Source organism: Erythrolamprus reginae, chromosome 6 (assembly GCF_031021105.1).
Source record: "Erythrolamprus reginae isolate rEryReg1 chromosome 6, rEryReg1.hap1, whole genome shotgun sequence".
Classification (NCBI taxonomy): Eukaryota; Metazoa; Chordata; class Lepidosauria; order Squamata; family Dipsadidae; genus Erythrolamprus; species Erythrolamprus reginae.
In genome coordinates, this window is record NC_091955.1 from 15,825,683 (window position 1) to 15,955,738 (window position 130,056).

Below are 130,056 nucleotides of genomic sequence, written 5' to 3' on the forward strand. Positions count from 1 at the left end.
GGCTAACTGCAAATGAGGAAAGGTCTTAATTCTTAACCAGTGTTTATCACATTTTAAGAAAGGTCAGGTGACCTGTCTTTACACAAGTTCCTTAAGATGGTTATCCAAGAATATGGGAATCGTAACTAACAGAAGATAGTGTAGTCTTGTGGATGCTGTCAAAGTTCCTGATGAAGACAATGTCTTCAATGGGACTAAGTACAACCCAGCCGTGTGGGGTCACTTACGAACGCGAATCCTGGAAAGAAGACTTGGCCACATTCTCTCTCTGGGTGAAGTGACACGGTATAGAGCCATGTACTTCTTTTTATTTGGAAGCATGAACAAACGGGGATAATTACACGTACATGTCAAGTGATACATAACTTCAAACATATCTTTGAGTTCTTCCTTTTCCCACAGATATCACAAAACAATTTCCTAGAAACTTCCTAAGAGCAGATGTTTCTCACACTTAATTTCTCTGAAGCCTTCTGCCTTATCACAACTAATCTTCCTTAATCACCCTCTTGTCCTGTGTATGCTTCAGGCAATGTAAATCTCCCCCTTTGATCCTATAACTTGTCTGGAGTGATGTAAACTTTGTTTATCAGTGAGATGTTTATTGACCCCTTTTGTTTCCCTTCAGCAGTAATTACCAGGGATATAGACTAGGCAAGTTAGTGCCCTCCTATCCTGACTTATAGAATCAGGGTAAGCAGAGTATTTTTATGCTAGAGGTCCAGATATATAAATCCTATTCTAACATTTATGCCATACTGCAACATAGTCTTAAGAATTAAAAAAACGCAACCTCTTTATGATAGTGCTTTTCAAACATGGCAACTTGATGTGTGGATTTCAATTCCTAGAATACTCCAGCCTACATGCTGTCTAGGGAAATTCTGGGATTTGGAATTGCTAAGCAGGGAAAATAATAGTTCATAAAAGTATGGAACTTGCCTTGGTGTAAAATAGAATATAATAGTATGGAAATAATGGGTTTGGAATGGAAGGGACCTTGAAGATGTTCTATTCCAGCCCTCTATTGAAGCAGGATACCCCCTATACCAGGGAGTTCCAACCTTGGCAATTTTTAAGGCCTGTGGACTTCAACTCCCAGAGCTGGCTGAGGAACTCAACGAAGTCAACGAAGCAGTGGAAGTGATGTGCCGGTGCCTGGAGGCTGTTGGGGCCTGGGTGGGTGTCAACAAACTCAAACTCAACCCAGACAAGACGGAGTGGCTGTGGGTATTGCCTCCCAAGGACAATTCCATCTGCCCATCGGTCAGTAGTTCCACCCTGGGGGGGGGGAACTACTGACCCCCTCAGAGAGGGTTCGCAACTTGGGCGTCCTCCTCGATCCACAGCTGACATTGGAACATCATCTTTCGGCTGTGACGAGGCGGGCGTTTGCCCAGGTTCGCCTAGTGCACCAGTTGCGGTTCTATTTGGACAGGGAGTCATTGCTCACAGTCGCTCATGCCCTCATCACCTCGAGGTTCGATTACTGCAACGCTCTCTACATGGGGCTACCTTTGAAAAGTGTTCGGAAACTTCAGATCGTGCAGAACGCAGCCGCAACAGCCATCGTGAGGCTTCCAAGATTCGCCCACGTTTCTTCAACACTCTGGCTTGCATTGGCTGCCGATCACTTTCCGGTCACAATTCAAAGTGTTGGTCATGACCTTTAAAGCCCTACATGGCATTGGACCAGATTACCTCTGGAACTGCCTGCTACCACACGAATCTCAGCAACCGATAAGGTCCCACAGAGTTGGCCTTCTTTGGGTCCCGTCGACTAAACAATGTTGTTTGGCGGGCCCCAGGGGAAGAGCCTTCTCTGTGGCGGCCCCGGCCCTCTGGAACCAACTCCCCCGGGAGATTAGAACTGCCCCCCTTCCCTCCCTGTCTTTCGTAAACTATTCAAGTCTGACTTATACCACCAGGCATGGGGGAGTTGAGATATTCCTTCCCCCTAGGCCATTACAATTTATGCATGGTATGTTTGTGTGTATGTATGTTTGGTTTTATAATAAGGGTTTTAGTTGTTTTAGTATTGGATTGTTACATGCTGTTTTTATCATTGTTGTTAGCCGCCCCGAGTCTACGGAGAGGAACGGCATACAAATCCAATAAATAAATAAATAAACTCTGGGAGCAGAAGTCCACAAGTCTAAGATGCCATGGTTGGAGACCCTTGCCCTACACTATTTCAGACAAGTGGCTGAGAAAGTCTCTTAGAAACCTCCAGTAATGAAGCACCCACAACAGGGGTCCCAAAACTTTTTACACAGGGGCCAGTTCACCATCCCTCGGACTGTTGGAGAGCCGGACTATAAAATCAACTGAACAAATCCCTATGCACACTGCACATACCTTATTTTAAAGTAAAAAACAAAATGGGATTGTACTTTTTAGAAGGAGGGGGGGAGAAGTGTGAAATTCATATACTGTATTTTTCAGTGTATAAGACACACTGGTGTATAAGGCGCATCTAGATTTTAGAGGAGGAAAACAAGGAAAAATGTATTCTGAACCAAATGGTGCAATATTATATTATTTAATAAAATACCAGTGTAGCAGAATACTTTTTACAACCAAGTATGCTGTTTAAAACCATGTACACTTTTTACAAACTTCAAACTTGACAGCTTTAAGACTTATGGACTTCAACTCCTAGAATTCCTCCTTCAATCATGCTACCTCAGGAATGGGAGTTGAAGTCCACAAGCCTTAAACTTGCCAGGTTTGTAGACCCTTGCACTCCTAACTCAGGGGCTCTTCCAACTTGGAAGTTGGTCTCCAAACCTCTCAGGCAGCTTGCTTCAGGCAGGGGAAGCGGTGGCGACTCCTCAGATAAAGTCTTTTTCCAGCGGTGGCCAGCAGCGGCTTTTCTGAGCAGTCAGCAGCGGCAGTAATAGCTTTCCTATTTTGCAAGCCAGGGAAGGAAAGGTGGGTGCTCTCGATCTCTACATGCGAGACAAACCTACCAAGGGAGAGAGGCACCCACACGACGAAAGATAGAAGCTCGGCTTTCTCCCATGCCGTAAAAGCAGGCATGGGGAAAAGCTGAGCTTCTGTCCTCCATCGCATGGGCACCTCTCTCCCTTGGTAGGTTTGTCTCGCATGTAGAGATCGAGAGCACCCACCTTTCCTTCCCCACCAAAGAAAGCAGCGTGGCGCTTGCAATGAGAGCCATCTCGGTTGCCCTCCCCATTGGGAGCCTCGCATGCTCAGAAAAGCCGCTGCCGCTGGCCCACACCACTTACACAGAAGGCAGGATCCGAGGAAGCGGCGGCTGTAAGATTGGGAGCCTTGCGCCAAACGTGTGGGAACGAGTTGGCACCTAAGTCTTTGTGGTGAAAGACTGACCTGCAGCCCTAATTAGCCCACAGCTCGCTGGGAGGAATCGCTGCTGAATTCCTTGCTGAATTCAGCATGGATCTTTTTTTATTTGTATGCCTGGGGAAGAGGAGCCTGCAAGGGGGTCCAGGGGTCTCTAATAAGGGATTGCAGAGAGGCGGCTTGCCACCACCGGACTACAGGAAAGCCACTGCTGACCGCAATCTTCGGCCAGGAAAAGATGCAGCCGTGGAGAGATAAGTGCTTTTGGAGCACAGGATGAAATGGGGTGGGGGCGGGATGTCCCCAAGGCTGCCCGCCAGCAGATCAGCTGTCGGGCGGGAGAAACGGCACCGGCTCTACTGTTTCCCTACACACTTTTTGCAAGAAAGACAGAAAAATGCCCATTATTTGATGATTTTGCCATTCTCCAGCAGCAAGAGCTCTCTGCAGGTGGAGGGTGTTTAGGACAGCAAAAATGGCTGCATTCGGTGTATAAGACGCACCGACATTTCCACACTCTTTTAGGGGGGGTGGAGTACATCTTCTTATACTCCCACAAATACAGTACAGTGATCCCCCGATCATTGCGAGGGTTCCGTTCCAGGACCCCCCGCAACGAGCGGGTTTTAGCGAAGTAGCGCTGCGGAAGTAAAAACACCATCTGCGCATGCGCAGATGGTGTTTTTACTTCCACAGCGCTAGCGAGGAGCCGAAGATTACGGGCCGCGCGGCTGTTTTAAAACGTCGCCGCCGGAATGGGGGGCTTCCTAGCATCCCCCCAAACCCGGGTTGGGGGTCCGGGGGTTGCTGGCAAGCCGCCCATGCTGGCGGCGACGTTTTAAAACAGCCGCGCCGCTTTCCAATGAGTCCCGAAGACAAACGCGGAAGTTTGACGTTTGTCTTCGGGACTCATTGGAAAGCGGCGCGGCTGTTTTAAAACGTCGCCGCCGGCATGGGCGGCTTCCCAGCACCCTCCGGGCCCCCAACCCGGGTTTGGGGGGCTGCTAGGAAGCCGCCCATGCCGGCGGCGACGTTTTAAAACAGCCGCGCCGCTTTCCAATGAGTCCCAAAGACAAATGCGGAAGTTTGACGTTTGTCTTCGGGACTCATTGGAAAGCGGCGCGGCTGTTTTAAAACGTCGCCGCCGACATGGGCGGCTTGCCAGCACCCCCCGAACCCGGGTGGCCGGGCGAGCAGGGAGCAAACGGCGGGTGGCCGGGCGAAGGGTGGGCGAGCGGCGAAGGGCGGGCGAGCGGGTGCTGGGGAGGGCTTCTCGCCCTCCCGCCAGCAAGAGGGGGAGCGAACGGCGTGGGCGGGCGAAGGGCGGGTGAGCGGCAGCGAGGAGTTTGCGTGGGCAGTTGGGAAACTCCTCGCTGATGCCCGCCGCTCGCCCTCCCGCCAGCAAGAGGGGGAAGACCCAGGGAAGCCGCCCAGCAGCTGATCTGCCCGGCGCCATCTACGCATGCGTGCCCATAGAAAAAAAGGGCACGCATGCGCAGATGGTGTTTTGACTTCCGGGTTGAAAAATCGCAAATTAGCCTATTCACAATGGCCGGGAACGCAATAACCGGGGGATCACTGTATATGAAATGTAAATCGATATGATACAGAGTCCATAGTTATAAGTGAAGGCTTGCTCTAACGCTCTATAGTTTTGCATTATGAAATTGTCTTCATGCTTAAAGGCTACTTTAGTTATAAAGATATACATTTTGTGTTTAATAATTTTTTTTCTATGAGAGAAGCCACTAGAATGTGGCTTCTCTTGGCACATGAGAATAGTGATAACTGATACTGAGAATTTTGGAAAACTAGTTCACTTTGCTTTTGGTCCAGAGTTATAATCAACTCATTTTAGGATACATTATTAGTTGGTGTGAGGTACTTCAGAAAAGAGATTTGAAATTTAACATCAGATCAGATTTTGTGAATGTTTTTTTAAAAATCACTTTATTTCCAGCTAAGTTTTATACTTCAATAAATAAAAATGGGAACAACTCCAATCCTCAATATGAATGCCTGTTGAAACATTTCAGTTTTAAGTAAATGCAAACCAACCATTTCTTAAAAGCTAAAGTTACAAATTAAAATGGTTTTATGTTCTCAGTAAATAAAGCTTTTATAATATGATCGGGAACTTGTTTCTTTTTTTGTATAAAAATAAAGATAAACAAAATGGTTCTATGAGTTGTATGAATTTTTCTCACATATATGTGTTTCCAATAGACCACTTCGGAAAGCCCGAGGAAACCACCTACAGCGACTGCACCCGACCAGACAGGTAGGAGAACCACCGTAAAACGGTGCCTGCCACTCCCAACCCCTCCAGTCAGCGCAGAAGGATACCATTTGTTTAACCAATCCTTGTTAACAGGAGAAGTTCCTGAGGATTGGAGAATGGCCAGTGTTGTGCCTATCCACAAGAAGGGCAGTAGAGAAGAAGCTGGTAACTACAGGCCAGTTAGCTTGACATCAGTTGTAGTTAAAATGATGGAGACTCTACTCAAAAAGAGGATAAATCAGCACCTAAAAAACAATAACTTATTGGAGCCAAATCAGCATGGCTTTACTGAAGGCAAATCACGTCAGACTAATTTCATCGATTTCTTTGACTATGTCACAAAGGTGTTGGATGAAGGTGGTGCCGTGGATATTGCCTACCTGGACTTCAGCAAAGCCTTTGATACGGTTCCACATAAAGAGCTGATAAATAAATTAGATCTGACGATGACAAAGGCAACGTTTCTATGCCCCTTAATATCTGATCATTACTCAACTGTCCTGCGAGGAAAACCATGTCGAGAGTGTGCCCCCTCTCATGGGTTAGGCTCTGAACTACTTGGATCAGGTCCATGGTGGCCATGAACTCCTGCGCCAACCCAGAGGGTTCACTGAGCGATGGCAGATTAAACTCCCCCAAGACAATAAGTCTGGGGGACTCCACCGCCAGCCTGGCTACCTCCTCGAGCAGTGCAGGCAGGGCTGTTGATACGCAGCTGAGAGGCAGGTAACAAGTCCATGTGTACCCCTAGGTCCAGCCTCATAAGAAGGGACTCACAACCTGCAATCTCGAGAGCAGTGACCCTATGCAGCTTGAAGGTCTTCTTCTTGGCTATAATTGCCACTCCTCCCCCCCTTCCCTGGGATCACGGCTGGTGCCACATCTGAAACTCTGTTGGGCCCATTTCCGAGACAGGAGCTCCCCCCCCCCTGGGCCCAGCCAGGTCTCATTCACACACGCCAGGTCTGCCTCAATGTCAGGGTGCGTAGAATGGTGGGATGGGAGGAGCAGCTGTGCAGCTTCAGATGGAGATTCTAAAGCACAGCTGGAAGCAATTTGGAAAGCTGCAGCAGGCTTCAAAAGGGGAGGGCTTGCAAAAAGCGGTGTGGGAATTATCGTTCGGCAGTTAACAGGAACAAAGATACAGGAATTCCTCAATGGACTTTTGAATCTGGGGACATTTAAAGCCTCGTTGTTTTGCATTTGATTTGGAGAACATTAGAGCTCTGAAACCCAGTCAAGAGTAATTTGCAGAAACTCGTGCGAGAGACATTTGTTGCTGGCTTGAGCCATTAACCCTGACCTTTCGATCGTACACCAGGAATAAATAGTGTCTAGCAATACTCTGAATTGGCAGAATTTACTATTTTATTTTATAGCTAAATCAATGAAGGAAGAGAAAGGTAAAGACAGCTCTCCGTGGGATTCTGAAGTAGGTTTTTAAAGGAAAAAAAGCTTAAAGGAATTTAATTTGAATTGTTTTCCACACAATTACTTATAAGCTTTACTCATTTTGTATTCTCAAAGTGGAAAGTGAGAAAAATATTTTCTCAGGGAAAATGTTTTTTTAATGTCAAACAATTTATTGGTATACAGAATTTTAGGAATTCATCTGCCTATTTAGATAATGTTCTACATTATATAGATAATATTTTCCATATCATTGACCTCCTTCTGTATCAACACAGAGAGGGAGAGGGAGAGAGAAATATAATAATAATAATAATAATAATAACCATCATCATCATCATTATCATAATATAATTTAGTATAGATAATGAGAATTAAGCCACTTTTTTGAAATAAGTGATATTTGAGGAAATTAGAATTATATAAAGCAGTGTTTTTCAACCAGTGTGCCGTGGCACACTAGTGTGCCGCGAGACATGGTCAGGTGTGCCGCGAAGAAGGAAGCTCAGGTTCCGGTCTCGCAACTTTTTGCTGAGAGAGAGTGTGTGAGAGAGAGAGAAAGAAAGCGAGAGAGAGAGAGAAAGAAAGAGAAAGAAAGAAAAGAGAGGAAGAGAGAGAAAGCAAGAGGGAGATAGAAAGAAAGCAAGAGGGAGAGAAAAAGAGAGAAAGAAAGAAAAAGAGAAAGAAAGCAAGAGAGAGAGAGAGAAAAGGAGAGGAAGGGAGAGAGAGAGAAATGAGAGAAAAAAGGGGAGGAAAAAAGAGAAATGAGAAAATGATTGAGACATAGAATGAGAGGAAAGAGAGAGAAACAAAAGAGAGAGAAGTGACTTGATTTAAAACATATGATAAAAAGAACTCAAAGAATAAGAGAACCCCCCCCCAGCGCTCACCTGTTTCAAGAGTGTGTATACACACTCACACACACACACACAAGGGGGGAGGAGACAGGGATGGAAAAAGAGAGGAGAGTGTCTTAGAGTGTCATTTTGTATCATTTTGGTTGGTGACGTGCCCCAGGATTTTGTAAATGTAAAAAATGTGCCGCGGCTCAAAAAAGGTTGAAAATCACTGATATAAAGGACTAATTTTATAATAACTGTATGCTTCAGATTATAAGACACACTGGAGTATAAGACGCACCTATAGTTTACATGTGGAAAACAAGGAAAAAAGTATTCTGAACCAAATGGTGTAGTAATATATTATTTAATAAAATACCAGTATAGCAGAATACTTTTTACAATCATGTACACTTTTTACAAACTGCAAACTTGACAGCTTTAAGACTTGTGGACTTCAACTCCCACAATTCCAGCCCCAGTCATGGTTGCTCAGGAATGGGAGTTGAAGTCCACACATCTTAAACTTGCCAAGTTTGAAGACACTTGCACACCTCCTCCCTAATCCAAAAGTTTTCAAACTTCACAGCATTAAAACTAGTGGATTTCAACTGCCAGAATTCCTCTTCCAGTCATACTAGATGGGGTATTTAGAAGGCAAAGATGCCCCCATTTTTAAGTGAAAAATGAGCCATTTTTGCCTGTTTTTTCACAAAATTGGAGACATCTTTTTTGGCCTTGCCCCATTCCCCAGGAGCTATCTGCAGGCTTCCCAGTCCGTTTCCCTACACACTTTTTGCAAGAAAAAGACAGAAAAATGCCCATTATTTGATGATTTTGCCATTCTCCAGCAGCAAGAGCTCTCTGCAGGTGGAGGGTGTTTAGGACAGCAAAAATGGCTGCATTCGGTGTATAAGACGCACCGACATTTCCACACTCTTTTAGGGGGGGTGGAGTACATCTTCTTATAGTCCCACAAATACAGTATATGAAATGTAAATCGATATGATACAGAGTCCATAGTTATAAGTGAAGGCTTGCTCTAACGCTCTATAGTTTTGCATTATGAAATTGTCTTCATGCTTAAAGGCTACTTTAGTTATAAAGATATACATTTTGTGTTTAATAATTTTTTTTCTATGAGAGAAGCCACTAGAATGTGGCTTCTATTGGCACATGAGAATAGTGATAACTGATACTGAGAATTTTGGAAAACTAGTTCACTTTGCTTTTGGTCCAGAGTTATAATCAACTCATTTTAGGATACATTATTAGTTGGTGTGAGGTACTTCAGAAAAGAGATTTAAAATTTAACATCAGATCAGATTTTGTGAATGTTTTTTTAAAAATCACTTTATTTCCAGCTAAGTTTTATACTTCAATAAATAAAAATGGGAACAACTCCAATCCTCAATATGAATGCCTGTTGAAACATTTCAGTTTTAAGTAAATGCAAACCAACCATTTCTTAAAAGCTAAAGTTACAAATTAAAATGGTTTTATGTTCTCAGTAAATAAAGCTTTTATAATATGATCGGGAACTTGTTTCTTTTTTTGTATAAAAATAAAAATAAACAAAATGGTTCTATGAGTTGTATGAATTTTTCTCACATATATGTGTTTCCAATAGACCACTTCGGAAAGCCCGAGGAAGCCACCTACAGCGACTGCACCCTCCAATCGGCTTGGCTTCCTTGCTCTCCTCGCTGACCTGTGCACTTCAGTCGAGTCCTCGACGTCCAAGGAGGACGGCTCCCCACTGTCGGACGCTGGAGTGCTCTCGGCGGCACGGTAAGTCCTAATCTATTTCCCATTGTCCGGGTCGTGTTTGCTTGATCGATTTGAACTCCCTGTGGGGAGTGAAGATTCAGAGGCTCCGTTAGTTTGTTCGGACAGCCCCTGCCGGAGGCTAGTCGTTTTCAGCCGCCTCCTTAGATGGTCAACGTGCCTTTTCCAAAGGCGGCCATCCCCTAGTAGGATGTGGTAGGTTTTCAGGCCGGTTTGTTCCGCTATGCTTCCCTTCTCCCACTGATTTCCCCAGTCAAAGTTTCTGGCATAAACTGATTGCCCCACATTAAATGATCTTTCGGGGGAATCAGAGCAGTACTGTTTAGTATCTAAGTAGGAGGGATGCAACCTGTCCAAAGGTGACCTGAGCTTTCTGCCCATTAACAGTTCAGCCGGGCTTTTGTTCGTGACTGTGCTAGGTGTTATGTGCTGCGTTAAGAGGAAGGTATCCAGGTATTCCTGGATATTACCTAGTTGAGATCTTTTCAGGGCTTCTTTGGCCACGCGAACAAATCTCTCGGCCATACCATTAGCCCAAGCTGCATGAGGAGGTACCAGGGCATGTAAGAAGAGGCAAAAAAATTCCGAACCCTGGGTTCGTATCTCGAAGTTTGTATGATGAAGGGTTCGTATGACGAGGTACCACTGTAAATGATTGCAGGGTTGGAATTCTGAATAAAGATGTTGGAATTCTGAATAAAGGGTTGGAATTCTGAATAAAGACTTATCTCCACCACGAATTATACCTATTGCGCTTACATTTTCACCAGATAAATCTTCTATCGAAATAGAACAAGACCTTACTAAAAAGGGGGAAACAGAAGTAATTCTAGCTAAGGAGGTTAGTTTATCTGTCATGTCAAAATACAAACCATGTATTTCAATAAAAATTAATGTTGCAACTGCTGCTTGTTAAAAGAATTTGAAAGATGCTATCACCTCCTAGTGTACTTATTGTGGTAGTATTTTATACTAGGAAGGCTTTTATGGTATTTCAAAAATGAAGGGTTTTATTGGTTTTGCTTTAAAATGTGCTTTGCAGATCCATCTCTCCTGAAGATATTATAAATGCAATTCTTTCAAAATGTTGGTTACAGTAATAGTCCAACAGTGCCTGCCATCAATACTTTGACATACCGTAAATATTCTTGTTAAGAGTGTCAGTTTTTAGCAAAGGTGAATTTTCTTTATTTCCTTCAGGACTTAGTTTGATCAAAGGAGAGCTCAGATCTATTAGCTAGAAGTAGAAAATATATAATTAAAACATTGACTAAGCACAACTTTTACATTCTTGGAAATATAAAGAACCCAATCTGTTAGCAAATCTACATTAACAGTGCAGTTTTGATTACAACCAATTGCACCCAATTCAAATATTATATAGCTTATTAATGCCAGCTTTTGGCAGAATTTTGAGGTTAAATTTTCTAATATTACATGAAATATATATAACATCAGCCTCTTGGTTAAAACCCAGGAGAACCTGAGAGCCAGTCTCTTTTCTCTCAGACCCCCAGAAATTACTTTATATGTAAATAGATATACTGCTCTTGAGTTAAAATGGTATATAGAAATTATGCCCCCATTTTGGTGGAGGGCACTTAACACTGAGCACACTGTTATGTGTTGTGTGAATGTTAAATGATTATATTGTTATGAAAATCAATTTTAAAAGGTTATATAAAAAAGAACCCCAGAAAGCAAAGAAATGGCAAAAAACAAAAACCAGCTCAAAAAATCATCTTCAGGAAAAAAATGCAGGGGTTGGTTCAAGCGGCCGCCAGGAACCATCCCTTGACTCAAGATGCGCGCACAGGTGTCCTCCAGCTGTTGCTCCCATTCCTCCGCCTGGGGTGAATAAAAAAAGGCAGGACGTCAGCTTCCACCATCCTCCTCCTCAGCCGCTGCATGACCCAAAGATAAAAGGACAGGAAAGTCCCCTCCCACTGTCGGGATCCTTCCCTCACGCCCCGCCAAAGCTGCCCTCTTCCTCCCGAAGGAGAGCCGAGGGGAAGCCCGGTTTCCCCGGCCTTTTGTGAGCTCAGCTCCGCTCACAGGGGCGGCCCCGTCCTGCTTCTGCCCTTCAGAGATGCCGCGGTCGGGAAAGGAAGCGCGGCCGGCCGGCCTTTTGAGGCAGCGAAACTAGACGATGATGGGAGCCGCTCGACGGCATGTGGTGTGCGCCATGTCTGGCGGCGTAGACAGCGCCGTGGCGGCTCTGCTGCTGAGGCGAAGAGGTGAGGCTTCCCCAGCTAAGAACGAGGGGAGGGCGCGGAGAACAGCCAGCCCTGTATTTCACTCCCACATACCCGGCCTCTTAACTCTCCCTCATCCATCCGCGCTTTCTTTCCCTCAGGAGAACTTCCGTTTCGGTATATGGAGACTACAACTCCCGGCATTCCCTTTGCGAAGGCCTTTGAGAGGGCTCGTAGTAGCATCTGGTGGGCGAAGCCTGAGGGAAAGAGTTGCCCTTGCTAAATGCTCCTTCCGGTCGGCTAAATGCTCCTTCCGGTCGGATGCCTGAGGACTGTGGCGAGAGCATTATCCTGTGCTTTACAGCCCTAAATCATTAACATAGCTGCACTTACGGTAATAACAATTGAGCAGACAGTGCACTACAAAAGTCTCACTTTGAAAGTCAGAAGTTTTATTAGAATTTAAAGCAGTGGTTCCCAATCTTATTTGCCCATGCCCCACCTAAGCATCTCTAAAATCGCGAGACCTCCCCCCCCATATATAATTCTTATTATTCAAAAAGTGAACTACTCACAGGGAGGAAGCCTAAAAGACCATTAACTAGGTTTAAACAAGGTTCCAATTGCCCCCAGTAAAAATGAAATTTCTCCCTGTGGGCTCCACGTTGGGAGCCAGGGATTTAAAGCATAGCAAACATAAAGCCTTTGCTGTAGGCCAAGAAATCTTCAAACTTGGCAATTTTAAGACTTGTGGACTTCAACTCCCAGAATTCTCCATGTCATCTGCTGGTATTGGTCCACTGTGCTTCATTAAGTCCAGGGTCAACACAGATGACCTTGGTTGATCTGCAAAAGCTAAGCAGCCTAAGCCTAAATGCTTGGATGGAAGACCACTATGAGAGCCCAGGGTTGCAGGGAGCAGCTTTAAGAAATGTGCTTCGAAAGAAGGCAAAGCATTTTGAATACAGGTAGTCCTTGACTTACAACAGTTCCTTTAGTGACCTTTAAAAGTGACAATGGCAATGAAAGAAGTGAGTTATGATCATTTTTTCACTCTTACGACCATTGTGGCATTGCCCATAATCACATGATCAAAATTAGGATGTTTGGCAACTGATATTGAGTCCTGGGGTTGTGCTATCCCCTTTTGCGAACTTCTGATAAGCAAAGTCAACAGTGGAAGCCAGATTGACTTAACAATCAAGTTATTTATTTAACTGCAGCAATTAACTTAACAATTGTGGCAAGAAAGGTGGTAAAACAGGGCAAAACTCAGTTAACAAATGTCTAGCATTAATTTTGGGCTGGGTTGTGGTCGTAAGTCAAAGACCACCTTGTCTGCCAGCTACCTGCAACTTGGCAGTTTGAATCAGCAGATTCAATGTTGATTCGGCCTTCCATCTTCCTGAGGTTGGTGTGAGGATGAAATAATGCCCCCCCTTTCTAGCATAGATTGACATAGATTGCCTGATGCAAGCATAAAGAAAAATTTGTAATCAGATTGTGCATCTGATGAAATGGTAGCTGACACGGATACCCTAATTCCCTATATGCTGAAATGGGGGGGGGGGCTGAGGCTGTGGGAAAAAAGGAAGGGTATGCAATGTAGTGCAAATGCCTAGCAGGGGTCCCCAAACCTGGCAACTTTAAGACCTGTGTACTTCAACTCCCATAATTCCCTGTTTCACTTGCACCTTTGTTTCACTGATACCTTTGATTTAAAAGAATTGCAGATAGATATTGATATATATTGAGACCCACACACAGACTTTGAAAGATATTTTTGCTAAACTCTTATTTAATTATTTATTTCATATTTTAATAATAGCAATAACACTTAGACTTATATACTGCTTCATAGTGCTTTACAGCCTTCTTTAAACTGTCTCTATATTTTAATGATGAAACTAAACATGAGCTAATTCAATGCTTTCATGGACAATCTATGACCAGAGTCTTTTCAGTCTGTTATTGCCTATATGTTTTGACATATCTATGGCACCAGAAAGCCAGACAAGGAATAATGGATGGAAGCCGACCAAGAAGAGATTCAACCTGGAAGTGAGGAGAAACCTTCTGACTGTGAGAGCGATCAACCAGTAGAACAGCTTGCCAGTGGAGGTCATGAGAGCCCCAACATTTACAACCTTCAAGGGGAGATTGGACTGCCATCTGTCTCAAATGGTGTAGGAACTCCTGCTTAAGTGGGGGGGGGGGGGGGGTTGGACTAGATGACCTACAAGGTCCATTCTAATTCTAAATCTAGCTAGAATGAAGATTTTCTACTTGCCATGTGCACAATGTATTATTCTGGGAATAGTGTCATCCCCAAACCCCCAACACTTTACCCTTAGATTATCTACAGTTGACCTATCCAGATTCCTAAGAGGTCAGTAAGGGGCGAGTACAAGTGCACTAGAGTGCCTTCCGTCCCCTGTCCTATTGCTCTCCTATATCTCCTATATACCTTTCCTCTATTCCTATATCTCTTCTTCTATTCTTTCATTGATATATTCTATTCCTATATCTTCTTTTCTATTATTTCTTAGATATATTTTACTATGAGTATCTCCTCTATAAGCTTCATCATGTATTTTACTATGTGTATATTGATATATACCCACTAAAACCCTCATTGTGTATTGGACTTTTATATCCTTTCTTTATAGATAATAACTCATGTCTATCCTCTTCAATATGTATTGTGCATTGGACAAAATAAATAAATAAATAAATAAATATATTAGCATAGTAAGAGTTATCCAAAACTGGATAAAGTGTAGGAGATATGAGTTTTTGGAAAAATTTAATATTATTTGTAAGCATGTTCATTTTTCTTGTATAGTATTTGTAAGTTTGTAAGTACCGTATGTTAATTTTTCTTGTATAGTATTGTCTCTTATACTTTCTCATGTCTTACTTTCCACATCTGAACAGGATATGATGTGACTGGGGTATTCATGAACAACTGGGACTTGGTGGATGAAAAAGGAATTTGTCAAGGCAATCAAGATTGTGAAGATGCATATAAAGTGTGTCAGATACTCAATATTCCATTTCGCCAAGTTTCCTATGTTAAAGAATATTGGAATGAAGTGTTTAGGTAAGAGAATTGCTGAAGGAAAACTTGTGTGACTGGGAAGATTAATAAGAGAAACAAAGTTAATGGGTTTACTATCGTGTTTCCCCGATAGTAAGACCCCCCCGATTGTAAGACATATGGGGGGTTTCAGGGGGGTCGGCTAAGATAAGCCATACCCCGAAAGTAAGACATATGTCTTACTTTTGGGGAAACACGGTACTAAAAGCGAGGGAGGCATCCGCTACTCCCGCCGCCGCCTTTGCTCTCCCCGCCGCGCCTGGGGCTGCCTGCCTGCCTGCTGCCGTAGCCGGGCTGTGCGCGGGGCATCCTCGGCGTTGGGCAGCAGCGGGAGGAGCCGCAGCGGGAGGAGCCGGCCAGCCGGGCGCCCCCAGGACGCGCATCGCGGACCGGCCCCGCCGCGGCGCAGGAGGGATGGAGGCCGGGCCCGACGGGCAGCCGCGCCTGCCGCGCAACGCCACCTAACGTCGCCCGCCCTGAGGAGAAGAGGCCTCACCCGGGCTGAAGCCCGAAGACGAGCCGGCCCCGGTGCCCGGGACAATATAAGACATACCCCCAAAGTAAGACACAGTGGGGCTTTTGGGGGTAAAAAGATAGTAAGACACTGCCTTACTATCGGGGAAACACGGTATGTAGGCTTTGCAAGCTTCCTTGGTTAGTTCTCTCCTCTACTGCTCTTTATAATCTAGCAAAGCATTAAAGCTCTATGCTTTGGTTAAAAAAGTGTACTGTATATGAAAATTTTTAGAACATTCTGAAGTTTAACAAATCTCCTTTAACTCTGGAAGCAAAAGCAATCCACCATGGATTTGAAGGAAGTTTATTTGAAGAGCCACCAATGATAAACTAAAGATGCAGACTTTCTTGAGCTGAATTTAATTTCTGATATGTATAATACAGGCACATGGTTTTTCTGGGGATAATATGGAAGTAATGGTAGCCCTTGACTTACACCCATTCATTTGGTAACTGTTTGATGTTACAACAGCACTGAAAAAAAAATTACTTACAGCCAGTCCTCACACTTATGACTGCCGCAGCATCCACTTGGTCACATGATTAAAATTTGGGCACATGGCAACTGCATATTTTTATGATGGTTGCAGCATCCCAGGGTCATTTGAAAAACACTATTATAAACCAATCCTTTTTTTCATTTTTAAATGATTTAAAATAAGGCGCTAATTATAAACTGAAACAACTTCAGTAAAATCTGGTCAGGGCAAAGAGATTTCTCTATTCTGTTAGCTGCTTCTGATGAATTTGATATGATTCAGGTTTTAGCTTTATATCAAGTAATTGGGATTCTTGGTGGAGCAGTAAACATGCCTCTGCATTTCCAAAAATTCATAATCATTCTAATATATTTTTTTTCCTTACCTACAGCTATCTTTTTTTAAAAAAAATTTTTTTTATTGTTTTTCAAAAGGACAAAGACATACAACATTAAACATTTAAGGAGCTGCCATTGCTCCGCTTGTCGTCGAAGTCTAACTAATACAAAAATATAAAAACCCTAACTGTTATCAGATCAATATAGAAATGCCACATGTGTACATTACATTCTTATTAAATTTAACTCTATGTTTTTAATATTAAGCCTATTAATTAAATTTCTTTATCTATTAAAATATTGTATACTTGTACAAAGAGAAAAAAGAAAATATTAGTAATACAGAAAAAATAAAAAAACACTTCTAACTTGGTTATACTATATACTATTTCATTCTATCTTATAATTCTTCAAATAGTTATATATTCTTGTATGTTTAATTATTAATACTATTTTTAAAATTCCACCACTCATATACTTTGTCCCATATTTTGTAAAATTCTGTTTCAGTTTGATTATTCAAACGTTTAGTCATCATATCTAATTCTGCACATTCTATAATTTTTTTAAACACTTCAACATCTTTTGGTATTGTCTTTTCTTTCCATTTCTGTGCGAATACTATTCTTGCCGCAACCAATATATGTATTATTAAATAATAAATTTCTTTTTTATACTTTGTATTTGAAATGCCCAATAGAAAAAATTCAGGAGATTTTTTAATCTTCTCCTTTGTTATTTCATTTATCCAATTCTCCACTTTGTTCCAAAATATTTTAGTCTCAGGACATGTCCACCATGTATGATAATATGTGCCAATTTCTTTTTTACATTTCCACCTACAGCTATCTTTTAAATGAATATGAAGTTGGACGGACACCTAATCCTGATATTATATGTAATAAAAACATCAAATTCAATTATTTCCTACACTATGCTATGAATAACATTGATAAGTTCTAGTTTGTGGTGTTTTCTATTCTGAAAAACTAAGGTGTGGAAATCAGTGCTAATTTGGCATATAATCTTTTTACAGCCTATCAAGATCTGGCTTTTCAGATCAATTTGTGTCTTAATTGAAGGTGCAGGCATACACTTTTGTATTCAGAGAAAGTATTATTGAATTCAGTGAAGTTTCCTCCTACCAAAGTGGTTCAGTATAAGATGAAGAAAGTCATAAAAAACAAAAGTCGTGAAATATATTAAAAGTCTTGCTAAAATAAAAGTACAGTGATACCTTGTCTTACAAACTTAATTGGTTCCGGGACGAGGTTCTTAAGGTGAAAAGTTTGTAAGACGAAACAATGTTTCCCATAGGAATCAATGGAAAAGCGATTAATGCGTGCAAGCCCAAAATCCACCCCTTTTGCCAGCCGAAGCTCCCGTTTTTGCACTGCTGGGATTCCCCTGAGGCTCCCCTCCATGGGAAACCCCACCTCTGGACTTCCGTGTTTTTGCGATGCTGCAGGGGAATCCCAGCATCGCAAAAACGAGCGCTACGCTGGCAACGGAAGTCCGGAGGTGGGGTTTCCCAGCGAAGGGAGCATCAGTGAAATCGCAGCATCGCAAAAACACCGAAGTCCTCGAAACCCCACCTCCAGACCTCTGTGTTTTTGCAATGCTGCGATTTCACTGAGGCTCCCCTCACTGGGAAACCCCACCTCCAGACTTCGATTACCAGCGAAGCACCCATTTTTGCACTGCTGGGATTCCCCTGCTGCATCACAAAAACACAGAGGTCCAGAGGTGGTATTTCCAATGGAGGGGAGCCTCAGGGAAATCCCAGTAGCACAAAAATGGGTGCTTCGCTGGGAATAGAAGTCCGGAGGCTGGGCATCCCAGCAGCGGCGGTGGATTTGTAAGGTGAAAATAGTTTGTAAGAAGAGGCAAAAAAATCTTAAACCCCGGGTTTGTATCTCGAAAAGTTTGTATGACGAGGCGTTTGTAAGACGAGGTATCACTGTATCTAATTTGCCTTTATTTTTTCCAAAACTATTCCAGGAGCTGATGCACTAGCAACTGGACACTATGCAAGGACCTCCCTGGAAGATAATGAAGTTTTTCAGCAAATATACAACGAAAAACCACGAGGCCTTTTCAGAAATAGATTTGAAATAAGAAACGGTAAGTGCTCCCCTGTTTAAATCCAGATTAGATATGTAGCATCCATTCTCTGCCATCCAGATCATGGTTGTCCCAAAGGTGTTTTTCAGGAGGCAACTGGACTTTCTTGTTTTTCTTTGAAGATGTTTCACTTCCCATACAAGAAGCTTCCAACAGATTTCCAGAAAAATTACAGACTACAGTAGATGGCTGGAGAATTCTGGGAATTGAAATCCATAAGTCTTAAAGTTGCCAAGTTTGGGCGACCCCCGGACTACAGGAACCATTTTCACCTCCGTTTAAAATGCAGACAACAAACTCCTCCCCAACAGCCTATGCCAGTGAAGGGACACAGTGGAGAAAACCTCCTGCAGTCAAGAAGGCTCCACACCCATTTGCACTATTCAGGTGACCCCAAGGATACAGATAAACCTCCAGGTGGCCTCCATGACTCTCTAGAACAGTGATGGCAAACCTATGGCACAAGTGCCACAGGTGGCATGCGGAGCCATATCTGAGGGTACGCGAGGCGTTGCCCTTTGTCAGTTCCATGCTGGCCAGCTGATTTTCAACCTTTTCGTCCATTTTCTCTCCCCAAGGTTCAGGAAAGCCTCCTGAAATCTGGTGACGGTGAAAAACGGCCCAATGGACCAACCGGAAGTTCTGGAACGAACTTGTGGGGGCTGTGCTCTTGTGCAGGGAGGGGGGACGGGACACATTCCATTATAGGTGTGGGCACCCGAGCCAAAAAAGGTTTGCCTTCACTGCTATAGAAGAATGAAAATGACCAGTTGCCTGCAAGAAATATACTGCTCCAAAAAAATAAAAGGAACACTCAAATAACACATCCTAGATCTGAGTGAATGAAATATTCTCATTGAATATTTCATTTGCACAACTATTCCATTTGCACAACAGCATGTGAAATTGATTGTCAATCAGCTTCCTAAGTGGACAGTTTGATTTTACAGAAGTTTGATTTACTTGGAGTTTTATTCTGTTGTTTATTTTTTTTGAGAAGTATATAAATCCTTCCATTCCCCACCATCCAGTCAGCTGAAGAAGCTTCCTGGATGAGAAGTGAAACATCTTCAAAGAAAAACTAGGAAGTCCAGTTGCCTCTTGAAAAAGCACCTTTGGGTAGCATCAATCAATATAATGACATGAATGGCATCTTGTCTGCAAAAGTCTTAGAATACAGATTAAAATTGGAAAACAAGATGAAGAAGAACAACAGCTAATTGATGTTACATTTTTGCAGAAAGGAAACAGCTAGATATCTGCTGCATTTGACTTAATAGTATATTATCATATCAAAGTACATCATATTATATCATATCAAAAGTACCATATAATCAAGAGCCTTTTTACTGAATATTACTTGAAAGAAAAATCACATTTCTTATTTATTACTTTGGTTCTGTTGGCATATAGTATCTTGGCTTCTTTTATGATTTTCTGCCATCATGTTATTATTTTCTGTGATTTCAAGAGAGACAAATAGAGATAAAGAGGGGGAGGGAGGGAGAGAGGGAACATTCATTTGCCTTCTTTTTCCCCTTCGCTCTCTGTAGTTCCGTCTTTTCTCAGCCTTTGCAGTAATAAGGTTTTCAACCCATTGATGTCAATAGCCCTTCATTCTGCTACCTCATTTTGCACATGCAATCTTCTCTTCATACTTCATGGTGTCCCCCTGAAGTCTGGCCAATAGCTGGAGGAGCTACTTTTCCATTGAGATGAGCCAAGGATACATTATAACTGATAAAAGTCAGCGTCTTTTCTATATACCAAATAGTGGAGCTGGAGGAAGCATAGTTTATTAGATAGACTCAGTTACAGTGGCAGTAAGCACACCACTGGAAGATTTGAAAGACCAGATTAGGAACAGATACTGTATTTTTTTGGAGTATAAGACACACATTTTTCCTCCCTAAGAAGCTGAAAATTCAGGTTTGTCTTATACTCTTACGGGGGGTTTTTTGGAAGCTTTTCCCCCCCAGTCCTAACTAGGTGCTAACGATCTTCCCAGCTCTTACCTTGCAGGTTCTTTCATTGTTACTCTTCGCAAAAAATGTTTTCCAAGCCCTAAGTCTTTGCAGGTTTTTTTTATTGCTCTACTTGCTCTGAATGTTTCTTTCCAGCCCTAACTAGGTGCTAACAACGTTCCCAGGTCTTACCCGCTTGCAAGCTCTTTCATTGTTACTCTTTGCAAAAAATGTTTTCCAAGCCCTAAGTCTTTGCAGGGTTTTTTTCATTGCTCCACTTGCTCCAAATGTTTCTTTCCAGCCCTTACCAGGTGCTAATGATTTTCGCGGCTCTTACTGGCTTGCAAGCTCTTTCATTGTCACTCTCTGTGAATAAGGTTTTTTTAAAGCCCTAACCAGGGGATAAAAGAATATGCTGAAGCTGACCAGACCAAGGATGCTAGCCAGGTGAATATCTGGTAGCAGATTCTTTTCCCTATTTTACTCCCCAAAAACTAAGGTGCATCTTATACTCCAAAAATACGGTAATTATGGGGGGAAATTTCTCTGTGGTTGCTAAGAGTTGACACCTACTTGATGTCCATTTTTAAATGAGGAAATAGCTTTCCCTTCTAATATCCCGTCTTCCTCAATTTCACTGAAGGCCCAATTTTCAGAGTGCAACATGGTAAACAAAGTATGGTAAACGGATAAGACGGAGTGGCTGTGGGTTTTGCCTCCCAAGGACAATCCCATCTGTCCGTCCATTACCCTGGGGGGGGGGGGAACTATTGACCCCTTCAGAGAGGGTCCGCAACTTGGGCATCCTCCTTGATCCACAGCTCACATTAGAGAACCATCTTTCAGCTGTGGCGAGGGGGGCGTTTGCCCAGGTTCGCCTGGTGCACCAGTTGCGGCCCTATCTGGACCGGGACTCATTGCTCACAGTCACTCATGCCCTCATCACCTTGAGGTTCGACTACTGCAATGCTCTCTACATGGGGCTACCTTTGAAAAGTGTTCGGAAACTCCAGATCGTGCAGAATGCAGCTGCGAGAGCAGTCATGGGCTTACCTAGGTATGCCCATGTTTCACCATCACTCCGCAGTCTGCATTGGCTGCCGATCAATTTCCGGTCACAATTCAAAGTGTTGGTTATGACCTTTAAAGCCCTTCATGGCACTGGACCAGAATATCTCCGGGACCGCCTCCTGCCGCACGAATCCCAGCGACCGATTAGGTCCCACAGAGTGGGCCTTCTCCGGGTCCCGTCAACTAAACAATGTCGGTTGGCGGGCCCCAGGGGAAGAGCCTTCTCTGTGGTGGCACCGGCCCTCTGGAACCAACTCCCCCCAGAGATTAGAACTGCCCTTACTCTTCCTGCCTTCCGTAAACTCCTTAAAACCCACCTTTGCCGTCAGGCATGGGGGAATTGAAACACCTCCCCCGGGCTTGTTCAATTTTATACATGGTATGCTTGTGTGTGTGTCTGTTAGTATATGGGGTTCTTTTAAATCTTTAAATATTTTAAAGTTATTGAATTATTTATGATTTGTTATATCTTGTTGTGAGCCGCCCCGAGTCTTCGGAGAGGGGCGGCATACAAATCTAAATAATAAATAAATAAATAAATAAAAAATGTGAAAGAAATAGGAAGTGTAGCCAATCAGCTTTATTCAATCTGTTGTATTTTTCTCTTCCTCTTGCAGCTGTCAAACTTCTTCAGGGAGCTGATTACAAAAAAGACCAAACATTCTTTCTCAGCCAGATTTCTCAAGAAGCTTTGCAGAAAACCACAAAAGACTTTGTGAAGAAGATAGCTGCAGAACACCAGCTTTATCATGTGTTGAAAAAAAAAGAGGCATGGTAACATTTCCTACTCAAAGGATTCAATCACTATGTGGTGGTGGGGGCACAATCAGAACTTAGAACAGTCTTTTTCAATCTTGCACATCCATTTCCCTCTTCATGCTTCATATCTTGGTCCATATGTGGAAGAGCTGCTGTTCCATTAAAATGTGAGGCCTACAACAACCCTACCCCCCAGCCAACAATCACCCAAGTTTGAAAAACCTTGGTTTAGATGCCTTTGCAATCTGGGAATGACCAAGAGTTGTTCTTTTCATTGATCATATTTCTAGATAAAATTACCAATTGTGCCATTTTAGTGTTTTGATTGTTTCTAATTCAGACATTAGTTCTGCCATCTTTCATTGCAGGTGAAAGTAGGATAATCTGCTGCTGTGCACATATTTTTCTTTGAACCATCAGCATTTCCTATTGTTCATTTTTCTTAAAGTTCATTTTCTTTAAGATTATTTGTGCATCTGGCATGTTTCTAGATAGGTGGATTTGTAGGTGGGAATAGCTCGAGATAATATATTGTTATTTGAACTTTCAAAATATCTAAAGGGTGACTATCAATTGTGTTTTATTTTAGAGCATGGGCCTCTGTTTTGTTGGTAAAAGGGATTTTTCAGAATTCCTTCTGGAGGTGAGAAATTACTGATTCACAATTTTTATGAACACATGTACATTTTATTTTATCATTCCTTTCAAAGTTACTACTTTTAATGTGATTTAAATTGAGATGATGTTTTCCCCCCCTTGTAGTATCTGCAACCACGTCCAGGAAATTTTAACTCTAATCTGACTTATACAAAGCTTCAAATTCATAAATAGGCTCTAGTTTGTCTACTGTAAAATGCAGGGAAAGGTTTCCTGGTTCCTATCAAACCAGGATATTTGCTATACTGTACCTCTGCTGTCACATTAAACAATAGAAATAAATATGATGATGGATGTACATATGATGGATGTAAATACTAAATAGAAGAACCAAACTTCAGTCAATTGGGCCATTAATAATATGTTTAGAATATTTAAGTTTCTTATAGTGCAATACAGAAAAACGTTGGGATTATAACAGCTCTTTGACCATTTTTATTATTACTCTCAATTAATTTTTGGAAAAACAATGTAATAGTTTTAATTATTTAATATCTAACATGAGATGTGAAACTATTTTGCAGCGATACCATGGAAGACAGAAAAACATTGGATTCAGAATGTAAAACAATAGATGTTCCTTCCAATGGTAGGTGTTAAAACAATATGTCATACGGTATCTTCTGACATAATTATTCTGTTGTGACTTTACAGAAAGATACAAAAATCAATCTAAGTCCACTTGAAGGTAAGAGAAACAGCTTGACAGATCCATGACATGGATCCTACATGGCATCGGACCAGAATACCTACCGCCTTCTGCCACATAAATCCCAGCGGCCAATTAGGTCCCACAGAGTTGGCCTTCTCCAGGTCCTGTCGACTAAACAATGACGTCTGGCGGGACCTAGGGGTAGAGCCTTCTCTGTGGTGGCCCTGGCCCTCGAATCAACCTCCCCCCTAGAGATTCAAATTGCCCCCACCCTCCTTGCCTTCTGCAAGATGTTAAAGACGCATTTATGCCACCAGGCATGGGGGGACTAATCCTCTTTTCCCCCCTCCCCCATCTCTCTGACCCTAGCATTTGAGAATGGTGTGATTGTGTAGAATTGAATGTTTTTTTAGTAATAATGGGTTTTTAAATTAGTTTTAATATTGGATTTGTATTATATTGTATTTTGTTGCTGTTGTGAGCCGCTCCAAATCCTTGGAGATAATAAATTATTATTATTATTATTATTATTATTATTATTATTATTATTATTGTTATTATTAATAATAATTATGATGATGATAACAGGGTAGTTTCTTCCAGGGTGTCCTTTTCTGCACCCAGGACATCCCATTACATCTATTATTTATTTGTTTGTTTGATTGATTTTTATGCCGCCCTTCTCCTTAGACTCAGGGCAGCTTACAACATGTTAGCAATAGCACTTTTTAACAGAGCCAGCATATTGCCCCCACAATCCGGGTCCTCGTTTTACCCACTTCGGAAGGATGGAAGGCCAAGTCAACCTTGAGCCGGTGATGAGATTTGAACCGCTGATCTACAGTCAGCTTCAGTGGCCTGCAGTACAGCACTCTACCTGCTGCACCAGCCCAGCTCATTTATTGATCAGCTTGCAAATTCTTACATCACTATCTGCCAGAAACACAAAGAAAATGTCCGTTAGTCCCTGACTTAAAACAGTTCATTTAGTGCATGTTAAAAGTTACAACGACACTGGAGAAAGTGACCTATGACTGTTTTTCACACTTTATGACTGTTGCAGCTTCCCCATGGTGACATGATCAAAATTTAGATGCTTGGCAACTGACTCACATTTAGGAAAGTTGCAGTATTCCGGGGTCATGTGATCACCTTTTGCAACCTTTTGACAAGCAAGGTCAATGGGAAAGCCATATTAATTTTACAAACAATTCACTTAAATATGGCAAGAAAAATTGTAAAATGGGGCATAGTTCCCTCTAAGCTGAGCAGTGAGCCATCGCTCACTTAAAAATCATCATCAACTCAGAGTTTTCCAAACCTGCCCAGAAGAGGGAAAGAGTGAGACGAAGGAGAGAGAGAGGAAGAGAGGAAGAGAGAGAAACAGATAGAAAAAAGAGAGGAAGGAAAAGAGAAAGAAAAAGAATGGGAGTAAGGAAGAAAGAAAGAAAATCAAAATCTAGTTTGAATCTAGCTCAACTATTTAAGTGGCATTTTGATATTGATAGAGTTGCCCTATTATGAGCTCACTGTTATAGACACACAGTACAGTATTTTATTTTGAAATTCTCTGAGTCAAAACAGGGTGGGTTTTTTATTTGTTTGTTTGTTTATTTATTTATTTATTTATTATTTCTGTGCCGCCCAGTCCCGAAGGGACTGCCGCTCAGACACTATACTTTTCCGTCCACTCCAAAAAAAAATTAGAGGGAACACTGAAATGGGGCAAAACTCAACAAATTTCTCAATTAACAATATAAATTTTGGACTCAATTACGGTCATAAGTTGAGTATCATGTTTAAAATCCCTAATGAAAATAACCAAAGATAATTTTATTTCTTATCATTACTTTTGCTTATTGTTAAAGCTAATGTTTTAACCAAGGCATTTGCTATATGTAGACACTTCCTGCATTGAAATTTTTTTAGGATAAAAGTTCAAAAGAAGCTGACTTGCTAACAAATATCTTTCCTATTATAAATGCTATTAACATAGGTTCCACACCAATTAGTAACGCGTTCATTCGATTAATATGAATAAATAAATAGATGTTCCTATCCTGTGAATATCTGTTAAGCAGAGTCAATCCAGTAAACTGAAAGTTCATGAAACCAATGCCTGTTTGAGGCAATATGGTACAATAATTTGAAGGGGTGCTGAATAATAATTTGGTTCCTGTAGGAAAAAAAGTGAATCCCAGGTATGTTTGTTTATTAAATTTATATGCCACCCATCTCACTAACCATTATAAATGTTACAATAGTAATGTATGATGTACTATTGCAATTTCAGATTTTCACCTCCTGACTGAAGAAAAATTTGATTTTGACCTTTCACTATCTCCCACAAGGTAAAATTAGCATTAAAATCAAGGTGCATTAAGAATGGAGAGAAGTATGTGGACCTGACTTAATTTATCTCCGTTATAGTGGAAATGAAGATGAAGTTTTTATTGGACCAGTGGGCCATAAAGAAAAATGCATTGCTGTGTACCTTGAATCCCACGGAGAAAGTCAAATTCGATCACATGCACATGACCTCCCTTGGAGCCCTCCTGCAGGAGATAAATTTGTGGAAATATTTAAAGAAGCTCACTTGCTAGCTCTGCAGCTTAAAAATGGAAACAAAATAGAAAAAAATAATACTATTTGTCTGAAGGAGGAAAAGACAGCGATTGTTGAAAAGTTTGTGAAAGAATCAAAGTCAAAACTGAAAATCTTTGAAAAAGGAATAGGGGCAGATAAAATTCCAACAAACACTAGAAGAGAGACATACTGTCTTTGGGAAAGCCCAAGCAAGCAACTTCAGAAGGGTTTACGGCAACCTGTCGCAATAATGGACAGCCCACGTTCTCCCCAAGTGTCTCTAAATGCCCCAAGTCCTGCTAAAACAGACAAGTTACCTAAAATGGACACTGTATCCTCACCCCAAGCAAAGAATAACACAAGCCTTAAAAAAAGCAAATTTCAGACTGTAAAAGCATCACCTGCACTTAGAAATAACAACTACTTAGTAGCAGGCGAGGTAAAGGTTTTTATTTTGTATTATACCTAAGCTTTCAGTTGTGTCATGATATTACAATCTAATTCTAAGTAGAATAGAATTTTTCTGTCTACTTGGTATGTAAATCTGTGAGTTTGTTGATATTTTATGTTTCTGTTTTTGAGAAAGCATGTAGCTCTGTGCTCCTGATTTTTAAGGTTATTGTTTGAATCTGAAACATTTGTGTATTTCCTGGATTGGTCAGAATGTTAGTTGAAAGTGATGAGTATTGGTAGATATAGTTTGAGGCTAGGATAATTTATTAAGAAATGGTGTAGAGTTTGCTCAGGCGGGAGGTGATGGCCTACTAGGTGACCTACAAGATCCCTTTCAACTCTCTTAATCTAAGAATCTTATTGCTTATTTAAGTGCCTAATGTTTAAGAGCCGTGGTAGCATAGTGGATAGAATGCAGTACTGCAGGCTACTTCAGCTGACTGCCGGCTGCCAGCAGTTCAACAGTTTGAGTCTCACCTGCTCAAGGTTGACTCAGCTTTCCATCATTCTGAGATTGGGAAGGGGCAATATGCTGACACTAATCCACTTAGAGAAGGATGTAAAGCACTGTGAAGTGGTACATAAGTCTAATTGTTATTGCTAATGGTGTTACTGCAAAAATGCATTTAGCCTGACATTTGAATTAGAAACTTTGAACAGGAGGGGAGAGCAAAACTTTAAAGATGCCAAGTAAGAGAGTTACATGAGAGAACCTGAGGCTTTTGAAGATGGTTTATCAGTTGTTCCCCCAATTTCTTGAAATATGGTTAGTTCTGCTTTAACATAAATAGACCTTCAAAGGTTCTAGTTCAAACCTTTTTGGTGTGCCTGGTTATGAAACATGACTATGAACTGGTATGCCATTTTGAATGAGTCAGCAGCGGAAAGGAGCTTTGTCTTCATAAGAAGAGACATTGCAAAGCAGAAGACCTGCCTTTTAAATTCAAAGTCATTCCAAAGTCTGACCAGGTCACACCGTTATCTTAAGACTTAAATGAGTGTTTTAATTCATGCTGATTCATTATGAAGTATTCAGTATTACTTGAGAAAAATGCTTTTCAATATACAGTGTTCCCTCGATTTCCGCTGGGGATGCGTTTCGAGACCGCCCGCGAAAGTCGAATTTCCGCGAAGTAGAGATGCAGAAGTAAATACACCATTTTTGGCTATGGACAGTATCACAAGCCATCCCTTAACACTTTAAACCCTTAAATTACCATTTCCCATTCCCTTAACAACCATTTACTCACCATTATTACTGGTACTCACCATTGAATAAGACACTTAGTGATCCTGATATTTATAAACATAATTATTTATTAACAATAATTATTTTGTTTGTTATTTATTTGCAAAAATTATTAGTTTGGTGATGACATATGACGTCATCGGGTGGGAAAAACCATGGTATAGGGAAAAAAACCATGAAGTATTTTTTAATTAATATTTTTTGAAAAACCGTGGTATAGGCTATTCACGAAGTTCGAACCCGCGGAAATCGAGGGAACACTGTACTCTACACTTCCAACTGTATTTCAGACAGTTGTATACTTTGGAGAGTAGGGAGAGCGTAAATGAATTGGATTTCATAAAATTGGAATGTTTAATATTTGCATTCTAATAACATATCACTTGATCCCCTTAACTAATAGCCTGATTATAGTTTGATGGCAAAACTATTCAAGATAGTTTTCATTTAATAGAAATAACATGAGATTTTCGTATTCTGATATTTATTTGTTTTACAAATATTTCAAATCCAAATCTTGCAGCCCAAGCAAGGAAAATTGCCTAGTTCTTCCAACAAGATTTACTCAAACAGTATGGGATCATCTGAAGATTTGCTCTCTGACAAATCAAGCGTAGCTTCAGATGCAGGAGAATTGTCATTTTCTACCAGTTCATCCATGCCAAGCAAGAGAACTCTCCCTACTCCCAGCAAGGTGAATACTTTTTAATCAATCAATTTGGATGTTCAAATACATGTCATTTCAGTATTTTATCTGAAAGTACTTTTTCCATGATTTAAACTTTTAACATAACAAGTTAATTAAAAAATACATTTTAACTAGTGTATCTTTGAGAACTGTTTTGATTTTCTCCCATGCAATGTATCAAGATGAGAAAATTGATACAGAAATGTAATTTGCGAAGAAGCAAGTTCTAATTTGACCTTATTTTTTATACTAAACAGAAGAAAATCCATATGCTATTAATGAAGCAGTACCCAATCTTTCTGCCTCTGTGGACCAACATTGTGGGAAAGGAGGGGCATGGTTTTGCACATGCATTACTTGCCTGGTCTGGTTCCCAACGGACCCGGCACTGGGCCACAGACCAAAGGTTAGGGACCTCTACTATAATGGAATGGAAGAGATAGCCATGTACTTACAATTGCAGTTATTCAGGTAGAGAGATGCAATTTGATGAGAAAAAAAAAATCAAAGCATAATGGCCAGAATAATATACCTGATTGTATTTTTTTAGCATACAGCCAAATAATTTATCATTGTCTTTACAGTTGGAAATGAAAACGAGACAACTGAAACCTACTAATGTTCATAGAGGAAGAAATACTTCATCTTCCTCCTCTATTTCCAGCATAAATTCAAGTTTCAATTCAAGTCTGTCAATTTCTCCTAAAAGAGGAAGTGGTAATTATTCAGTTGTAGTTTGATTCTAGTGCATAGCATGGAATGGGAACTGTGACTTAATGAAAACATGTTCAAGTAGTCAGAGTTGCACACTGAGTGGGGAAGGGGAAGGCAGGAGCCACAGCTATTCATAGAAGACAAAACTGCATTAAAGTACAATGACAACGATGCTTCTCTTGAGTAAATTCAACAGCACAAGCATCTTAGCAGCATTTTAAAAGTGTGAAATTTAATAGCAAATGCTTTTAAATATGTTAAAACTGATTGTAAATGTATCAGAACATAAAAGACAAGTACAATAAATCACAATGGTACACCTACTTAAGAACCTAATTTATTCCGTGACCAGGTTCTTAAGTAGAAACGTTTGTAAGTAGAAGCAATTTTTCCCATAGGAATCAATGTAAAAGAAATAAAAGCTCGGAATTTGGGTGGGAGGAGGAGGAGGAAGAAGAGGAGGAGGACAGTCGCTGCCAAAGGAAGAAGGTGAGGTGAGGGGAATAAAAAAAATCCCAACTTTAAGGCTTAAAAAAACCCAGAAGGACTCTGAGGCGGCGAGGAGGAGCACGTGCCTCCCATACACCCGGTGCAAAGCTGCCTCCCATACACTGCACCAGAGAGAGAAAACCAGGGGGAATGGTAGGAAGCTGGCCAGGTCTTCGTGCCGCTCTCAAGTTTCCTGGGAAATTTTTCCGGCCTTGGGTTTTAAGTAGAAAATGGTTCTTAAGAAGAGGCAAAAAAATCTTAAACACCCGTTCTTATCTAGAAAAGTTCTTAAGTAGAGGCGTTCTTAAGTAGAGGTACCAGTGTACTGCTCTATCAAATAAATATCTCTAAGAATTATACAGATCTGAGTCTGAATTGCTCCTATCTGGTTTGATTCATGGGTAATGATGTCTTTAAAATGTGTTGATTAATATTCTAATTAAGTAAGAACAATGACTTGTATGTTCATAGCAAGACAAAGCTAGGTTCAGATGCTATTTTAAGACATAAATAAACTTGGTGACCCAGATGGATAATACGTGTGAAAGAAAGGAAGTAATCTTATTTTCTTATATGGCTTCAGATTCCTTTGTGACAGTAGCATCCTCCTGGATTGCTCCAGTGGTTGGGGTGAAGGGTATTGGGGTACAGTAACTCTAGTCCAGCCAAAGTGATCACTTATAAAATAATATATGTCTGGGGACATATGGAATGCTGTTATCTATTTTTCATTTTTGCATGCAGCATCATGACAAATATCTGCTAGTAGGGATACAGTTTGCACAAGGAGCGCACATTGTTTTTGTGATTTTATATACAGTGGTACCTCTACCTAAGAACGCCTCTATTTACGAACTTTTCTAGATAAGAACTGGGTGTTCAGGATTTTTTTGCCTCTTCTCAAGAACTATTTTTCACTTACAAACCCGAGCCTTCGAAACTGTAACCGGAAAAGGCAGGGAGAAGCCTCCATGGGACCTCTCTAGGAATTGCCTGGGGGGGAACAGGGCCGGAAAAGGTGGGGAGAAGCCTCCGTGGGGCCTCTCTAGGAATCAACTGGGAGGAATCAGGGCCAGAAAAGGTGGGGAGAAGCCTCCATGGGGCCTCTAGGAATCTCCTAGGAGGAAACGGCCTCCACCCTCCCTGTGGTTTCCCCAATTGCACACATTATTTGCTTTTACATTGATTCCTATGGGAAAAATCACTTCTTCTTACAAACTTTTCTACTTAAGAACCTGGTCACGGAACGAATTAAGTTCGTAAGTAGAGGTACCACTGTACAAACATGTTTATTGCTATCCGGAATATTGTAATGGACTGGTGCCTATTTTTGTGATATTAAAAAAAAAGCTTGATTACAATTATGATAATGCAGTCTGTACTGTCTTATTTCCTAGTCAGAACAAGGCACTCTTCTGTAACAAGCAAGATTTCCATAGTTAAACCTATAAGAGGATTTTCAGTGAATGCTGCCCACTCTGATGCATCTGGAAAACAACCCACAACCAAATGTGCTAAAGGAAATCCTGTGAATATACCCAAATATAAAGCTACCCTGAAATCTGAGAGTGCAGGCAGTAATCTGCAGAAAAGTTTAGATTCTGGTCTTCAGAAAGTATTATCAAAAAACATATCAGGAAATGCAAGTAGAAGTTCAAATTTCAAACTTAACTCTAAAGCAGCAGCTCCAAACCTAAAGCGAGGTAAGGAAATTAATCTTAATGCATTAAATTATGCTAACTTTTGGAGAATGTTGATTCTGCGCTTAACATGCCATTGTACACGCTGGCAAAAAAAGAGATTAGAATTACATTAAGCAATTGACTATGTATCGAAGAAAATTAATGTGAACACTTCAACTGTATTTTCTGCTTATTTTTTTTTTCTTCAGAAAATGAAGTTGCCAGAATATTGCAATCAAATCCAGTATTATCCGGTAGCAATATTAAAAGGTAAATTTCTGGTTTCCACTTCAATTGTTAGTCTTCATTGAACTGTTCTATAACATAGGTGGAACCAACTCCCCCCAGAGATTAGAATAGCCCCTACCCTCCTTGCCTTTCGTAAGCTTCTTAAAACCCACCTCTGTCGTCAGGCATGGGGGAACTGAGATATTCTTTCCCCCTAGGCTTCTACAATTTATGTATGGTAAGTTTGTATGTAGATTGGTTTTAAAATAAGGGTTTTTAGCTGTTTTAGTATTGGATTGTCGCATGTTGTTTTTACCACTGTTGTTAGCCGCCCCGAGTCTACGGAGAGGGGCGGCATACAAATCCAATAAATAAATAAATAAATAATAAATAGGTGAACTTTGATAGAATCCAAATTATTTAATTTCCTGTGAAAACAAATGAAGACACTGTCAAGCTATCCTGCAGTGTTATAATATCCATATATTTAGATAATTTCCATGCCTGCAATTTGCAGAGAGAACTGTAAGCTTGTCAGAAATTTCAGAGGTTGGTAATTCTCCCTGCCTCCTCTGCGGTTGGGAGGCTCCTTGGGGAAGGTGGCAGCAGAGGAGGCAGGGAGAACTTTGCGCCATTTCGGAGCCCAGCGCTGGGCTCCGAAGTGGCGCAAAGTTCTCCCTGCCTCCTCTGCTGCCACCTTCCCCAAGGAGCCTCCCAACTGCAGAGGAGGCAGGGAGAACTTTGCGCCACTTCAGAGCCCAGCGCAGCGCTTCGTTGGGAAAACCTTCAAGAAGATAGTGGCAGCAGGAAAGAAACGGGCTCCGAAGCGGCGCAAAGTTATCCTGTCTCTCCACCTCCTCCCCCTGCGGCCGCCTTCCCAAAGGAGCCTTCTGGCTGCCCAGGGGGTGGGGTTAGCTTTGTGCCGGGGGAGCGGGAGCTGCCACCCGAGCGCTCTTGCCCATCAGGAGGCGAAGCACTGGGGTGGGGGTGGGGCTGTCGGGACACCTCCAACCCCAGCACTTTGAATCCCGCCGGCCAAGAGCATTCGGGCAGAAGCTTCTGCCAGACACGGGCGATGAGGGGGAAGCTTCTGCCCGAGTGCTCTTGGCCGGCGGGATTCAAAGTGCTGGGGTGGGGGATGTCCCAACAGCCCTACCCCCCACCCCAGTGCTTCGCCTCCCGCTGGGCAAGAGCGCTCGGGTGTCAGCCCCCGCTCCCCTGGCACAAAGCTAACTCCGCCCCCTGGGCAGCCAGAAGGCTCCTTTGGGAAGGCGGCCGCAGGGGGAGGAGGTGGAGAGACAGGATAACTTTGCGCCGCTTCGGAGCCCGTTTCTGTCGGGACACCTCCCACCCCAGCACTTTGAATCCCGCCGGCCAAGAGCACTCGGGCAGAAGCTTCTGCCAGACACGGGCGATGAGGGGGAAGCTTCTGCCCGAGTGCTCTTGGCTGGCGGGATTCAAAGTGCTGGGGTGGGGGGTGTCCCGACAGCCCCTCCACCCCAGTGCTTCGCCTCCCGCTGGGCAAGAGCGCTCAGGTGGCAGCTTCTGCCAGACACGGGCAATGAGCGGGATGAGCGGCGCGGAAGCCGGTGGCCGTGGCAGCTGCTGCAAGCGGCTTCCGCGCCGCTCATCCCGCTCATTGCCCGTGTCTGGCAGAAGCTTCTGCCCGAGTGGTCTTGGCCGGCGGGATTCAAAGTGCTGGGGTGGGGGGGGAGCTGTCGGGACACCTCCCACCCCAGCACTTTGAATCCCGCCGGCCAAGAGCACTCGGGCAGAAGCTTCTGCCAGACACGGGCGATGAGCAGGACGTCACTTCATTCCTCCACGTCACTTCGCCGCTTCGCCGCTCCTTGTGGCTGGGGGGGGGGAGTTAGGAAGGTCCTACTTCTCCCCCCCCAGCCAAAAACTCAAGGCCTATCTCCTGCCACACGGCTGTTTTAAAAGGTGACAGCCGGGCGGCAGCGGTTTTTTGCGGGTTTTTTTTTGTTGTTGCACGGATTAATTGAGTTTACATTGTTTCCTATGGGAAACAATGTTTCATCTTACGAACCTTTCGTCTTACGAACCTCCCCCCGGCACCAATTAAGTTCGTATCTTAAGGTACCACTGTATTTAGATAATTTCCATGCTTGCAATTTGCAGAGAGAACTGTAAGCTTGTCAGAAATTTCAGAGGTTGGTAATAAGTGGGCTAGGCAATTGGCAAGCTTTAGGTTTGCCTGTTAAATAATTGTTAAGCTTAATTATAAAGTACAGGTGACTTGGAACCCTATAAAATAAGGTTATTTTTATCTCACCCTCAATACTGTTTGTAAGTGTGTGTTGATGATAAAGTTTAATTGCGTATATTTTACATTTAGAGGCACTCAACTATATATTTTAAGCTTTGTCCAATCTGATGTTATATATATTTCATGTAATATTAGAAAATTTAACCTCAAAATTCTGCCAAAACATGGCATTAATAAGCTATATAATATTTGAATTGGGTGCAATTGGTTGTAATCAAAACTGCACTGTTAATGTAGATTTGCTAACAGATTGGGTTCTTTATATTTCCAAGAATGTAAAAGTTGTGCTTAGTCAATGTTTTAATTATATATTTTCTACTTCTAGCTAATAGATCTGAGCTCTCCTTTGATCAAACTAAGTCCTGAAGGAAATAAAGAAAATTTACCTCTTCTGAAATTCTGATTTTTAAATAATGGTTTTTAAACTTGGAAAAAGTCTAGAGTTAAGCAACTAATAGTTCACTGGAAAAGAGTGAAAAATGGTTCACTGGAAAAAAGACATTAAAATCGGGAACTTGAAATGTTGATATATTTCTGCTAAGAAAAATAGAAAATAGATGGACTTTTTTACATTATAAGCAATTTTGGTCGTAATAAATGTATTTCCTGGTAAAAATATTTGTTTCAAAATTGTACAAAGTAAATTGTAGATGTTTGTCAAATATGTTGAAATAAAGTTAAGCATTTTAAATATTGATTCCACTCTTTCATAATTACTGCAAAATATTCAGAGTCTCTGAAGACAATCACAATTCAATATCTGTAAGAATGGCAAATTCTTAAATGCAGAACTATTTACGGCAGGACAGAATGTGTGTCTGACTTTTCCTTTATAGTCAACAACTACGTGTGCAAAAAGGAATGAGTTCTCCAAAATTTTATTTTATTCATTAATTTGAATAATTCAATACAAAACTGCAGTATACTGTCCCAAACTACCTTCAACCGTGTTTCAGTTTTTAAAATTATATTCACCTGTCTGGCTAAAAAATGTAGTTAGCACAACTGGCTTGTCAAGGCAATTCATGTTAGAAAAGTAGTTTGCCTCATAAAATTCCTTATAGCATGAATAATACAAAAATTTTGAAACAAAACGACCATCACATTTCTTTATCTTATTGCAACAACTCAGATGTAGGTGAAGTTTTGTCCTATAACATAAAATCGGAGTTGCATATTTTGTTCTCATCATAAAAAGGAAAGAAATGATAACATAAAATACTATTAAGTCATTTCTCTGTTTTTTTGAAGTATTTTTTTTTGTTTTAGAGCAATTTTGGTAGCCAATCTCTGCTGTGTTTGACCCATTTCTCTCCCCCCCCCCCTTCACAAGAACGGAGAAATTGGACGAGAGATTACAAAACAGTAAGCAGGCACACAATAGGAAAAATACTACTGCCTAGTGTACTTCTGCCTCTCAGCTCTGGAATCAATGCATTGCAGTGTATATTCTCAACTCTCTTGTGATCCCTTCCTCTCCACATTTTGCAGTCTGCATTGTGTGTGTGTGTGTGTGTTACCTACTTCTTCCAACAGGATTTATTCAAATAATATGGGATCATCTGAAGATTTGCTCTCTGACAAATCAAGCATAGCTTCAGATGCAGGAGAATTGTCGTTTTCTACCAGTTCAGACTGTTATGCTGCTTTCCCAAACCTGTCAGTGATATCAGGGTAGCTGCCCAGCAAAATCAGATTTCCCATTTCACCGCATGGCCTCTGTTCTGTCGGGCTCTCTGGTAGAATCCTCCCAAAAATTCACAGGTACAAATTTCAGACACACCCACGTTTGAAAATTCAAAATAATGTTCTTTATAATGAAAATTCACTTAAACTAAGTCCTCTTTTGGTATAGCAAAGAGCACTAGTCTCCAAACAAACTGGTAATTTATACAAGTCCCTTATCAGTCCTGTGATACTTAGCTTGCAGCTGTGAGGCAATTCAAAGTCCTTCTTTCACAAAGTGAAACACACTTTGCTCTGGTTTAGTTTCAAAGCAGGGAAAAATCAGCACACAAAAAGTCAAAGTCAGTAACGCAGTCATGAACCACAATGATCAGATAATCCTCCACAATGGCCAAACCCAGAGGCTGCTCTTTATAGCAGCCCCACTAATGACCACAGCCCCACCCAACCACAGGTGGCCTCATTTTCTTTGATAATAATCTGTTTTTGTTGCCTATGCATCGCCCTCCGCATGCGTGGCTGTATCATTAACTCTTGTTCTGAATCCAAGGAGGAGCTAGATAATTGATCTCCTGAGCTGTCTGCCATACTCTCCTCCCTGTCACTCATGTCTTCTTGGTCAGAGGAGCCTTTATCATCAGATTCCACCGGGGCAAAACAGGCCTGCAGCATGTGGATGTCTCCCCCACATCCACAGTCCTTGGGGTAGGAGCTGAGCCAAAGCTAACCACAACAGCCTCCCATAATTTTTTCATATGGATACATTAAAACATGTTGAGCTCGGAACAGATTTTGAAATGTGTTGGGCACAATGGAAAAGGCTAGCAGGAAAGACAGAGAGACTAACTGATGCCCAGGTGAGAGTGGCTGTAGAGGACAAGGACCCTAGGTCACACCTGCACCAACTTCAGGCAGTTATAAAGCATCAGGCCGAACCCATTTCTGGTGAAAGGGATGAAAAATCATTAGGTAACAAGGGAAAAAAGGATACACGGCACCTTTACATTAAGGCTAACTGCAAATGAGGAAAAGTCTTAATTCTTATCCAGTGTTTTATCACATTTTAAGAAAGGTCAGGTGACCTGTCTTTACACAAGTTCCTTAAGATGGTTATCAAAGAATATGGGAATCATAACTAACAGAAGATAGTGTAGTCTTAAGAATAAAAAAAACCCAACCTCTTTATGATAGTCCTTTTCAAACTTGGCAACTTGATGTGTGGATTTCAATTCCTAGAATACTCCAGCCTACATGCTGTCTAGGGAAATTCTGGGATTTGGAATTGCTAAGCAGGGAAAATAATAGTTCATAAAAGTATGGAACTTGCCTTGGTGTAAAATAGAATATAATACTGTAGTATGGAAATAATGGGGATGGAATGGAAGGGACCTTGAAGATGTTCTAATCCAGCCCTCTATTGAAGCAGGATACCCCCTATACCAGGGAGTTCCAACCTTGGCAATTTTTAAGGCCTGTGGACTTCAACTCCCAGAGCTGGCTGAGGAACTCAACGAAGTCAACGAAGCAGTGGAAGTGATGTGCCGGTGCCTGGAGGCTGTTGGGGCCTGGATGGGTGTCAACAAACTCAAACTCAACCCAGACAAGACGGAGTGGCTGTGGGTATTGCCTCCCAAGGACAATTCCATCTGCCCATCGGTCAGTAGTTCCACCCTGGAGGGGGGAACTACTGACCCCCTCAGAGAGGGTTCGCAACTTGGGCGTCCTCCTCGATCCACAGCTGACATTGGAACATCATCTTTCGGCTATGACGAGGCGGGCGTTTGCTCAGGTTTGCCTAGTGCACCAGTTGCGGTTCTATTTGGACTGGGAGTCATTGCTCACAGTCGCTCATGCCCTCATCACCTCGAGGTTCGATTACTGCAACGCTCTCTACATGGGGCTACCTTTGGAAAGTGTTCGGAAACTTCAGATCGTGCAGAACGCAGCCGCAACAGCCATCGTGAGGCTTCCAAGATTCGCCCACGTTTCTTCAACACTCTGGCTTGCATTGGCTGCCGCTCACTTTCCGGTCACAATTCAAAGTGTTGGTCATGACCTTTAATGCCCTACATGGCATTGGGCCAGATTACCTCTGGAACTGCCTGCTACCACACGAATCTCAGCAACCGATAAGGTCCCACAGAGTTGGCCTTCTCCGGGTCCCGTCGACTAAACAATGTTGTTTGGCGGGCCCCAGGGGAAGAGCCTTCTCTGTGGCGGCCCCGGCCCTCTGGAACCAACTCCCCCGGGAGATTAGAACTGCCCCCCTTCCCTCCCTGTCTTTCGTAAACTATTCAAGTCTCACTTATACCACCAGGCATGGGGGAGTTGAGATATTCCTTCCCCCTAGGCCATTACAATTTATGCATGGTATGTTTCTGTGTATGTTTGGTTTTATAATAAGGGTTTTAGTTGTTTTAGTATTGGATTGTTACATGCTGTTTTTATCATTGTTGTTAGCCGCCCCGAGTCTACGGAGAGGAACGGCATACAAATCCAATAAATAAATAAATAAACTCTGGGAGCAGAAGTCCACAAGCCTAAGATGCCATGGTTGGAGACCCCTGCCCTATACTATTTCAGACAAGTGGCTGAGAAAGTCTCTTAGAAACCTCCAGTAATGAAGCACCCACAACAGGGGTCCCAAAACTTTTTACACAGGGGCCAGTTCACCATCCCTCGGACTGTTGGAGAGCCGGACTATAAAATCAACTGAACAAATCCCTATGCACACTGCACATACCTTATTTTAAAGTAAAAAACAAAATGGGATTGTACTTTTTAGAAGGAGGGGGGGAGAAGTGTGAAATTCATATACTGTATTTTTCAGTGTATAAGACACACCGGTGTATAAGGCGCACCTAGATTTTAGAGGAGGAAAACAAGGAAAAATGTATTCTGAACCAAATGGTGCAATATTATATTATTTAATAAAATACCAGTGTAGCAGAATACTGTACTTTTTACAACCAAGTATGCTGTTTAAAACCATGTACACTTTTTACAAACTTCAAACTTGACAGCTTCAAGACTTATGGACTTCAACTCCTAGAATTCCTCCTTCAATCATGCTACCTCAGGAATGGGAGTTGAAGTCCACAAGCCTTAAACTTGCCAGGTTTGTAGACCCTTGCACTCCTAACTCAGGGGCTCTTCCAACTTGGAAGTTGGTCTCCAAACCTCTCAGGCAGCTTGCTTCAGGCAGGGGAAGCGGTGGCAACTCCTCAGATAAAGACTTTTTCCAGCAGCGGCCAGCAGCGGCTTTTCTGAGCGGTCAGCAGCGGCAGTAACAGCTTTCCTATTTTGCAAGCCAGGGAAGGAAAGGTGGGTGCTCTCGATCTCTACATGCGAGACAAACCTACCAAGGGAGAGAGGCACCCACACAACGAAAGATAGAAGCTCGGCTTTCTCCCATGCCGTAAAAGCAGGCATGGGGAAAAGCTGAGCTTCTGTCCTCCATCGCATGGGCACCTCTCTCCCTTGGTAGGTTTGTCTCGCATGTAGAGATCGAGAGCACCCACCTTTCCTTCCCCACCAAAGAAAGCAGCGTGGCGCTTGCAATGAGAGCCATCTCGGTTGCCCTCCCCATTGGGAGCCTCGCATGCTCAGAAAAGCCGCTGCCGCTGGCCCACACCGCTTACACAGAAGGCAGGATCCGAGGAAGCGGCGGCTGTAAGATTGGGAGCCTTGCGCCAAACGTGTGGGAACGAGTTGGCACCTAAGTCTTTGTGGTGGAAGACTGACCTGCAGCCCTAATTAGCCCACAGCTCGCTGGGAGGAATCGCTGCTGAATTCCTTGCTGAATTCAGCATGGATCTTTTTTTATTTGTATGCCTGGGGAAGAGGAGCCTGCAGGGGGGTCCAGGGGTCTCTAATAAGGGATTGCAGAGAGGCGGCTTGCCACCACCGGACTACAGGAAAGCCACTGCTGACCACAATCTTCGGCCAGGAAAAGATGCAGCCGTGGAGAGAAAAGTGCTTTTGGAGCACAGGATGAAATGGAGTGGGGGCGGGATGTCCCCAAGGCTGCCCGCCAGCAGATCAGCTGTCGGGCGGGAGAAACGGCACCGGCTCTACTGTTTCCCTACACACTTTTTGCAAGAAAGACAGAAAAATGCCCATTATTTGATGATTTTGCCATTCTCCAGCAGCAAGAGCTCTCTGCAGGTGGAGGGTGTTTAGGACAGCAAAAATGGCTGCATTCGGTGTATAAGACGCACCGACATTTCCACACTCTTTTGGGGGGGTGCAGTACATCTTCTTATACTCCCACAAATACAGTATATGAAATGTAAATCGATATGATACAGAGTCCATAGTTATAAGTGAAGGCTTGCTCTAACGCTCTATAGTTTTGCATGATGTAATTGTCTTCATGCTTAAAGGCTACTTTAGTTATAAAGATATACATTTTGTGTTTAATAATTTTTTTTCTATGAGAGAAGCCACTAGAATGTGGCTTCTATTGGCACATGAGAATAGTGATAACTGATACTGAGAATTTTGGAAAACTAGTTCACTTTGCTTTTGGTCCAGAGTTATAATCAATTCATTTTAGGATACATTATTAGTTGGTGTGAGGTACTTCAGAAAAGAGATTTGAAATTTAACATCAGATCAGATTTTGTGAATGTTTTTTTAAAAATCACTTTATTTCCAGCTAAGTTTTATACTTCAATAAATAAAAATGGGAACAACTCCAATCCTCAATATGAATGCCTGTTGAAATATTTCAGTTTTAAGTAAATGCAAACCAACCATTTCTTAAAAGCTAAAGTTACAAATTAAAATGGTTTTATGTTCTCAGTAAATAAAGCTTTTATAATATGATCGGGAACTTGTTTCTTTTTTTGTATAAAAATAAAGATAAACAAAATGGTTCTATGAGTTGTATGAATTTTTCTCACATATATGTGTTTCCAATAGACCACTTCGGAAAGCCCGAGGAAACCACCTACAGCGACTGCACCCGACCAGAAAGGTAGGAGGAGAACCACCGTAAAACGGTGCCTGCCACTCCCAACCCCTCCAGTCAGCGCAGAAGGATACCATTTGTTTAACCAATCCTTGTTAACAGGAGAAGTTCCTGAGGATTGGAGAATGGCCAGTGTTGTGCCTATCCACAAGAAGGGCAGTAGAGAAGAAGCTGGTAACTACAGGCCAGTTAGCTTGACATCAGTTGTAGTTAAAATGATGGAGACTCTACTCAAAAAGAGGATAAATCAGCACCTAAAAAACAATAACTTATTGGAGCCAAATCAGCATGGCTTTACTGAAGGCAAATCATGTCAGACTAATTTCATCGATTTCTTTGACTATGTCACAAAGGTGTTGGATGAAGGTGGTGCCGTGGATATTGCCTACCTGGACTTCAGCAAAGCCTTTGATACGGTTCCACATAAAGAGCTGATCAATAAATTAGATCTGACCATGACAAAGGCAACGTTTCTAAGCCCCTTAATATCTGATCATTACCCAACTGTCCTGCGAGGAAAACCATGTCGAGAGTGTGCCCCCTCTCATGGGTTAGGCTCTGAACTACTTGGGTCAGGTCCATGGTGGCCATGAACTCCTGCGCCAACCCAGAGGGTTCACTGAGCGATGGCAGATTAAACTCCCCCAAGACAATAAGTCTGGGGGACTCCACCGCCAGCCTGGCTACCTCCTCGAGCAGTGCAGGCAGGGCTGTTGATACGCAGCTGAGAGGCAGGTAACAAGTCCACGTGTACCCGTAGGTCCGGCCTCATAAGAAGGGACTCACAACCTGCAATCTCGGGAGCAGTGACCCTATGCAGCCTGAAGGTCTTCTTCTTGGCTATAATTGCCACTCCTCCCCCCCTTCCCTGGGATCACGGCTGGTGCCACATCTGAAACTCTGTTGGGCCCATTTCGGGGAAAGGAGCTCCCCCCCCCCCTCTGGGCCCAGCCAGGTCTCATTCACACACGCCAGGTATGCCTCAATGTCAGGGTGCGTAGAATGGTGGGATGGGAGGAGCAGCTGTGCAGCTTCAGATGGAGATTCTAAAGCACAGCTGGAAGCAATTTGGAAAGCTGCAGCAGGCTTCAAAAGGGGAGGGCTTGCAAAAAGCGGTGTGGGAATTATCGTTCGGCAGTTAACAGGAACAAAGATACAGGAATTCCTCAATGGACTTTTGAATCTGGGGACATTTAAAGCCTCGTTGTTTTGCATTTGATTTGGAGAACATTAGAGCTCTGAAACCCAGTCAAGAGTAATTTGCAGAAACTCGTGCGAGAGACATTTGTTGCTGGCTTGAGCCATTAACCCTGACCTTTCGATCGTACACCAGGAATGAATAGTGTCTAGCAATACTCTGAATTGGCACAATTTACTATTTTATTTTATAGCTAAATCAATGAAGGAAGAGAAAGGTGAAGACAGCTCTCCGTGGGATTCTGAAGTAGGTTTTTAAAGTAAAAAAAGCTTAAAGGAATTTAATTTGAATTGTTTTCCACACAATTACTTATAAGCTTTACTCATTTTGTATTCTCAAAGTGGCCAGTGAGAAAAATATTTTCTCAGGGAAAATATTTTTTTAATGTCAAACAATTTATTGGTATACAGAATTTTAGGAATTCATCTGCCTATTTAGATAATGTTCTAAATTATATAGATAATATTTTCCATATCATTGACCTCCTTCTGTATCAACATAGAGGGAGAGGGAGAGAGAAATATAATAATAATAATAATAATAATAATAATAATAATAACCATCATCATCATTATCATAATATAATTTAGTATAGATAATGAGAATTAAGCCACTTTTTTGAAATAAGTGATATTTGAGGAAATTAGAATTATATAAAGCAGTGTTTTTCAACCAGTGTGCCGTGGCACACTAGTGTGCCGCGAGACATGGTCAGGTGTGCCGCGAAGAAGGAAGCTCAGGTTCCGGTCTCGCAACTTTTTGCTGAGAGAGAGAGTGTGTGTGTGAGAGAGAAAGAAAGCGAGAGAGAGAGAGAAAGAAAGAGAAAGAAAGAAAAGAGAGGAAGAGAGAGAAAGCAAGAGGGAGAGAGAAAGAAAGCAAGAGGGAGAGAGAAAGAAAAAGAGAAAGAAAGCAAGAGAGAGAGAGAGAAAAGGAGAGGAAGGGAGAGAGAGAGAAATGAGAGAAAAAAGGGGAGGAAAAAAGAGAAATGAGAAAATGATTGAGGCATAGAATGAGAGGAAAGAGAGAGAAACAAAAGAGAGAGAAGTGACTTGATTTAAAGCATATGATAAAAAGAACTCAAAGAATAAGAGAAACCCCCCCCAGCGCTCACCTGTTTCAAGAGTGTGTATACACACTCACACACACACACACAAGGGGGGAGGAGACAGGGATGGAAAAAGAGAGGAGAGTGTCTTAGAGTGTCATTTTGTATCATTTTGGTTGGTGACGTGCCCCAGGATTTTGTAAATGTAAAAAATGTGCCGCGGCTCAAAAAAGGTTGAAAATCACTGATATAAAGGACTAATTTTATAATAACTGTATGCTTCAGACTATAAGACACACTGAAGTATAAGACGCACCTATAGTTTACATGTGGAAAACAAGGAAAAAAGTATTCTGAACCAAATGGTGTAGTAATATATTATTTAATAAAATACCAGTATAGCAGAATACTTTTTACAATCATGTACACTTTTTACAAACTGCAAACTTGACAGCTTTAAGACTTGTGGACTTCAACTCCCACAATTCCAGCCCCAGTCATGGTTGCTCAGGAATGGGAGTTGAAGTCCACACGTCTTAAACTTGCCAAGTTTGAAGACACTTGCACACCTCCTCCCTAATCCAAAAGTTTTCAAACTTCACAGCTCTAAAACTAGTGGATTTCAACTGCCAGAATTCCTCTTCCAGTCATACTAGATGGGGTATTTAGAAGGCAAAGATGCCCCCATTTTTAAGTGAAAAATGAGCCATTTTTGCCTGTTTTTTCACAAAATTAGAGACATCTTTTTTGGCCTTGCCCCATTCCCCAGGAGCTATCTGCAGGCTTCCCAGTCCGTTTCCCTACACACTTTTTGCAAGAAAAAGAGAGAAAAATGCCCATTATTTGATGATTTTGCCATTCTCCAGCAGCAAGAGCTCTCTGCAGGTGGAGGGTGTTTAGGACAGCAAAAATGGCTGCATTCGGTGTATAAGACGCACCGACATTTCCACACTCTTTTAGGGGGGGGTGGAGTACATCTTCTTATACTCCCACAAATACAGTATATGAAATGTAAATCGATATGATACAGAGTCCAGTTATAAGTGAAGGCTTGCTCTAACGCTCTATAGTTTTGCATTATGAAATTGTCTTCATGCTTAAAGGCTACTTTAGTTATAAAGATATACATTTTGTGTTTAATAATTTTTTTTCTATGAGAGAAGCCACTAGAATGTGGCTTCTCTTGGCACATGAGAATAGTGATAACTGATACTGAGAATTTTGGAAAACTAGTTCACTTTGCTTTTGGTCCAGAGTTATAATCAACTCATTTTAGGATACATTATTAGTTGGTGTGAGGTACTTCAGAAAAGAGATTTAAAATTTAACATCAGATCAGATTTTGTGAATGTTTTTTTAAAAATCACTTTATTTCCAGCTAAGTTTTATACTTCAATAAATAAAAATGGGAACAACTCCAATCCTCAATATGAATGCCTGTTGAAACATTTCAGTTTTAAGTAAATGCAAACCAACCATTTCTTAAAAGCTAAAGTTACAAATTAAAATGGTTTTATGTTCTCAGTAAATAAAGCTTTTATAATATGATCGGGAACTTGTTTCTTTTTTTGTATAACAATAAAGATAAACAAAATGGTTCTATGAGTTGTATGAATTTTTCTCACATATATGTGTTTCCAATAGACCACTTCGGAAAGCCTGAGGAAACCACCTACAGCGACTGCACCCGACCAGACAGGTAGGAGGAGAACCACCGTAAAACGGTCTCATTCACACACGCCAGGTATGCCTCAATGTCAGGGTGCGTAAAATGGTGGGACGGGATGCGCAGCTGTGCAGCTTCAGATGGAGATTCTAAAGCACACTTCGGAAAGCCCGAGGAAGCCACTTAATAATCCTTCACCTACAGCGATTGCACCCTCCAATCGGCTTGGCTTCCTTGCTCTCCTCGCTGACCTGTGCACTTCAGTCGAGTCCTCGACGTCCAAGGAGGACGGCTCCCCACTGTCCGTGTGGAAAGTTGCAGGTGCCGCCTGCGAAGATCTTTCCTGCGTGGAATCCGGTGGACTCCCGGCAGCGCCTTCAGAGCCCGCTGTCGAACGCTGGAGTGCTCTCGGCGGCACGGTAAGTTCTAATCTATTTCCCATTGTCCGGGTCGTGTTTGCTTGATCGATTTGAACTCCCTGTGGGGAGTGAAGGTTCAGAGGCTCCGTTAGTTTGTTCGGACAGCCCCTGCCGGAGGCTAGTCGTTTTCAGCCGCCTCCTTAGATGGTCAACGTGCCTTTTCCAAAGGCGGCCATCCCCTAGTAGGATGTGGTAGGTTTTCAGGCCGGTTTGTTTCGCTATGCTTCCCTTCTCCCACTGATTTCCCCAGTCAAAGTTTCTGGCATAAACTGATTGCCCCACATTAAATGATCTTTCGGGGGAATCAGAGCAGTACTGTTTAGTATCTAAGTAGGAGGGATGCAACCTGTCCAAAGGTGACCTGAGCTTTCTGCCCATTAACAGTTCAGCCGGGCTTTTGTTCGTGACTGTGCTAGGTGTTATGTGCTGCGTTAAGAGGAAGGTATCCAGGCATTCCTGGATATTACCTAGTTGAGATCTTTTCAGGGCTTCTTTGGCCACGCGAACAAATCTCTCGGCCATACCATTAGCCCAAGCTGCATGAGGAGGTACCAGGGCATGTAAGAAGAGGCAAAAAAATTCCGAACCCTGGGTTCGTATCTCGAAAAGTTTGTATGATGAAGGGTTCGTATGTCGAGGTACCACTGTAAATGATTGCAGGGTTGGAATTCTGAATAAAGATGTTGGAATTCTGAATAAAGGGTTGGAATTCTGAATAAAGGGTTGGAATTCTGAATAAAGGGTTGGAATTCTGAATAAAGGGTTGGAATTCTGAATAAAGGGTTGGAATTCTGAATAAAGGGTTGGAATTCTGAATAAAGACTTATCTCCACCACGAATTATACCTATTGCGCTTACATTTTCACCAGATAAATCTTCTATCGAAATAGAACAAGACCTTACTAAAAAGGGGGAAACAGAATTCTAGCTAAGGAGGTTAGTTTATCTGTCATGTCAAAATACAAACCATGTATTTCAATAAAAATTAATGTTGCAACTGCTGCTTGTTAAAAGAATTTGAAAGATGCTATCACCTCCTAGTGTACTTATTATGGTAGTATTTTATACTAGGAAGGCTTTTATGGTATTTCAAAAATGAAGGGTTTTATTGGTTTTGCTTTAAAATGTGCTTTGCAGATCCATCTCTCCTGAAGATATTATAAATGCAATTCTTTCAAAATGTTGGTTACAGTAATAGTCCAACAGTGCCTGCCATCAATACTTTGACATACCGTAAATATTCTTGTTAAGAGTGTCAGTTTTTAGCAAAGGTGAATTTTCTTTATTTCCTTCAGGACTTAGTTTGATCAAAGGAGAGCTCAGATCTATTAGCTAGAAGTATAAAATATATAATTAAAACATTGACTAAGCCCAACTTTTACATTCTTGGAAATATAAAGAACCCAATCTGTTAGCAAATCTACATTAACAGTGCAGTTTTGATTATAACTAATTGCACCCAATTCAAATATTCTATAGCTTATTAATGCCAGCTTTTGGTAGAATTTTGAGGTTAAATTTTCTAATATTACATTAAATATATATAACATCAGCCTCTTGGTTAAAACCCAGGAGAACCTGAGAGCCAGTCTCTTTTCTCTCAGACCCCCAGAAATTACTTTATATGTAAATAGATATACTGCTCTTGAGGTAAAATGGTATATAGAAATTATGCCCCCATTTTGGTGGAGGGCACTTAACACTGAGCACACTGTTATGTGTTGTGTGAATGTTAAATGATTATATTGTTATGAAAATCAATTTTAAAAAGTTATATGAAAAAGAACCCCAGAAAGCAAAGAAATGGCAAAAAACAAAAACCAGCTCAAAAAATCATCTTCAGGAAAAAAATGCAGGGGTTGGTTCAAGCGGCCGCCAGGAACCATCCCTTGACTCAAGATGCGCGCACAGGTGCGCATACACACGGGTGTCCTCCAGCTGTTGCTCCCATTCCTCCGCCTGGGGTGAATAAAAAAAGGCAGGACGTCAGCTTCCACCATCCTCCTCCTCAGCCGCTGCATGATCCAAAGATAAAAGGACAGGAAAGTCCCCTCCCATTGTCGGGATTCTTCCCTCACGCCCCGCCAAAGCTGCCCTCTTCCTCCCGAAGGAGAGCCGAGGGGAAGCCCGGTTTTCCCGGCCTTTTGTGAGCTCAGCTCCGCCCACAGGGGCGGCCCCGTCCTGCTTCTGCCCTTCAGAGAGGCCGCGGTCGGGAAAGGAAGCGCGGCCGGCCGGCCTTTTGAGGCAGCAAAGCTAGACCATGATGGGAGCCGCTCGACGGCATGTGGTGTGCGCCATGTCTGGCGGAGTAGACAGCGCCGTGGCGGCTCTGCTGCTGAGGCGAAGAGGTGAGGCTTCCCCAGCTAAGAACGAGGGGAGGGCGCGGAGAGCAGCCAGCCCTGTATTTCACTCCCACATACCCGGCCTCTTAACTCTCCCTCATCCATCCGCGCTTTCTTTCCCTCAGGAGAACTTCCGTTTCGGTGTATGGAGACTACAACTCCCGGCATTCCCTTTGCGAAGGCCTTTGAGAGGGCTCGTAGTAGCATCTGGTGGGCGAAGCCTGAGGGAAAGAGTTGCCCTTGCTAAATGCTTTTTCCGGTCGGCTAAATGCTCCTTCCGGTCGGAATTCCTGAGGACTGTGGCGAGAGCATTATCCTGTGCTTTACAGCCCTCTCTAAGCGGTTTACAGAGTCAGCATATCCCCCCCCCCCCCCATATTCCCTCAGCATGTTCTGAGTCTTCTTTTTACCCATGTCGGGGGGGGGGGGCGCGGACCCCAAATCATTAACATAGCTGCACTTAATAACAATTGAACAGAAGTTTGATTAGAATTTAAAGCAGTGGTTCCCAATCTTATTTGCCCATGTCCACCTAAGCATCTCTAAAATCGCGAGACCTCCCCCCCCCACATATAATTCTTATTATTCAAAAAGTGAACTACTCACACGGAGGAAGCCTAAAAGACCATTAACTAGGTTTAAACAAGGTTCCAATTGCCCCCAGTAAAAATGAAATTGCTCCCTGTGGGCTCCACGTTGGGAGCCATGGATTTAAAGCATAGCAAACATAAAACCTTTGCTGTAGGCCAAGAAATCTTCAAACTTGGCAATTTTAAGACTTGTGGACTTCAACTCCCAGAATTCTCCATGTCATCTGCTGGTGTTGGTCCACTGTGCTTCATTAAGTCCAGGGTCAACACAGATGACCTTGGTTGATCTGCAAAAGCTAAGCAGCCTCAGCCTAAATGCTTGGATGGAAGACCACTATGAGAGCCCAGGGTTGCAGGGAGCAACTTTAACAAATGTGCTTCGAAAGAAGGCAAAGCATTTTGAATACAGGTAGTCCTTGACTTACAACAGTTCCTTTAGTGACCTTTAAAAGTTACAATGGCAATGAGAGAAGTGAGTTATGATCATTTTTTCACTCTTACGACCATTGTGGCATTGCCCATGATCACATGATCAAAATTAGGATGTTTGGCAACTGATATTGAGTCCTGGGGTTGTGCTATCCCCTTTTGCGAACTTCTGATAAGCAAAGTCAACAGGGGAAGCCAGATTGACTTAACAATCAGGTTATTTATTTAACTGCAGCAATTAACTTAACAATTGTGGCAAGAAAGGTGGTAAAACAGGGCAAAACTCAGTTAACAAATGTCTAGCATTAATTTTGGGCTGGGTTGTGGTCGTAAGTCAAAGACCACCTTGTCTGCCGGCTACCTACAACTTGGCAGTTTGAATCTCAGCAGCTTCAATGTTGATTCGGCCTTCCATCTTCCTGAGGTTGGTGTGAGGATGAAATAATGCCCCCCATTTCTAGCATAGATTGACATAGATTGCCTGATGCAAGCATAAAGAAAAATTTGTAATCAGATTATGCATCTGATGAAATGGTAGCTGACATGGATACCCTAATTCCCTATATGCTGAAAGGCGGGGGGGCTGAGGCTGTGGGGAAAAAGGAAGGGTATGCAATGTAGTGCAAATGCCTAGCAGGGGTCCCCAAACCTGGCAACTTTAAGACCTGTGTACTTCAACTCCCATAATTCCCTGTTTCACTTGCACCTTTGTGTCACTTATACCTTTGATTTAAAAGAATTGCAGATAGATATTGATATATATTGAGACCCACACACTCTTATTTAATTATTTATTTTATATTTTAATAATAGCAATAACACTTAGACTTATATACTGCTTCATAGTGCTTTACAGCCTTCTCTAAACAGTCTCTATATTTTAATGATGAAACTAAACATGAGCTAATTCAATGCTTTCATGGGCAATCTATGACCAGAGTCTATTCAGTCCATTATTGTCTACATGTTTTGACATATCTATGGCACCAGGAAGCCAGACAAGGAATAATGAATGGAAGCTGATCAAGAAGAGATTCAACCTGGAAGTGAGGAGAAACCTTCTGACTGTGAGAGCGATCAACCACTAGAACAGCTTGCCAGTGGAGGTCATGAGAGCCTCAACATTTGCAACCTTCAAGGGGAGATTGGACTGCCATCTGTCTCAAATGCTGTAGGAACTCCTGCTTGAGGGGGGGGGGGGAGTTGGTCTAGATAACCTATAAGGTCCCTTCCAATTCTAATTCTAAATCTAGCTAGAATGAAGATTTTCTACTTGCCATGTTCACAATGTATTATTCTGGGAATAGTATATTTTATATTAGCATAGTAAGAGTTATCCAAAACTGGATAAAGTGTAGGAGATATGAGTTTTTGCCATAGATGATTCAAAACGCTTTTTTAAAGTGAAAGATTTAATATTATTTGTAAGTATGTTCATTTTTCTTGTATAGTATTGTAAGTTTGCAAGTACCGTATGTTAATTTTTCTTGTATAGTATTGTCTCTTATACTTTCTCATTTCTTACTTTCCACATCTGAACAGGGTATGATGTGACTGGGGTATTCATGAACAACTGGGACTTGGTGGATGAAAAAGGAATTTGTCAAGGCAATCAAGATTGTGAAGATGCGTATAAAGTGTGTCAGATACTCAATATTCCATTTCGCCAAGTTTCCTATGTTAAAGAATATTGGAATGAAGTGTTCAGGTAAGAGAATTGCTGAAGGAAAACTTGTGTGACCTGGAAGATTAATAAGAGAAACAAAGTTAATGGGTTTCCTATGTAGGCTTTGCAAGCTTCCTTGGTTAGTTCTCTCCTCTACTGCTCTTTATAATCTAGCAAAGCATCAAAGCTCTATGCTTTGGTTAGAAAAGTGTATATGAAGAATTTTAGAACATTCTGAAGTCTATAACAAATCTCCTTTGCCTCTGGAAGCAAAAGCAATCCACCATGGATTTGAAGGAAGTTTATTTGAAGAGCCACCAATGATAAACTAAAGATGCAGACTTTCTTGAGCTGAATTTAATTTCTAATATGTATAATACAGGCACATGGTTTTCCTGGGGATAATATGGAAGTAATGGTAGCCCTTGACTTACACCCATTCATTTGGTAACTGTTTAATGTTACAACAGCACTGGGAAAAAAATTACTTACAGCCAGTCCTCACACTTATGACTGCCGCAGCATCCACTTGGTCACATGATTAAAATTTGGGCACATGGCAACTGCATATTTTTATGATGGTTGCAGCATCCCAGGGTCATTTGAAAAACACTATTATAAACCAATCCTTTTTTTCATTTTTAAATGATTTAAAATAAGGCGCTAATTATAAACTGAAACAACTTCAGTAAAATCTGGTCAGGGCAAAGAGATTTCTCTATTCTGTTAGCTGCTTCTGATGAATTTGATATGATTCAGGTTTTAGCTTTATATCAAATAATTGGGATTCTTGGTGGAGCAGTAAACATGCCTCTGCATTTCCAAAAATTCATAATCATTGTAATGTATTTTTTTTCCTTACCTACAGCTATCTTTTTTAAAAAAAATTTTTTTTATTGTTTTTCAAAAGGACAGACAAAGACATACAACATTAAACATTTAAGGAGCTGCCATTGCTCTGCTTGTCGTCGAAGTCTAACTAATACAAAAATATAAAAACCCTAACTGTTATCAGATCAATACAGAAATGCCACACGTGTAGATTACATTCTTATTAAATTTAACTCTATGTTTTTAATATTAAGCCTATTAATTAAATTTCTTTATCTATTAAAATATTGTATACTTGTACAAAGAGAAAAAAGAAAATATTAGTAATACAGAAAAAATAAAATAAACACTTCTAACTTGGTTATACTATATACTATTTCATTCTATCTTATAATTCTTCAAATAGTTATATATTCTTGTATGTTTAATTATTAATACTACAGTGGAACCTCGACATACGAGCAGCTCTACTTACGAGCTACTCGAGATAAGAGCTGGGAGGGGAGCGACATTTTTGTTCGCCTCCCGAGCTCACATTCGGGATACGAGCGCCAAGGAGCTGTCTCCTGAAGCCGAACGCTAACTTCCGCGTTCAGCTTCAGGAGACAGCTCCTTGGCGCTCGCGCGCCGCTTCGCAGCTGTCTCCTGAAGCCGAACGCGGAAGTTAGCGTTCGGCTTCAGGAGACATCTGCGAAGCGGCGCGCGTGTTTTAAAACGGCAAGCCCCCGAGCCCCCCAAGCAGGCTGCGACGTTTTAAAACACCCGCGCCGCTTCGCAGCTGTCTCCTGAAGCCGAACGCTAACTTCCGCGTTCGGCGGCAGCGGGTTTTTTTGTTGTTGCACGGATTAATTGACTTTACATTGTTTCCTATGGGAAACAATGTTTCGTCATACGAGCGTTCCGACTTACGAGCCTCCTTCCGGAACCAATTAGTCTCGTAAGTCGGGGTTCTACTGTATTTTTAAAATTTCACCACTCATATACTTTGTCCCATATTTTGTAAAATTCTGTTTCAGTTTGACTATTCAAACGTTTAGTCATCATATATAATTCTGCACATTCTATAATTTTTTTAAACACTTCAACATCTTTTGGTATTGTCTTTTCTTTCCATTTCTGTGCGAATACTATTCGGGCCGCAACCAATATATGTATTATTAAATAATAAATTTCTTTTTTATACTTTGTATTTGAAATGCCCAATAGAAAAAATTCAGGAGATTTTTTAATCTTCTCCTTTGTTATTTCATTTATCCAATTCTCCACTTTGTTCCAAAATATTTTAGTCTCAGGACATGTCCACCATGTATGATAATATGTGCCAATTTCTTTTTTACGTTTCCACCTACAGCTATCTTTTAAATGAATATGAAGTTGGACGGACACCTAATCCTGATATTATATGTAATAAAAACATCAAATTCAATTATTTCCTACACTATGCTATGAATAACATTGGTAAGTTCTAGTTTCAGTGGTGTTTTCTGTTCTGAAAAACTAAGGTGTGGAAATCAGTGCTAATTTGGCATATAATCTTTTTACAGCCTATCAAGATCTGGCTTTTCAGTTCAATTTGTGTCTTAATTGAAGGTGCAGTCATACACTTTTGTATTCAGAGAAAGTATTACTGAATTCAGTGAAGTTTCCTCCTACCAAAGTGGTTCAGTATAAGATGAAGAAAGTCATAAAAAACAAAAGTCGTGAAATATATTAAAAGTCTTGCTAAAATAAAAGTACAGTGATACCTTGTCTTACAAACTTAATTGGTTCCGGGACGAGGTTCTTAAGGTGAAAAGTTTGTAAGACGAAACAATGTTTCCCATAGGAATCAATGGAAAAGCGATTAATGCGTGCAAGCCCAAAATCCACCCCTTTTGCCAGCCGAAGCTCCCGTTTTTGCACTGCTGGGATTCCCCTGAGGCTCCCCTCCATGGGAAACCCCACCTCTGGACTTCCGTGTTTTTGCGATGCTGCAGGGGAATCCCAGCATCGGAAAAACGAGCGCTACGCTGGCAACGGAAGTCTGGAGGTGGGGTTTCCCAGCGAAGGGAGCATCAGTGAAATCGCAGCATCGCAAAAACACCGAAGTCCTCGAAACCCCACCTCCAGACCTCTGTGTTTTTGCAATGCTGCGATTTGACTGAGGTTCCCCTCACTGGGAAACCCCACCTCCAGACTTCGATTACCAGCGAAGCACCCATTTTTGCACTGCTGGGATTCCCCTGCAGCATCACAAAAACATAGAGGTCCAGAGGTGGTGTTTCCAATGGAGGGGAGCCTCAGGGAAATCCCAGCAGCGCAAAAATGGGTGCTTAGCTGGCAATAGAAGTCCGGAGGTGGGGCATCCCAGCAGCGGCGGTGGATTTGTAAGGTGAAAATAGTTTGTAAGAATAGGCAAAAAAGTCTTAAACCCCGGGTTTGTAACTCGAAAAATTTGTATGACGAGGCGTTTGTAAGACGAGGTATCACTGTATCTAATTTGCCTTTATTTTTTCCAAAACGATTCCAGGAGCTGATGCACTAGCAACTGGACACTATGCAAGGACCTCCCTGGAAGATAATGAAGTTTTTCAGCAAATATACAATGAAAAACCACGAGGCCTTTTCAGAAATAGATTTGAAATAAGAAACGGTAAGTGCTCCCCTGTTTAAATCCAGATTAGATATGTAGCATCCATTCTCTGCCATCCAGATCATGGTTGTCCCAAAGGTGTTTTTCAGGAGGCAACTGGACTTTCTTGTTTTTCTTTGAAGACGTTTCACTTCCCATACAAGAAGCTTCCAACAGATTTCCAGAAAAATTACAGACTACAGTAGATGGCTGGAGAATTCTGGGAATTGAAATCCATAAGTCTTAAAGTTGCCAAGTTTGGGGGACCCCTGGACTACAGGAACCATTTTCACCTCCGTTTAAAATGCAGACAACAAACTCCTCCCCAACAGCCTATGCCAGTGAAGGGACACAGTGGAGAAAACCTCCTGCAGTCAAGAAGGCTCCACACCCATTTGCACTATTTAGGTGACCCCAAGGATACAGATAAACCTCCAGGTGGCCTCCATGACTCTCTAGAACAGTGATGGCGAACGTATGGCACAAGTGCCACAGGTGGCATGCGGAGCCATATCTGAGGGTACGCGAGGCGTTGTCCTTTGTCAGTTCCATGCTGGCCAGCTGATTTTCAACCTTTTCGTCCATTTTCTCTCCCCAAGGTTCAGGAAAGCGTCCTGAAATCTGGTGACGGTGAAAAACGGCCCAATGGACCAACCAGAAGTTCTGAAACGAACTTGTGGGGGCTGTGCTCTTGTGCGGGGAGGGGGGACTGGACACATTCCATTATAGGTGTGGGCACTCACACACACACTATCGTGTATACACATACCCTTTTGGCACCCGAGCCAAAAAAGGTTTGCCATCACTACTCTAGAAGAATGAAAATGTCCAGTTGCCTGCAAGAAATATAATGCTCCAAAAAAAATAAAAGGAACACTCAAATAACACATCCTAGATCTGAATGAATGAAATATTCTCATTGAATATTTCATTTGCACAACTATCCCATTTGCACAACAGCATGTGCAATTGATTGTCAATCAGCTTCCTAAGTGGACGGTTTGACTTCACAGAAGTTTGATTTACTTGGAGTTATATTCTGTTGTTTATTTTTTTTGAGCAGTGCATAAATCCTTCCATTCCCCACCATCCAGTCGACTGAAGAAGCTTCTTGGATGAGAAGTGAAACATCTTCAAAGAAAAACTAGGAAGTCCAGCTGCCTCTTGAAAAAGCACCTTTGGGTAGCATCAATCAATATAATGACATGAATGGCATCTTGTCTCCAAAAGTCTTAGAATACAGATTAAAATTGGAAAACAAGATGAAGAAGAACAACAGCTAATTGATGTTACATTTTTGCAGAAAGGAAACAGCTAGATATCTGCTGCATTTGACTTAATAGTATATTATCATATCAAAGTATCATATTATATCATACAGTGATCCCTCGATCTTCGCGATCTCGATCTTCGCGAAACGCTATATCGCGATTTTTCCCACCCGATGACGTCACTCCCTTCCTTTCTCATCTTTCTTTCTCTCTCTCTTTCTCTTGCTTCTTCCTCTCTCACACTCTCTTCCTCCCTCTCTCATCTCTTTCTTTCCTTCTCTCTCTCTATCTCTCCCCCTCTTGCTGGCGGGCGGCGGGCGGGCGAGCGGGGGCATCAGCGAGGAGCCGGAGTTTCCCCTTTGTGTGGGCGGCGGGGAAACCCCGATCTTCGTCTGCTCGCTGCTGTTGCGCTGCCGAGCAGATCAGCTGCTGGGCGGCCGCAGCAGCAGCGAGCAGACAAAGATCGGGGTTTCCCCGCCGCCCACGCAAAGGGGAAAGCCCGATTCGGCTCCTTGCTGATGCCGCCGAGCAGATCAGCTGCTGGGCGGCCGCAGCAGCAGCGAGCAGACGAAGATCGGGGTTTCCCCGCCGCCCACGCAAAGGGGAAAGCCCGATTCGGCTCCTCGCTGCTGCCGCCGAGCAGATCAGCTTCTGGGCGGCCGCAGCAGCAGCGAGCAGACGAAGATCAGGGTTTCCCCGCCGCCAACGCAAACTCCACCATCTGCGCATGCGCGGCCATGGAAAAAGGGTGCGCATGCGCAGATGGTGTTTTTACTTCTGCAACCCTACATCGCGAAAAATCGATTATCGCGAGGGGTCTTGGAACGGAACCCTCGGGATAATCGAGGGATCACTGTATATCATATCATCATATCAAAACTACCATATAATGAAGAGCCTTTTTACTGAATATTACTTGAAAGAAAAATCACATTTCTTAGTTATTACTTTGGTTCTCTTGGCATATAGTATCTTGGCTTCTTTTATGATTTTCTGCCATCATGTTATCATTTTCTGTGATTTCAAGAGAGAGAAATAGAGATAAAGAAGGGGAGGGAGGGAGAGAGAGAGGGAACATTCATTTGCCTTCTTTTTTGTCCTTCGCTGTCTGTAGTTCCGTCTTTTCTCAGCCTTTGCAGTAATAAGGTTTTGAACCCATTGATGTCAATAGCCCCTCATTCTGCTACCTCATTTTGCACATGCATTCTTCTCTTCATACTTCATGGTGTCCCCCTGAAGTCTGGCCAATAGCTGGAGGAGCTACTTTTCCATTGAGATGAGCCAAGGATACATTATAACTGATGAAAGTCAGTGTCTTTTCTATATACCAAATAGTGGAGCTGGAGAAAGCATAGTTTATTAGATAGATTCAGTTACAGTGGCAGTAAGCACACCACTGGAAGATTTGAAAGACCAGATTAGGAACAGATACTGTATTTTTTTGGAGTATAAGACACACCTTTTTCCTCCCTAAAAAGCTGAAAATTCAGGATTGTCTTATACTCTCTATGGGGTTTTTTTTTAAGCTTTCCCCCCCCAGTCCTAACTAGGTGCTAACGATCTTCCCAGCTCTTACCTTGCAGGTTCTTTCATTGTTACTCTTCGCAAAAAATGTTTTCCAAGCCCTAAGTCTTTGCAGGGTTTTTTATTGCTCTACTTGCTCTGAATGTTTCTTTCCAGCCCTAACCCAGTGCTAACAATGTTCCCAGGTCTTACCCGCTTGCAAGCTCTTTCATTGTTACTCTTTGCAAAAAATGTTTTCCAAGCCCTAAGTCTTTGTAGTTTTTTTTTCATTGCTCCACTTGCTCCGAATGTTTCTTTCCAGCCCTAACCAGGTGCTAATGATTTTCCCAGATCTTACTGGCTTGCAAGCTCTTTCATTGTCACTCTCTGTGAATAAGGTTTTTTTAAAGCGCTAACCAGGGGATAAAAGAATATGCTGAAGCTGACCAGACCAAGGATGCTAGCCAGGTGAATATCTGGTAGCAGATTCTTTTCCCTATTTTACTCTCCCAAAACTAAGGTGCATCTTATACTCCAAAAATACGGTAATTATGGGGGGAAATTTCTCTGTGGTTGCTAAGAGTTGACACCTACTTGATGTCCATTTTTAAATGAGGAAATAGCTTTCCCTTCTAATATCCCGTCTTCCTCAATTTCACTGAAGGCCCAATTTTCAGAGTGCAACATGGTAAACAAAGTATGGTAAACGGATAAGACGGAGTGGCTGTGGGTTTTGCCTCCCAAGGACAATCCCATCTGTCCGTCCATTACCCTGGGGGGGGGGGAACTATTGACCCCCTCAGAGAGGGTCCGCAACTTGGGCATCCTCCTTGATCCACAGCTCACATTAGAGAACCATCTTTCAGCTGTGGCGAGGGGGGCGTTTGCCCAGGTTCGCCTGGTGCACCAGTTGCGGCCCTATCTGGACCGGGACTCATTGCTCACAGTCACTCATGCCCTCATCACCTTGAGGTTCGACTACTGCAATGCTCTCTACATGGGGCTACCTTTGAAAAGTGTTCGGAAACTCCAGATCGTGCAGAATGCAGCTGCGAGAGCAGTCATGGGCTTACCTAGGTATGCCCATGTTTCACCATCACTCCGCAGTCTGCATTGGCTGCCGATCAATTTCCGGTCACAATTCAAAGTGTTGGTTATGACCTTTAAAGCCCTTCATGGCACTGGACCAGAATATCTCCGGGACCGCCTCCTGCCGCACGAATCCCAGCGACCGATTAGGTCCCACAGAGTGGGCCTTCTCCGGGTCCCGTCAACTAAACAATGTCGGTTGGCGGGCCCCAGGGGAAGAGCCTTCTCTGTGGTGGCACCGGCCCTCTGGAACCAACTCCCCCCAGAGATTAGAACTGCCCTTACTCTTCCTGCCTTCCGTAAACTCCTTAAAACCCACCTTTGCCGTCAGGCATGGGGGAATTGAAACACCTCCCCCGGGCTTGTTCAGTTTTATACATGGTATGCTTGTGTGTGTGTCTGTTAGTATATGGGGTTCTTTTAAATCTTTAAATATTTTAAAGTTATTGAATTATTTATGATTTGTTATATCTTGTTGTGAGCCGCCCCGAGTCTTCGGAGAGGGGCGGCATACAAATCTAAATAATAAATAAAAAAATAAATAAAAAAATGTGAAAGAAATAGGAAGTGTGGCCAATCAGCTTTATTCAATCTGTTGTATTTTTCTCTTCCTCTTGCAGCTGTCAAACTTCTTCAGGGAGCTGATTACAAAAAAGACCAAACATTCTTTCTCAGCCAGATTTCTCAAGAAGCTTTGCAGAAAACCATTTTTCCTCTTGGAGACTTAACAAAAGACTTTGTGAAGAAGATAGCTGCAGAACACCAGCTTTATCATGTGTTGAAAAAAAAAGAGGCATGGTAACATTTCCTACTCAAAGGATTCAATCACTATGTGGTGGTGGGGGCACAATCATAGATTAGAACAGTGTTTTTTTCAATCTTGCACATCCATTTCCCTCTTCATGCTTCATATCTTGGTCCATATGTGGAAGAGCTGCTGTTCCATTAAAATGTGAGGCCTACAACAACACTACCCCCCAGCCAACAATCACCCAAGTTTGAAAAACCTTGGTTTAGATGCCTTTGCAATCTGGGAATGACCAAGAGTTGTTCTTTTCATTGATCATATTTCTAGATAAAATTACCAATTGTGCCATTTTAGTGTTTTGATTGTTTCTAATTCAGACATTAGTTCTGCCATCTTTCATTGCAGGTGAAAGTAGGATAATCTGCTGCTGTGCACATATTTTTCTTTGAACCATCAGCATTTCCTTTTGTTCATTTTTCTTAAAGTTCATTTTCTTTAAGATTATTTGTGCATCTGGCATGTTTCTAGATAGGTGGATTTGTAGGTGGGAATCGCTCGAGATAATATATTGTTATTTGAACTTTCAAAATATCTAAAGGGTGACTATCAATTGTGTTTTATTTTAGAGCATGGGCCTCTGTTTTGTTGGTAAAAGGGATTTTTCAGAATTCCTTCTGGAGGTGAGAAATTACTGATTCACAATTTTTATGAACACATGTACATTTTATTTTATCATTCCTTTCAAAGTTACTACTTTTAATGTGATTTAAATTGAGATGATGTTTTCCCCCCCTTGTAGTATCTGCAACCACGTCCAGGAAATTTTAACTCTAATCTGACTTATACAAAGCTTCAAATTCATAAATAGGCTCTAGTTTGTCTACTGTAAAATGCAGGGAAAGGTTTCCTGGTTCCTATCAAACCAGGATATTTGCTATACTGTACCTCTGCTGTCACATTAAACAATAGAAATAAATATGATGATGGATGTACATATGATGGATGTAAATACTAAATAGAAGAACCAAACTTCAGTCAATTGGGCCATTAATAATATGTTTAGAATATTTAAGTTTCTTATAGTGCAATACAGAAAAACATTGGGATTATAACAGCTCTTTGACCATTTTTATTATTACTCTCAATTAATTTTTGGAAAAACAATGTAATAGTTTTAATTATTTAATATCTAACATGAGATGTGAAACTATTTTGCAGCGATACCATGGAAGACAGAAAAACATTGGATTCAGAATGTAAAACAATAGATGTTCCTTCCAATGGTAGGTGTTAAAACAATATGTCATACGGTATCTTCTGACATAATTATTCTGTTGTGACTTTACAGAAAGATACAAAAATCAATCTAAGTCCACTTGAAGGTAAGAGAAACAGCTTGACAGATCCATGACATGGATCCTACATGGCATCGGACCAGAATACCTACCGCCTTCTGCCACATAAATCCCAGCGGCCAATTAGGTCCCACAGAGTTGGCCTTCTCCAGGTCCTGTCGACTAAACAATGACGTCTGGCGGGACCTAGGGGTAGAGCCTTCTCTGTGGTGGCCCTGGCCCTCGAATCAACCTCCCCCCTGGAGATTCAAATTGCCCCCACCCTCCTTGCCTTCTGCAAGATGTTAAAGACGCATTTATGCCACCAGGCATGGGGGGACTAATCCTCTTTCCCCCCCCTCCCCCATCTCTCTGACCCTAGCATTTGAGAATGGTGTGATTGTGTAGAATTGAATGTTTTTTAGTAATAATGGGTTTTTAAATTAGTTTTAATATTGGATTTGTATCGTATTGTATTTTGTTGCTGTTGTGAGCCGCTCCAAGTCCTTGGAGATAATAAATTATTATTATTATTATTATTATTATTATTATTATTATTATTATTATTTATGATGATGATGACAGGGTAGTTTCTTCCAGGGTGTCCTTTTCTGCACCCAGGACATCCCATTACATCTATTATTTACTTGTTTGTTTGTTTGATTGATTTTTATGCCGCCCTTCTCCTTAGACTCAGGGCAGCTTACAACATGTTAGCAATAGCACTTTTTAACAGAGCCAGCATATTGCCCCCACAATCCGGGTCCTCGTTTTACCCACTTCGGAAGGATGGAAGGCCAAGTCAACCTTGAGTCGGTGATGAGATTTGAACCGCTGATCTACAGTCAGCTTCAGTGGCCTGCAGTACAGCACTCTACCTGCTGCACCACCCCAGCTCACTTATTGATCAGCTTGCAAATTCTTACATCACTATCTGCCAGAAACACAAAGAAAATGTCCGTTAGTCCCTGACTTAAAACAGTTCATTTAGTGCATGTTAAAAGTTACAACGACACTGGAGAAAGTGACCTATGACTGTTTTTCACACTTTATGACTGTTGCAGCTTCCCCATGGTGACATGATCAAAATTTAGATGCTTGGCAACTGACTCACATTTAGGAAAGTTGCAGTATTCCGGGGTCATGTGATCACCTTTTGCAACCTTTTGACAAGCAAGGTCAATGGGAAAGCCATATTAACTTTACAAACAATTCACTTAAATATGGCAAGAAAAATTGTAAAATGGGGCATAGTTCCCTCTAAGCTGAGCAGTGAGCCATCGCTCACTTAAAAATCATCATCAACTCAGAGTTTTCCAAACCTGCCCAGAAGCCGAGAGGGAAAGTGTGAGAGGGAAGGAGAGAGAGAGGAAGAGAGGAAGAGAGAGAAACAGATAGAAAAAAGAGAGGAAGGAAAAGAGAAAGAAAAAGAATGGGAGGAAGGAAGAAAGAAAGAAAATCAAAATCTAGTTTGAAACTAGCTCAACTATTTAAGTGGCATTTTGATATTGATAGAGTTGCCCTATTATGAGCTCACTGTTATAGACACATAGTACAGTATTTTATTTTGAAATTCTCTGAGTCAAAACAGGGTGGGTTTTTTATTTGTTTGTTTGTTTATTTGTTTATTTATTTATTATTTCTGTGCCGCCCAGTTCCGAAGGGACTGCCGCTCAGACACTATACTTTTCCGTCCACCCCAAAAAAAAATTAGAGGGAACACTGAAATGGGGCAAAATTCAACAAATTTCTCAATTAACAACATAAATTTTGGACTCAATTACGGTCATAAGTTGAGTATCATGTTTAAAATCCCTAATGAAAATAACCAAAGATAATTTTATTTCTTATCATTACTTTTGCTTATGGTTAAAGCTAATGTTTTAACCAAGCCATTTGCTATATGTAGACACTTCCTGCATTGAAATTTTTTTAGGATATAAGTTCAAAAGAAGCTGACTTGCTAACAAATATCTTTCCTATTATAAATGCTATTAACATAGGTTCCACACCAATTAGTAACGCGTTCATTCGATTAATATGAATAAATAAAGAGATGTTCCTATCCTGTGAATATCTGTTAAGCAGAGTCAATCCAGTAAACTGAAAGTTCATGAAACCAATGCCTGTTTGAGGCAATATGGTACAATAATTTGAAGGGTTGCTGAATAATAATTTGGTTCCTGTAGGAAAAAAAATGAATCCCAGGTATGTTTGTTTATTAAATTTATATGCCACCCATCTCACTAACCATTATAAATGTTACAATAGTAATGTATGATGTACTATTGCAATTTCAGATTTTCACCTCCTGACTGAAGAAAAAATTGATTTTGACCTTTCACTATCTCCCACAAGGTAAAATTAGCATTAAAATCAAGGTGCATTAAGAATGGAGAGAAGTATGTGGACCTGACTTAATTTCTCTCCGTTATAGTGGAAATGAAGATGAAGTTTTTATTGGACCAGTGGGCCATAAAGAAAAATGCATTGCTGTGCGCCTTGAATCCCACGGAGAAAGTCAAATTCGATCACATGCACATGACCTCCCTTGGAGCCCTCCTGCAGGAGATAAATGTGTGGAAATATTTAAAGAAGCTCACTTGCTAGCTCTGCAGCTTAAAAATGGAAACAAAATAGAAAAAAATAATACTATTCGTCTGAAGGAGGAAAAGACAGCGATTGTTGAAAAGTTTGTGAAAGAATCAAAGTCAAAACTGAAAATCTTTGAAAAAGGAATAGGGGCAGATAAAATTCCAACAAACACTAGAAGAGAGACATACTGTCTTTGGGAAAGCCCAAGCAAACAACTTCAGAAGGGTTTACGGCAACCTGTCGCAATAATGGACAGCCCACGTTCTCCCCAAGTGTCTCTAAATGCCCCAAGTCCTGCTAAAACAGACAAGTTACCTAAAATGGACACTGTATCCTCACCCCAAGCAAAGAATAACACAAGCCTTAAAAAAAGCAAATTTCAGACTGTAAAAGCATCACCTGCACTTAGAAATAACAACTACTTAGTAGCAGGCGAGGTAAAGGTTTTTATTTTGTATTATACCCAAGCTTTCAGTTGTGTCATGATATTACAATCTAATTCTAAGTAGAATAGAATTTTTCTGTCTACTTGGTATGTAAATCTGTGAGTTTGTTGATATTTTATGTTTCTGTTTTTGAGAAAGCATGTAGCTCTGTGCTCCTGATTTTTAAGGTTATTGTTTGAATCTGAAACATTTGTGTATTTCCTGGATTGGTCAGAATGTTAGTTGAAAGTGATGAGTATTGGTAGATATAGATTGAGGCTAGGATAATTTATTAAGACATGGTGTAGAGTTTGCTTAGGCGGGAGGTGATGGCCTACTAGGTGACCTACAAGATCCCTTTCAACTCTCTTAATCTAAGAATCTTATTGCTTATTTAAGTGCCTAATGTTTAAGAGCCGTGGTAGCATAGTGGATAGAATGCAGTACTGCAGGCTACTTCAGCTGACTGCCGGCTGCCAGCAGTTCAACAGTTTGAGTCTCACCTGCTCAAGGTTGACTCAGCTTTCCATCATTCTGAGATTGGGAAGGGGCAATATGCTGACACTAATCCACTTAGAGAAGGATGTAAAGCACTGTGAAGTGGTATATAAGTCTAATTGTTATTGCTAATGGTGTTACTGCAAAAATGCATTTAGCCTGACATTTGAATTAGAAACTTTGAACAGGAGGGGAGAGCAAAACTTTAAAGATGCCAAGTAAGAGAGTTACATGAGAGAACCTGAGGCTTTTGAAGATGGTTTATCAGTTGTTTCCCCAATTTCTTGAAATATGGTTAGTTCTGCTTTGACATAAATAGACCTTCAAAGGTTCTAGTTCAAACCTTTTTGGTGTGCCTGGTTATGAAACATGACTATGAACTGGTATGCCATTTTGAATGAGTCAGCAGCGGAAAGGAGCTTTGTCTTCATAAGAAGAGACATTGCAAAGCAGAAGACCTGCCTTTTAAATTCAAAGTCATTCCAAAGTCTGACCAGGTCACACCGTTATCTTAAGACTTAAATGAATGTTTTAATTCATGCTGATTCATTGTGAAGTATTCAGTATTACTTGAGAAAAATGCTTTTCAATATACTGTACTCTACACTTCCAACTGTATTTCAGACAGTTGTATACTTTGGAGAGTAGGGAGAGCGTAAATGAATTGGATTTCATAATATTGGAATGTTTAATACAGTGGAACCCCGACATAAGAGCTGCTCTACTTAAGAGCAACTCGAGATAAGAGCTGGGAGGGGAGAGATATTTTTGTTCTACTTACAAGCCCAAATTCGAGATACAAGCGCCAAGGAGCTGTCTCCTGAAGCCAAACGCTAACTTCCGCGTTTGGCTTCAGGAGACAGCTGCGAAGCGGCGCGCGTGTTTTAAAAGGTTGCAGCCGGCCTGGGGGGCTCGGGGGGGGTGCTTGCAGCTTTCTTTCTTGCTCTTTTTCTTTCTCTCTTTTACCTTCCCTTCCTCTATTTCTTCTTTTCTTTCTCCTTCCCACCTTCTTCCCTCCCTCCCTCCTTTCACTCATTCCTCTCTTACTCTCCCCTTTCATAAGTTTCCTTGCTTCCTTCCTCTGTTCCTGTCCCTTCCCCCTTTCTTTCTTTCTTTCTTTCTTTCTTTCTTTCTTTCTTGCTCTTTTTCTTTCTCTCTTTTACCTTCCCTTCCTCTATTTCTTCTTTTCTTTCTCCTTCCCACCTTCTTCCCTCCCTCCCTCCTTTCACTCATTCCTCTCTTACTCTCCCCTTTCATAAGTTTCCTTGCTTCCTTCCTCTGTTCCTGTCCCTTCCCCCTTTCTTTCTTTCTTGCTCTTTTTCTTTCTCTCTTTTACCTTCCCTTCCTCTATTTCTTCTTTTCTTTCTCCTTCCCACCTTCTTCCCTCCCTCCCTCCCTTCACTCATTCCTCTCTTACTCTCCCCTTTCATAAGTTTCCTTGCTTCCTTCCCCTGTTCCTGTCCCTTCCCTCTTTCCTTCCTTCCTTCCCACCCTCCGTCCATTTATTCACCCATTCCTCTCTTGATCGCTTAAAGCCGGTCCCTGGTGCAAAAAGGGTTGGGGACCTCTGTCCTACAGGATTGGGTGGCAGAGAAGTTGAACATATGTAAATTTAAAAGTTTAAGAAAGTTTACAAGTTAAGTGAAAGAAACTTCATTATTCATTTATATGTACATGTACATTTCTTCATTAAAAACATGTCTTTCTGCATAATTTAGACTAACTTTGTGAGTTTTTTGAGGGCTGGAACCAATTAAAATTATTTACATTAATTCCTATGGGGAAAAGTCGTTCGAGATAAGAGCTGCTCGACTTAAGAGCCCAGGTCCGGAACGAATTAAACTCGTATCTCGAGGTACCACTGTATTTGCATTCTAATAACATATCACTTGATCCCCTTAACTAATAGCCTGATTATAGTTTGATGGCAAAACTATTCAAGATAGTTTTCATTTAATAGAAATAACATGAGATTTTTGTATTCTGATATTTATTTGTTTTACAAATATTCCAAATCCAAATCTTGCAGCCCCAGCAAGGAAAATTGCCTAGTTCTTCCAACAAGATTTCCTCGAACAGTATGGGATCATCTGAAGATTTGCTCTCTGACAAATCAAGCGTAGCTTCAGATGCAGGAGAATTGTCATTTTCTACCAGTTCATCCATGCCAAGCAAGAGAACTCTCCCTACTCCCAGCAAGGTGAATACTTTTTAATCAATCCGTTTGGATGTTCAAATACATGTCATTTCAGTATTTTATCTGAAAGTACTTTTTCCATGATTTAAACTTTTAACATAACAAGTTAATTAAAAAATACATTTTAACTAGTGTATCTTTGAGAACTGTTTTGATTTTCTCCCATGTAATGTATCAAGATGAGAAAATTGATACAGAAATGTAATTTGCGAAGAAGCAAGTTCTGTCTAATTTGACCTTATTTTTTATACTAAACAGAAGAAAATCCATATGCTATTAATGAAGCAGTACCCAATCTTTCTGCCTCTGTGGACCACCATTGTGGGAAAGGAGGGGCATGGTTTTGCACATGCATTACTTGCCTGGTCTGGTTCCCAAGGGACCCGGCACTGGGTCACAGACCAAAGGTTAGGGACCTCTACTATAATGGAATGGAAGAGATAGCCATGTACTTACAATTGCAGTTATTCAGGTAGAGAGATGCAATTTGATGAGAAAAAAAATTCAAAGCATAATGGCCAGAATAATATACCTGATTGTATTTTTTTAGCATACAGCCAAATAATTTATCATTGTCTTTACAGTTGGAAATGAAAACGAGACAACCGAAACCTACTAATGTTCATAGGGGAAGAAATACTTCATCTTCCTCCTCTATTTCCAGCATAAATTCAAGTTTCAATTCAAGTCTGTCAATTTCTCCTAAAAGTGGAAGTGGTAATTATTCAGTTGTAGTTTGATTCTAGTGCATAGCATGGAATGGGAACTGTGACTTAATGAAAACATGTTCAAGTAGTCAGAGTTGAACACTGAGTGGGGAAGGGGAAGGCAGGAGCCACAGCTATTCATAGAAGACAAAACTGCATTAAACTACAATGACAGCGATGCTTCTCTTGAGTAAATTCTTCAACAGCACAAGCATCTTAGCAGCATTTTAAAAGTGTGAAATTTAATAGCAAATGCTTTTAAATATGTTAAAACTGATTGTAAATGTATCAGAACATAAAAGACAAGTACAATAAATTACAGTGGTACACCTACTTAAGAACCTAATTTATTCTGTGACCAGGTTCTTAAGTAGAAACGTTTGTAAGTAGAAGAAATTTTTCCCATAGGAATCAATGTAAAAGAAATAAAAGCTCGGAATTTGGGTGGGAGGAGGAGGAGGAAGAAGAGGAGGAGGACAGTCGCTGCCAAAGGAAGAAGGTGAGGTGAGGGGAATAAAAAAAATCCCAACTTTAAGGCTTAAAAAAACCCAGAAGGACTCTGAGGCGGCGAGGAGGAGCACGTGCCTCCCATAAACCCGGTGCAAAGCTGCCTCCCATACACTGCACCAGAGAGAAAAAACCAGGGGGCATGGCAGGAAGCTGGCCAGGTCTTCGTGCCGCTCTCAAGTTTCCTGGGAAATTTTTCCGGCCTTGGGTTTTAAGTAGAAAATGGTTCTTAAGAAGAGGCAAAAAAATCTTAAACACCCGGTTCTTATCTAGAAAAGTTCTTAAGTAGAGGCGTTCTTAAGTAGAGGTACCAGTGTACTGCTCTATCAAATAAATATCTCTAAGAATTATACAGATCTGAGTCTGAATTGCTCCTATCTGGTTTGATTCATGGGTAATGATGTCTTTAAAATGTGTTGATTAATATTCTAATTAAGTAAGAACAATGACTTGTATGTTCATAGCAAGACAAAGCTAGGTTCAGATGCTATTTTAAGACATAAATAAACTTGGTGACCCAGATGGATAATACGTGTGAAATAAAGGAAGTAATCTTATTTTCTCATATGGCTTCAGATTCCTTTGTGACAATAGCATCCTCCTGGATTGCTCCAGTGGTTGGGGTGAAGGGTATTGGGGTACAGTAACTCTAGTCCAGCCAAAGTGATCACTTATAAAATAATATATGTCTGGGGACATATGGAATGCTGTTATCTATTTTTCATTTTTGCATGCAGCATCATGACAAATATCTGCTAGTAGGGATACAGTTTGCACAAGGAGCGCACATTGTTTTTGTGATTTTATATACAGTGGTACCCCTACCTAAGAACGCCTCTATTTACGAACTTTTCTAGATAAGAACTGGGTGTTCAGGATTTTTTTGCCTCTTCTCAAGAACTATTTTCCACTTACAAACCCGAGCCTTCGAAACTGTAACCGGAAAAGGCAGGGAGAAGCCTCCATGGGACCTCTCTAGGAATTGCCTGGGAGGGAACAGGGCCGGGAAAGGTGGAGAGAAGCCTCCGTGGGGCCTCTCTAGGAATCAACTGGGAGGAATCAGGGCCAGAAAAGGTGGGGAGAAACCTCCATGGGGCCTCTAGGAATCTCCTAGGAGGAAACGGCCTCCACCCTCCCTGTGGTTTCCCCAATTGCACACATTATTTGCTTTTACATTGATTCCTATGGGAAAAATTACTTCTTCTTACAAACTTTTCTACTTAAGAACCTGGTCACGGAACGAATTAAGTTCGTAAGTAGAGGTACCACTGTACAAACATGTTTTTTGCTATCCGGAATATAAGGTTATTGTAATGGACTGGTGCCTATTTTTGTGATATTAAAAAAAAAGCTTGATTACAATTATGATAATGCAGTCTGTACTGTCTTATTTCCTAGTCAGAACAAGGCACTCTTCTGTAACAAGCAAGATTTCCATAGTTAAACGTATAAGAGGATTTTCAGTGAATGCTGCCCACTCTGATGCATCTGGAAAACAACCCACAACCAAATGTGCTAAAGGAAATCCTGTGAATATACCCAAATATAAAGCTACCCTGAAATCTGAGAGTGCAGGCAGTAATCTGCAGAAAAGTTTAGATTCTGGTCTTCAGAAAGTATTATCAAAAAACATATCAGGAAATGCAAGTACAAGTTCAAATTTCAAACTTAACTCTAAAGCAGCAGCTCCAAACCTAAAGCGAGGTAAGGAAATTAATCTTAATGCATTAAATTATGCTAACTTTTGGAGAATGTTGATTCTGCGCTTAACATGCCATTGTACACGCTGGCAAAAAAAGAGATTAGAATTACATTAAGCAATTGAATATGTATCGAAGAAAATTAATGTGAACACTTCAACTGTATTTTCTGCTTAATTTTTTTTTCTTCAGAAAATGAAGTCGCCAGAATATTGCAATCAAATCCAGTATTATCCGGTAGCAATATTAAAAGGTAAATTTCTAAATGATGATAGCTACTGGTTTCCACTTCAATTGTTAGTCTTCATTGAACTGTTCTATAACATAGGTGGAACCAACTCCCCCCCAGAGATTAGAATAGCCCCTACCCTTCTTGCCTTTCGTAAGCTTCTTAAAACCCACCTCTGTCGTCAGGCATGGGGGAACTGAGATATTCTTTCCCCCTAGGCTTCTACAATTTATGTATGGTATGTTTGTATGTATGATTGGTTTTAAAATAAGGGTTTTTAGCTGTTTTAGTATTGGATTGTCGCATGTTGTTTTTACCACTGTTGTTAGCCGCCCCGAGTCTATGGAGAGGGGCGGCATACAAATCCAATAAATAAATAATAAATAGGTGAACTTTCATAGAATCCAAATTGTTTAATTTCCTGTGAAAACAAATGAAGACACTGTCAAGCTATCCTGCAGTGTTATAATATCCATATATTTAGATAATTTCCATGCTTGCAATTTGCAGAGAGAACTGTAAGCTTGTCAGAAATTTCAGAGGATGGTAATAAATGGGCTAGGCAATTGGCAAGCTTTAGGTTTGCCTGTTAAATAATTGTTAAGCTTAATTATAAAGTACAGGTGACTTGGAACCCTACAAAATACAGGTGGTCCTTGCTGACCGACCCTTTGTGCTGCAACCATTCAAACTTACAATGTTGCTAAACAAGAGTTACTTAGTCCTCATAGTTGTGGCCATCACAGCATCTCCATGATTGTGATCTGGATGCTCAGCAAATGGCTCATGATTACAATGTCACAGTATCCCATGATCACTGATCACCATTTGTGACTTTCCTGCCAGTTTCTAACAGGCAAACAAGGCAGGAAGAGTTTGCAAGTGGCAAGCATGGGATACTGTGACTGCATGGGATTTGCCCATCTGGAAATGCTGGAACTGCCTTCACAAGTTGACGTGGTGGTCACAGGACATAATACCTTACAACTGCATCATTTATTGTTGTAATTCCCAGTCCGAATCACTATCAATAAAACAAGGACTGTCTATGTCTTTTGAAACCATTGTGAGAAGTTATCCTTCTAATACTTGGACGTAACATGAATAAGCTACCAAAAATAAGGACTCTTAGTTGAAATTTTAGGGTTCTAAATTTGTTATGTTTTCTTAATTTCTGTAGCAATGCTCCATTTTCCACACCTGTCAAACAATTAGAAAGAAATGTATTAAAATCCTGCTCTGCTGCGAAGCAGACTCCTGACAGAAGGAATTCTATATTGCCTATCTATGTTGGTTGAAGTATCTCAGGAATTTCAACACTGACCCCCAAATCAGTGCCCAGGAAAATGTCATCCCCTAATTGTTTAGCTCTTCGACAAGTCTCCAGTGTATCTTTTAAAAAGACTGCGGGAATTAGGTATGTCTTCTGCCATTTTTCCTTATCCTTGCAATTATTGTTTATTAATATACCCTTGGCGTATCTCTGATTTCAGAAAATGTGAATATTATTTATTTATCAAATTTATAGACAGTCAGTTTGATCTGTTGATTAAAGGACTAGATTAGAAAATTAGACCATGAGTTCTGATCCTGTCTTGCCTATAAAAGCCAGTCATCCTCTCTCAGCCCAATTCACCTCATAGGGTTGTTGTGGAGAAAATAGAACAAGAAAAATGTGTTGAATGTGTTTGCTATCTTATTTGTATTAAGGTGGAAAATAAATAAGTTATAAAGTTGGTTATCTACGCCCAAGGGGATTCTGGCTCAAATCTTGACTTGAATGTTGAGTGCAAGTTTAGTTCTTCTAGAGAAAACTACAAGGTTTCAGCATGGAATTCTCTGTACCAATAAAGGAGAATATTTGTAGGTCAGGGTTGAAATGAAGGGTCCTTGGTGCTTTTTTGAGCTTGTCTGTTTTTGTGCAGATATTTCGTTGCCCTATCTAGGTAACATCATCAGTGGTCATAAAGAGTGCTGTTTGCTCAGTTTATATTCTGGTGTCTTGCCTATCTCTGTGGGTGCAATTGGTCTTTGGCAGGGGTAGGCAAAGTTGGCTCTTCTACGACTTGTGGACTTCAACTCCCAGAATTCCTGAACCAATCATGTCAACTCAGGAATTCTGGGAGTTGAAGTCCACAAGTCATAGAGCCAACTTTGCCTACCCCTGGTCTTAGGGATTCTTTGGTTGGGCTCTTTACCAATTCTTGTTCTGGAAAAAAAGAAAAGGAAAAGAAACACATCCCAGAAAAAGTGCAGGGTTTTCTATGACATGCCATCCATCAACTGAATGCATTGGAATTATTCAGCTTATCAATTATTATACACTGTGATGTATTACAATACAGAGTTATGATTTCTATTGCTTGTGACTGATGATGTACAAATGATGTAACTATTTATTTACCACAACAATGTATTTCTACGAGAAGCTGTCTTTTTACTGTACAGTATTATAAAGAAAATATGAATTTTCTTTATAATACTGTTTTAAGGATTTTGCAAAAGATACATTACCTATTGAAACAAAAATCTTACTGTATCTTAACTATTTTAGTGTAAGTTTTAAGGACAGTCAATTTCTCATGTAATTTTGTTTTCCTGTGAGATTGAGGTAAAGAAATAATTGCAAATACTGAATAGAAATACAGTGATCTCTCGGTTAGCGCGGGGGTTACGTTCCAAGACCTCCCGCGCTAACCGATTTCCGCGTTATACTGGATGCGGAAGTAAAAACCACCATCTGCGCATGTGCGCCATTTTTTTCATGGCTGCACATGCGCAGATGGTGGAGTTTGCGTGTGGGCGGCGGGGAAGACCAAGGGAAGGTTCCTTCAGCCGCCCAACAGCTGATCTGCTCCGCAGCGCGGAAGCAGCGAGGAGCCGAAGATGGGGTAAAGGCAAAGGGGAAACCCCATCTTCGGCTCCTCGCTGCCGCCGCGCTGCGGAGCGGATCAGGTGTTGGGCGGCTGAAGGAACCTTCCCTTGGTCTTCCTGCCGCCCAGGCAAAGGGGAAACTCCAAGATCGCTTGCCGCTTGCCGCTTTGCAGCTTGGAGCCTTGCTTCGCCTCCTTCGCTGCAATAGGCAAGTGGCAAGCGGCAAGCGATCTTGAGAAAGAGAGAGAAAGGAGGGCGACTTGCCAGTCCACGCCCCCCTGGATGAACAGCCTCGCATGGCCCCAGCGCCGGGCTCCGCTGTTGCCTCCGCCCCCATTCGGCTCTGCAGCTGAGAGGCCTTCCCGGCAGAGCCCTCCCCAACAGCTCCCGCTGCCAGCGCAAAAAAGAAAAGAAAAAGAAATCCCCAAAAGAGGCAGGCACAAAGCGGGGGCACAAGGGGAGCTGCCCGGCAGAGGTTGCTTTTTTTCTTCTCGTGGGCAAGTGGAGGGGGGGAGAGAGAAGGGAGGAAGAGAGTGTGAGAGAGGAGGAAAGAGAGAGAGAAATGATAGAAAAAAGGGGAGAAAAAAGAGAAATGAGAAAATGATTGAAGCATAGTGACAGGAAAGAAAGAGAAAGAGACAGAGAAGTGACTCTTGGTGATGACGTATGACGTCATCGGGTGGGAAAAACCGTGGTATAGCAAAAAAAACCGTGGAGTATTTTTTAATTAATATTTTTTGAAAAACCGCGTTCTAGCGTTTCGCACTAATCGAGACCGTGCTAATCGAGGGATCACTGTACAGTGATACCTTGTCTTACGAACTTAATTGGTTCTGGGAGGAGGTTCGTAAGGTGAAAGGTTTGTAAGACGAAACAATGTTTCCCATAGGAATCAATGGAAAACCGATTAATGCACGCAAGCCCAAAATTTACCCCTTTTTCAAGCCAAAGCGCATGTTTTTGCGCTGATGGGATTCCCCTGAAGCTCCCCTCCATGAGAAATCCCACCTGTGGACTTCTGCGTTTTTGTGATGCTGTAGAGAAATCCCAGGTGGGGAATCCCAGGATCGCAAAAACGGACGCTTTGCTTGCAACGGAAGTACGGAGGTAAGGCATCCCAGCGGCGGTGGCGGGTTCATAAGGTGAAAAAAGTTCGTAAGAAGAGGCAAAAAAATTCCGAACCACGGAATTACTAAAAAGGGGGAAACAGGAGAAGTAATTCTAGCTAAGGAGGTAAGTTTATCTGTCATGTCAAAATACAAACCACGTATTTTAATAAAAATTAATGTTGCAACTGCTGCTTGTTAAAAGAATTTGAAAGATGCTATCACCTCCTAGTGTACTTATTATGGCAATATTTTATACTAGGAAGGCTTTTACGGTATTTCAAAAATGAAGGGTTTTATTGGTTTTGCTTTTAAATGTGCTTTGCAGATCCATCTCTCCTGAAAATATTATAAATGCAATTCTTTCAAATGTTGGTTACAGTAATAGTCCAACAGTGCCTGCCATCAATACTTTGACATACCGTAAATATTCTTGTTAAGAGTGTCAGTTTTTAGCAAAGGTGGGTTGGGAACTTATTTACACTGATGGCTTAAGGGGACATTTGAATTAGATCACACAAGCTCTAAAATTAAAGGTTGTTTGAAGCGGCAGAATATCAAATATTTAGGTATTGTATTTTGGGAGGTGGGAGTACAAGATATGTATCTGACATTCTGCATTGTTGATAGTATTAAAACACTTTTTTTAGGACTTGTTGATAGAATTTGAAACAGAGAAAACACCAGTTGCCACCCAGGAATGTGAAAACAAACCTCTCATTGATCTTAACACTCCTGAAATAACTAAACCCTCTCCTTTGAAACCTACAGGGCAGGTAAGGTTATTTTTATCTCACCCTCAATACTGTTTGTAAGTGTGTGTTGATGATAAAGTTTAATTGCGTATATTTTACATTTAGAGGCATTCAACTATATATTTTAAGCTTTGTCCAATCTGATGTTATATATATTTCATGTAATATTAGAAAATTTAACCTCAAACTTCTGCCAAAAGCTGGCATTAATAAGCTATACAGTAGAACCCCGACTTACGAGACTAATTGGTTCCGGAAGGAGGCTCGTAAGTCAGAACGCTCGTATGACGAAACATTGTTTACCATAGGAAACAATGTAAAGTCAATTAATCCGTGCAACAACAACAAAAACCGTTGCCGCCGAACGCGGAAGTTAGCGTTCAGAGACAGCTGCAAAGCGGTGCACGTGTTTTAAAACGTCAGAGCCGGCCTGGGGGGCTCGGGGGGAAGCCCCCTAGCCCCCCAGGCTGGCTGCCACGTTTTAAAACACGCGCGCCGCTTTGCAGCTGTCTTCTGAAGCCGGAACGCGGAAGTTAGCGTTCCGGCTTCAGAAGACAGCTGCAAAGCGGCGCGCGTGTTTTAAAACGTCAGAGCCGGCCTGGGGGGCTCGGGGGCTTCCCCCCGAGCCCCCCAGGCCGGCTCTGACATTTTAAAACACGCGCGCCACTTCGCAGCTGTCTTCTGAAGCCGGAACGCTAACTTCCGCGTTCGGTTTCAGAAGACAGCTGCAAAGCGGCACGCGTGTTTTAAAACGTCAGAGCCGGCCTGGGGGGCTCGGGGGGAAGCCCCCGAGCCCCCCAGGCTGGCTGCCACGTTTTAAAACACGCGCGCCGCTTTGCAGCTGTCTTCTGAAGCCGGAACGCGGAAGTTAGTGTTCCGGCTTCAGAAGACAGCTGCGAAGCGGCGCGTGTTTTAAAACGTCAGAGCCGGCCTGGAACGCTGCGCTAAACAGTAAAAAAGCCGTTTGGCTACGGGGTGGATTCTCCCTTCTTAACCGGGCAGTTGAAGCTTCTTTCTGTTTAGCGCTCGAACGCTGCGCTAAACAGTAAAAAAGCTGTTTGGCTACGGGGTGGATTCTCCCTTCTTAACCGGGAAGTTGCAGCTTCTTTCTGTTTAGCGCAGCGTTCGAGCGCTGAACAGAAAGAAGCTGCAACTGCCCGGTTAAGAAGGGAGAATCCACCCCGTAGCCAAACGGCTTTTTTTACTGTTTAGCGCTAGAACGCTGCGCTAAACAGTAAAAAAGCCGTTTGGCTACGGGGTGGATTCTCCCTTCTTAACCGGGCAGTTGCAGCTTCTTTCTGTTTAGCGCTCGAACGCTGCGCTAAACAGTAAAAAAGCTGTTTGGCTACGGGGTGGATTCTCCCTTCTTAACCGGGAAGTTGCAGCTTCTTTCTGTTTAGCGCAGCGTTCGAGCGCTAAACAGAAAGAAGCTGCAACTGCCCGGTTAAGAAGGGAGAATCCACCCCGTAGCCAAACGGCTTTTTTTACTGTTTAGCACTAGAACGCTGCGCTAAACAGTAAAAAAGCCGTTTGGCTACGGGGTGGATTCTCCCTTCTTAACTGGGCAGTTGCAGCTTCTTTCTGTTTAGCGCTCGAACGCTGCGCTAAACAGTAAAAAAGCTGTTTGGCTACGGGGTGGATTCTCCCTTCTTAACCGGGCAGTTGCAGCTTCTTTCTGTTTAGCGCAGCGTTGGAGCGCTAAACAGAAAGAAGCTGCAACTGCCCGGTTAAGAAGGGAGAATCCACCCCGTAGCCAAACGGCTTTTTTTACTGTTTAGCGCTAGAACGCTGCGCTAAACAGTAAAAAAGCCGTTTGGCTACGGGGTGGATTCTCCCTTCTTAACCGGGCAGTTGCAGCTTCTTTCTGTTTAGCGCTCGAACGCTGCGCTAAACAGTAAAAAAGCTGTTTGGCTACGGGGTGGATTCTCCCTTCTTAACCGGGCAGTTGCAGCTTCTTTCTGTTTAGCGCTGCGTTCGAGCGCTAAACAGAAAGAAGCTGCAACTGCCCGGTTAAGAAGGGAGAATCCACCCCGTAGCCAAACGGCTTTTTTACTATTTAGCGCAGCGTTCTAGCGCTAAACAGTAAAAAAGCCGTTTGGCTACGGGGTGGATTCTCCCTTCTTAACCGGGCAGTTGCCGATTTTTTGCTGTTTAGCGCTCCAACGCTGCGCTAAACAGAAAGAAGCTGCAACTGCCCGGTTAAGAAGGGAGAATCCACCCCGTAGCCAAACGGCTTTTTTACTGTTTAGCGCAGCGTTCTAGCGCTAAACAGTAAAAAAGCCGTTTGGCTACGGGGTGGATTCTCCCTTCTTAACCGGGCAGTTGCCGATTTTTTGCTGTTTAGCGCTCCAACGCTGCGCTAAACAGAAAGAAGCTGCAACTGCCCGGTTAAGAAGGGAGAATCCACCCCGTAGCCAAACGGCTTTTTTACTGTTTAGCGCAGCGAACGCGGAAGTTAGCGTTCCGGCTTCAGGAGACAGCTGCAAAGCGGCGCGCGTGTTTTAAAACGTCACAGCCGGCCTGGGGGGCTCGGGGGGAAAATAGAAAATAGATGGACTTTTTTACATTATAAGCAATTTTGGTTGTAATAAATGTATTTCCTGGTAAAAATATTTGTTTCAAAATTGTACAAAGTAAATTGTAGATGTTTGTCAAATATGTTGAAATAAAGTTAAGCATTTTAAATATTGATTCCACTCTTTCATAATTACTGCAAAATATTCAGAGTCTCTGAAGACAATCACAATTCAATATCTGTAAGAATGGCAAATTCTTAAATGCAGAACTATTTACGGCAGGACAGAATGTGTGTCTGACTTTTCCTTTATAGTCAACAACTACGTGTGCAAAAAGGAATGAGTTCTCCAAAATTTTATTTTATTCATTAATTTGAATAATTCAATAGAAAACTGCAGTATACTGTCCCAAACTACCTTCAACCGTGTTTCAGTTTTTAAAATTATATTCACCTGTCTGGCTAAAAAATGTAGTTAGCAGCAACTGGCTGCTGCTAACTGGGCGTTAGACCCAAACCTTCCATTTCTAACTGGCTTGTCAAGGCAATTCATGTTAGAAAAGTAGTTTGCCTCATAAAATTCCTTATAGCATGAATAATACAAAAATGTTGAAACAAAACAACCATCACATTTCTTTATCTTATTGCAACAACTCAGATGTAGGTGAAGTTTTGTCCTATAACATAAAATCGGAGTTGCATATTTTGTTCTCATCATCAAAAGGAAAGAAATGATAACATAAAATACTATTAAGTCATTTCTCTGTTTTTTTTGAAGTATTTTTTTTGTTTTAGAGCAATTTTGGTAGCCAATCTCTGCTGTGTTTGACCCATTTCCCCCCCCCCCCTTCACAACAACGGAGAAATTGGACGAGAGATTACAGAACAGTAAGCAGGCACACAATAGGAAAAATACTACTGCCTAGTGTACTTCTGCCTCTCAGCTCTGGAATCAATGCATTGCAGTGTATATTCTCAACGCTCTTGTGATCCCTTCCTCTCCACATTTTCCACTCTGCATTGTGTGTGTGTGTGTGTTACCTACTTCTTCCAACAGGATTTATTCAAATAGTATGGGATGATCTGAAGATTTGCTCTCTGACAAATCAAGCATAGCTTCAGATGCAGGAGAATTGTCATTTTCTACCAGTTCAGACTGTTATGCTGCTTTCTCACACCTGTCAGTGATATCAGGGTAGCTGCCCAGCAAAATCAGATTTCCCATTTCACTGCATGGCCTCTGTTCTGTCGGGCTCTCTGGTAGAATCCTCCCAAAAATTCACAGGTACAAATTTCAGACACACACACGTTTGAAAATTCAAAAGAATGTTCTTTATAATGAAAATTCACTTAAACTAAGTCTTCTTTTGGTATAGCAAAGAGCACTAGTCTCCAAACAAACTGGTAATTTATACAAGTCCCTTATCAGTCCTGTGATACTTAGCTTGCAGCTGTGAGGCAATTCAAAGTCCTTCTTTCACAAAGTGAAACGCACTTTGCTCTGGTTTAGTTTCAAAGCAGGGAAAAATCAGCACACAAAAAGTCAAAGTCAGTAACGCAGTCATGAACCACAATGATCAGATAATCCTCCACAATGGCCAAACCCAGAGGCTGCTCTTTATAGCAGCCTCACTAATGACCACAGCCCCACCCAACCACAGGTGGCCTCATTTTCTTTGATAATAATCTGTTTTTGTTGCCTATGCATCGCCCTCCGCATGCGTGGCTGTATCATTAACTCTTGTTCTGAATCCAAGGAGGAGCTAGATAATTGATCTCCTGAGCTGTCTGCCATACTCTCCTCCCTGTCACTCATGTCTTCTTGGTCAGAGGAGCCTTTATCATCAGATTCCACCAGGGCAAAACAGGCCTGCAGCATGTGGATGTCTCCCCCACATCCACAGTCCTTGGGGCAGGAGCTGGGCCAAAGCTAACCACAACAGCCTCCCATAATTTTTTCATATGGATTCATTAAAACATGTTGAGCTCGGAAGAGATTTTGAAATGTGTTGGGCACAGTGGAAAAGGCTAGCAGGAAAGACGGAGAGACTAACTGATGGCCAGGTGAGAGTGGCTGTAGAGGACAAGGACCCTAGGTCACACCTGCACCAACTTCAGGCAGTTATAAAGCATCAGGCCGAACCCATTTCTGGTGAAAGGGATGAAAAATCATTAGGTAACAAGGGAAAAAAGGATACACGGCACCTTTACATTAAGGCTAACTGCAAATGAGGAAAAGTCTTAATTCTTATCCAGTGTTTTATCACATTTTAAGAAAGGTCAGGTGACCTGTCTTTACACAAGTTCCTTAAGATGGTTATCCAAGAATATGGGAATCATAACTAACAGAAGATAGTGTAGTCTTAAGAATAAAAAAACCCCAACCTCTTTATGATAGTCCTTTTCAAACTTGGCAACTTGATGTGTGGATTTCAATTCCTAGAATACTTCAGCCTACATGCTATCTAGGGAAATTCTGGGATTTGGAATTGCTATGCAGGGAAAATAATAGTTCATAAAAGTATGGAACTTGCCTTGGTGTAAAATAGAATATAATAGAATGGAAATAATGGGGATGGAATGGAAGGGACCTTGAAGATGTTCTAATCCAGCCCTCTATTGAAGCAGGATACCCCCTATACCTGGGAGTTCCAACCTTGGCAATTTTTAAGGCCTGTGGACTTCAACTCCCAGAGCTGGCTGAGGAACTCAACGAAGTCAACGAAGCAGTGGAAGTGATGTGCCGGTGCCTGGAGGCTGTTGGGGCCTGGATGGGTGTCAACAAACTCAAACTCAACCCAGACAAGACGGAGTGGCTGTGGGTATTGCCTCCCAAGGACAATTCCATCTGCCCATCGGTCAGTAGTTCCACCCTGGGGGGGGGGAACTACTGACCCCCTCAGAGAGGGTTCGCAACTTGGGCGTCCTCCTCGATCCACAGCTGACATTGGAACATCATCTTTCGGCTGTGACGAGGCGGCCGTTTGCCCGGGTTTGCCTAGTGCACCAGTTGCGGTTCTATTTGGACAGGGAGTCATTGCTCACAGTCGCTCATGCCCTCATCACCTCGAGGTTCGATTACTGCAACGCTCTCTACATGGGGCTACCTTTGAAAAGTGTTCGGAAACTTCAGATCGTGCAGAACGCAGCCGCAACAGCCATCGTGAGGCTTCCAAGATTCGCCCACGTTTCTTCAACACTCTGGCTTGCATTGGCTGCCGCTCACTTTCCGGTCACAATTCAAAGTGTCCTTTAAAGCCCTACATGGCATTGGACCAGATTACCTCTGGAACTGCCTGCTACCACACGAATCTCAGCAACCGATAAGGTCCCACAGTGTTGGCCTTCTCCGGGTCCCGTTGACTAAACAATGTTGTTTGGCGGGCCCCAGGGGAAGAGCCTTCTCTGTGGCGGCCCCGGCCCTCTGGAACCAACTCCCCCGGGAGATTAGAACTGCCCCCCTTCCCTCCCTGTCTTTCGTAAACTATTCAAGTCTCACTTACACCACCAGGCATGGGGGAGTTGAGATATTCCTTCCCCCTAGGCCATTACAATTTATGCATGGTATGTTTGTGTGTATGTTTGGTTTTATAATAAGGGTTTTAGTTGTTTTAGTATTGGATTGTTACATGCTGTTTTTATCATTGTTGTTAGCCGTCCCGAGTCTACGGAGAGGAACGGCATACAAATCCAATAAATAAATAAATAAACTCTGGGAGCAGAAGTCCACAAGCCTAAGATGCCATGGTTGGAGACCCCTGCCCTATACTATTTCAGACAAGTGGCTGAGAAAGTCTCTTAGAAACCTCCAGTAATGAAGCACCCACAACAGGGGTCCCAAAACTTTTTACACAGGGGCCAGTTCACCATCCCTCGGACTGTTGGAGGGCCGGACTATAAAATAAACTGAACAAATCCCTATGCACACTCCACATACCTTATTTTAAAGTAAAAAACAAAATGGGATTGTACTTTTTAGAAGGAGGTGGGGAAGAAGTCTGAAATTCATATACTGTATTTTTCAGTGTATAAGACACACCTGTGTATAAGGTGCACCTAGATTTTAGAGGAGGAAAACAAGGAAAAATGTATTCTGAACCAAATGGTGCAATATTATATTATCTAATAAAATACCAGTGTAGCAGAATACTGTACTTTTTACAACCAAGTATGCTGTTTAAAACCATGTACACTTTTTACAAACTTCAAACTTGACAGCTTCAAGACTTATGGACTTCAACTCCTAGAATTCCTCCTTCAATCATGCTACCTCAGGAATGGGAGTTGAAGTCCACAAGCCTTAAACTTGCCAGGTTTGTAGACCCTTGCACTCCTAACTCAGGGGCTCTTCCAACTTGGAAGTTGGTCTCCAAACCTCTCAGGCAGCTTGCTTCAGGCAGGGGAAGCGGTGGCAACTCCTCATATAAAGACTTTTTCCAGCGGCGGCCAGCAGCGGCTTTTCTGAGCGGTCAGCAGTGGCAGTAACAGCTTTCCTATTTTGCAAGCCAGGGAAGGAAAGGTGGGTGCTCTCGATCTCTACATGCGAGACAAACCTACCAAGGGAGAGAGGCACCCACACGACGAAAGATAGAAGCTTGGCTTTCTCCCATGCCGTAAAAGCAGGCATGGGGAAAAGCTGAGCTTCTGTCCTCCATCGCATGGGCACCTCTCTCCCTTGGTAGGTTTGTCTCGCGTGTAGAGATCAAGAGCACCCACCTTTCCTTCCCCACCAAAGAAAGCAGCGTGGCGCTTGCAATGAGAGCCATCTCGGTTGCCCTCCCCATTGGGGGCCTCGCATGCTCAGAAAAGCCGCTGCCGCTGGCCCACACCACTTACACAGAAGGCAGGATCCGAGGAAGCGGCTGTAAGATTGGGAGCCTTGCGCCAAACGTGTGGGAACGAGTTGGCACCTAAGTCTTTGTGGTGAAAGACTGACCTGCAGCCCTAATTAGCCCACAGGTCGCTGGGAGGAATCGCTGCTGAATTCCTTGCTGAATTCAGCATGGATCTTTTTTAATTTGTATGCCTGGGGAAGAGGAGCCTGCAAGGGGGTCCAGGGGTCTCTAATAAGGGATTGCAGAGAGGCGGCTTGCCACCACCGGACTACAGGAAAGCCACTGCTGACCGCAATCTTCGGCCAGGAAAAGATGCAGCCGTGGAGAGAAAAGTGCTTTTGGAGCACAGGATGAAATGGGGTGGGGGCGGGATGTCCCCAAGGCTGCCCGCCAGCAGATCAGCTGTCGGGCGGGAGAAACGGCACCGGCTCTACTGTTTCCCTACACACTTTTTGCAAGAAAGACAGAAAAATGCCCATTATTTGATGATTTTGCCATTCTCCAGCAGCAAGAGCTCTCTGCAGGTGGAGGGTGTTTAGGACAGCAAAAATGGCTGCATTCGGTGTATAAGACGCACCGACATTTCCACACTCTTTTAGGGGGGGTGGAGTACATCTTCTTATACTCCCACAAATACAGTACAGTGATCCCCCGATCATTGCGAGGGTTCCGTTCCAGGACCCCCCGCAACGAGCGGGTTTTAGCGAAGTAGCGCTGCGGAAGTAAAAACACCATCTGCGCATGCGCAGATGGTGTTTTTACTTCCACAGCGCTAGCGAGGAGCCGAAGATTGGGGGCCGCACGGCTGTTTTAAAACGTCGCCGCCGGCATGGGGGGCTTCCTAGCAGCCCCCCAAACCTGGGTTGGGGGTCCGGGGGGTGCTGGCAAGCCGCCCATGCCGGCGGCGACGTTTTAAAACAGCCACGCCGCTTTCCAATGAGTCCCGAAGACAAACGCGGAAGTTTGACGTTTGTCTTCGGGACTCATTGGAAAGCGGCGCGGCTGTTTTAAAACGTCGCCGCCGGCATGGGCGGCTTGCCAGCACCCCCCCGAATCCGGGTGGCCGGGCGAGCAGCGAGCTAACGGCGGGTGGCCGGGCAAAGGGCGTCCGAGCGGCGAAGGGCGGGTGAGCGGGTGCTGGGGAGGGCTTCTCGCCCTCCCGCCAGCAAGAGGGGGAGCGAACGGCGTGGGCGGGCAAAGGGCGGGCGAGCGGCAGCGAGGAGTTTGCGTGGGCAGTGGGGAAACTCCTCGCTGATGCCCGCCGCTCGCCCTCCCGCCAGCAATAGGGGGAAGACCCAGGGAAGCCGCCCAGCAGCTGATCTGCCCGGCGCCATCTACGCATGCGTGCCCATAGAAAAAAAGGGCACGCATGCGCAGATGGTGTTTTGACTTCCGGGTTGAAAAATCGCAAATTAGCCTGTTCGCAATGGCCGGGAACGCAATAACCGGGGGATCACTGTATATGAAATGTAAATCGATATGATACAGAGTCCATAGTTATAAGTGAAGGCTTGCTCTAACGCTCTATAGTTTTGCATTATGAAATTGTCTTCATGCTTAAAGGCTACTTTAGTTATAAAGATATACATTTTGTGTTTAATAATTTTTTTTCTATGAGAAAAGCCACTAGAATGTGGCTTCTCTTGGCACATGAGAATAGTGATAACTGATACTGAGAATTTTGGAAAACTAGTTCACTTTGCTTTTGGTCCAGAGTTATAATCAACTCATTTTAGGATACATTATTAGTTGGTGTGAGGTACTTCAGAAAAGAGATTTGAAATTTAACATCAGATCAGACTTTGTGAATGTTTTTTTAAAAATCACTTTATTTCCAGCTAAGTTTTATACTTCAATAAATAAAAATGGGAACAACTCCAATCCTCAATATGAATGCCTGTTCAAACATTTCAGTTTTAAGTAAATGCAAACCAACCATTTCTTAAAAGCTAAAGTTACAAATTAAAATGGTTTTATGTTCTCAGTAAATAAAGCTTTTATAATATGATCGGGAACTTGTTTGTTTTTTTGTATAAAAATAAAGATAAACAAAATGGTTCTATGAGTTGTATGAATTTTTCTCACATATATGTGTTTCCAATAGACCACTTCGGAAAGCCCGAGGAAGCCACCTACAGCGACTGCACCCGACCAGACAGGTAGGAGGAGAACCACCGTAAAACGGTGCCTGCCACTCCCAACCCCTCCAGTCAGCGCAGAAGGATACCATTTGTTTAACCAATCCTTGTTAACAGGAGAAGTTCCTGAGGATTGGAGAATGGCCAGTGTTGTGCCTATCCACAAGAAGGGCAGTAGAGAAGAAGCTGGTAACTACAGGCCAGTTAGCTTGACATCAGTTGTAGTTAAAATGATGGAGACTCTACTCAAAAAGAGGATAAATCAGCACCTAAAAAACAATAACTTATTGGAGCCAAATCAGCATGGCTTTACTGAAGGCAAATCATGTCAGACTAATTTCATCGATTTCTTTGACTATGTCACAAAGGTGTTGGATGAAGGTGGTGCCGTGGATATTGCCTACCTGGACTTCAGCAAAGCCTTTGATACGGTTCCACATAAAGAGCTGATAAATAAATTAGATCTGACCATGACAAAGGCAACGTTTCTAAGCCCCTTAATATCTGATTATTACTCAACTGTCCTGCGAGGAAAACCATGTCGAGAGTGTGCCCCCTCTCATGGGTTAGGCTCTGAACTACTTGGGTCAGGTCCATGGTGGCCATGAACTCCTGCGCCAACCCAGAGGGTTCACTGAGCGATGGCAGATTAAACTCCCCCAAGACAATAAGTCTGGGGGACTCCACCGCCAGCCTGGCTACCTCCTCGAGCAGTGCAGGCAGGGCTGTTGATACGCAGCTGAGAGGCAGGTAACAAGTCCACGTGTACCCGTAGGTCCGGCCTCATAAGAAGGGACTCACAACCTGCAATCTCGGGAGCAGTGACCCTATGCAGCTTGAAGGTCTTCTTCTTGGCTATAATTGCCACTCCTCCCCCCCTTCCCTGGGATCACGGCTGGTGCCACATCTGAAACTCTGTTGGGCCCATTTCCGAGACAGGAGCTCCGCCCCCCCTCTGGGCCCAGCCAGGTCTCATTCACACACGCCAGGTCTGCCTCAATGTCAGGGTGCGTAGAATGGTGGGATGGGAGGAACAGCTGTGCAGCTTCAGATGGAGATTCTAAAGCACAGCTGGAAGCAATTTGGAAAGCTGCAGCAGGCTTCAAAAGGGGAGGGCTTGCAAAAAGCGGTGTGGGAATTATCGTTCGGCAGTTAACAGGAACAAAGATACAGGAATTCCTCAATGGACTTTTGAATCTGGGGACATTTAAAGCCTCGTTGTTTTGCATTTGATTTGGAGAACATTAGAGCTCTGAAACCCAGTCAAGAGTAATTTGAAGAAACTCGTGCGAGAGGCATTTGTTGCTGGCTTGAGCCATTAACCCTGACCTTTCGATCGTACACCAGGAATAAATAGTGTCTAGCAATACTCTGAATTGGCACAATTTACTATTTTATTTTATAGCTAAATCAATGAAGGAAGAGAAAGGTGAAGACAGCTCTCCGTGGGATTCTGAAGTAGGTTTTTAAAGTAAAAAAAGCTTAAAGGAATTTAATTTGAATTGTTTTCCACACAATTACTTATAAGCTTTACTCATTTTGTATTCTCAAAGTGGCCAGTGAGAAAAATATTTTCTCAGGGAAAATATTTTTTTAATGTCAAACAATGTATTGGTATACAGAATTTTAGGAATTCATCTGCCTATTTAGATAATGTTCTACATTATATAGATAATATTTTCCATATCATTGACCTCCTTCTGTATCAACACAGAGAGGGAGAGGGAGAGAGAAATATAATAATAATAATAATAATAATAATAATAATAACCATCATCATCATTATCATAATATAATTTAGTATAGATAATGAGAATTAAGCCACTTTTTTGAAATAAGTGATATTTGAGGAAATTACGATTATATAAAGCAGTGTTTTTCAACCAGTGTGCCGTGGCACACTAGTGTGCCGCGAGACATGGTCAGGTGTGCCGCAAAGAAGGAAGCTCAGGTTCCGGTCTCGCAACTTTTTGCTGAGAGAGAGAGTGTGTGTGTGAGAGAGAAAGAAAGCAAGAGAGAGAGAGAGAGAAAGAAAGAAAGAAAAGAGAGGAAGAGAGAGAAAGCAAGAGGGAGAAAGAAAGCAAGAGGGAGAGAAAAAGAGAGAAAGAAAGAAAAAGAGAAAGAAAGCAAGAGAGAGAGAGAGAAAAGGAGAGGAAGGGAGAGAGAGAGAAATGAGAGAAAAAAGGGGAGGAAAAAAGAGAAATGAGAAAATGATTGAGACATAGAATGAGAGGAAAGAGAGAGAAACAAAAGAGAGAGAAGTGACTTGATTTAAAGCATATGATAAAAAGAACTCAAAGAATAAGAGAAACCCCCCCCAGGGCTCACCTGTTTCTAGAGTGTGTATACACACTCACACACACACACACACAAGGGGGGAGGAGACAGGGATGGAAAAAGAGAGGAGAGTGTCTTAGAGTGTCATTTTGTATCATTTTGGTTGGTGACGTGCCCCAGGATTTTGTAAATGTAAAAAATGTGCCGCGGCTCAAAAAAGGTTGAAAATCACTGATATAAAGGACTAATTTTATAATAACTGTATGCTTCAGATTATAAGACACACTGGAGTATAAGACGCACCTATAGTTTACATGTGGAAAACAAGGAAAAAAGTATTCTGAACCAAATGGTGTAGTAATATATTATTTAATAAAATACCAGTGTAGCAGAATACTTTTTAGAATCATGTACACTTTTTACAAACTGCAAACTTGACAGCTTTAAGACTTGTGGACTTCAACTCCCACAATTCCAGCCCCAGTCATGGTTGCTCAAGGAATGGGAGTTGAAGTCCACACATCTTAAACTTGCCAAGTTTGAAGACACTTGCACACCTCCTCCCTAATCCAAAAGTTTTCAAACTTCACAGCTCTAAAACTAGTGGATTTCAACTGCCAGAATTCCTCTTCCAGTCATACTAGATGGGGTATTTAGAAGGCAAAGATGCCCCCATTTTTAAGTGAAAAATGAGCCATTTTTGCCTGTTTTTTCACAAAATTGGAGACATCTTTTTTGGCCTTCCCCCATTCCCCAGGAACAATCTGCAGGCTTCCCAGTCCGTTTCCCTACACACTTTTTGCAAGAAAAAGACAGAAAAATGCCCATTATTTGATGATTTTGCCATTCTCCAGCAGCAAGAGCTCTCTGCAGGTGGAGGGTGTTTAGGACAGCAAAAATGGCTGCATTCGGTGTATAAGACGCACCGACATTTCCACACTCTTTTAGGGGGGGTGGAGTACATCTTCTTATACTCCCACAAATACAGTATATGAAATGTAAATCGATATGATACAGAGTCCATAGTTATAAGTGAAGGCTTGCTCTAACGCTCTATAGTTTTGCATTATGAAATTGTCTTCATGCTTAAAGGCTACTTTAGTTATAAAGATATACATTTTGTGTTTAATAATTTTTTTTCTATGAGAGAAGTCACTAGAATGTGGCTTCTCTTGGCACATGAGAATAGTGATAACTGATACTGAGAATTTTGGAAAACTAGTTCACTTTGCTTTTGGTCCAGAGTTATAATCAATTCATTTTAGGATACATTATTAGTTGGTGTGAGGTACTTCAGAAAAGAGATTTGAAATTTAACATCAGATCAGATTTTGTGAATATTTTTTTAAAAATCACTTTATTCTCCAATGCACTTGCAAGGAGAGTCCAGGATGGGTTATTCTCAGCCTGATTGGCTGGGACTGAGTTTAATTTAAATATTTAGATATTAGTCAGGCACCGCCCCTCTTAGCCCTCCAGTCTAAAAAAACTCAGTCGCAGAATGGGACTTTGAGTTTTCTTCTCCTGTTAATTGCTCTAACAGGGGTTTTTACTTTGGTTGTTTTTTCTTTTAGATATTAAATGTATTGGTTGTATTAATATTCTTTCTTTTTCTGTTACCTTTCAGGCACTGGGGGAGGCTTCGTTCTTCGGGAGCAGCGTGGGTTAATACCCTCCGCGGGGTTAACCCACTTGGGCTGCAGCTCCTCTGAGCGGTGGGCCCTACACAAGGGCCTGAGAGGAGCGCCCGGGTTGCTAGCCTCCGCGGCAGCTCCCGGTGGATTTGGCGGTCGGCTGCCGCCATGGGGGGCCTGCCCTCCAAGGCGAATATGCCGCAAGAAGAGGACACACGAAGCCTGGGAAGATCCCCCCCACGGAGAGCCCCTCTGCCTTCCCTCACTTCCCGTCGCTGCCGAGCTCGGAGCAAAGCAATCAACGATGACAGCCGGCGGCGACGGGCGCCATTTTGGTGGGGGGGGCGATCGGCGGAGCGGAGGAGGAGTTCCCGCCCGCTCGAACGTATAAGGAGGTTCCCGCCTTCTCTGTGGCCTCTGCAATAAAACCGCTGTCTGAAAAGCGGTTAGCAGGCCCCCTTTTTTGGCGGGATTTGGCGGCAGGCCAGGAAGGGGGCGGAGTTCCCGCCTCCCCTCCTTATTGGACAGCGTGTTCGCCCTTCACATCAGAGCTGGGAAACAGCTAACAAGCTGCCCTATGCGTTGCCAAGGCAACGCGAGGGCCGGACTTGGCACCAATAGGCCGACGGGCTTCTCACCTCTCGGTGGGGGGTTGCTCTGCCTGCAGCCTCATTCTGCCTAGTGCTGCGCAGCCGCAATAGCCTAGGCTTCCAAAACGATCCTTTCTCCGAGGCATTTATTTCTCTGGAGAATTACGTGGAGGCTCCTTTGTGTGTTCCTGCACCTGGTTTGATACCTGTTCGTGAGTGTTGGTTTTTGTTGCATCAGCTATGGCTGAAACTCCTGCCCGTGTTGGGGAAGAGGCCAGTACCATTCCCAGGCCCAGTACCCCGAAAGAAAAGACTCAGAGGGCAAAGACCTCCCAAAGCTCATCCCTCAGGGAGGCTGAGAAGAGAATTAAGGCCCTTGAGAAGCAGCTGGAGGCCTCCCAAAGGCAGGCCTCGCTGCCATCTAGGCCAGTGGGACCCCCAGTTGAGCCAGCCTCCCCCATGCTGATCACAGGGGTTGCAGGTTCGGCCTCTGAGAGGGACTGGTCACCTGAACGCTCACACCAGCCTAACCCCCCAGAGATGGTCAACGTGGGAAGACAACAGTACATGTGGCCTGGTTCCTTTCCATCCCAGACCTATGTCCCACCCTCCTATAGCCATGCGCAGTCTTCCACCTTCACGCCAACAGCCGCTGGATTGCGCAGCTCGCAGGATGTCTGGCAAACCATACCCCCAAATCTTCAGGAGCTGATAGCGACTACCTTTTCTCAGGGGGTGGATACCGGGGCACAGCAATTTCCGGCACCTGTCGGTCTCCCTCCGCGCAGACTGAGGGACCCCTGGACGGCTCCAGCCCCGGCCTCAGTCTCTGAGGCATTGGAGGAAGATTACTACCCCAGAGAGGATTTCAGCGACCGGGAGGATGACCTGTCGGGGGATGACCAGCCCCCCGAACAACCTGTCTTTGCTGGACTCTTCAAGTCCTCTCTGTTCAAGGTCTTGCTGAACAAGGCCAAACTGACCATTGAACAGGCAGGGGAGAGTGGACACCATGATCCATCTGCTACGGCACAGGCTGCAGGGGGACTTTTTGTCCTTCCCAAACAAGAAACTGTCAACATCCCTTCCTCTCACCTCTTCTTGGAAACCATACAGCGCCCTTGGGAGAACCCAGCGGCGGCTCAGGGGCCCTCAAACCTCGACCGCAAGCTCTACTCTTTTGACCAGCCGATGGAAGACTTGCTGGTTTTCCCGACGGTGGACAAGCCGGTCACCAGTCTGGTGTCCAACGCCCTGGTCCCTTCGGAGTCTCAGGAGGGTCTAGAGGCAGAGGACAAACGGGCCGAAAACATCGTACGGAAGACACATCAGATGGCGGCCTGGGCCATACGGGCCGCCTCTGGGGCCTCCTTCTTTAACAGGGCAACCCTTCTTTGGATCAAGGAGATTCAGTCGCGGGTGGATCCCGAGGACGCCCGCCTCCGCCAGGACCTTAATAAGCTTTTGGCGGCCACCGAATATTCCGCCGATGCGACGGCTACCGCGGCGAGGTTTGCCGCCAGGGCTATGGCTTCGTCACTGTCCTCCCGCCGTTTAATATGGCTACGCAGCTGGCAGGCGGACGTTAAGTCTAAATGGAGCCTGGCCTCGGCTCCGTTCAAGGGCGGAAAGCTGTTTGGGGAGGTCCTCGATGATGTCTTAGTCGAGGACAAAGATAAAAAGAAGGTCATGCCCAAAGCCAGGAGGCAAGACAGAAGATTCACCCCATATCAGAGGCGTCAGCCCTTTCGATCAGAGCCCTCCTCGAGCACCACCCAGGCATCGAGACCTTTCTTCCAGGGCTCCTTCAATCAGGGGTCCTACAGATCGGACAGATTCACCCCACAGGACCGCAACAGAGCCTACCAGGGACGCCGTCCTTTCCGGGGGGCTAACCGGGGTTTCCGCAAAAATAAGTGACTCTATCATCACAAACCCCTTAGGAGGCAGACTAGCTCACTTTGCGGACCTCTGGGCTATGACATCTTCGGATTCCTGGGCGACAGCCACCGTCACCGAGGGTCTGAGACTCGAGTTCCTATCTCTACCTCCTCGTCGTTTCGTCCCGTGCCGGATCCCCTCCGAGGCCCAACAGAGGACCCTCTTGTATCAAGAGATTTCACATCTTCGGGACATTGGAGCCATAGAAGAGGTGCCTCCGGAGGAACGGGGCAGGGGATTTTACTCCGCAATCTTCCTGGTTCCCAAGAGCTCCGGAGGGGTCAGGCTGATTCTGAACCTGCGCCACTTGAACCTCTTTGTAAAATACAGGAGGTTCAAGATGCACTCCCTCAGCTCTATCCTCGCATCTATACGACACAGGGACTTTTTAACATCCATAGACCTCAGAGAGGCCTACCTCCATGTGCCTATCTTCCCACCACACCGGAGGTTCTTGCGGTTCAGTCTAGGCGGAACTCATTTTCAGTATCGGGCAATGCCCTTTGGTCTCTCGTCGGCACCGAGGACCTTCACAAAGCTCTTGGATGTTCTCACGGCTTCCCTACGACACCGCTCGGTACGCATCATGGCGTACCTCGACGACATCCTTATATTGGCAAAGACAAGAGAGGCAGCCTATCAGGACCTGCACTTGACTATCAGGACACTCGAACTCCATGGCTTCACGGTGAACTGGGAAAAGAGCCATGTGACGCCTACGAGAAGGCTAGCTCATTTAGGGACTACCATCGATACCACCTTGGGGATGGTGTTCCTGTCCCCGGAGAGACGGTCTTCCATCAGACGACTTTTGCGACAACTCTCCGGTCAGAGGTTTCCGAAACTCTCCCTCCTATCAAAGATCTTGGGGACCCTAGTCTCCTGCATCGCAGTTGTACCGTGGGCAAGACATCACTTACGACCACTTCAGTGGTTCCTGCTTCCGTTCCAACGGTCAAAGTCCAGCCACCTCCACCGGGGGGTTTTTCTCACCACCAAGGTTCGCAACTCGCTTCGGTGGTGGACATCTCCGGCGTTGGACAAGGGCTCTTCCTTCCTGCCCAGCAATCGTCTCATCGTGACGACGGACGCCAGCTTAACGGGTTGGGGAGCACATCTCGCGTCCCACCTAGCGCAGGGCCGTTGGTTACCTCAGGACTTGAGGGACTGCAACATAAACTTTCTGGAGTTACGGGCGGTGTTTCTGGCCCTCCAGAGTTTTGCGCCCTGGGTGAGGGGACACCACGTCCTGATCCGTACAGACAATGTTTCCACTCGGGCCCATATCAACAGGCAAGGGGGAACTCACTCAAGGCGACTTATGACGCAGTCGGAGTCCCTGCTGAAATGGGCAGAGGTCAATTTAGCATCAATCTCGGCGGAACATATCTCCGGCGTCGACAATGTATGCGCAGACTGGCTGAGTCGGGAGACTCTGGACCCGGGGGAGTGGCGCCTGGACCCCTCCATCTTTCAGGAGATTGTCGAGAGGTTCGGCTGTCCGATTCTGGACCTGTTTGCGACCCCCCAGAATGCCCAGCTTCCCAGGTTCATCTCCCGCTTCCCCTCACCAGGGGCGGAGGGGGTGAATGCGCTGCATCGACCCTGGCCATCCGGACTGCTTTACGCCTTCCCGCCTGTTCCATTACTTCCGAAGGTGATCCAAAAGCTGTTGGAGGACCGGGCAGAGATTCTCCTGCTGGCTCCGTATTGGCCGAGACGCATCTGGTTCGCCGACCTGATGGCTTTGTCGGTAGCACCCTACTGGAGGATTCCGTCTCATCGCATACTTCTCACGCAGGGGGCAACACAACATCCAGACCCCCAGTGGTGGCAGCTGACCGTATGGCGCTTGAGCGGGAACATCTGAAGAGCCAGCTCGTGCCTGAGGGGGTCATTGCCACTATACAGGCTGCCCGTAGACCTTCTACCAGACGAGTCTACCAAGCCACCTGGGCAGCGTTCTGTGAGTTTTGTCAGCAACAGCAGGTCGACCCGCGGGGAGCCTCGCCGTTGATAGTTCTTTCGTTTTTGCAGGCGGGTCTGGAGAAGGGACTGGCGCCAAACACGCTTCGTCGCCACGTCGCCGCCCTGTCTACCGTCTTGGTCAAGGATTACTCCCGTCCGCTTACGAGACACCCCTGGATCAGGGATTTTCTCAGAGGAGCCGCGAACATCCGGCCTCCCACACTTCACCGTTTTCCGTCCTGGGACTTGTCACTGGTGTTGCATGCACTGACAGGTCCTCCCTTTGAACCGTTACGCCAGGTTTCGCTCCGGTTTCTTTCCATTAAGACAGCCTTTCTGGTAGCCATAACCTCGGCCAGGAGAGTGTCCGAAATCTCTGCTTTATCCACCAGGCAGGACCTCTGTCGTTTTTATCCAGACAGAGTCGTACTACGGTTGGACCCAGCATTTGTACCGAAGGTTAATTCCACTTTTCATCGTTCTCAGGACATTGTGGTCCCAGATTTCTGTTCACATGGCAGCCACCCATCCGAGTTACGGTGGCACAAACTGGACGTTAGACGTGCGTTAAAACTATATATCCGCAGGACTCAACCGTTCAGAGAGTCCGAAGCTCTCTTTGTGTCCTTTGCCAGTAATTCCTTAGGGAAGAAGGTGTCTGCTCCATCAATTAGCCGTTGGTTGCGAGAGTGCATTTCGGAGGCTTACATCGCCAAGAAAACGCCTATACCTCCTGGGATCACTGCACATTCTACTCGCAGCGCAGCCACCTCCTCGGCTTGGAGGACTCAAGCCTCTTTGGAGGACATTTGTAGGGCGGCCACGTGGGCCCAACCGTCTACATTTATAAGACACTATAGAGTCGATCAGTACGCGTCTGCGGACGCAGCCTTTGGGAGGAGGGTCCTGCAGGGGGTGTGTTCCTTTCCGACGCCCCTGGTCCAGCCTTCTCCCTCCCTATAACGGTAACTTGGGCATATCCCATCCTGGACTCTCCTTGCAAGTGCATTGGAGAAGGACCGTTGACTTACCTGAACGGTCTTCTCGATGCACTGCAAGGAGAGTCCAGACCCGCCCGGCTTTTGGGACCAGGGTCGTAGTTACTTAGTTCATGTTGGAGTTTTTTCTTCTCTCCAGTTTTTTTGGTTCAATAAATGTTTGTTAGTTCATTCTGCTCCTTCGTATTATTTAGACTGGAGGGCTAAGAGGGGCGGTGCCTGACTAATATCTAAATATTTAAATTAAACTCAGTCCCAGCCAATCAGGCTGAGAATAACCCATCCTGGACTCTCCTTGCAGTGCATCGAGAAGACCGTTCAGGTAAGTCAACGGTCCTTTCCAGCTAAGTTTTATACTTCAATAAATAAAAATGGGAACAACTCCAATCCTCAATATGAATGCCTGTTCAAACATTTCAGTTTTAAGTAAATGCAAACCAACCATTTCTTAAAAGCTAAAGTTACAAATTAAAATGGTTTTATGTTCTCAGTAAATAAAGCTTTTATAATATGATCGGGAACTTGTTTGTTTTTTTGTATAAAAATAAAGATAAACAAAATGGTTCCATGAGTTGTATGAATTTTTCTCACATATATGTGTTTCCAATAGAGCACTTCGGAAAGCCCCAGGAAACCACTTAATAATCCTTCACCTATAGCGACTGCACCCTCCAATCGGCTTGGCTTCCTTGCTCTCCTCGCTGACCTGTGCACTTCAGTCGAGTCCTCGACGTCCAAGGAGGACGGCTCCCCACTGTCCGTGTGGAAAGTTGCAAGTGCCGCCTGCGAAGATCTTTCCTGCGTGGAATCCGGTGGACTCCCGGCAGCGCCTTCAGAGCCCGCTCTCGGACGCTGGAGTGCTCTCGGCGGCACGGTAAGTCCTAATCTATTTCCCATTGTCCGGGTCGTGTTTGCTTGATCGATTTGAACTCCCTGTGGGGAGTGAAGGTTCAGAGGCTCCGTTAGTTTGTTCGGACAGCCCCTGCCGGAGGCTAGTCGTTTTCAGCCGCCTCCTTAGATGGTCAACGTGCCTTTTCCAAAGGCGGCCATCCCCTAGTAGGATGTGGTAGGTTTTCAGGCCGGTTTGTTCCGCTATGCTTCCCTTCTCCCACTGATTTACCCAGTCAAAGTTTCTGGCATAAACTGATTGCCCCACATTAAATGATCTTTCGGGGGAATCAGAGCAGTACTGTTTAGTATCTAAGTAGGAGGGATGCAACCTGTCCAAAGGTGACCTGAGCTTTCTGCCCATTAACAGTTCAGCCGGGCTTTTGTTCGTGACTGTGCTAGGTGTTATGTGCTGCGTTAAGAGGAAGGTATCCAGGCATTCCTGGATATTACCTAGTTGAGATCTTTTCAGGGCTTCTTTGGCCACGCGAACAAATCTCTCGGCCATACCATTACCTCAAGCTGCATGAGGAGGTACCAGGGCATGTAAGAAGAGGCAAAAAAATTCCGAACCCTGGGTTCGTATCTCGAAAAGTTTGTATGATGAAGGGTTTGTATGACGAGGTACCACTGTAAATGATTGCAGGGTTGGAATTCTGAATAAAGATGTTGGAATTCTGAATAAAGGGTTGGAATTCTGAATAAAGGGTTGGAATTCTGAATAAAGACTTATCTCCACCACGAATTATACCTATTGCGCTTACATTTTCACCAGATAAATCTTCTATCGAAATAGAACAAGACCTTACTAAAAAGGGGGAAACAGAATTCTAGCTAAGGAGGTTAGTTTATCTGTCATGTCAAAATACAAACCATGTATTTCAATAAAAATTAATGTTGCAACTGCTGCTTGTTAAAAGAATTTGAAAGATGCTATCACCTCCTAGTGTACTTATTGTGGTAGTATTTTATACTAGGAAGGCTTTTATGGTATTTCAAAAATGAAGGGTTTTATTGGTTTTGCTTTAAAATGTGCTTTGCAGATCCATCTCTCCTGAAGATATTATAAATGCAATTCTTTCAAAATGTTGGTTACAGTAATAGTCCAACAGTGCCTGCCATCAATACTTTGACACACCGTAAATATTCTTGTTAAGAGTGTCAGTTTTTAGCAAAGGTGAATTTTCTTTATTTCCTTCAGGACTTAGTTTGATCAAAGGAGAGCTCAGATCTATTAGCTAGAAGTAGAAAATATATAATTAAAACATTGACTAAGCCCAACTTTTACATTCTTGGAAATATAAAGAACCCAATCTGTTAGCAAATCTACATTAACAGTGCAGTTTTGATTATAACTAATTGCACCCAATTCAAATATTCTATAGCTTATTAATGCCAGCTTTTGGTAGAATTTTGAGGTTAAATTTTCTAATATTACATTAAATATATATAACATCAGTCTCTTGGTTAAAACCCAGGAGAACCTGAGAGCCAGTCTCTTTTCTCTCAGACCCCCAGAAATTACTTTATATGTAAATAGATATACAGTGGTCCCTCGACTTGCGCGTTCTCGATTAGCGCGAAACGCTGCAACGCGGTTTTTCAAAAAATATTATTTAAAAAAATAAAATATTAAAAAATAATTTTTTTTTAATTCTGTTCCCTGAATGGAGACCGCCGGCCGCTCAATCGGGCCGGCAGGGAACAGAATGGAGCCTTCCGCGGCGGGGCTGGTAAGGGGGGGAGCCGAGGGGGGAGCCGAGCCCAGCCCCGTGGCATTCGCTTTCCTCCCGCCGGCAGCCGACTGATCGTGGGCTCCTTCGCAACCTCGGAGAGCTTCCTGGTTTTCGTGAGCTTTCATGCCCCGGAAGCTCTCCGAGGTTGCGAAGGAGCCCACAATCAGTCTCGGCTGCGGGTGGGAGGAAGGCGAATCCCCCGTGGGCTCCGTTACATCTTCCGCTGCCAGCCAGGCCATGCTGGCGGCAGCGGAACAATCGCTGGCTGTCAACTTTTCTTTTTAAAACTGGGCAGGAGCTGACTTGCCTCCCCAGTGCTAAAAAGAAAAGTTGACAGCCAGCGCTACGACTGACGGAATGCTGAGCCTCCCGGTGGAAGGCTGCCGCTTGGCCGGGGAGGCTCGGCCGAAAGGGGCTGGAGCGGCAGAGCCGAGCACGCCTTCCACCCAGGGAGTCCTGCCCTTTCATCCCCGCCGACCACAGGGGCGAGGGGTGGGGATGAAGGGGCAGGACTTCCCGGGCGGAAGGCGTGCTCGGCTCTGCCGCTCCAGCCGCTTTCGGCCGAGCCTCCCTAGCCAAGCGACTGCCCCTTTGCCTTTACCCCATCTTCGGCTCCTCGCTGCTTCCGCGCTGCAGAGCAGATCAGCTGTTGGGTGGCTGAAGGAATCTTCCCTTGGTCTTCCCCGCCGCCCACACGCAAACTCCACCATCTGCGCATGTGCGGCCATGAAAAAAATGGCGCACATGCGCAGATGGTGGTTTTACTTCCGCATCCAATATAACGCGGAAATCGGTTAGCGCGGGAGGTCTTGGAACGTAACCCCCGCGCTAACCGAGAGATCACTGTACTGCTCTTGAGGTAAAATGGTATATAGAAATTATGCCCCCATTTTGGTGGAGGGCACTTAACACTGAGCATACTGTTATGTGTTGTGTGAATGTTAAATGATTATATTGTTATGAAAATCAATTTTAAAAAGTTATATAAAAAAGAACCCCAGAAAGCAAAGAAATGGCAAAAAACAAAAAACAGCTCAAAAAATCATCTTCAGGAAAAAAAATGCAGGGGTTGGTTCAAGCGGCCGCCAGGAACCATCCCTTGACTCAAGATGCGCGCACAGGTGCGCATGCACACGGGTGTCCTCCAGCTGTTGCTCCCATTCCTCCGCCTGGGGTGAATAAAAAAAGGGAGGACGTCAGCTTCCACCATCCTCCTCCTCAGCCGCTGCATGACCCAAAGATAAAAGGACAGGAAAGTCCCCTCCCACTGTCGGTATTCTTCCCTCACGCCCCGCCAAAGCTGCCCTCTTCCTCCCGAAGGAGAGCCGAGGGGAAGCCCGGTTTCCCCGGCCTTTTGTGAGCTCAGCTCCGCCCACAGGGGCGGCCCCGTCCTGCTTCTGCCCTTCAGAGATGCCGCGGTCGGGAAAGGAAGCGCGGCCGGCCGGCCTTTTGAGGCATCGAAGCTAGACCGTGATGAGAGCCGCTCGACGGCGTGTGGTGTGCGCCATGTCTGCCGGCGTAGACAGCGCCGTGGCGGCTCTGCTGGTGAGGCGAAGAGGTGAGGATTCCCCAGCTAAGAACGAGGGGAGGGCGCGGAGAGCAGCCAGCCCTGTATTTCACCCCCCACATACCCGGCCTCAACTCTCCCTCATCCATCCGCGCTTTCTTTCCCTCAGGAAAACTTCCGTTTCGGTATATGGAGACTACAACTCCCGGCATTCCCTTTGCGAAGGCCTTTGAGAGAGCTCGTAGTAGCATCTGGTGGGCGAAGCCTGAGGGAAAGAGTTGCCCTTGCTAAATGTTCCTTCCGGTCGGCTAAATGCTCCTTCCGGTCGGAATTCCTGAGGACTGTGGCGAGAGCATTATCCTGTGCTTTACAGCCCTCTCTAAGCGGTTTACAGAGTCAGCATATCCCCCCCCCATATTCCCTCAGCATATTCCTAGTCTTCCTTTTACCCATGTCGGGGGGGGACCCCAAATCATTAACGTAGCTGCACTTAATAACAATTGAACAGACAGTGCACTACAAAAGTCTCGCTTTGAAAGTCAGAAGTTTTATTAGAATTTAAAGCAGTGGTTCCCAATCTTATTTGCCCATGTCCACCTAAGCATCTCTAAAATCGCGAGACCTCCCCCCCCACATATAATTCTTATTATTCAAAAAGTGAACTACTCACACTGAGGAAGCCTAAAAGGCCATTAACTAGGTTTAAACAAGGTTCCAATTGCCCCCAGTAAAAATGAAATTGCTCCCTGTGGGCTCCACGTTGGGAGCCAGGGATTTAAAGCATAGCAAACATAAAGCCTTTGCTGTAGGCCAAGAAATCTTCAAACTTGGCAATTTTAAGACTTGCGGACTTCAATTCCCAGAATTCTCCATGTCATCTGCTGGTGTTGGTCCACTGTGCTTCATTAAGTCCAGGGTCAACATAGATGACCTTGGTTGATCTGCAAAAGCTAAGCAGCCTCAGCCTAAATGCTTGGATGGAAGACCACTATGAGAGCCCAGGGTTGCAGGGAGCAGCTTTAAAAAATGTGCTTCGAAAGAAGGCAAAGCATTTTGAATACAGGTAGTCCTTGACTTACAACAGTTCCTTTAGTGACCTTTAAAAGTTACAATGGCAATCAGAGAAGTGAGTTATGATAATTTTTTCACTCTTACGACCATTGTGGCATTGCCCATAATCACATGATCAAAATTAGGATGTTTGGCAACTGATATTTATGCCCTTTGCAGAGTCCTGGGGTTGTGCTATCGCCTTTTGCAAAATTCTGTTTGGCCAAAGTCAACAGGGGAAGCCAGATTGCCTTAACAATCAGGTTACATACTTAACTTCAGCGATTAACTTAACAATTGTGGCAGGAAAGGTGGTAAAACGGGGCAAAACTCAGTTAACAAATGTCTAGCATTAATTTTGGGCTGGATTGTGGTCGTAAGTCAAAGACCACCTTGTTTGCCGTCTACCTGCAACTTGGCAGTTCGAATCTCAGCAGACTCAATGTTGATTCGGCCTTCCATCTTCCTGAGGTTGATGTGAGGATGAAATAATGCCCCCCCTTTCTAGCACAGTGAAGTTTGGGGGGTGGGGTGTTCAATATTGACATAGATTGCCTGATGCAAGCATAAAGAAAAATTTGTAATCAGATTGTGCATCTGATGAAATGGTAGCTGACATGGATACCCTAATTCCCTATATGCTGAAATGGGGGGGGGGGGGGGGGGGCTGAGGCTGTGTGGGAAAAAGGAAGGGTATGCAATGTAATGCAAATGCCTAGCAGGGGTCCCCAAACCTGGCAACTTTAAGACCTGTGGACTTCAACTCCCATAATTCCCTGTTTCACTTGCACCTTTGTTTTACTTATACCTTCGATTTCAAAGAATTGCAGATCGATATTGTTATATATTGAGACCCACACACAGACTTTGAAAGATATTTTTGCTAAACTCTTATTTCATTTTTCATTTTATATTTTAATAATAGCAATAACACTTAGACTTATATACTGCTTCATAGTGCTTTACAGCCTTCTCTAAACAGTCTCTATATTTTAATGATGAAGCTAAACATGAGCTAATTCAATGTTTTCATGGGCAATCTATGACCAGAGTCTATTCAGTCCATTATTGTCTACATGTTCTGACATATCTATGGCACCAGAAAGCCAGACAAGGAATAATGGATGGAAGCTGACCAAAAAGAGATTCAACCTGGAAGTGAGGAGAAACTTTCTGACTGTGAGAGCGATCAACCAGTAGAACAGCTTGCCAGTGGAGGTCATGAGAGCCCCAACATTTGCAACCTTCAAGGGGAGATTGGACTGCCATCTGTCTCAAATAGTGTAGGAACTCCTGCTTGGGGGTGGGTGGGGGGGTTGGACTAGATGACCTACAAGGTCCCTTTCAATTCTAATTCTAAATCTAGCTAGAATGAAGATTTTCTACTTGCCATGTTCACAATGTATTATTCTTGGAATAGTATATTTTATATTAGCATAGTAAGAATTATCCAAAACTGGATAAAGTGTAGGAGATATGAGTTTTTGCCATAGATTTAGATTAGATTAGATTAGATTTATTGGATTTATATGCCGCCCCTCTCCGCAAACTCGGGGCGGCTCACAACAAGGTAAAAACAATACATAATAACAAATCCAATACCCACCAATCCAATTACAATTTAAGCTAAAACATTCATAAAAAACAACCCCAGAATATTAAAAAACAAGCACACAATCAATCTAACACCAAAACAACATGGGCAAGGGGGAGATGTTTCAGTTCCCCCATGCCGGATGGCAGAGGTGGGTTTTAAGGAGTTTGCAAAAGGCAAGGAGGGTGGGGGCAATCCTAATCTCGGGGGAACTGGTTCCAGAGGGTCGGAGCCGCCACAGAGAAAGCTCTTCCCCTGGGTCCTGCCAGACGGCATTGTTTAGTCGACCGGACCTGGAGAAGGCCAACTCTGTGGGACCGAACCGGTCGCTGGGATTCGTGCGGCAGAAGGCGGTCCCGGAGATGATTCAAAACACTTTTTTAAAGTGAAAGATTTAATATTATTTGTAAGCATGTTCATTTTTCTTGTATAGTATTGTAAGTTTGTAAGTACCGTATGTTAATTTTTCTTGTATAGTATTGTCTCTTATACTTTCTCATTTCTTACTTTCCACATCTGAACAGGATATGATGTGACTGGCGTATTCATGAACAACTGGGACTTGGTGGATGAAAAAGGAATTTGTCAAGGCAATCAAGATTATGAAGATGCATATAAAGTGTGTCAGATACTCAATATTCCATTTCGCCAAGTTTCCCATGTTAAAGAATATTGGAATGAAGTGTTTAGGTAAGAGAATTGCTGAAGGAAAACTTGTGTGACCGGGAAGATTAATAAGAGAAACAAAGTTAATGGGTTTCCTATGTAGGCTTTGCAAGCTTCCTTGGTTAGTTCTCTCCTCTACTGCTCTTTATAATCTAGCAAAGCATCAAAGCTCTATGCTTTGGTTAGAAAAGTGTATATAAAGAATTTTAGAACATTCTGAAGTCTAACAAATCTCCTTTGCCTCTGGAAGCAAAAGCAATCCACCATGGATTTGAAGGAAGTTTATTTGAAGAGCCACCAATGATAAACTAAAGATGCAGACTTTCTTGAGTTGAATTTAATTTCTGATGTGTATAATACAGGCACATGGTTTTCCTGGGGATAATATGGAAATAATGGTAGCCCTTGACTTACACCCATTCATTTGGTAACTGTTTGATGTTACAAAAGCACTGGAAAAAAATTACTTACAGCCAGTCCTGTCGCAGCATCCACTTGGTCGCATGATTAAAATTTGGGCACATGGCAACTGCATATTTTTATGATGGTTGCAGCATCCCAGGGTCATTTGAAAAACACTATTATAAACCAATCCTTTTTTCATTTTTAAATGATTTAAAATAAGGCGCTAATTATAAACTGAAACAACCTCAGTAAAATCTGGTCAGGGCAAAGAGATTTCTCTATTCTGTTAGCTGCTTCTGATGAATTTGATATGATTCAGGTTTTAGCTTTATATCAAGTAACTGGGATTCTTGGTGGAGCAGTAAACATGCCTCTGCATTTCCAAAAATTCGTAATCATTGTAATGTATTTTTTTTCCTTACCTACAGCTATCTTTAAAAAAAAAATATTTTTATTGTTTTTCAAAAGGACAGACAAAGACATACAACACTAAACATTTAAGGAGCTGCCATTGCTCCGCTTGTCGTAGAAGTCTAACTAATACAAAAATATAAAAACCCTAACTGTTATCAAATCAATACAGAAATGCCACACGTGTAGATTACATTCTTATTAAATTTAACTCTATGTTTTTAATATTAAGCCTATTAATTAAATTTCTTTATCTATTAAAATATTGTATACTTGTACAAAGAGAAAAAAGAAAATATTAGTAATACAGAAAAAATAAAATAAACACTTCTAACTTTGTTATACTATATACTATTTCATTCTATCTTATAATTTTTCAAATAGTTATATATTCTTATATGTTTAATTATTAATACTATTTTTAAAATTCCACCACTCATATACTTTGTCCCATATTTTGTAAAATTCTGTTTCAGTTTGATTATTCAAACGTTTAGTCATCATATCTAATTCTGCACATTCTATAATTTTTTTAAACACTTCAACATCTTTTGGTATTGTCTTTTCTTTCCATTTCTGTGCTAATACTATTCGGGCCGCAACCAATATATGTATTATTAAATAATAAATTTCTTTTTTATACATTGTATTTGAAATGCCCAATAGAAAAAATTCAGGAGATTTTTTAATCTTCTCCTTTGTTATTTCATTTATCCAATTCTCCACTTTGTTCCAAAATATTTTAGTCTCAGGACACGTCCACCATGTATGATAATATGTGCCAATTTCTTTTTTATATTTCCACCTACAGCTATCTTTTAAATGAATATGAAGTTGGACGGACACCTAATCCTGATATTATATGTAATAAAAACATCAAATTCAATTATTTCCTACACTATGCTATGAATAACATTGGTAAGTTCTCGTTTCAGTGGTGATTTCTGTTCTGAAAAACCTAGGTGTGGAATAAACCTGAAAATCAGTGCTAATTTGGCATATAATCTTTTTACAGCCTATCAAGATCTGGCTTTTCAGATCAATTTGTGTCTTAATTGAAGGTGCAGTCATACACTTTTGTATTCAGAGAAAGTATTACTGAATTCAGTGGAGTTTCCTCCTACCAAAGTGGTACAGAAGAAAGTCATAAAAAACAAAAGTCGTGAAATAAAAGTATCTACCGTATTTTTCGCTCCATAAGACGCAGTTTTTTTCCTCCCAAAGTAGGATGAAAAATCAGCGGTGTCTTATGGAGCGAAGCTGCAGGCAGGGAGGGGGGGGGAGGCGCTGGAGCAGGGGGCGGCGGCGATATACTCACCTAAAGTGTCCCGCCTCTGTCGCCGCCTCTCCTCTTCCCAACCCTGAAGAGAGCCGTGCCTTTCGGCCTCCGGGAGTGCTGGGCCGGGGGACGCCTCCACCGCGCAGGTTTAGGAGGCGGAGCGGCACCGGAGGAGCGTTGGCGGTTCCGAGCCTTTGGGAAGGCTACGGGAATCGCTTCAAGAGGCGGGGAGGTCTCGAAGCACCGTTCACCGTGTCTTCGCCTCCGTGCGCCGCCTCCGCCCGGCCGAAAACAAAACGGCTCCAAAAGTCAGCCGGGCTCCCGGGAGGCGGTGCGCGACTGTTTCCTCTTCGCTGCAGAGCCACACGGAGGCGAAGACACGGTGCCCGGCCACGCTCCGCCTCCCGGGAGCCCAGCCGATTTTTGGAGCCGTTTTGTTTTCAGCTGGGCTCCCGGGAGGCGAAGCGTGGCCGGGCACCGTGTCTTCGCCTCCGTGTGGCTCTGCAGCGAAGAGGAAACAGTCGCGCACCGCCTCCCGGGAGCCCGGCCGACTTTTGGAGCCGTTTTGTTTTCGGCTCCAAAAATCGGCTGGGCTCCCGGGAGGCGGTGCGCGACTGTTTCCTCTTCGCTGCAGAGCTGTCGGGAAGAGGCGAAGACAACGGCGCCCTCCACTCTCCCTCTCTCTCTCTTTTTCTCTCTGTTGCCGGCGTGGTGAACGAGAGAGAAAGAGAGAGAGAAAGAAAGGAGGGGAGAAAGAATGAGAAAGAAAGCGAGAAAGTAAGCAAGAGGAAGAGAAAGAGAGGGGGGAAGAAGGGGGAGGGAAAGACATAGAGGGAGGGAAGGAGGGAGAGAGAAAGAACAAAAAAGGGAGGAAGGAAGAGAGAAAGGAAGAGGGATGGAGAGAGAGGGAATGAAAGATGAAGGAGGGAGAAGGGGGTAGTTAGGGAGAGGGAAAAGGAAGGGCTTGGAGAAAGGCAGGGGGAAAGAAAGATAGAAAGGAAAAAGAAAGGAAAAAGGGAGGGAGGAAAGAGGGAGGGAGAGATAGAAAGGAAAGAGGGAGGGAGAGATAGAAAGGAAAGAGGGAGGGAAAGATAGAAAGAAAAGAGGGAGGGAGAGATAGAAAGGAAAGTGGGAGGGAGGAAAGAGGGAGGAAGACATAGAAAGGATAGAATTATGGATGCAAGAACTTGCTCATGTGTGATAGCTACTTTTTGGCTCAAAATATTTTTGTTCTATTTTCCTCCTCTAAAATCTAGGTGCGTCTTATCAGCAGGTGCGTCTTATAGAGCGAAAAATACGGTAATTTGCCTTTATTTTTTCCAAAACTATTCCAGGAGCTGATGCAATAGCAACTGGACACTATGCAAGGACCTCCCTGGAAGATAATGACGTTTTCCAGCAAATATACAACGAAAAACCACGAGGACTTTTCAGAAATAGATTTGAAATAAGAAACGGTAAGTGCTCCCCTGTTTTAATCCAGATTAGATATGTAGCATCCATTCTCTGCCCTCCAGATCGTGGTTGTCCCAAAGGTGTTTTCAGGAGGTAACTGAACTTTCTTGTTTTTCTTTGAAGACATTTCACTTCACATACAAGAAGCTTCCAACAGATTTCCAGAAAAATTACAGACTACAGTAGATGGCTGGAGAATTCTGGGAATTGAAATCCATAAGGTGCCATAAGTTGCCAAGTTTGGGGACCCCTGGACTACAGGAACAATCATATTCATGTGCAAGATTGAAAAACACTGTTCTAAGTTCTGTTGTGACTTTACAGAAAGATACAAAAATCAATCTAAGTCCACTTGAAGGTAAGAGAAACAGCTTGACAGATCCATGACATGGATCCTACATGGCATCGGACCAGAATACCTACCGCCTTCTGCCACACAAATCCCAGCGGCCAATTAGGTCCCACAGAGTTGGCCTTCTCCAGGTCCTGTCGACTAAACAATGCCGTCTGGCGGGACCTAGGGGTAGAGCCTTCTCTGTGGTGGCCTTGGCCCTCGAATCAACCTCCCCCCTGGAGATTCAAATTGCCCCCACCCTCCTTGCCTTCTGCAAGATGTTAAAGACGCATTTATGCCACCAGGCATGGGGGGACTAATCCTCTTTCCCCCCCTCCCCCATCTCTCTGACCCTAGCATTTGAGAATGGTGTGATTGTGTAGAATTGAATGTTTTTTAGTAATAGTGGGTTTTTAAATTAGTTTTAATATTGGATTTGTATCATATTGTATTTTGTTGCTGTTGTGAGCCGCTCCAAGTCCTTGGAGATAATAAATAATAATAATAATAATAATAATAATAATAATAATAATAATAATAATAATTATTATTATTATTATTATTATTATTATTTATGATGATGATGACAGGGTAGTTTCTTCCAGGGTGTCCTTTTCTGCACCCAGGACATCCCATTACATCTATTATTTACTTGTTTGTTTGTTTGATTGATTTTTATGCCGCCCTTCTCCTTAGACTCAGGGCAGCTTACAACATGTTAGCAATAGCACTTTTTAACAGAGCCAGCATATTGCCCCCACAATCCGGGTCCTCGTTTTACCCACTTCGGAAGGATGGAAGGCCAAGTCAACCTTGAGCCGGTGATGAGATTTGAACCGCTGATCTACAGTCAGCTTCAGTGGCCTGCAGTACAGCACTCTACCTGCTGCACCACCCCAGCTGACTTATTGATCAGCTTGCAAATTCTTACATCACTATCTGCCAGAAACACAAAGAAAATGTCCGTTAGTCCCTGACTTAAAACAGTTCATTTAGTGCATGTTAAAAGTTACGACGACACTGGAGAAAGTGACCTATGACTGTTTTTCACACTTTATGACTGTTGCAGCTTCCCCATGGTGACATGATCAAAATTTAGATGCTTGGCAACTGACTCACATTTAGGAAAGTTGCAGTATTCCGGGGTCATGTGATCACCTTTTGCAACCTTTTGACAAGCAAGGTCAATGGGAAAGCCATATTAATTTTACAAACAATTCACTTAAATATGGCAAGAAAAATTGTAAAATGGGGCATAGTTCCCTCTAAGCTGAGCAGTGAGCAATCGCTCACTTAAAAATCATCATCAACTCAGAGTTTTCCAAACCTGCCCAGAAGCCGAGAGGGAAGGAGAGAGACGAAGGAGACAGAGAGGAAGAGAGAGAAACAGATAGAAAAAAGAGAGGAAGGAAAAGAAAAAGAAAAAGAATGGGAGTAAGGAAGAAAGAAAGAAAATAAAAATCTAGTTTGAAACTAGCTCAACTATTTAAGTGGCATTTTGATATTGATAGAGTTGCCCTATTATGAGCTCACTGTTATAGACACACAGTACAGTATTTTATTTTGAAATTCTCTGAGTCAAAACAGGGTGGGTTTTTTGTTTGTTTGTTTGTTTGTTTATTTATTTATTATTTCTGTGCCGCCCAGTCCCGAAGGGACTGCCGCTCAGACACTATACTTTTCCGTCCACCCCCCCAAAAAATTAGAGGGAACACTGAAATGGGGCAAAACTCAACAAATTTCTCAATTAACAACATAAATTTTGGACTCAATTACGGTCATAAGTTGAGTATCATGTTTAAAATCCCTAATGAAAATAACCAAAGATAATTCTCTTTCTTATCATTACTTTTGCTTATTGTTAAAGCTAATGTTTTAACCAAGCCATTTGCTATATGTAGACACTTCCTGCGTTGAAATTTTTTTGGGATAAAAGTTCAAAAGAAGCTCACTTGCTAACAAATATCTTTCCTATTATAAATGCTATTAACATAGGTTCCACACCAATTAGTAACGCGTTCATTCGATTAATATGAATAAATAAAGAGATGTTCCTATCCTGTGAATATCTGTTAAGCAGAGTCAATCCAGTAAACTGAAAGTTCATGAAACCAATGCCTGTTGGAGGCAATATGGTACAATAATTTGAAGGGGTGCTGAATAATAATTTGGTTCCTGTAGGAAAAAAAGTGAATCCCAGGTATGTTTGTTTATTAAATTTATATGCCACCCATCTCACTAACTATTATAAATGTTACAATAGTAATGTATGATGTACTATTGCAATTTCAGATTTTCACCTCCTGACTGAAGAAAAATTTGATTTTGACCTTTCACTATCTCCCACAAGGTAAAATTAGCATTAAAATCAAGGTGCATTAAGAATGGAGAGAAGTATGTGGACCTGACTTAATTTATCTCCGTTATAGTGGAAATGAAGATGAAGTTTTATTGGACCAGTGGGCCATAAAGAAAAATGCATTGCTGTGCGCCTTGAATCCCACGGAGAAAGTCAAATTCGATCACATGCACATGACCTCCCTTGGAGCCCTCCTGCAGGAGATAAATTTGTGGAAATATTTAAAGAAGCTCACTTGCTAGCTCTGCAGCTTAAAAATGGAAACAAAATAGAAAAAAATAATACTATTCGTCTGAAGGAGGAAAAGACAGCGATTGTTGAAAAGTTTGTGAAAGAATCAAAGTCAAAACTGAAAATCTTTGAAAAAGGAATAGGGGCAGATAAAATTCCAACAAACACTAGAAGAGAGACATACTGTCTTTGGGAAAGCCCAAGCAAGCAACTTCAGAAGGGTTTACGGCAACCTGTCGCAATAATGGACAGCCCACGTTCTCCCCAAGTGTCTCTAAATGCCCCAAGTCCTGCTAAAACAGACAAGTTACCTAAAATGGACACTGTATCCTCACCCCAAGCAAAGAATAACACAAGCCTTAAAAAAAGCAAATTTCAGACTGTAAAAGCATCACCTGCACTTAGAAATAACAACTACTTAGTAGCAGGCGAGGTAAAGGTTTTTATTTTGTATTATACCTAAGCTTTCAGTTGTGTCATGATATTGCAATCTAATTCTAAGTAGAATAGAATTTTTCTGTCTACTTGGTATGTAAATCTGTGAGTTTGTTGATATTTTATGTTTCTGTTTTTGAGAAAGCATGTAGCTCTGTGCTCCTGATTTTTAAGGTTATTGTTTGAATCTGAAACATTTGTGTATTTCCTGGATTGGTCAGAATGCTAGTTGAAAGTGATGAGTATTGTTTGATGGCAAAACTATTCAAGATAGTTTTCATTTAATAGAAATAACATGAGATTTTTGTATTCTGATATTTATTTGTTTTACAAATATTTCAAATCCAAATCTTGCAGCCCCAGCAAGGAAAATTGCCTAGTTCTTCCAACAAGATTTACTCGAACAGTATGGGATCATCTGAAGATTTGCTCTCTGACAAATCAAGCGTAGCTTCAGATGCAGGAGAATTGTCATTTTCTACCAGTTCATCCATGCCAAGCAAGAGAACTCTCCCTACTCCCAGCAAGGTGAATACTTTTCAATCAATCAATTTGGATGTTCAAATACATGTCATTTCAGTATTTTATCTGAAAGTACTTTTTCCATGATTTAAACTTTTAACATAACAAGTTAATTAAAAAATACATTTTAACTAGTGTATCTTTGAGAACTGTTTTGATTTTCTCCCATGCAATGTATCAAGATGAGAAAATTGATACAGAAATGTAATTTGCGAAGAAGCAAGTTCTGTCTAATTTGACCTAATTTTTCATACTAAACAGAAGAAAATCCATATGCTATTAATGAAGCAGTACCCAATCTTTCTGCCTCTGTGGACCAACATTGTGGGAAAGGAGGGGCATGGTTTTGCACATGCATTACTTGCCTGGTCTGGTTCCCAACGGACCCGGCACTGGGCCACAGACCAAAGGTTAGGGACCTCTACTATAATGGAATGGAAGAGATAGCCATGTACTTACAATTGCAGTTATTCAGGTAGAGAGATGCAATTTGATGAGAAAAAAAAATCAAAGCATAATGGCCAGAATAATATACCTGATTGTATTTTTTTACCATACAGGCAAATAATTTATCATTGTCTTTACAGTTGGAAAGGAAAACGAGACAACTGAAACCTACTAATGTTCATAGGGGAAGAAATACTTCATCTTCCTCCTCTATTTCCAGCATAAATTCAAGTTTCAATTCAAGTCTGTCAATTTCTCCTAAAAGTGGAAGTGGTAATTATTCAGTTGTAGTTTGATTCTAGTGCATAGCATGGAATGGGAACTGTGACTTAATGAAAACATGTTCAAGTAGTCAGAGTTGAACACTGAGTGGGGAAGGGGAAGGCAGGAGCCACAGCTATTCATAGAAGACAAAACTGCATTAAAGTACAATGACAACGATGCTTCTCTTGAGTAAATTCTCCAACAGCACAAGCATCTTAGCAGCATTTTAAAAGTGTGAAATTTAATAGCAAATGCTTTTAAATATGTTAAAACTGATTGTAAATGTATCAGAACATAAAAGACAAGTACAATAAATCACAGTGGTACACCTACTTAAGAACCTAATTCATTCCGTGACCAGGTTCTTAAGTAGAAACGTTTGTAAGTAGAAGAAATTTTTCCCATAGGAATCAATGTAAAAGAAATAAAAGCTCGGAATTTGGGTGGGAGGAGGAGGAGGAAGAAGAGGAGGAGGACAGTCGCTGCCAAAGGAAGAAGGTGAGGTGAGGGGAATAAAAAAAATCCCAACTTTAAGGCTTAAAAAAACCCAGAAGGACTCTGAGGCGGCGAGGAGGAGCACGTGCCTCCCATAAACCCGGTGCAAAGCTGCCTCCCATACACTGCACCAGAGAGAAAAAACCAGGGGGCATGGCAGGAAGCTGGCCAGGTCTTCGTGCCGCTCTCAAGTTTCCTGGGAAATTTTTCCGGCCTTGGGTTTTAAGTAGAAAATGGTTCTTAAGAAGAGGCAAAAAAATCTTAAACACCCGGTTCTTATCTAGAAAAGTTCTTAAGTAGAGGCGTTCTTAAGTAGAGGTACCAGTGTACTGCTCTATCAAATAAATATCTCTAAGAATTATACAGATCTGAGTCTGAATTGCTCCTATCTGGTTTGATTCATGGGTAATGATGTCTTTAAAATGTGTTGATTAATATTCTAATTAAGTAAGAACAATGACTTGTATGTTCATAGCAAGACAAAGCTAGGTTCAGATGCTATTCTCCACTGCATCTGGAAGGAGAGTCCAACATGGGTAATTCACCAATCTTATTGGTAGAGACTGAGTTAATTTAAATATTTAAATATGAGGTAGTCACCGCCCCTCAGCAGCCCCCAATACCTCAGTTTTAAAAACTCAGTCTTAGTGTAGAGACTGTTGAGTTTGCTTCTCTGAGGAAGCATTAATAATAATAATAATAATAATAATAATAATAATAATAATAAAAATAATAATAATAATATTAATAATTAATTATTTAATTTCTGTTTTTTCTCCCCTTTCTAATTGCAGGTGCAGTGACTCTTGAAAGGGAAATTAAGGGGTCTCTGCCCTCCGCGGGCAGAATAACCCCCACCGTTAATCTCCTCGAGCTTCCCTTCCCTCCGTGGGTACCATGCCTAACGAGGAGCACCTCAGCCTAGGGTCCCCGACCTCAGTGGTCATACCCGGCTGTCAGCTGAAGGTGAGGGGGTCCGCCCCCCTCACTGGGAAGCTTGGACTGCAGAATTTCAATGTAGAACTGCAGGATTGCCGCGGAGAATGAAGGCGGCTTGAATTGGCGCCGGGCCAGCGCCTCTCAGCTGTTCGGCGGCTTTTGATTGACGCCGCCGCCGCCGCCTTTGCCGCCTAAGCCGAAAAGCCGTTTGCAGAGCCGGGGAAGCCGCTTGGATCGGCTGGCTCGAAAAAGCGAATTGTGTGGGGGGGGCATAAATTGCTGGAAGCTCCCTGTGTTGGCGAGGGCGGCAAAAAAGAGCGGGAACGCCATTTTGAGTCAACGGATGCCCGCGCCCGCCCTGTTTAGGCGGGTATAAGGTTGCTCTCCGCCCAATCAATGGGCGCGACCAACCTGTCAAACTCAGGCGTAGGCTCTGAAGTGCCAAAACGCCATTTTGAGTGCATTTGCTCAGTGACAGCTATATCTGTCAGCGTGCTGCAGCTTCTGTTAATAATAGAACAACTGTTAACCGTGAGTAATGGAGGATAAAACCTTAGAGAAAGCATCTTCCCCCATTGTATTGCCTCAGGATAAAGGTACGGGGAAGTCCAAAGAAAAATCTAAGGCCACAGCCTCTTCTTCAATCAAGGAGGCAGAGAGGCGCATTAAAGCGTTGGAGCAGAAACTGGAGGCAGCCCTCTTAGCTCCAAGAACCGTCTCTCCCTTATTGCAGGCCAGGGATCCACCAGCCTTATCTGTTTTGAGACCCTCAGAGACATTATCAGAGAGAGATTGGTCTCCAGAGAGGCAGCACCCATTTATGCCTCAGGCTGCTCCTCCATCTGGCCTTCAGCTACCAAGGCCAGGGTCTGCCAGCCACTCATTGAAGAGTGCCCCTTCTGCCACCTTTACGCCCACTGCGGCTGGGCTGCGTGTGCAACCAGATACCTGGCAGCAGATGTCCCCTGCCTTACAGGGACTCATTTCTGATGTTTACTCACAAGGGATGGCAGCTGGGGTGCAACAGAATATCCAACACCCCCAGCCAGCACAGCCCAGGAACCTATGGGCTGCACCGCCCCCCTCGGGTATGGGGTCCTGGATGGAGGAGCCGTCACCCCTAGAGGATGCCGAAAGAGAATACGACTTTTCGGATGATGAGACAACTCCTGATCCTCCGGTGACAGCTGGACTCTTTAAGGCTCCCCTTTTCAAGATTCTGCTGCATAAAGCTAAGCAGGTGGCAGATTTACCGGGTCCAACCAAGGCTACTGAGGCCTCAGATGACCCTAAGCCTTCGGCAGTATTATTCAAGGAGCCCCAACCCGAGACTGATCATGTGCCATCCTCGGACATATTCAGGCAAAGCATCAAGCGCCCATGGCAGCAGCCTGCAGCAGCTCAAGGCCCTTCGGTCATCGAAAGGAAGTTTTATACTTTAGATGATGACATGGAAAAGCTGCTAGAATTTCCGCCCATAGACCAGCCGGTAATGACTTTGATATCTAAGGCCTTGGTACCATCTGAAACGGGCGACAGCTTGAAACCAGAGGATAGAAAGGCGGAAATTTTACTAAGAAAATCCCATCAGATGGCAAGCTGGGCATTTAGGGCGGCGACCTCAGCTTCATTTTTCAATAGGGCCTCCATAATGTGGTTGCAGGAGGTGCAAGCCCGCCTATCTCCAGAAGAAGGTCGCTTACGGCAGGACCTCAGTAAATTATGGGCAGCTGCGCAGTTTTCAGCGGATGCAACTCTCCATGCCGCAAAGTTTTCGGCCAGAGGGATGGCGGCGTCACTTGCATCCAGACGCCTCCTTTGGCTGAGGAGCTGGCCAGCGGACCTAAAGTCCAAGTGGAACCTGGCATCATCTCCATACCAAGGGGAGAAGCTCTTTGGAGAGGCTTTGGACCCTGTCCTCATTGAGGATAAGGACAAACGTAAGACCCTCCCCAGAGCATACCGGCGCCAGGAGCGTAGACCCAATCCTTACGCTCGCCGTCAGCCCTTTCGTTGGGATTCCTCTTCCTCGGCTAGTCAGACTAATAGGTCATACCCCCAAAATCAGTATGGCCAACCCACCTTTAGAGGGGACCGAGCGGCCTTTCAGGATAGGCCCAGAGGATACCAGCAGTCAAGGCGTCCTTTTAGAGGGAACCAACGTGGCTTCAGGCGCACAAAATGACTTGGATCCCTTACAGCCCATAGGAGGCAAACTTCAACGCTTCAGTGCCTCCTGGAGGATTACCTCCACCGACAAATGGGCAAGGGCCACAATATCAAGAGGACTGCGCCTGGAGTTCTTGCAGCCCCCGCCAAACCGGTTTGTCACCTGTCCGCTAACGCGAGACCCACTCAAAAGGCGTCATCTTCAACTGGAGATAACACACCTTCTCAACATACAAGCAATAGAGAAGGTGCCCGAACATGCCAAGGGCACGGGATTTTATTCCGTTGTGTTCCTGGTGCCGAAGTCTTCGGGGGGGTTCAGGATGATATTAAACCTAAAGCTCCTGAATACCTTCATTCGGTATCGCAGATTTCGCATGCACTCCCTGCAGTCGATTTTGGCCTCTGTTCGGCACAACGATTTTCTCACTTCTATCGACCTCAAAGAGGCTTACCTGCATGTTCCGGTTTGGCCAGCTCATCGTCGGTACCTCAGGTTTTGTCTCAACGGGGTCCACTACCAGTACCGTGCCATGCCGTTCGGCCTATCTTCGGCTCCCCGTACTTTTACGAAGCTGATGGACATTCTGACAGCACATCTAAGGGCCCAGTCCATAAGAGTTATGGCATACTTGGACGACATAATCGTTATGTCCAAGTCTATGGTCCAAGCGCAACACCATCTGGCGCTCACACGGGAAACTCTGGAAAGGCACGGGTACACGGTCAACGTGGAGAAGAGCCATCTTCATCCCACCACATCAATCCAACACCTCGGCTCCATCATAGACACTGCAGAGGACACGGTCTCGCTAACACCAGAGAGGGTCCTCAATATACGGAGATTGGTAACCAGCCTTCGTCGACAAAGGCAAATACCGTTGGCGACATTGTCCAAGGTACTAGGGACTATGGTCTCAGCCATAGGGATTGTGCCTTGGGCTCGCCATCATATGAGGGGCCTCCAATGGTTTCTTCTTCCGGCCCAGAGGGACAAGGTGAGTCACTCCCATCGAAAGGTGCAACTCCCAGCTTCAGTCAAGCAGTCGCTGGCATGGTGGTTGTCCCCAGCTTTGATCCAGGGTTCTCCTCTTCGCAGCCACGAGCGTGTGATCATCACAACAGACGCGAGCTTGTCGGGCTGGGGCGCTCATATGGGGCCTCATATAGCTCAGGGCCTGTGGTCTCAGGAGGACTTAACCCAGGTCAATATCAACGTTCTCGAACTCAGAGCGGTGTTCTTAGCCCTTCAGACCTTCGCTCCCTGGGTTCAGGACAGGCATGTCCTGGTTCTGACGGACAACGTGGCCACAAAAGCCCACCTCAACCATCAAGGAGGTACCAGGTCTCATCGCCTCATGGCTCAAGCGACGGACCTCTTCGATTGGGCCGAATCTCATCTGGCCTCTCTGACGGCGGAGCATATTGCCGGGACAAGCAATGTGCAGGCGGACTGGCTGAGCAGGTCCACTCTGGATCCTTCGGAGTGGCAGCTGGACCCTGCACTCTTCAAGCAGATAGTGCTACGATTTGGTCTTCCATTGGTGGACCTGTTCGCCACCCCAGCAAACATCCAATTACAGAGGTTTTTCTCCCGGTTTCCGACGCCAGGGGCGGAAGGGGTCAACGCCCTATGGTCACCATGGCCCCAGGGGTTACTGTATGCCTTTCCCCCCACGTGTCTTATTCAAAGAATATTAGACAAGACAATTCGGGAGGGGGTGGAAATGATCTTGGTGGCTCCCTATTGGCCGAGACGGCCTTGGTTTGCAGACCTAGTAGCCCTGTCGGTGTCTCCCCCGTGGAGGATTCCGGACTCCGAGGTAGTGTTGCTTCAGGGGTCAGTTTGCCATCCGGACCCTCAGTGGTTCAAACTGACCGCCTGGCACTTGAAAGGGCGGGTCTGAGACAGCAAGCCTTGCCAGACGAGGTTATATCCACCATTCAGGCAGCACGTCGCCCTTCAACGGTAAGACTCTACCAGGCCACTTGGGCGGCCTTCTGTAAGTTTTGTTTGGATCACCACCTTAATCCGGGGGAGGCTTCGGTTGTGTCAATCTTACGATTCCTACAGTCAGGTATAGAGAAAGGGTTAGCCCCGAATACCTTGAAAAGGCATTTAGCTGCTCTGGCAACCATCATCCGGGTACCCCATGCTCGCTCCCTCGCACAAGATCCTTGGATTAGGGATTTTATTAAGGGCGCGATTAACACTCATGCGCCTCCAGTACACAGATTCCCGACGTGGGACCTTTCCCTGGTACTCAAGGCGTTGACAGCCCCTCCTTTCGAGCCGATGAGAACTATTCCAGTACGATTGCTCTCCTTAAAGACTGCCTTTTTAGTGGCAATTACGTCGGCACGCAGAGTGTCGGAGCTGTCGGCCCTGTCTACGTGTGCAGATTTATGTGTATTCCACCCTGATCGGGTAGTTTTGAGGTTAGACCCTACATTTATCCCCAAGGTCAACTCTGGGTTTCATAGGGCTCAAGAGTTAGTGTTGCCAGACTTTTGCACACATGGACAGCACCCTCTCGAGCTGAGATGGCACAAGGTAGATGTTCGGAGGGCCTTGAAAATCTACATCAGACGGACTGGACATTTCAGGAAATCTGAGCGACTGTTTGTGTCCTTTGGTCAGCGATCAATGGGTCTGGCAGTGTCAGCTAAATCCATCAGTCGCTGGCTGAAAGACTGTATTGAGGAGGCTTACAAAGCCCGGTCTCAAGTACCACCAACCGGGGTAACAGCGCATTCCACTAGAAGTGCAGCCACTTCAGTGGCTTGGAGGACTCAGGCGTCCATAGAGGACATTTGCAGGGCGGCTACGTGGGCGTCTCCTACCACCTTTATACGCCATTACAAACTGGACTCAGTGGCTTCGGCGGAAGCTTCGTTTGGGAGACGGGTTTTGCAGCAAGTGTGTTCAACTCCTGCGACCGTAGCTCAGCCTTTTCCCTCCCATGGGCAGTAATCTTTGGCATATCCCATGTTGGACTCTCCTTCCAGATGCAGTGGAGAAGAACCGTTGTACATACCTGAACGGTCTTCTCGATGCACTGGAAGGAGAGTCCAAACCCACCCGGCATGGTTGTTTCGCCAGGTCGCTGGAGTTTGGGGATTCAAGTTACACAGTTATGAGGTTATATGGTTATTGTTCAATAAACAGGTTATCCTTAAACTGGTTTCGTTTTTAAAACTGAGGTATTGGGGGCTGCTGAGGGGCGGTGACTACCTCATATTTAAATATTTAAATTAACTCAGTCTCTACCAATAAGATTGGTGAATTACCCATGTTGGACTCTCCTTCCAGTGCATCGAGAAGACCGTTCAGGTATGTACAACGGTTCTTTTAAGACATAAATAAACTTGGTGACCCAGATGGATAATACGTGTGAAAGAAAGGAAGTAATCTTATTTTCTTATATGGCTTCAGATTCCTTTGTGACAGTAGCATCCTCCTGGATTGCTCCAGTGGTTGGGGTGAAGGGTATTAGGGTACAGTAACTCTAGTCCAGCCAAAGTGATCACTTATAAAATAATATATGTCTGGGGACATATGGAATGCTGTTATCTATTTTTCATTTTTGCATGCAGCATCATGACAAATATCTGCTAGTAGGGATACAGTTTGCACAAGGAGCGCACATTGTTTTTGTGATTTTATATACAGTGGTACCTCTACCTAAGAACGCCTCTATTTACGAACTTTTCTAGATAAGAACTGGGTGTTCAGGATTTTTTTGCCTCTTCTCAAGAACCATTTTCCACTTACAAACCCGAGCCTTCGAAACTGTAACCGGAAAAGGCAGGGAGAAGCCTCCGTGGGACCTCTCTAGGAATCACCTGGGAGGGAACAGGGCCGGAAAAGGTGGGGAGAAGCCTCCGTGGGGCCTCTAGGAATCTACTGGGAGGAATCAGGGCCAGAAAAGATGGGGAGAAGCCTCCATGGGGCCTCTAGGAATCTCCTAGGAGGAAATGGTCTCCACCCTCCCTGTGGTTTCCCCAATTGCACACATTATTTGCTTTTACATTGATTCCTATGGGAAAAATTACTTCTTCTTACAAACTTTTCTACTTAAGAACCTGGTCAGGGAATGAATTAAGTTCGTAAGTAGAGGTACCACTATACAAACATGTTTTTTGCTATCCGGAATATAAGGTTATTGTAATGGACTGGTGCCTATTTTTGTGATATTAAAAAAAAAGCTTGATTACAATTATGATAATGCAGTCTGTGCTGTCTTATTTCCTAGTCAGAACAAGGCACTCTTCTGTAACAAGCAAGATTTCCATAGTTAAACCTATAAGAGGATTTTCAGTGAATGCTGCCCACTCTGATGCATCTGGAAAACAACCCACAACCAAATGTGCTAAAGGAAATCCTGTGACTATACCCAAATATAAAGCTAGCCTGAAATCTGAGAGTGCAGGCAGTAATCTGCACAAAAGTTTAGATTCTGGTCTTCAGACAGTATTATCAAAAAACATATCAGGAAATGCAAGTACAAGTTCAAATTTCAAACTTAACTCTAAAGCAGCAGCTCCAAACCTAAAGCGAGGTAAGGAAATTAATCTTAATGCATTAAATTATGCTAACTTTTGGAGAATGTTGATTCTGCGCTTAACATGCCATTGTACACGCTGGCAACAAAAGAGATTAGAATTACATTAAGCAATTGAATATGTATCGAAGAAAATTAATGTGAACACGTCAACTGTATTTTCTGCTTAATTTTTTTTTCTTCAGAAAATGAAGTCGCCAGAGTATTGCAATCAAATCCAGTATTATCCGGTAGCAATATTAAAAGGTAAATTTCTGGTTTCCACTTCAATTGTTAGTCTTCATTGAACTGTTCTATAACATAAGTGGAACCAACTCCCCCCAGAGATTAGAATAGCCCCCACCCTCCTTGCTTTTCGTAAGCTTCTTAAAACCCACCTCTGTCGTCAGGCATGGGGGAACTGAGATATTCTTTCCCCCTAGGCTTCTACAATTTATGTATGGTATGTTTGTATGTATGATTGGTTTTAAAATAAGGGTTTTTAGCTGTTTTAGTATTGGATTGTCGCATGTTGTTTTTACCACTGTTGTTAGCCGCCCCGAGTCTACGGAGAGGGGCGGCATACAAATCAAATAAATAAATAAATAAATAAATAAATAATAAATAGGTGAACTTTGATAGAATCCAAATTATTTAATTTCCTGTGAAAACAAATGAAGACGCTGTCAAGCTATCCTGCAGTGTTACAATATCCATATATTTAGATAATTTCCATGGCTGCAATTTGCAGAGAGAATTGTAATAAGCTTATCAGAAATTTCAGAGGTTGGTAATAAGTGGGCTAGGCAATTGGCAAGCTTTAGGTTTGCCTGTTAAATAATTGTTAAGCTTAATTATAAAGTACAGGTGACTTGGAACCCTATAAAATACAGGTGGTCCTTGCTGACCGACCCTTTGTGCTGCAACCATTCAAACTTACAATGTTGCTAAACAAGAGTTACTTAGTCCTCATAGTTGTGGCCATCACAGCATCTCCATGATTGTGATCTGGATGCTCAGCAAATGGCTCATGATTACAATGTCACAGTATCCCATGATCACTGATCACCATTTGTGACTTTCCTGCCAGTTTCTAACAGGCAAACAAGCCAGGAAGAGGTTGCAAGTGGCAAGCATGGGATACTGTGACTGCATGGGATTTGCCCATCTGGAAATGCTGGAACTGCCTTCACAAGTTGACGTGGTGGTCACAGGACATAATACCTTAGAACTGCATCATTTATTGTTGTAATTCCCAGTCCGAATCACTATCAATAAAACAAGGACTGTCTATGTCTTTTGAAACCATTGTGATAAGCTCTGTTAAAAAGTGCTATTGCTAACATGTTGTAAGCCGCCCTGAGTCTAAGGAGAAGGGCTGCATAAAAATCAAATAAATAAATAAATAAATAAATAAGTTATCCTCCTAATACTTGGACGTAACATGAATAAGCTACCAAAAATAAGGACTCTTAGTTGAAATTTTAGGGTTCTAAATTTGTTATGTTTTCTTAATTTCTGTAGCAATGCTCCATTTTCCACACCTATCAAACAATTAGAAAGAAATGTATTAAAATCCTGCTCTGCTGTGAAGCAGACTCCTGACAGAAGGAATTCTATATTGCCCATCTATGTTGGTCGAAGTATCTCAGGAATTTCAACACTGACCCCCAAATCAGTGCCCAGAAAAATGTCATCCCCTAATTGTTTAGCTCTTCGACAAGTCTCCAGTGTATCTTTTAAAAAGACTGCGGGAATTAGGTATGTCTTCTGCCATTTTTCCTTATCTTTGCAATTATTGTTTATTAATATACCCTTGGCGTATCTCTGATTTCAGAAAATGCGAATATTATTTATTTATCAAATTTATAGACTGTCAGTTTGACCTATTGATTAAAGGACCAGATTAGAAAGTTAGACCATGAGTTCTGATCCTGTCTTGCCTATAAAAGCCAGTCATCCTCTCTCAGCCCAATTCACCTCATAGGGTTGTTGCGGAGAAAATAGAACAAGAAAAATGTGTTGAATGTGCTTGCTATCTTATTTGTAAAAAAATTAAGGTGGAAAATAAATAAGTTGGTTATCTACCCCCAAAGGGGATTCTGGCTCAAATCTTGAGTGCAAGTTTAGCTCTTCTACAGAAAACTACAAGGTTTCAGCATGGAATTCTCTGTACCAATAAAGGAGAATATTTGTAGGTCAGGGTTGAAATGAAGGGTCCTTGGTGCTCTTTTGAGCTTGTCTGTTTTTGTGCAGATATTTCGTTGCCCTATCTAGGTAACATCATCAGTGGTCATAAAGAGTGCTGTTTGCTGGGTTTATATTCTGGTGTCTTGCCTATTTCTGTGGGTGCAATTGGTCTTTGGCAGGGGTAGGCAAAGTTGGCTCCTCTACGACTTGTGGACTTCAACTCCCAGAATTCCTGAACCAGTCATGTCAACTCAGGAATTCTGGGAGTTGAAGTCCACAAGTCATAGAGCCAACTTTGCCTACCCCTGGTCTTAGGGATTCTTTGGTTGGGCTCTTTACCAATTCTTCTTCTGAAAGAAAAGGAAAGGAAACACATCCCAGAAAAAGTGCAGGGTTTTCTATGATATGCTATACTGGTATCCATCAACTGAATGCATTGGAATTATTCAGCTTATCAATTAGTATACTGTGATGTATTACAATAGAGTTATGATTTCTATTGGTTGTGACTGATGTTGTACAAATGATGTAACTATTTATTTACCACAACAATGTATTTCTACGAGAAGCTGTCTTTTTACTGTACAGTATTATAAAGAAAATATGGATCCATGAGTTTTAAGGATTTTGCAAAAGATACATTACCTATTGAAACAAAAATCTTACTGTATCTTAACTATTTTAGTGTAAGTTTTAAGGACAGTCAATTTCTCGTGTAATTTTGTTTTCCTGTGAGATTGAGGTAAAGAAACAATTGCAAATACTGAATAGAAATACAGTGATACCTTGTCTTACGAACTTAATTGGTTCCGGGAGGAGGTTCGTAAGGTGAAAGGTTTGTAAGATGAAACAGTGTTTCCCATAGGAATCAATGGAAAACCGATTAATGCACGCAAGCCCAAAATTTACCCCTTTTTCAAGCCAAAGCGCATGTTTTTGCGCTTGTGGGATTCCCCTGAAGCTCCCCTCCATGGGAAACCCCACCTCCGGACTTCCTCGTTTTTGCGATGCTGTAGGGAAATCCCAGGATTGCAAAAACGGGCGCTTCGCTTGCAACGGAAGTCCGGAGGTAAGGCATCCCAGCGGCGGTGGCGGGTTCATAAGGTGAAAAAAGTTCGTAAGGAGAGGCAAAAAAATTCCAAACCACGGGTTCGTATCTTGAAAAATTCGTATGACGAGGGGTTCGTATGACGAGGTACCACTGTAAATGATTGCAGGGTTGGAATTCTGAATAAAGATGGTTTTTTCACTGTTTCTACCTAGTTCTAAATGTGTGACTAAGAACAAGACATGGATGTCTTCAAGCACATCTTCAACAGAAGGAGACTTATCTCCACCAAGAATTATACCTATTGCGCTTACATTTTCACCAGATAAATCTTCTATCAAAATAGAACAAGACATTATTAAAAAGGGGGGAACAGGAGAAGTAATTCTAGCTAAGGAGGTAAGTTTATCTGTCATGTCAAAATACAAACCATGTATTTCAGTAAAAATTAATGTTGCAACTACTGTACTGCTTTTAACAGAATTGGAAAGATGCTATCACCCCCTAGTGTACTTATTATGGTAATATTTTATACTAGGAAGGCTTTTATGGTATTTCAAAAATAAAGGGTTTTATTGGTTTTGCTTTTAAATGTGCTTTGCAGATCCATCTCTCCTGAAAATATTGTAAATGCAATTCTTTCAAATGTTGGTTACAGTAATAGTCTATCAGTGCCTGCCATCCATACTTTGACATACCGTAAATATTCTTGTTAAGAGTGTCAGTTTTTAGCAAAGGTGGGTTGGGAACTTATTTACACTGATGGCTTAAGGGGACATTTGAATTAGATCACACAAGCTCTAAAATTAAAGGTTGTTTGAAGCGGCAGAATATCAAATATTTAGGTATTGTATTTTGGGAGGTGGGAGTACAAGATATGTATCTGACATTCTGCATTTTTGATAGTATTAAAACACTTTTTTTAGGACTTGTTGATAGAATTTGAAACAGATAAAACACCAGTTGCCACCCAGGAATGTGAAAACAAACCTCTCATTGATCTTAACACTCCTGAAATAACTAAACCCTCTCCTTTGAAACCTACAGGGCAGGTAAGGTTATTTTTATCTCACCCTCAATACTGTTTGTAAGTGTGTGTTGATGATAAAGTTTAATTGCGTATATTTTACATTTAGAGGCACTCAACTATATATTTTAAGCTTTGTCCAATCTGATGTTATATATATTTCCTGTAATATTAGAAAATTTAACCTCAAAATTCTGCCAAAAGCTGGCATTAATAAGCTATATAATATTTGAATTGGGTGCAATTGGTTGTAATCAAAACTGCACTGTTAATGTAGATTTGCTAACAGGTTGGGTTCTTTATATTTCCAAGAATGTAAAAGTTGTGCTTAGTCAATGTTTTAATTATATATTTTCTACTTCTAGCTAATAGATCTGAGCTCTCCTTTGATCAAACTAAGTCCTGAAGGAAATAAAGAAAATTTACCTCTTCTGAAATTCTGATTTTTAAAAAATGGTTTTTAAACTTGGAAAAAGTCTAGAGTTAAGCAACTAATAGTTCACTGGAAAAGAGTGAAAAATGGTTCACTGGAAAAAAGACATTAAAATCGGGAACTTGAAATGTTGATATATTTCTGCTAAGAAAAATAGAAAATAGATGGACTTTTTTTACATTATAAGCAATTTTGGTTGTAATAAATGTATTTCCTGGTAAAAATATTTGTTTCAAAATTGTACAAAGTAAATTGTAGATGTTTGTCAAATATATTGAAATAAAGTTAAGCATTTTAAATATTGATTACACTCTTTCATAATTACTGCAAAATATTCAGAGTCTCTGAAGACAATCACAATTCAATATCTGTAAGAATGGCAAATTCTTAAATGCAGAACTATTTATGGCAGGACAGAATGTGTGTCTGACTTTTCCTTTATAGTCAACAACTACGTGTGCAAAAAGGAATGAGTTCTCCAAAATTTTATTTTATTCATTAATTTGAATAATTCAATACAAAACTGCAGTATACTGTCCCAAACTACCTTCAATCGTGTTTCAGTTTTTAAAATTATATTCACCTGTCTGGCTAAAAAATGTAGCTAGCAGCAACTGGCTGCTGCTAACTGGGCGTTAGACCCAAACCTTCCATTTCTAACTGGCTTGTCAAGGCAATTCATGTTAGAAAAGTAGTTTGCCTCATAAAATTCCTTATAGCATGAATAATACAAAAATTTTAAAACAAAACGACCATCACATTTCTTCATCTTATTGCAACAATTCAGATGTAGGTGAAGTTTTGTCCTATAACATAAAATCGGAGTTGCATATTTTGTTCTCATTATCAAAAGGAAAGAAATAATAGCATAAAATACTATTAAGTCATTTCTCTGTTTTTTTGAAGTATTTTTTTTTTGTTTTAGAGCAATTTTGGTAGCCAATCTCTGCTGTGTTTGACCCATTTTTCTCCCCCCCCCCCTTCACAAGAACGGAGAAATTGGACGAGAGATTACAGAACAGTAAGCAGGCACACAATAGGAAAAATACTACTGCCTAGTGTACTTGTGGCTCTCAGCTCTGGAATCAATGCATTGCAGTGTATATTCTCAACACTTGTGATCCCTTCCTCTCCACATTTTCCACTCTGCATTGTGTGTGTGTGTGTTACCTACTTCTTCCAACAGGATTTATTCAAATAGTATGGGATCATCTGAAGATTTGCTCTCTGACAAATCAAGCATAGCTTCAGATGCAGGAGAATTGTCGTTTTCTACCAGTTCAGACTGTTATGCTGCTTTCCCAAACCTGTCAGTGATATCAGGGTAGCTGCCCAGCAAAATCAGATTTCCCATTTCTCTGCATGGCCTCCCATCATTTTTTCATATGGATACATTAAAACATGTTGAGCTCGGAACAGATTTTGAAATGTGTTGGGCACAGTGGAAAAGGCTAGCAGGAAAGACGGAGAGACTAATTGATGCCCAGGTGAGAGTGGCTGTAGAGGACAAGGGCCCTAGGTCACACCTGCACCAACTTCAGGCAGTTATAAAGCATCAGGCCGAACCCATTTCTGGTGAAAGGGATGAAAAATCATTAGGTAACAAGGGAAAAAAGGATACACGGCACCTTTACATTAAGGCTAACTGCAAATGAGGAAAGGTCTTAATTCTTAACCAGTGTTTATCACATTTTAAGAAAGGTCAGGTGACCTGTCTTTACACAAGTTCCTTAAGATGGTTATCCAAGAATATGGGAATCGTAACTAACAGAAGATAGTGTAGTCTTGTGGATGCTGTCAAAGTTCCTGATGAAGAAAATGTCTTCAATGGGACTAAGTACAACCCAGCCGTGTGGGGTCACTTACGAGCGCGAATCCTGGAAAGAAGACTTGGACACATTCTCTCTCTGGGTGAAGTGACACGGTATAGAGCCATGTACTTCTTTTTATTTGGAAGCATGAACAAACGGGGATAATTACACGTACATGTCAAGTGATACATAACTTCAAACATATCTTTGAGTTCTTCCTTTTCCCACAGATATCACAAAACAATTTCCTAGAAACTTCCTAAGAGCAGATGTTTCTCACACTTAATTTCTCTGAAGCCTTCTGCCTTATCACAACTAATCTTCCTTAATCACCCTCTTGTCCTGTGTATGCTTCAGGCAATGTAAATCTCCCCCTTTGATCCTATAACGTCCTGTCCAGAGTGATGTAAACTTTGTTTATCAGTGAGATGTTTATTGACCCCTTTTGTTTCCCTTCAGCAGTAATTACCAGGGATATAGACTAGGCAAGTTAGTGCCCTCCTATCCTGGCTTATAGAATCAGGGTAAGCAGAGTATTTTTATGCTAGAGGTCCAGATATATAAATCCTATTCTAACATTTATGCCATACTGCAACATAGTCTTAAGAATTAAAAAAACGCAACCTCTTTATGATAGTGCTTTTCAAACTTGGCAACTTGATGTGTGGATTTCAATTCCTAGAATACTCCAGCCTACATGCTGTCTAGGGAAATTCTGGGATTTGGAATTGCTAAGCAGGGAAAATAATAGTTCATAAAAGTATGGAACTTGCCTTGGTGTAAAATAGAATATAATAGTATGGAAATAATGGGGATGGAATGGAAGGGACCTTGAAGATGTTCTAATCCAGCCCTCTATTGAAGCAGGATACCCCCTATACCAGGGAGTTCCAACCTTGGCGATTTTTAAGGCCTGTGGACTTCAACTCCCAGAGCTGGCTGAGGAACTCAACGAAGTCAACGAAGCAGTGGAAGCGATGTGCCGGTGCCTGGAGGCTGTTGGGGCCTGGATGAGTGTCAACAAACTCAAACTCAACCCAGACAAGACGGAGTGGCTGTGGGTATTGCCTCCCAAGGACAATTCCATCTGCCCATCGGTCAGTAGTTCCACCCTGGGGGGGGGAACTACTGACCCCCTCAGAGAGGGTTCGCAAATTGGGCGTCCTCCTCGATCCACAGCTGACATTGGAACATCATCTTTCGGCTGTGACGAGGCGGGCGTTTGCCCAGGTTCGCCTAGTGCACCAGTTGCGGTTCTATTTGGACAGGGAGTCATTGCTCACAGTCGCTCATGCCCTCATCACCTCGAGGTTCGATTACTGCAACGCTCTCTACATGGGGCTACCTTTGAAAAGTGTTCGGAAACTTCAGATCGTGCAGAACGCAGCCGCAACAGCCATCGTGAGGCTTCCAAAATTCGCCCACGTTTCTTCAACACTCTGGCTTGCATTGGCTGCCGATCACTTTCCGGTCACAATTCAAAGTGTTGGTCATGACCTTTAAAGCCCTACATGGCATTGGACCAGATTACCTCTGGAACTGCCTGCTACCACACGAATCTCAGCAACCGATAAGGTCCCACAGAGTTGGCCTTCTCCGGGTCCCCAAACTTTTTACACAGGGGGCCAGTTCACCGTCCCTCGGACTGTTGGAAGGCCGGACTATAAAATAAACTAGGAACAAATCCCTATGCATACTGCACATACCTTATTTTAAAAACAAAATGGGATTGTACTTTTTAGAAGGAGGGGAGGAGAAGTCTGAAATTCATATACTGTATTTTTCAGTGTATAAGATGCACCGGTATACAGTGTTCCCTCAATTTTCACGGGGGATGCGTTCCAAGACCCCCCGCGAAAGTAGAATTTCCGCAAAGTAGAGATGCGGAAGTAAATACGCTATTTTTGGCTATGAACAGTATCACAAGCCTTCCCTTAACACTTTAAACCCCTAAACTGCAATTTCTCATTCCCTTAGCAACCATTTAGATTATTACTCACCATGTTTATTTATTAAAGTTTATAAAAAAAATTATTAAAGGCGGACGAAAGTTTGGCGATGACGTTATGACATCATCAGGTGGGAAAAACCATGGTATAGGGAAAAAAACAGCAAAGTATTTTTTAATTAATATTTTTGAAAAACCGTGGTATAGCCGTTTCACAAAGTTCGAACCCGCACCTAGATTTTAGAGGAGGAAAACAAAGAAAAATGTATTCTGAAGCAAATGGTGCAATATTATATTATTTAATAAAATACCAGTGTAGCAGAATACTTTTTACAACCAAGTATGCTGTTTAAAACCATGTACACTTTTTACAAACATCAAACTTGACAGCTTCAAGACTTATGGACTTCAACTCCTAGAATTCCTCCTTCAATCATGCTACCTCAGGAATGGGAGTTGAAGTCCACAAGCCTTAAACTTGCCAGGTTTGTAGACCCTTGCACTCCTAACTCAGGGGCTCTTCCAACTTGGAAGTTGGTCTCCAAACCTCTCAGGCAGCTTGCTTCAGGCAGGGGAAGCGGTGGCAACTCCTCAGATAAAGACTTTTTCCAGCAGCGGCCAGCAGCGGCTTTTCTGAGCGGTCAGCAGCGGCAGTAACAGCTTTCCTATTTTGCAAGCCAGGGAAGGAAAGGTGGGTGCTCTCGATCTCTACATGCGAGACAAACCTACCAAGGGAGAGAGGCACCCACACGACGAAAGATAGAAGCTCGGCTTTCTCCCATGCCGTAAAAGCAGGCATGGGGAAAAGCTGAGCTTCTGTCCTCCATCGCATGGGCGCCTCTCTCCCTTGGTAGGTTTGTCTCGCATGTAGAGATCGAGAGCACCCACCTTTCCTTCCCCACCAAAGAAAGCAGCGTGGCGCTTGCAATGAGAGCCATCTCGGTTGCCCTCCCCATTGGGAGCCTCGCATGCTCAGAAAAGCCGCTGCCGCTGGCCCACACCGCTTGCACAGAAGGCAGGATCCGAGGAAGCGGCGGCTGTAAGATTGGGAGCCTTGCGCCAAACGTGTGGGAACGAGTTGGCACCTAAGTCTTTGTGGTGAAAGACTGACCTGCAGCCCTAATTAGCCCACAGCTCGCTGGGAGGAATCGCTGCTGAATTCCTTGCTGAATTCAGCATGGATCTTTTTTTATTTGTATGCCTGGGGAAGAGGAGCCTGCAAGGGGGTCCAGGGGTCTCTAATAAGGGATTGCAGAGAGGCGGCTTGCCACCACCGGACTACAGGAAAGCCACTGCTGGCCGCAATGTTCGGCCAGGAAAAGATGCAGCCGTGGAGAGAAAGTGCTTTTGGAGCACAGGATGAAATGGGGTAAGGCTGGATGTCCCCAAGGCTGCCCGCCAGCAGATCAGCTGTCGGGCGGGAGAAACGGCACCGACTCTACTGTGCGGGGTTTGAAAAACCTGCACGGAGTTAGTTGAACAGTGGCCAGGAGCACAGGATGCAGACGCATCCTGTGCTTCTGTCACTCACCCCCGGGCCGGATAAATGGCCTCAGCGGGCCACATGCGGCCCCTGGGCCGTAGTTTGGGGACCGCTGACCCACAATTTTTGAAGTCCTCAAGCTTCATATTTGCAGAACAGCAGCAACACCCCTGGCCAACAAATGTTTTATGTGATTGCTGTCTGAATGGGTTTGATAGATTTTTAACGAAATTGGGGATGTTAGATTAGTTTGCCTAGTTTTAACTAATTGGATTTAGATACTCTATTTTATTGTTTCCTTTTATATGCTGTAAGCCGCCCAGAGCCCTCAGAGAGAGGTGGCATATTAATCCAATTAATTAATAAATAAACCTATTGAAAAATGAGGGATCCCAAAACAGGTTTAGCGAATCTGCACCCACTCAGTCTGGTACAGCGGTTAAGGCCTCTTGGTTAAAACCCAGGAGTCCCTGAGAGCCCGGATGGGTGTCAACAAACTCAAACTCAACCCAGATAAGACGGAGTGGCTGTGGGTCTTGCCTCCCAAGGACAATTCCATCTGTCCATCGGTCAGTAGTTCCACCCTGGTGGGGGGGAACTACTGACTCCCTCAGAGAGGGTTCGCAACTTGGGCGTCCTCGATCCACAGCTGACATTGGAACATCATCTGTAAACCGCCTAGAGCCCTCAGAGAGGGGTGGCATATTAATTCAATTAATTAATAAATAAACCTATTCAAAAATGACTGATCCCAAAACAGGTTTAGCGAATCTGCACCCACTCAGTCTGGTACAGCGGTTAAGGCCTCTTGGTTAAAACCCAGGAGACCCTGAGAGCCAGTCTCTTTTCTCTCAGACCCCCAGAAATTACTTTATATGTAAATAGATATACAGTGGTCCCTCGATCATCGCGAGGGTTCCGTTCCAGGACCCCTCGCGATGATCGATTTGTCGCGAAGTAGCGGTGCGGAAGTAAAAACACCATCTGCGCATGCGCAGATGGTATTTTTATTTCCACCGCAGCAGCGAGGAGCCGAAGATTGGGTTTCCCCGCCGCCTCGCTGCTGCTGCTTGTCCGCGCGCGTGCCGCCCGCCCCCCCCCCGCGCTGTTGCTGGGGCCGCTTCTCAGCTGAGAAGCAGCCCTGGGGTTTCCCCGCGCGCGCGCGCGCGCCGCCCGCCCCCCCGCGCTGTTGCTGGGGCCGCTTCTCAGCTGAGAAGCAGCCCTGGGGTTTCCCCGCGCGCGCGCGCGCGCCGCCCGCCCCCCCGCGCTGTTGCTGGGGCCGCTTCTCAGCTGAGAAGCGGCCCTGGGGTTTCCCCGCGCGCGCGCGCGCGCCGCCCGCCCCCCCCGCGCTGTTGCTGGGGCCGCTTCTCAGCTGAGAAGCGGCCCTGGGGTTTCCCCGCGCGCGCGCGCGCGCCGCCCGCCCCCCCCGCGCTGTTGCTGGGGCCGCTTCTCAGCTGAGAAGCAGCCCTGGGGTTTCCCCGCGCGCGCGCGCGCGCCGCCCGCCCCCCCGCGCTGTTGCTGGGGCCGCTTCTCAGCTGAGAAGCGGCCCTGGGGTTTCCCCGCGCGCGCGCGCGCGCCGCCCGCCCCCCCCGCGCTGTTGCTGGGGCCGCTTCTCAGCTGAGAAGCGGCCCTGGGGTTTCCCCGCGCGCGCGCGCGCGCCGCCCGCCCCCCCGCGCTGTTGCTGGGGCCGCTTCTCAGCTGAGAAGCGGCCCTGGGGTTTCCCCGCGCGCGCGCGCGCGCCGCCCGCCCCCCCACGCTGTTGCTGGGGCCGCTTCTCAGCTGAGAAGCAGCCCTGGGGTTTCCCCCGCGCGCGCGTGCCGCCCGCCCCCCGCGCTGTTGCTGGGGCCGCTTCTCAGCTGAGAAGCGGCCCTGGGGTTTCCCCGCGCGTGTGCCGCCCACCCGCCCACGCCGTTGCTCGCGCCTTACCGGGGCAAGAGGGGGAAGACCCAGGGAAGCCTCTGCCCGGCGGGGAAACTCCACCATCTACGCATGCGTGGAAGGGCATGCATGCGCAGATGGTGGAGTTTACTTCCGGGTTGAAAACTCGCGATATAGCGTTTAGCGAAGATCGAGATCGCGAAACTCGAGGGACCACTGTACTGCTCTTGAGGTAAAATGGTATATAGAAATTATGCCCCCATTTTGGTGGAGGGGTATGAATGTTGTTTGGTGGTGGGCACTTAACACTGAGCACACTGTTATGTGTTGTGTGAATGTTAAATGTTTATATTGTTATGAAAATCAATTTTTAAAAGTTATATGAAAAAGAACCCCAGAAAGCAGAGAAATGCTTGACAAAAACCAGCTCAAAAAATCATCTTCAGGAAAAAAATGCAGGGGTTGGTTCAAGCGGCCGCCAGGAACCATCCCTTGACTCCAGATGCGCGCACACGTGCGCATGCACACGGGTGTCCTCCAGCTGTTGCTCCCATTCCTCCGCCTGGGGTGAATAAAAAAAGGCAGGACGTCAGCTTGCACCATCCTCCTCCTCAGCTGCTGCATGACCCAAAGATAAAAGAACAGAGGAAAGCCCCCTCCCACTGTCGGGATTCTTCCCTCACGCCCCGCCAAAGCTGCCCTCTTCCTCCCGAAGGAGAGCCGAGGGGAAGCCCAGTTTTCCCGGCCTTTTGTGAGCTCAGCTCCGCCCACAGGGGCGGCCCCGTCCTGCTTCTGCCCTTCAGAGAGGCCGCGGTCGGGAAAGGAAGCGCTGCCGGCCGGCCTTTTGAGGCAGAGAAGCTAGACCATGATGGGAGCCGCTCGACGGCATGTGGTGTGCGCCATGTCTGTACTTTTTAAAACTCCACCAAAGTTCTAGGGAAATGGCAGCTCTATTTTGAGGGGAAGTGGAGGTGGGTGGGTGTTAAACCCAGTTTCCACATGAACCCAACATTTTACAGAGACTCCAAAGCTCAGGTTTGAAAGAGGTTCAAAGAAGCCACCTGTCAAAATTGAACAGCCCTTTCTCAACAGACAAGGAAATGATAACATCATTTTTCTCCAATCTACAACACAGTCCTTTCAGCAGTTCCAAGAAGGTTCCATTTACGCCACTCAGGTAACCTTGAGGACACAGGTAAACCGCCAGGTGATCTCAAGGACTCTATAAAAACAATGCAAATGACCAGCTGTGTGCAAAAAGTAAAAATGCTTACATTCCTCACCATCCAGTCATACAATTGAATAAGGAATAGAGAATAGAATAGGAATAGGGTCATTCTTTGTCAAGTGGACCAGGTGAAATGAAAGCCTTATTTGAAAAGAAATCATCATGAAAACAACATATATGATAGAAAAAAACTTGATCTTTCTAATGGAGTCAAAATGAAGATGATTGAAGGTGAGAAAACAGAGTAGCAGGAAAAAATGCTTTTCTAAGGAAGATGATTGAAGGTGAGGACACAGCAATAGGGAAAAATGCTTTTCTAAGGAAGATGATTGAAGGTGAGGAGACAGCTTTCTGTTTTCTCACCTTCAATCATCTTTATTTTGACTCCATTAGAAAGAGATTGATTTCTATCACACATTTGTTGTTTTTGTGATGGTTTCTTTTCAAATAAGGCTGCAAAAATCAGTCAATATACACCTGCAGCACTTGACAAAGAAGGACCCAATAGGAATGGAAGAGGAAGAGAATAGAATAGAATCCTTTATTGGCCAAGGGTCATTGGACACACAAGAAATTTGTCTTTGGTGCATATGCTCTCAGTTTACATAAAAGAAAATATACATTTGTCAAGAATCATGAGATACATCACTTAACGATTGTCAAAGGATACAAATAAGCAATCAGGAAACAATCAATATTGACATAAATAGTAAGAACCCAAGCATCAAGTTACAGTCATACAATTAGAGATGAAGAAGCTTCTTAGATAAGAAGCGAAAGGTCTTCAAAAGAAAAAAACAAGGAAAGTCCAGTTGCCTCTTGAAAAAAGCACCTTTGGGACAACCATGACTTGGATGACTGAGAATCTCTACAGACCTTTTAGCTGTACAATTTGGGATGAAGGCCCTTGGCATAGTGTGGAAGTTAGGAATGGATTTCCACAGGGGGGAAAAAATCAGACCACAGGAGACAGGAGGGCTACTCAGGTGACCCTGAGGACACAGATAAACCTCCCAGTACTTCAATAGATCCTCTAAAACAGGGGTCTCCTCCAGCCTTGGCAACTTTAAGACTCGTGAACTTCAACTCCCAGAGTTCCTCACCAGGAAAAACTTCAAGTCCCAGAGTTCCTCAGCCCACAAAGCTTCTGACAGGATAGTGGCAAAGATGGCTGAGGAACACTGGGAGTTGAAGTCCACAAGTCTTAAAGTTCCCAAGGTTTGGAGACCCCTGCTTTAAAAGGAGGCAAATGACAAGCTGTGTGCAAGGAATAAAAATCCTTCCATTCCTCACTCTCCTGTCAGAAGCTTCCTGGATGTGAAACGAAACGTCTTGGAAAAAAAGCACCTTTAGGACAACTTGGAGGACTGAGACCCTCCGCAAACGCTGAAAAGCTCCATCCAGTCCGGTTTTTCTGCATTTAACGGAGTTTTTTTTTTTTTAAAGAAAACCCGTTTTAAGGCAGCGGCGGGGGAGTGAGTGATGCCGAGAACAGCCAGCCCCTCCCCT

At 43.4% G+C, this 130,056-nt stretch overlaps 2 protein-coding genes across 5 annotated transcripts; both read left to right on the forward strand.

Moving 5' to 3' along the window:
- The first annotated feature begins 9,633 nt into the window (after window positions 1–9,633).
- LOC139169338 (G2 and S phase-expressed protein 1-like) lies at window positions 9,634–34,572 on the forward strand. 4 transcript variants are annotated; one of them, XM_070755341.1, is made up of 13 exons: window positions 9,634–9,648; window positions 14,778–14,943; window positions 18,275–18,397; window positions 22,050–22,201; window positions 22,781–22,834; window positions 23,373–23,437; window positions 25,794–25,851; window positions 25,931–26,525; window positions 28,312–28,482; window positions 29,061–29,193; window positions 31,077–31,382; window positions 31,571–31,631; window positions 34,205–34,572. In XM_070755341.1, the coding sequence occupies exons 6-13, from the start codon at window positions 23,380–23,382 to the stop codon at window positions 34,206–34,208; spliced, it is 1,386 nt and encodes a 461-aa protein (XP_070611442.1). In that variant the 5' UTR covers window positions 9,634–9,648; window positions 14,778–14,943; window positions 18,275–18,397; window positions 22,050–22,201; window positions 22,781–22,834; window positions 23,373–23,379; the 3' UTR covers window positions 34,209–34,572. The 4 variants fall into 4 exon arrangements, with proteins under 4 accessions (XP_070611442.1, XP_070611439.1, XP_070611438.1 ...); XM_070755338.1 differs by lacking the exon at window positions 9,634–9,648 and adding an exon at window positions 11,682–11,882 and having other exon boundaries at window positions 22,050–22,206; XM_070755337.1 differs by lacking the exon at window positions 9,634–9,648 and adding an exon at window positions 11,682–11,882.
- A 24,002-nt stretch (window positions 34,573–58,574) lies between these two features.
- LOC139169335 (G2 and S phase-expressed protein 1-like) lies at window positions 58,575–120,502 on the forward strand. The gene is given in 13 exon segments (XM_070755334.1): window positions 58,575–58,628; window positions 59,167–59,231; window positions 105,389–105,446; window positions 105,526–105,539; window positions 105,542–106,119; window positions 106,479–106,649; window positions 107,231–107,363; window positions 115,214–115,519; window positions 115,708–115,768; window positions 117,026–117,262; window positions 118,955–119,138; window positions 119,666–119,791; window positions 120,132–120,502. Coding segments are annotated over 12 exon segments (2,004 nt in total). The 5' UTR covers window positions 58,575–58,628; window positions 59,167–59,173; the 3' UTR covers window positions 120,210–120,502.
- The last annotated feature ends 9,554 nt before the right edge of the window (window positions 120,503–130,056 follow it).

Coding starts and splice junctions, on each gene's coding strand:
- LOC139169338 (XM_070755341.1), top strand. CDS start 23,380: ATGGAAGACAGAAAAACATTGGATTCAGAATGTAAAACAATAGATGTT. Junction 26,526..28,311: donor ACTACTTAGTAGCAGGCGAG/GTAAAGGTTTTT, acceptor CAAATCTTGCAG/CCCAAGCAAGGAAAATTGCC. Junction 28,483..29,060: donor CTCTCCCTACTCCCAGCAAG/GTGAATACTTTT, acceptor TTGTCTTTACAG/TTGGAAATGAAAACGAGACA.